Source organism: Telmatherina bonti (assembly GCF_933228915.1).
Source record: "Telmatherina bonti genome assembly, chromosome: 4".
NCBI lineage: Eukaryota > Metazoa > Chordata > Actinopteri > Atheriniformes > Telmatherinidae > Telmatherina > Telmatherina bonti.
The window spans coordinates 3,160,259-3,304,437 of record NC_136622.1 but is presented as its reverse complement, the minus strand read 5'-3'; positions in this window follow the sequence as shown (position 1 = coordinate 3,304,437).

The window sequence follows — 144,179 nt, the reverse complement described above, 5'->3', positions numbered from 1 at the left end:
ACCTCCTCGGGCGTGTAAACGACTCCTCCACCTCCTCGGGGGTGTAAACAACTCCTCCACCTCCTCGCGGGTGTAAACGTCTCCTCCACCTCCTCGCCGGTGTAAACGACTCCTCCACCTCCTCGCCGGTGTAAACGACTCCACAACCTCCTCGCCGGTGTAAACGACTCCACCACCTCCTCCGGGTTTAAACGACTCCTCCACCTCCTCGCCGGTGTAAACGACTCCTCCACCTCCTCGCGGGTGTAAACGACTCCTCCACCTCCTCCGGGTGTAAACGACTCCACCACCTCCTCCGGGTGTAAACGACTGCACCAACTCCTTGCGGGTGTAAACGACTCCTCCACCTCCTCGGGGGTGTAAATAACTCCACCACCGCCTCCGGGTGTAAACAACTCCTCCACCTCCTAGCCGGTATAAACGACTCCTCCACCTCCTCGCGGGTGTAAATAACTCCACCACCGCCTCCGGGTGTAAACAACTCCTCCACCTCCTAGCCGGTGTAAACAACTCTTCCACCTCCTCGCGGGTGTAAACGTCTCCTCCACCTCCTCGCCGGTGTAAACGACTCCTCCACCTCCTCGCCGGTGTAAACGACTCCACAACCTCCTCGCCGGTGTAAACGACTCCACCACCTCCTCCGGGTTTAAACGACTCCTCCACCTCTTCGCGCGTGTAAACGACTCCTCCACCTCTTCGCGCGTGTAAACGACTCCACCACCTCCTCCGGGTGTAAACGACTGCACCAACTCCTTGCGGGTGTAAACGACTCCTCCACCTCCTCGGGGGTGTAAATAACTCCACCACCGCCTCCGGGTGTAAACAACTCCTCCACCTCCTAGCCGGTATAAACGACTCCTCCACCTCCTCGCGGGTGTAAACGACTCCACCACCTCCTCGCCGGTGTAAACGACTCCTCCACCTCCTCGCGGGTGTAAACGACTCCTCCACCTCCTCGCGGGTGTAAACGACTCCTCCACCTCCTCCGGGTGTAAACGACTCCACCACCTCCTCCGGGTGTAAACGACTGCACCAACTCCTTGCGGGTGTAAACGACTCCTCCACCTCCTCGGGGGTGTAAATAACTCCACCACCGCCTCCGGGTGTAAACGACTCCTCCACCTCCTCGCCGGTGTAAACGACTCCACAACCTCCTCGCAGGTGTAAACGACTCCACCACCTCCTCCGGGTTTAAACGACTCCTCCACCTCCTCGCCGGTGTAAACGACTCCTCCACCTCCTCGCCGGTTTAAACGACTCCTCCACCTCCTCGCAGGTGTAAACGACTCCACCACCTCCTCGCCGGTGTAAACGACTCCTCCACCTCCTCGGGCGTGTAAACGACTCCACCACCTCCTCCAGGTGTAAACGACTGCACCAACTCCTTGCGGGTGTAAACGACTCCTCCACCTCCTCGGGGGTGTAAATAACTCCACCACCGCCTCCGGGTGTAAACAACTCCTCCACCTCCTAGCCGGTATAAACGACTCCTCCACCTCCTCGCGGGTGTAAATAACTCCACCACCGCCTCCGGGTGTAAACAACTCCTCCACCTCCTAGCCGGTGTAAACAACTCCTCCACCTCCTCGCGGGTGTAAACGTCTCCTCCACCTCCTCGCCGGTGTAAACGACTCCTCCACCTCCTCGCCGGTGTAAACGACTCCACAACCTCCTCGCCGGTGTAAACGACTCCACCACCTCCTCCGGGTTTAAACGACTCCTCCACCTCCTCCGGGTTTAAACGACTCCTCCACCTCTTCGCGCGTGTAAACGACTCCACCACCTCCTCGCGGGTGTAAACGACTCCTCCACCTCCTCCGGGTGTAAAGGACTCCACCACCTCCTCCGGGTCTAAACGACTCCTCCACCTCCTCGGGGGTGTAAACGACTCCACCACCTCCTCCGGGTGTAAACGACTGCACCACCTCCTCGCGGGTGTAAACGACTCCTCCACCTCCTCGGGGGTGTAAACAACTCCTCCACCTCCTCCGGGTGTAAACGACTGCACCACCTCCTCGCGGGTGTAAACAACTCCTCCACCTCCTCGGGGGTGTAAACAACTCCTCCACCTCCTCGCCGGTGTAAACGACTCCTCCACGTCCTCGCCGGTGTAAACGACTCCTCCACCTCCTCGCCGGTTTAAACGACTCCTCCACGTCCTCGCTGGTGTAAACGACTCCACCACCTCCTCCGGGTGTGAACGACTCCACCACCTCCTCCGGGTGTAAATGACTCCTCCATCTCCTCGGGCGTGTAAACGACTGCACCACCTCCTTGCGGGTTAAACGACTCCACCACCTCCTCCGGGTGTAAACGACTCCACCACCTCCTCCGGGTGTAACCGACTCCTCCACCTCCTCTGGATGTAAACGACTCCACCACCTCCTCCGGGTGTAAACAACTCCTCCACCTCCTCGCGGGTGTAAACAACTCCACCACCTCCTCGAGGGTGTAAACGACTCCTCCACCTCCTCGGGAGTGTAAACGACTCCACCACCTCCTCGCCGGTGTAAACGACTCCTCCACCTGCTCCGGGGTGTAAACGACTCCACCACCTCCTCCGGGTGTAAACGATTCCTCCACCTCCTTTGGAGTGTAAACGACTCCACCACCTCCTCGCCGGTGTAAACGACTCCTCCACCTCCTCGCGGGTGTAAACGCTCCTCCACCTCCTCCGGATGTAAACGACTCCACCACCTCCTCCGGGTGTAAACGACTCCTCCACCTCCTCGCGGGTGTAAACAACTCCACCACCTCCTCGCGGGTGTAAACGACTCCTCCACCTCCTCGGGAGTGTAAACGACTCCACCACCTCCTCGCGGATGTAAACGCTCCTCCACCTCATCGCCGGTGTAAACGACTCCACCTCCTCCTCCGGGTGTAAACGACTCCACCACCTCCTCCGGGTGTAAACGACTGCACCACCTCCTCAAGGTGTAAAAGACTGCACCACCTCCTCGGGAGTGTAAACGACTCCACCACCTCCTCGCGGATGTAAACGCTCCTCCACCTCATCGCCGGTGTAAACGACTCCACCTCCTCCTCCGGGTGTAAACGACTCCTCCACCTCCTCGGTATTGTAAACGACTCCTCCACCTCCTCGCGGGTGTAAACGCTCCTCCACCTCCTCCGGATGTAAACGACTCCACCACCTCCTCCGGGTGTAAACGACTCCTCCACCTCCTCGCGGGTGTAAACAACTCCACCACCTCCTCGCGGGTGTAAACGACTCCTCCACCTCCTCGGGAGTGTAAACGACTCCACCACCTCCTCGCGGATGTAAACGCTCCTCCACCTCATCGCCGGTGTAAACTACTCCACCTCCTCCTCCGGGTGTAAACGACTCCACCACCTCCTCCGGGTGTAAACGACTGCACCACCTCCTCAAGGTGTAAAAGACTGCACCACCTCCTCGCGGGTGTTAACGACTGCACCACCTCCTCGCGGGTGTAAACGACTCCTCAACCTCCTCGCGGGTGTAAACGCTCCTCCACCTCCTCGCCGGTGTAAACGACTCCTCCACCTCCTCGCGGGGTGTAAACAACTCCACCACCTCCTCCGGGTGTAAACGACTCCTCCACCTCCTCGGGAGTGTAAACGACTCCTCCACCTCCTCGCTGGTGTAAACGCTCCTCCACCTCCTCCGGATGTAAACGACTCCACCACCTCCTCCGGGTGTAAACGACTCCTCCACCTCCTCCGGATGTAAACGACTCCACCACCTCCTCCCGGGTGTAAACGACTCCTCCACCTCTTCCGGATGTAAACGACTCCACCACCTCCTCCGGGTGTAAACGACTCCTCCACCTCCTCGCGGGTGTAAACAACTCCTCCACCTCCTCGGGAGTGTAAACGACTCCACCACCTCCTCGCGGATGTAAACGCTCCTCCACCTCATCGCCTGTGTAAACGACTCCACCACCTCCTCCGGGTGTAAACGACTCCACCACCTCCTCCGGGTGTAAACGACTGCACCACCTCCTAAAGGTGTAAAAGACTGCACCACCTCCTCGCGGGTGTAAACGACTCCTCCACCTCCTCGCGGGTGTAAACGCTCCTCCACCTCCTCGCCGGTGTAAACGACTCCTCCACCTCCTCGCGGGTGTAAACGACTCCACCACCTCCTCGCGGATGTAAACGACTCCACCACCTCCTCCCGGGTGTAAACGACTCCTCCACCTTCTCCGGATGTAAACGACTCCACCACCTCCTCCGGGTGTAAACGACTCCTCCACCTCCTCTGGGGTGTAAACAACTCCACCACCTCCTCCGGGTGTAAGCGACTCCTCCACCTCCTCGGGAGTGTAAACGACTCCTCCACCTCCTCCGGGGTGTAAACAACTCCTCCACCTCCTCCGGGTGTAAACGACTCCTCCACCTCCTCCTGATGTAAATGACTCCTCCACCTCCTAGGGGGTGTAAACGACTCCTCCACCTCCTCGCTAGTGTAAACGACTCCTCCACCTCCTCGCGGGTGTAAACGCTCCTCCACCTCCTCCCGATGTAAACGACTCCTCCACCTCCTCGCGGTGTTAACGACTGCACCACCTCCTCGCGGGTGTAAACGACTCCTCCACCTCCTCGGGAGTGTAAACGACTCCACCACCTCCTCGCCGGTGTAAACGACTCCTCCACCTCCTCGCGGATGTAAACGCTCCTCCACCTCCTCGCCAGTGTAAACGACTCCTCCACCTCCTCGCGGGTGTAAACGACTCCACCACCTCCTCGCGGGTGTAAACGACTCCTCCACCTCCTCCGGGGTGTAAACGACTCCACCACCTCCTCCGGGTGTAAACGACTCCTCCACCTCCTCGGGATTGTAAACGACTCCTCCACCTCCTCGCGGGTGTAAACGCTCCTCCACCTCCTCCGGATGTAAACGACTCCACCACCTCCTCCGGGTGTAAACGACTCCTCCACCTCCTCGGGGGTGTAAACGACTCCACCACCTCCTCCGGGTGTAAACGGCTCCACCACCTCCTCCGGGTGTAAACGACTGCACCACCTCCTCAAGGTGTAAAAGACTGCACCACCTCCTCGCGGGTGTTAACGACTGCACCACCTCCTCGCGGGTGTAAACGACTCCTCCACCTCCTCGCGGGTGTAAACGCTCCTCCACCTCCTCGCCGGTGTAAACGACTCCTCCACCTCCTGCGGGTGTAAACGACTCCACCACCTCCTCGCGGATGTAAACGACTCCACCACCTCCTCCCGGGTGTAAACGACTCCTCCACCTTCTCCGGATGTAAACGACTCCACCACCTCCTCCGGGTGTAAACGACTCCTCCGCCTCCTCTGGGGTGTAAACAACTCCACCACCTCCTCCGGGTGTAAGCGACTCCTCCACCTCCTCGGGAGTGTAAACGACTCCTCCACCTCCTCCGGGGTGTAAACAACTCCTCCACCTCCTCCGGGTGTAAACGACTCCTCCACCTCCTCCGGATGTAAATGACTCCTCCACCTCCTCGGGGGTGTAAACGACTCCTCCACCTCCTCGTTAGTGTAAACGACTCCTCCACCTCCTCGCGGGTGTAAACGCTCCTCCACCTCCTCCGGATGTAAACGACTCCTCCACCTCCTCGCGGGTGTTAACGACTGCACCACCTCCTCGCGGGTGTAAACGACTCCTCCACCTCCTCGGGAGTGTAAACGACTCCACCACCTACTCGCCGGTGTAAACGACTTCACCACCTCCTCGCGGATGTAAACGCTCCTCCACCTCCTCGCCAGTGTAAACGACTCCTCCACCTCCTCGCGGGTGTAAACGACTCCACCACCTCCTCGCGGGTGTAAACGACTCCTCCACCTCCTCCGGGGTGTAAACGACTCCACCACCTCCTCCGGGTGTAAACGACTCCTCCACCTCCTCGCGGGTGTAAACAACTCCACCACCTCCTCGCGGGTGTAAACGACTCCTCCACCTCCTCGGGAGTGTAATCGACTCCACCACCTCCTCGCGGATGTAAACGCTCCTCCGCCTCATCGCCGGTGTAAACGACTCCACCACCTCCTCCGGGTGTAAACGACTCCACCACCTCCTCCGGGTGTAAACGACTGCACCACCTCCTCAAGGTGGAAAAGACTGCACCACCTCCTCGCGGGTGTTAACGACTGCACCACCTCCTCGCGGGTGTAAACGACTCCTCCACCTCCTCGCGGGTGTAAACGCTCCTCCACCTCATCGCCTGTGTAAACGACTCCACCACCTCCTCCGGGTGTAAACGGCTCCACCACCTCCTCTGGGTGTAAACGACTGCACCACCTCCTCAAGGTGTAAAAGACTGCACCACCTCCTCGCGGGTGTTAACGACTGCACCACCTCCTCGCGGGTGTAAACGACTCCTCCACCTCCTCGCGGGTGTAAACGCTCCTCCACCTCCTCGCCGGTGTAAACGACTCCTCCACCTCCTCGCGGGTGTAAACGACTCCACCACCTCCTCGCGGATGTAAACGACTCCACCACCTCCTCCCGGGTGTAAACGACTCCTCCACCTTCTCCGGATGTAAACGACTCCACCACCTCCTCCGGGTGTAAACGACTCCTCCGCCTCCTCTGGGGTGTAAACAACTCCACCACCTCCTCCGGGTGTAAGCGACTCCTCCACCTCCTCGGGAGTGTAAACGACTCCTCCACCTCCTCCGGGGTGTAAACAACTCCTCCACCTCCTCCGGGTGTAAACGACTCCTCCACCTCCTCCGGATGTAAATGACTCCTCCACCTCCTCGGGGGTGTAAACGACTCCTCCACCTCCTCGCTAGTGTAAACGACTCCTCCACCTCCTCGCGGGTGTAAACGCTCCTCCACCTCCTCCGGATGTAAACGACTCCTCCACCTCCTCGCGGGTGTTAACGACTGCACCACCTCCTCGCGGGTGTAAACGACTCCTCCACCTCCTCGGGAGTGTAAACGACTCCACCACCTACTCGCCGGTGCAAACGACTCCTCCACCTCCTCGCGGATGTAAACGCTCCTCCACCTCCTCGCCAGTGTAAACGACTCCTCCACCTCCTCGCGGGTGTAAACGACTCCACCACCTCCTCGCGGGTGTAAACGACTCCTCCACCTCCTCCGGGGTGTAAACGACTCCACCACCTCCTCCGGGTGTAAACGACTCCTCCACCTCCTCGCTGGTGTAAACAACTCCACCACCTCCTCGCGGGTGTAAACGACTCCTCCACCTCCTCGGGAGTGTAATCGACTCCACCACCTCCTCGCGGATGTAAACGCTCCTCCGCCTCATCGCCGGTGTAAACGACTCCACCACCTCCTCCGGGTGTAAACGACTCCACCACCTCCTCCGGGTGTAAACGACTGCACCACCTCCTCAAGGTGGAAAAGACTGCACCACCTCCTCGCGGGTGTTAACGACTGCACCACCTCCTCGCGGGTGTAAACGACTCCACCACCTCCTCGCGAGTGTAAACGCTCCTCCACCTCCTCGCCGGTGTAAACGACTCCTCCACCTCCTCGTGGGTGTAAACGACTCCACCACCTCCTCGCGGATGTAAACGACTCCACCACCTCCTCCCGGGTGTAAACGACTCCTCCACCTCCTCGTGGGTGTAAACGACTCCACCACCTCCTCGCGGATGTAAACGACTCCACCACCTCCTCCCGGGTGTAAACGACTCCTCCACCTCCTCCGGATGTAAACGACTCCTCCACCTCCTCCGGGGTGTAAACAACTCCACCACCTCCTCCGGGTGTAAGCGACTCCTCCACCTCCTCGGGAGTGTAAACGACTCCTCCACCTCCTCGCGGGTGTAAACGACTCCACCACCTCCTCGCGGGTGTAAACGACTCCTCCACCTCCTCCGGGGTCAAAACAACTCCTCCACCTCCTCCGGGTGTAAACGACTCCTCCACCTCCTAGCGGGTGTAAACGATTCCACCACCTCCTCCGGGTGTAAACTACTCCTCCACCTCCTCGCTAGTGTAAACGACTCCTCCACCTCCTCGCGGGTGTAAACGCTCCTCCACCTCCTCCGGATGTAAACGACTCCTCCACCTCCTCGCGGGTGTTAACGACTGCACCACCTCCTCGCGGGTGTAAACGACTCCTCCACCTCCTCGCGGGTGTAAACGCTCCTCCACCTCCTCGCCGGTGTAAACGACTCCTCCACCTCCTCGCGGGTGTAAACGACTCCACCACCTCATCGCGGGTGTAAACTACTCCACCACCTCCTCCGGGTGTAAACGACTGCACCACCTCCTCCGGGTGTAAACGACAGCACCACTTCCTCGCCGGTGTAAACGACTCCTCCACCTCCTCGCCGGTGTAAACGACTCCTCCACTACCTCGTGGGTGTAAACCCTCCTCCACCTCCTCGCAGTGTAAACGACTCCTCCACCTCCTCGCGGGTGTAAACGACTCCACCACCTCCTCGCCGGTGTAAACGACTCCTCCACCTCCTCCGGGTGTAAACGACTCCTCCACCTCCTCCGGGTGTAAACGACTCCACCACCTCCCCCGTGTGTAAACGACTCCTCCACCTCCTCCGGATGTAAATGACTCCTCCACCTCCTCGGGGGTGTAAACGACTCCTCCACCTCCTCGCGGGTGTAAACGACTCCTCCACCTCCTCGCGGGTGTAAACGACTCCTCCACCTCCTCTGGATGTAAACGACTCCACCACCTCCTCCGGATGTAAACGACTCCTCCACCTCCTCCGGGGTGTAAACGACTCCACCACCTCCTCCGGGTGTAAACGACTCCACAACCTCCTCCGGGTGTAAACGACTGCACCACCTCCTCCGGGTGTAAACGACTGCACCACCTCCTCGCGGGTGTAAACGACTCCTTCACCTCCTCGCCGGTGTAAACGACTCCTCCACTACCTCGCGGGTGTAAACGCTCCTCCACCTCCTCGCAGTGTAAACGACTCCTCCACCTCCTCGGGTGTAAACGACTCCACCACCTCCTCGCGGGTGAAAAACGACTCCTCCACCTCCTCCGGGTGTAAACGACTCCACCTCCTCCGGGTGTAAACGACTCCTCCACCTCCTCGGGCGTGTAAACGACTCCTCCACCTCCTCGCTGATGTAAACGACTCCACAACCTCCTCCGGGTGTAAACGACTCCTCCACCTCCTCGCGGGTGTAAACAACTCCACCACCTCCTCACGGGTGTAAACGACTCCTCCACCTCCTCGGGAGTGTAAACGACTCCACCACCTCCTCCGGGTGTAAACGACTCCACCACCTCCTCCGGGTGTAAACGACTGCACCACCTCCTCGCGGGTGTTAACGACTGCACCACCTCCTCGCCGGTGTAAACGACTCCTCCACCTCCTCGCCGGTGTAAACGACTCCACCAACTCCTCGCCGGTGTAAACGACTCCTCCACCTCCTCGCCGGTGTAAACGACTCCTCCACCTCCTCGCCGGTTTAAACAACTCCTCCACGTCCTCGCGGGTGTAAACGACTCCACCACCTCCTCGCGGGTGTAAACGACTCCACCACCTCCTCGCGGGTGTAAACGACTCCACCACCTCCTCAGGGTGTAAACGACTCCTCCACCTCCTCGCGGGTGTAAACGACTCCTCCACCTCCTCCGGGGTGTAAACAACTCCTCCACCTCCTCCGGGTGTAAACGACTCCACCACCTCCTCCGGGTGTAAACGACTGCACCACCTCCTCCGGGTGTAAACGACTCCTCCACCTCCTCGCGGGTGTAAACGACTCCTCCACCTCCTCCGGGGTGTAAACAACTCCTCCACCTCCTCCGGGTGTAAACGACTCCACCACCTCCTCCGGGTGTAAACGACTGCACCACCTCCTCCGGGTGTAAACAACTCCTCCACCTCCTCGCGGGTGTAAATGACTCCTCCACCTCCTCGCGGGTGTAAACGACTCCACCACCTCCTCGCCGGTGTAAACGACTCCTCCACCTCCTCGCCGGTGTAAACGACTCCTCCACCTCCTCGCCGGTATAAACGACTCTTCCACCTCCTCCGGGTGTAAACGACTCCACCACCTCCTCCGGGTGTAAACGACTCCTCCACCTCCTCGCGGGTGTAAACGACTCCACCACCTCCTCCGGGTGTAAACGACTCCTCCACCTCCTCGCGGGTGTAAGCGACTCCTCCACCTCCTCCGGATGTAAACGACTCCACCACCTCCTCGCCGGTGTAAACGACTCCTCCACCTCCTCGCGGATGTAAACGCTCCTCCACCTCCTCGACGGTGTAAACGACTCCTCCACCTCCTCGCGGGTGTAAACGACTCCACCACCTCCTCGCGGGTGTAAACGACTCCTCCACCTCCTCCGGGGTGTAAACGACTCCACCACCTCCTACGGGTGTAAACGACTCCTCCACCTCCTCGCGGGTGTAAACGACTCCACCACCTCCTCCGGGTGTAAACGACTCCTCCACCTCCTCCGGATGTAAAAGACTCCACCACCTCCTCGCCGGTGTAAACGACTCCTCCACCTCCTCGCCGGTGTAAACGACTCCTCCACCTCCTCGCCAGTGTAAACGACTCCTCCACCTCCTCGCCGGTTTAAACGACTCCTCCACGTCCTCGCGGGTGTAAACGACTCCACCACCTCCTCGCGGGTGTAAACGACTCCACCACCTCCTCGCGGGTGTAAACGACTCCAACACCTCCTCAGGGTGTAAACGACTCCTCCACCTCCTCTCGGGTGTAAACGACTCCACCACCTCCTCTGGGTGTAAACGACTCCTCCACCTCCTCGCGAGTGTAAACGACTCCTCCACCTCCTCCGGATGTAAACGCTCCTCCACCTCCTCGCCGGTGTAAACGACTCCTCCACCTCCTCCGGGTGTAAAGTACTCCACCACCTCCTCGCGGGTGTAAACGACTCCTCCACCTCCTCCGGGGTGTAAACAACTCCTCCACCTCCTCCGGGTGTAAACGACTCCACCACCTCCTCCGGGTGTAAACGACTGCACCACCTCCTCCGGGTGTAAACGACTCCTCCACCTCCTCGCGCGTGAAAACGACTCCACCACCTCCTCGGGGATGTTAACAACTCCTCCACCTCCTCGCGGGTGTAAACGACTCCACCACCTCCTCCGGGTGTAAACGACTCCTCCACCTCCTCGCGGGTGTAAACGACTCCTCCACCTCCTCCGGATGTAAACGACTCCACCACCTCCTACGGGTGTAAACGACTCCTCCACCTCCTCGGGAGTGTAAACGACTCCTCCACCTCCTCGCTGGTGTAAACGACTCCACCACCTCCTCCGGGTGTAAACGACTCCTCCACCTCCTCCGGATGTAAACGACTCCACCACCTCCTCCGGGTGTAAACGACTCCTCCACCTCCTAGCGGGTGTATACAACTCCACCACCTCCTCGCGGGTGTAAACGACTCCTCCACCTCCTCGGGAGTGTAAACGACTCCTCCACCTCCTAGCGGGTGTAAACGATTCCACCACCTCCTCCGGGTGTAAACTACTCCTCCACCTCCTCGCGGGTGTAAACGACTCCTCCACCTCCTCCGGATGTAAACGACTCCACCACCTCCTCCGGGTGTAAACGACTCCTCCACCTCCTCCGGATGTAAACGACTCCACCACCTCCTCCGGGTGTAAACGACTCCTCCACCTCCTCGCGGGTGTAAACAACTCCACCACCTCCTCGCGAGTGTAAACGACTCCTCCACCTCCTCGGGAGTGTAAACGACTCCAACACCTCCTCGCCGGTGTAAACGACTCCTCCACCTCCTCGCGGATGTAAACGCTCCTCCACCTCCTCGCCGGTGTAAACGACTCCTCCACCTCCTCCGGGTGTAAACAACTCCACCACCACCTCGCGGGTGTAAACAACTCCTCCACCTCCTCGGGAGTGTAAACGACTCCACCACCTCCTCGCCGGTGTAAACGACTCCTCCACCTCCTCGCGGATGTAAACGCTCCTCCACCTCCTCTGGATGTAAACTACTCCACCACCTCCTCCGGGTGTAAACGACTCCTCCACCTCATCCGGATGTAAACGACTCCTCCACCTCCTCGCGGGTGTAAACGACTCCACCACCTCCTCGCCGGTTTAAACGACTCCTCCACCTCCTCGCCGGTTTAAACGACTCCTCCACCTCCTCGCCGGTTTAAACGACTCCTCCACCTCCTACGGGTGTAAACGACTCCACCACCTCCTCCGGGTGTAAACGACTCCTCCACCTCCTCGCGGGTGTAAACGACTCCACCACCTCTTCCGGGTGTAAACTACTCCACCACCTCCTCCGGGTGTAAACGACTCCTCCACCTCCTCCGGATGTAAACGACTCCTCCACCTCCTCAGGGGTGTAAACGACTCCTCCACCTCCTCGCGGGTGTAAACGACTCCTCCACCTCCTACGGGTGTAAACGACTCCACCACCTCCTCCGGGTGTAAACGACTCCTCCACCTCCTCGCGGGTGTAAACGACTCCACCACCTCCTCCGGGTGTAAACGACTCCTCCACCTCCTCGCGGGTGTAAACGACTCCTCCACCTCCTCCAGATGTAAACGACTCCTCCACCTCCTCGCGGGTGTAAACGACTCCTCCACCTCCTCTGGATGTAAACTACTCCACCACCTCCTCCGGGTGTAAACGACTCCTCCACCTCATCCGGATGTAAACGACTCCTCCACCTCCTCGGGGGTGTAAACGACTCCTCCACCTCCTCGCGGGTATAAACGACTCCTCCACCTCCTCGCGGGTGCAAACGACTCCACCACCTCCTCCGGGTGTAAACGACTCCTCCACCTCCTCGCGGGTGTAAACGACTCCTCCACCTCCTCCAGATGTAAACGACTCCTCCACCTCCTCGCGGGTGTAAACGACTCCTCCACCTCCTCTGGATGTAAACTACTCCACCACCTCCTCCGGGTGTAAACGACTCCTCCACCTCATCCGGATGTAAACGACTCCTCCACCTCCTCGGGGGTGTAAACGACTCCTCCACCTCCTCGCGGGTATAAACGACTCCTCCACCTCCTCGCGGGTGTAAACGACTCCACCACCTCCTCGCCGGTGTAAACGACTCCTCCACCTCCTCGCGGGTTTAAACGACTCCTCCACCTCCTCCGGGTGTAAACGACTCCACCACCTCCTCAGGGTTTAAACGACTCCTCCACCTCCTCGGGGGTGTAAACGACTCCACCACCTCCTCCGGGTGTAAACGTCTCCTCCACCTCCTCGCGGGTGTAAACGACTCCTCCACCTCCTCCGGGTGTAAACGACTCCTCCACCTCCTCGGGCGTGTAAACGACTCCACCACCTCCTCCGGGTGTAAACGACTCCTCCACCTCCTCCGGATGTAAACGACTCCACCACCTCCTCCGGGTGTAAACGACTCATCCACCTCCTCGCGGGTGTAAACAACTCCACCACCTCCTCGCTGGTGTAAACGACTGCTCCACCTCCTCGGGAGTGTAAACGACTCCACCACCTCCTCCGGGTGTAAACGACTCCACCACCTCCTCCGGGTGTAAACGACTGCACCACCTCCTCCGGGTGTAAAAGACTGCACCACCTCCTCCGGGTGTAAACGTCTCCTCCACCTCCTCGCGGGTGTAAACGACTCCTCCACCTCCTCCGGGTGTAAACGACTCCACCTCCTCCGGGTGTAAACGACTCCTCCACCTCCTCGGGCGTGTAAACGACTCCACCACCTCCTCCGGGTGTAAACGACTCCTCCACCTCCTCCGGATGTAAACGACTCCACCACCTCCTCCGGGTGTAAACGACTCCTCCACCTCCTCGCGGGTGTAAACAACTCCACCACCTCCTCGCTGCTGTAAACGACTGCTCCACCTCCTCGGGAGTGTAAACGACTCCACCACCTCCTCCGGGTGTAAACGACTCCACCACCTCCTCCGGGTGTAAACGACTACACCACCTCCTCCGGGTGTAAAAGACTGCACCACCTCCTCGCGGGTGTTAACGACTCCTCCACCTCCTCGCGGGTGTTAACGACTCCTCCACCTCCTCGCCGGTTTAAACGACTCCTACGCGTCCTCGCTGGTGTAAACGACTCCACCACCTCCTCGCGGGTGTAAACGACTCCACCACCTCCTCGCGGGTGTAAACGACTCCACCACCTCCTCCGGGTGTAAACGACTCCTCCACCTCCTCGGGGGTGTAAACGACTCCTCCACCTCCTCCGGATGTAAACGACTCCACCACCTCCTCCGGGTATAAACGACTCCTCCACCTCCTCGGGAGTGTAAACGACTCCTCCACCTCCTCGCGGATGTAAACGCTCCTCCACCTCCTCGCCGGTGTAAACGACTCCTCCACCTCCTCCGGGTGTAAAAGACTCCACCACCTCCTCGCGGGTGTGAACGACTCCTCCACCTCCTCCGGGGTGTAAACAACTCCACCACCTCCTCCGGGTGTAAACGACTCCACCACCTCCTCCGGGTGTAAACGACTGCACCACCTCCTCCGGGTGTAAACGACTCCTCCACCTCTTCCGGGTGAAAACGACTCCACCACCTCCTCGCGGGTGTAAACGACTCCTCCACCTCCTCCGGGTGTAAACGACTCCAACACCTCCTCCGGGTGTAAACGACTCCTCCACCTCCTCGGGCGTGAAAACGACTCCACCACCTCCTCCGGGTGTAAACGACTGCACCACCTCCTTGCGGGTGTAAACGACTCCTCCACCTCCTCGGGGGTGTAAACGACTCCTCCACCTCCTTGCGGGTGTAAACGACTCCTCCACCTCCTCGCGGGTGTAAACGACTCCACCACCACCTCGCCGGTGTAAACGACTCCTCCACCTCCGCGCGGGTGTAAACGACTCCTCCACCTCCTCGCGGGTGTAAACGACTCCACCACCACCTCGCCGGTGTAAACGACTCCTCCACCTCCTCGCGGGTTTAAACGACTCCTCCTCCTCCTCCGGGTGTAAACGACTCCTCCACCTCCTCGCGGGTGTAAACGACTCCTCCACCTCCTCCGGATGTAAACGACTCCACCACCTCCTCCGGGTGTAAACGACTGCTCCACCTCCTCCGGATGTAAACGACTCCACCACCTCCTCCGGGTGTAAACGACTCCTCCACCTCCTAGCGGGTGTAAACAACTCCACCACCTCCTCGCGGGTGTAAACGACTCCTCCACCTCCTCGGGAGTGTAAACGACTCCACCACCTCCTCGCCGGTGTAAACGACTCCTCCACCTCGTCGCGGATGTAAACGCTCCTCCACCTCCTCGACGGTGTAAAAGACTCCTCCACCTCCTCGCGGGTGTAAACAACTCCACCACCTCCTCGCGGGTGTAAACGACTCCTCCACCTCCTCGGGAGTGTAAACGACTCCTCCACCTCCTCGCGGGTGAAAACGACTCCACCACCTCCTCCGGGTGTAAACGACTGTTCCACCTCCTCGCGGGTGTAAACGACTCCTCCACCTCCTCCGGGTGTAAACAACTCCTCCACCTCCTCGCCGGTGTAAACGACTCCTCCACCTCCTCGCCGGTTTAAACGACTCCTCCACCTCCTCCGGGTGTAAACGACTCCACCACCTCCTCCGTGTGTAAACGACTCCTCCACCTCCTCGGGAGTGTAAACGACTCCTCCACCTCCTCGCGGGTGTAAACGACTCCTCCACCTCCTCTGGATGTAAACTACTCCACCACCTCCTCCGGGTGTAAACGACTCCTCCACCTCCTCCGGATGTAAACGACTCCTCCACCTCCTCGGGGGTGTAAACGACTCCTCCACCTCCTCGCGGGTGTAAACGACTCCACCACCTCCTCCGGGTGTAAACGACTCCTCCACCTCCTCGCGGGTGTAAACGACTCCTCCACCTCCTCTGGATGTAAACTACTCCACCACCTCCTCCGGGTGTAAACGACTCCTCCACCTCCTCCGGATGTAAACGACTCCTCCACCTCCTCGGGGGTGTAAACGACTCCTCCACCTCCTCGCGGGTGTAAACGACTCCTCCACCTCCTCGCGGGTGTAAACGACTCCACCACCTCCTCCGGGTGTAAACGACTCCTCCACCTCCTCGCGGGTGTAAACGACTCCACCACCTCCTCGCGGGTGTAAACGACTCCTCCACCTCCTCGCCGGTGTAAACGACTCCTCCACCTCCTCGCCGGTTTAAACGACTCCTCCACCTCCTCCGGGTGTAAACGACTCCACCACCTCCTCCGTGTGTAAACGACTCCTCCACCTCCTCGCGGGTGTAAACGACTCCTCCACCTCCTCTGGATGTAAACTACTCCACCACCTCCTCGCGGGTGTAAACGACTCCTCCACCTCCTCTGGATGTAAACTACTCCACCACCTCCTCCGGGTGTAAACGACTCCTCCACCTCCTCCGGATGTAAACGACTCCTCCACCTCCTCGGGGGTGTAAACGACTCCTCCACCTCCTCGCGGGTGTAAACGACTCCTCCACCTCCTCGCGGGTGTAAACGACTCCACCACCTCCTCCGGGTGTAAACGACTCCTCCACCTCCTCGCGGGTGTAAACGACTCCACCACCTCCTCCGGGTGTAAACGACTCCTCCACCTCCTCCGGATGTAAACGGCTCCACCACCTCCTCCGGGAGTAAACGACTCCTCCACCTCCTCGCGGGTGTAAACAACTCCACCACCTCCTCGCTGGTGTAAACGACTGCTCCACCTCCTCGGGAGTGTAAACGACTCCACCACCTCCTCCGGGTGTAAACGACTCCACCACCTCCTCCGGGTGTAAACGACTACACCACCTCCTCCGGGTGTAAAAGACTGCACCACCTCCTCGCGGGTGTTAACGACTCCTCCACCTCCTCGCGGGTGTTAACGACTCCTCCACCTCCTCGCCGGTGTAAACGACTCCTCCACCTTCTCGCCGGTTTAAACGACTCCTACGCGTCCTCGCGGGTGTAAACGACTCCGCCACCTCCTCGCGGGTGTAAACGACTCCACCACCTCCTCGCGGGTGTAAACGACTCCACCACCTCCTCCGGGTGTAAACGACTCCTCCACCTCCTCGGGGGTGTAAACGACTCCTCCACCTCCTCCGGATGTAAACGACTCCACCACCACCTCCGGGTATAAACGACTCCTCCACCTCCTCGCTGGTGTAAACGACTGCTCCACCTCCTCGGGAGTGTAAACGACTCCACCACCACCTCCGGGTGTAAACGACTCCACCACCTCCTCCGGGTGTAAACGACTACACCACCTCCTCCGGGTGTAAACGACTCCGCCACCTCCTCGCGGGTGTAAACGACTCCACCACCTCCTCGCGGGTGTAAACGACTCCACCACCTCCTCCGGGTGTAAACGACTCCTCCACCTCCTCGGGGGTGTAAACGACTCCTCCACCTCCTCCGGATGTAAACGACTCCACCACCACCTCCGGGTATAAACGACTCCTCCACCTCCTCGCTGGTGTAAACGACTGCTCCACCTCCTCGGGAGTGTAAACGACTCCACCACCACCTCCGGGTGTAAACGACTCCACCACCTCCTCCGGGTGTAAACGACTACACCACCTCCTCCGGGTGTAAAAGACTGCACCACCTCCTCGCGGGTGTAAACGACTCCTCCACCTCCTCGGGAGTGTAAACGACTCCACCACCTCCTCGCCGGTGTAAACGACTCCTCCACCTCGTCGCGGATGTAAACGCTCCTCCACCTCCTCGACGGTGTAAAAGACTCCTCCACCTCCTCGCGGGTGTAAACAACTCCACCACCTCCTCGCGGGTGTAAACGACTCCTCCACCTCCTCGGGAGTGTAAACGACTCCTCCACCTCCTCGCGGGTGAAAACGACTCCACCACCTCCTCCGGGTGTAAACGACTGTTCCACCTCCTCGCGGGTGTAAACGACTCCTCCACCTCCTCCGGGTGTAAACAACTCCTCCACCTCCTCGCCGGTGTAAACGACTCCTCCACCTCCTCGCCGGTTTAAACGACTCCTCCACCTCCTCCGGGTGTAAACGACTCCACCACCTCCTCCGTGTGTAAACGACTCCTCCACCTCCTCGGGAGTGTAAACGACTCCTCCACCTCCTCGCGGGTGTAAACGACTCCTCCACCTCCTCTGGATGTAAACTACTCCACCACCTCCTCCGGGTGTAAACGACTCCTCCACCTCCTCCGGATGTAAACGACTCCTCCACCTCCTCGGGGGTGTAAACGACTCCTCCACCTCCTCGCGGGTGTAAACGACTCCACCACCTCCTCCGGGTGTAAACGACTCCTCCACCTCCTCGCGGGTGTAAACGACTCCTCCACCTCCTCTGGATGTAAACTACTCCACCACCTCCTCCGGGTGTAAACGACTCCTCCACCTCCTCCGGATGTAAACGACTCCTCCACCTCCTCGGGGGTGTAAACGACTCCTCCACCTCCTCGCGGGTGTAAACGACTCCTCCACCTCCTCGCGGGTGTAAACGACTCCACCACCTCCTCCGGGTGTAAACGACTCCTCCACCTCCTCGCGGGTGTAAACGACTCCACCACCTCCTCGCGGGTGTAAACGACTCCTCCACCTCCTCGCCGGTGTAAACGACTCCTCCACCTCCTCGCCGGTTTAAACGACTCCTCCACCTCCTCCGGGTGTAAACGACTCCACCACCTCCTCCGTGTGTAAACGACTCCTCCACCTCCTCGCGGGTGTAAACGACTCCTCCACCTCCTCTGGATGTAAACTACTCCACCACCTCCTCGCGGGTGTAAACGACTCCTCCACCTCCTCTGGATGTAAACTACTCCACCACCTCCTCCGGGTGTAAACGACTCCTCCACCTCCTCCGGATGTAAACGACTCCTCCACCTCCTCGGGGGTGTAAACGACTCCTCCACCTCCTCGCGGGTGTAAACGACTCCTCCACCTCCTCGCGGGTGTAAACGACTCCACCACCTCCTCCGGGTGTAAACGACTCCTCCACCTCCTCGCGGGTGTAAACGACTCCACCACCTCCTCCGGGTGTAAACGACTCCTCCACCTCCTCCGGATGTAAACGGCTCCACCACCTCCTCCGGGAGTAAACGACTCCTCAACCTCCTCGCGGGTGTAAACAACTCCACCACCTCCTCGCTGGTGTAAACGACTGCTCCACCTCCTCGGGAGTGTAAACGACTCCACCACCTCCTCCGGGTGTAAACGACTCCACCACCTCCTCCGGGTGTAAACGACTACACCACCTCCTCCGGGTGTAAAAGACTGCACCACCTCCTCGCGGGTGTTAACGACTCCTCCACCTCCTCGCGGGTGTTAACGACTCCTCCACCTCCTCGCCGGTGTAAACGACTCCTCCACCTTCTCGCCGGTTTAAACGACTCCTACGCGTCCTCGCGGGTGTAAACGACTCCGCCACCTCCTCGCGGGTGTAAACGACTCCACCACCTCCTCGCGGGTGTAAACGACTCCACCACCTCCTCCGGGTGTAAACGACTCCTCCACCTCCTCGGGGGTGTAAACGACTCCTCCACCTCCTCCGGATGTAAACGACTCCACCACCACCTCCGGGTATAAACGACTCCTCCACCTCCTCGCTGGTGTAAACGACTGCTCCACCTCCTCGGGAGTGTAAACGACTCCACCACCACCTCCGGGTGTAAACGACTCCACCACCTCCTCCGGGTGTAAACGACTACACCACCTCCTCCGGGTGTAAAAGACTGCACCACCTCCTCGCGGGTGTTAACGACTCCTCCACCTCCTCGCGGGTGTTAACGACTCCTCCACCTCCTCGCCGGTGTAAACAACTCCTCCACCTCCTCGCCGGTTTAAACGACTCCTACGCGTCCTCGCGGGTGTAAACGACTCCACCACCTCCTCGCGGGTGTAAACGACTCCACCACCTCCTCCGGGTGTAAACGACTCCTCCACCTCCTCGGGGGTGTAAACGACTCCTCCACCTCCTCCGGATGTAAACGACTCCACCACCTCCTCCGGGTATAAACGACTCCTCCACCTCCTCGGGAGTGTAAACGACTCCTCCACCTCCTCGCGGATGTAAACGCTCCTCCACCTCCTCGCCGGTGTAAACGACTCCTCCACCTCCTCCGGGTGTAAAAGACTCCACCACCTCCTCGCGGGTGTGAACGACTCCTCCACCTCCTCCGGGGTGTAAACAACTCCACCACCTCCTCCGGGTGTAAACGACTCCACCACCTCCTCCGGGTGTAAACGACTGCACCACCTCCTCCGGGTGTAAACGACTCCTCCACCTCTTCCGGGTGAAAACGACTCCACCACCTCCTCGCAGGTGTAAACGACTCCTCCACCTCCTCCGGGTGTAAACGACTCCAACACCTCCTCCGGGTGTAAACGACTCCTCCACCTCCTCCGGGGTGTAAACAAGTCCACCACCTCCTCCTGGTGTAAACGACTCCACCACCTCCTCCGGGTGTAAACGACTGCACCACCTCCTCCGGGTGTAAACGACTGCACCACCTCCTCGCGGGTGTTAACGACTGCACCACCTCCTCGCGGGTGTAAACGACTCCTCCACCTCCTCGCGGGTGTAAACGACTCCACCACCTCCTCCGGGTGTAAACAACTCCTCCACCTCCTCGCCGGTGTAAACGACTCCTCCACCTCCTCGCCGGTTTAAACGACTCCTCCACCTCCTCCGGGTGTAAACGACTCCACCACCTCCTCCGTGTGTAAACGACTCCTCCACCTCCTCGCGGGTGTAAACGACTCCTCCACCTCCTCTGGATGTAAACTACTCCACCACCTCCTCCGGGTGTAAACGACTCCTCCACCTCCTCCGGATGTAAACGACTCCTCCACCTCCTCGGGGGTGTAAACGACTCCTCCACCTCCTCGCGGGTGTAAACGACTCCTCCACCTCCTCGCGGGTGTAAACGACTCCACCACCTCCTCCGGGTGTAAACGACTCCCCCACCTCCTCCGGATGTAAACGACTCCACCACCTCCTCCCGGGTGTAAACGACTCCTCCACCTCCTCGTGGGTGTAAACGACTCCACCACCTCCTCGCGGATGTAAACGACTCCACCACCTCCTCCCGGGTGTAAACGACTCCTCCACCTCCTCCGGATGTAAACGACTCCTCCACCTCCTCCGGGGTGTAAACAACTCCACCACCTCCTCCGGGTGTAAGCGACTCCTCCACCTCCTCGGGAGTGTAAACGACTCCTCCACCTCCTCCGGGTGTAAACTACTCCTCCACCTCCTCGCTAGTGTAAACGACTCCTCCACCTCCTCGCGGGTGTAAACGCTCCTCCACCTCCTCCGGATGTAAACGACTCCTCCACCTCCTCGCGGGTGTTAACGACTGCACCACCTCCTCGCGGGTGTAAACGACTCCTCCACCTCCTCGCGGGTGTAAACGCTCCTCCACCTCCTCGCCGGTGTAAACGACTCCTCCACCTCCTCGCGGGTGTAAACGACTCCACCACCTCATCGCGGGTGTAAACTACTCCACCACCTCCTCCGGGTGTAAACGACTGCACCACCTCCTCCGGGTGTAAACGACAGCACCACTTCCTCGCCGGTGTAAACGACTCCTCCACCTCCTCGCCGGTGTAAACGACTCCTCCACTACCTCGTGGGTGTAAACCCTCCTCCACCTCCTCGCAGTGTAAACGACTCCTCCACCTCCTCGCGGGTGTAAACGACTCCACCACCTCCTCGCGCGTGTAAACGACTCCTCCACCTCCTCCGGGTGTAAACGACTCCACCTCCTCCGGGTGTAAACGACTCCTCCACCTCCTCGGGCGTGTAAACGACTCCACCACCTCCTCCGGGTGTAAACAACTCCTCCACCTCCTCGCTGATGTAAACGACTCCACCACCTCCTCCAGGGTGTAAACGACTCCTCCACCTCCTCCGGATGTAAACGACTCCTCCACCTCCTCCGGGGTGTAAACAACTCCTCCACCTCCTCCGGGTGTAAACGACTCCACCACCTCCTCCGGGTGTCAACGACTGCACCACCTCCTCCGGGTGTAAACGACTCCTCCACCTCCTCGCGGGTGAAAACGACTCCACCACCTCCTCCCGGGTGTAAACGACTCCTCCACCTCCTCCGGATGTAAACGACTCCACCACCTCCTCCGGGTGTAAACGACTCCTCCACCTCCTCGCCAGTGTAAACGACTCCTCCACCTCCTCGCGGGTGTAAACGACTCCACCACGTCCTCGCTGGTGTAAATGCTCCTCCACCTCCTCCGGATGTAAACGACTCCTCCACCTCCTCGCGGGTGTTAACGACTGCACCACCTCCTCGCGGGTGTAAACGACTCCTCCACCTCCTCGCGGGTGTAAACGCTCCTCCACCTCCTCGCCGGTGTAAACGACTCCTCCACCTCCTCCGGGTGTAAACGACTCCTCCACCTCCTCCGGGTGTAAACGACTCCACCACCTCCCCCGTGTGTAAACGACTCCTCCACCTCCTCCGGATGTAAATGACTCCTCCACCTCCTCGGGGGTGTAAACGACTCCTCCACCTCCTCGCGGGTGTAAACGACTCCTCCACCTCCTCGCGGGTGTAAACGACTCCTCCACCTCCTCTGGATGTAAACGACTCCACCACCTCCTCCGGATGTAAACGACTCCTCCACCTCCTCCGGGGTGTAAACAACTCCACCACCTCCTCCGGGTGTAAACGACTCCACAACCTCCTCCGGGTGTAAACGACTGCACCACCTCCTCCGGGTGTAAACGACTGCACCACCTCCTCGCGGGTGTAAACGACTCCTTCACCTCCTCGCCGGTGTAAACGACTCCTCCACTACCTCGCGGGTGTAAACGCTCCTCCACCTCCTCGCAGTGTAAACGACTCCTCCACCTCCTCGGGTGTAAACGACTCCACCACCTCCTCGCGGGTGAAAAACGACTCCTCCACCTCCTCCGGGTGTAAACGACTCCACCTCCTCCGGGTGTAAACGACTCCTCCACCTCCTCGGGCGTGTAAACGACTCCTCCACCTCCTCGCTGATGTAAACGACTCCACAACCTCCTCCGGGTGTAAACGACTCCTCCACCTCCTCGCGGGTGTAAACAACTCCACCACCTCCTCACGGGTGTAAACGACTCCTCCACCTCCTCGGGAGTGTAAACGACTCCACCACCTCCTCCGGGTGTAAACGACTCCACCACCTCCTCCGGGTGTAAACGACTGCACCACCTCCTCGCGGGTGTTAACGACTGCACCACCTCCTCGCCGGTGTAAACGACTCCTCCACCTCCTCGCCGGTGTAAACGACTCCACCAACTCCTCGCCGGTGTAAACGACTCCTCCACCTCCTCGCCGGTGTAAACGACTCCTCCACCTCCTCGCCGGTGTAAACGACTCCTCCACCTCCTCGCCGGTTTAAACAACTCCTCCACGTCCTCGCGGGTGTAAACGACTCCACCACCTCCTCGCGGGTGTAAACGACTCCACCACCTCCTCGCGGGTGTAAACGACTCCACCACCTCCTCAGGGTGTAAACGACTCCTCCACCTCCTCGCGGGTGTAAACGACTCCTCCACCTCCTCCGGGGTGTAAACAACTCCTCCACCTCCTCCGGGTGTAAACGACTCCACCACCTCCTCCGGGTGTAAACGACTGCACCACCTCCTCCGGGTGTAAACGACTCCTCCACCTCCTCGCGGGTGAAAACGACTCCACCACCTCCTCGGGGATGTTAACAACTCCTCCACCTCCTCGCGGGTGTAAATGACTCCTCCACCTCCTCGCCGGTGTAAACGACTCCTCCACCTCCTCGCGGGTGTAAACGACTCCACCACCTCCTCGCCGGTGTAAACGACTCCTCCACCTCCTCGCCGGTGTAAACGACTCCTCCACCTCCTCGCCGGTATAAACGACTCTTCCACCTCCTCGGGGGTGTGAACGACTCCTCCACCTCCTCGCGGGTGTGAACGACTCCTCCACCTCCTCGCGGGTGTAAACGACTCCACCACCTCCTCGCCGGTGTAAACGACTCCTCCACCTCCTCGCGGGTTTAAACGACTCCTCCACCTCCTCCGGGTGTAAACGACTCCACCACCTCCTCCGGGTGTAAACGACTCCTCCACCTCCTCGCGGGTGTAAACGACTCCACCACCTCCTCCGGGTGTAAACGACTCCTCCACCTCCTCGCGGGTGTAAGCGACTCCTCCACCTCCTCCGGATGTAAACGACTCCACCACCTCCTCGCCGGTGTAAACGACTCCTCCACCTCCTCGCGGATGTAAACGCTCCTCCACCTCCTCGACGGTGTAAACGACTCCTCCACCTCCTCGCGGGTGTAAACGACTCCACCACCTCCTCGCGGGTGTAAACGACTCCTCCACCTCCTCCGGGGTGTAAACGACTCCACCACCTCCTACGGGTGTAAACGACTCCTCCACCTCCTCGCGGGTGTAAACGACTCCACCACCTCCTCCGGGTGTAAACGACTCCTCCACCTCCTCCGGATGTAAAAGACTCCACCACCTCCTCGCCGGTGTAAACGACTCCTCCACCTCCTCGCCGGTGTAAACGACTCCTCCACCTCCTCGCCAGTGTAAACGACTCCTCCACCTCCTCGCCGGTTTAAACGACTCCTCCACGTCCTCGCGGGTGTAAACGACTCCACCACCTCCTCGCGGGTGTAAACGACTCCACCACCTCCTCGCGGGTGTAAACGACTCCAACACCTCCTCAGGGTGTAAACGACTCCTCCACCTCCTCTCGGGTGTAAACGACTCCACCACCTCCTCTGGGTGTAAACGACTCCTCCACCTCCTCGCGAGTGTAAACGACTCCTCCACCTCCTCCGGATGTAAACGCTCCTCCACCTCCTCGCCGGTGTAAACGACTCCTCCACCTCCTCCGGGTGTAAAGTACTCCACCACCTCCTCGCGGGTGTAAACGACTCCTCCACCTCCTCCGGGGTGTAAACAACTCCTCCACCTCCTCCGGGTGTAAACGACTCCACCACCTCCTCCGGGTGTAAACGACTGCACCACCTCCTCCGGGTGTAAACGACTCCTCCACCTCCTCGCGCGTGAAAACGACTCCACCACCTCCTCGGGGATGTTAACAACTCCTCCACCTCCTCGCGGGTGTAAACGACTCCACCACCTCCTCCGGGTGTAAACGACTCCTCCACCTCCTCGCGGGTGTAAACGACTCCTCCACCTCCTCCGGATGTAAACGACTCCACCACCTCCTACGGGTGTAAACGACTCCTCCACCTCCTCGGGAGTGTAAACGACTCCTCCACCTCCTCGCTGGTGTAAACGACTCCACCACCTCCTCCGGGTGTAAACGACTCCTCCACCTCCTCCGGATGTAAACGACTCCACCACCTCCTCCGGGTGTAAACGACTCCTCCACCTCCTAGCGGGTGTATACAACTCCACCACCTCCTCGCGGGTGTAAACGACTCCTCCACCTCCTCGGGAGTGTAAACGACTCCTCCACCTCCTAGCGGGTGTAAACGATTCCACCACCTCCTCCGGGTGTAAACTACTCCTCCACCTCCTCGCGGGTGTAAACGACTCCTCCACCTCCTCCGGATGTAAACGACTCCACCACCTCCTCCGGGTGTAAACGACTCCTCCACCTCCTCCGGATGTAAACGACTCCACCACCTCCTCCGGGTGTAAACGACTCCTCCACCTCCTCGCGGGTGTAAACAACTCCACCACCTCCTCGCGAGTGTAAACGACTCCTCCACCTCCTCGGGAGTGTAAACGACTCCAACACCTCCTCGCCGGTGTAAACGACTCCTCCACCTCCTCGCGGATGTAAACGCTCCTCCACCTCCTCGCCGGTGTAAACGACTCCTCCACCTCCTCCGGGTGTAAACAACTCCACCACCACCTCGCGGGTGTAAACAACTCCTCCACCTCCTCGGGAGTGTAAACGACTCCACCACCTCCTCGCCGGTGTAAACGACTCCTCCACCTCCTCGCGGATGTAAACGCTCCTCCACCTCCTCTGGATGTAAACTACTCCACCACCTCCTCCGGGTGTAAACGACTCCTCCACCTCATCCGGATGTAAACGACTCCTCCACCTCCTCGCGGGTGTAAACGACTCCACCACCTCCTCGCCGGTTTAAACGACTCCTCCACCTCCTCGCCGGTTTAAACGACTCCTCCACCTCCTCGCCGGTTTAAACGACTCCTCCACCTCCTACGGGTGTAAACGACTCCACCACCTCCTCCGGGTGTAAACGACTCCTCCACCTCCTCGCGGGTGTAAACGACTCCACCACCTCTTCCGGGTGTAAACTACTCCACCACCTCCTCCGGGTGTAAACGACTCCTCCACCTCCTCCGGATGTAAACGACTCCTCCACCTCCTCGGGGGTGTAAACGACTCCTCCACCTCCTCGCGGGTGTAAACGACTCCTCCACCTCCTACGGGTGTAAACGACTCCACCACCTCCTCCGGGTGTAAACGACGCCTCCACCTCCTCGCGGGTGTAAACGACTCCACCACCTCCTCCGGGTGTAAACGACTCCTCCACCTCCTCGCGGGTGTAAACGACTCCTCCACCTCCTCCAGATGTAAACGACTCCTCCACCTCCTCGCGGGTGTAAACGACTCCTCCACCTCCTCTGGATGTAAACTACTCCACCACCTCCTCCGGGTGTAAACGACTCCTCCACCTCATCCGGATGTAAACGACTCCTCCACCTCCTCGGGGGTGTAAACGACTCCTCCACCTCCTCGCGGGTATAAACGACTCCTCCACCTCCTCGCGGGTGCAAACGACTCCACCACCTCCTCCGGGTGTAAACGACTCCTCCACCTCCTCGCGGGTGTAAACGACTCCTCCACCTCCTCCAGATGTAAACGACTCCTCCACCTCCTCGCGGGTGTAAACGACTCCTCCACCTCCTCTGGATGTAAACTACTCCACCACCTCCTCCGGGTGTAAACGACTCCTCCACCTCATCCGGATGTAAACGACTCCTCCACCTCCTCGGGGGTGTAAACGACTCCTCCACCTCCTCGCGGGTATAAACGACTCCTCCACCTCCTCGCGGGTGTAAACGACTCCACCACCTCCTCGCCGGTGTAAACGACTCCTCCACCTCCTCGCGGGTTTAAACGACTCCTCCACCTCCTCCGGGTGTAAACGACTCCACCACCTCCTCAGGGTTTAAACGACTCCTCCACCTCCTCGGGGGTGTAAACGACTCCACCACCTCCTCCGGGTGTAAACGTCTCCTCCACCTCCTCGCGCGTGTAAACGACTCCTCCACCTCCTCCGGGTGTAAACGACTCCACCTCCTCCGGGTGTAAACGACTCCTCCACCTCCTCGGGCGTGTAAACGACTCCACCACCTCCTCCGGGTGTAAACGACTCCTCCACCTCCTCCGGATGTAAACGACTCCACCACCTCCTCCGGGTGTAAACGACTCATCCACCTCCTCGCGGGTGTAAACAACTCCACCACCTCCTCGCTGGTGTAAACGACTGCTCCACCTCCTCGGGAGTGTAAACGACTCCACCACCTCCTCCGGGTGTAAACGACTCCACCACCTCCTCCGGGTGTAAACGACTGCACCACCTCCTCCGGGTGTAAAAGACTGCACCACCTCCTCCGGGTGTAAACGTCTCCTCCACCTCCTCGCGGGTGTAAACGACTCCTCCACCTCCTCCGGGTGTAAACGACTCCACCTCCTCCGGGTGTAAACGACTCCTCCACCTCCTCGGGCGTGTAAACGACTCCACCACCTCCTCCGGGTGTAAACGACTCCTCCACCTCCTCCGGATGTAAACGACTCCACCACCTCCTCCGGGTGTAAACGACTCCTCCACCTCCTCGCGGGTGTAAACAACTCCACCACCTCCTCGCTGCTGTAAACGACTGCTCCACCTCCTCGGGAGTGTAAACGACTCCACCACCTCCTCCGGGTGTAAACGACTCCACCACCTCCTCCGGGTGTAAACGACTACACCACCTCCTCCGGGTGTAAAAGACTGCACCACCTCCTCGCGGGTGTTAACGACTCCTCCACCTCCTCGCGGGTGTTAACGACTCCTCCACCTCCTCGCCGGTTTAAACGACTCCTACGCGTCCTCGCGGGTGTAAACGACTCCACCACCTCCTCGCGGGTGTAAACGACTCCACCACCTCCTCGCGGGTGTAAACGACTCCACCACCTCCTCCGGGTGTAAACGACTCCTCCACCTCCTCGGGGGTGTAAACGACTCCTCCACCTCCTCCGGATGTAAACGACTCCACCACCTCCTCCGGGTATAAACGACTCCTCCACCTCCTCGGGAGTGTAAACGACTCCTCCACCTCCTCGCGGATGTAAACGCTCCTCCACCTCCTCGCCGGTGTAAACGACTCCTCCACCTCCTCCGGGTGTAAAAGACTCCACCACCTCCTCGCGGGTGTGAACGACTCCTCCACCTCCTCCGGGGTGTAAACAACTCCACCACCTCCTCCGGGTGTAAACGACTCCACCACCTCCTCCGGGTGTAAACGACTGCACCACCTCCTCCGGGTGTAAACGACTCCTCCACCTCTTCCGGGTGAAAACGACTCCACCACCTCCTCGCGGGTGTAAACGACTCCTCCACCTCCTCCGGGTGTAAACGACTCCAACACCTCCTCCGGGTGTAAACGACTCCTCCACCTCCTCGGGCGTGAAAACGACTCCACCACCTCCTCCGGGTGTAAACGACTGCACCACCTCCTTGCGGGTGTAAACGACTCCTCCACCTCCTCGGGGGTGTAAACGACTCCTCCACCTCCTTGCGGGTGTAAACGACTCCTCCACCTCCTCGCGGGTGTAAACGACTCCACCACCACCTCGCCGGTGTAAACGACTCCTCCACCTCCGCGCGGGTGTAAACGACTCCTCCACCTCCTCGCGGGTGTAAACGACTCCACCACCACCTCGCCGGTGTAAACGACTCCTCCACCTCCTCGCGGGTTTAAACGACTCCTCCTCCTCCTCCGGGTGTAAACGACTCCTCCACCTCCTCGCGGGTGTAAACGACTCCTCCACCTCCTCCGGATGTAAACGACTCCACCACCTCCTCCGGGTGTAAACGACTGCTCCACCTCCTCCGGATGTAAACGACTCCACCACCTCCTCCGGGTGTAAACGACTCCTCCACCTCCTAGCGGGTGTAAACAACTCCACCACCTCCTCGCGGGTGTAAACGACTCCTCCACCTCCTCGGGAGTGTAAACGACTCCACCACCTCCTCGCCGGTGTAAACGACTCCTCCACCTCGTCGCGGATGTAAACGCTCCTCCACCTCCTCGACGGTGTAAAAGACTCCTCCACCTCCTCGCGGGTGTAAACAACTCCACCACCTCCTCGCGGGTGTAAACGACTCCTCCACCTCCTCGGGAGTGTAAACGACTCCTCCACCTCCTCGCGGGTGAAAACGACTCCACCACCTCCTCCGGGTGTAAACGACTGTTCCACCTCCTCGCGGGTGTAAACGACTCCTCCACCTCCTCCGGGTGTAAACAACTCCTCCACCTCCTCGCCGGTGTAAACGACTCCTCCACCTCCTCGCCGGTTTAAACGACTCCTCCACCTCCTCCGGGTGTAAACGACTCCACCACCTCCTCCGTGTGTAAACGACTCCTCCACCTCCTCGGGAGTGTAAACGACTCCTCCACCTCCTCGCGGGTGTAAACGACTCCTCCACCTCCTCTGGATGTAAACTACTCCACCACCTCCTCCGGGTGTAAACGACTCCTCCACCTCCTCCGGATGTAAACGACTCCTCCACCTCCTCGGGGGTGTAAACGACTCCTCCACCTCCTCGCGGGTGTAAACGACTCCACCACCTCCTCCGGGTGTAAACGACTCCTCCACCTCCTCGCGGGTGTAAACGACTCCTCCACCTCCTCTGGATGTAAACTACTCCACCACCTCCTCCGGGTGTAAACGACTCCTCCACCTCCTCCGGATGTAAACGACTCCTCCACCTCCTCGGGGGTGTAAACGACTCCTCCACCTCCTCGCGGGTGTAAACGACTCCTCCACCTCCTCGCGGGTGTAAACGACTCCACCACCTCCTCCGGGTGTAAACGACTCCTCCACCTCCTCGCGGGTGTAAACGACTCCACCACCTCCTCGCGGGTGTAAACGACTCCTCCACCTCCTCGCCGGTGTAAACGACTCCTCCACCTCCTCGCCGGTTTAAACGACTCCTCCACCTCCTCCGGGTGTAAACGACTCCACCACCTCCTCCGTGTGTAAACGACTCCTCCACCTCCTCGCGGGTGTAAACGACTCCTCCACCTCCTCTGGATGTAAACTACTCCACCACCTCCTCGCGGGTGTAAACGACTCCTCCACCTCCTCTGGATGTAAACTACTCCACCACCTCCTCCGGGTGTAAACGACTCCTCCACCTCCTCCGGATGTAAACGACTCCTCCACCTCCTCGGGGGTGTAAACGACTCCTCCACCTCCTCGCGGGTGTAAACGACTCCTCCACCTCCTCGCGGGTGTAAACGACTCCACCACCTCCTCCGGGTGTAAACGACTCCTCCACCTCCTCGCGGGTGTAAACGACTCCACCACCTCCTCCGGGTGTAAACGACTCCTCCACCTCCTCCGGATGTAAACGGCTCCACCACCTCCTCCGGGAGTAAACGACTCCTCCACCTCCTCGCGGGTGTAAACAACTCCACCACCTCCTCGCTGGTGTAAACGACTGCTCCACCTCCTCGGGAGTGTAAACGACTCCACCACCTCCTCCGGGTGTAAACGACTCCTCCACCTCCTCCGGATGTAAACGACTCCACCACCTCCTCCGGGTATAAACGACTCCTCCACCTCCTCGGGAGTGTAAACGACTCCTCCACCTCCTCGCGGATGTAAACGCTCCTCCACCTCCTCGCCGGTGTAAACGACTCCTCCACCTCCTCCGGGTGTAAAAGACTCCACCACCTCCTCGCGGGTGTGAACGACTCCTCCACCTCCTCCGGGGTGTAAACAACTCCACCACCTCCTCCGGGTGTAAACGACTCCACCACCTCCTCCGGGTGTAAACGACTGCACCACCTCCTCCGGGTGTAAACGACTCCTCCACCTCTTCCGGGTGAAAACGACTCCACCACCTCCTCGCAGGTGTAAACGACTCCTCCACCTCCTCCGGGTGTAAACGACTCCAACACCTCCTCCGGGTGTAAACGACTCCTCCACCTCCTCCGGGGTGTAAACAAGTCCACCACCTCCTCCTGGTGTAAACGACTCCACCACCTCCTCCGGGTGTAAACGACTGCACCACCTCCTCCGGGTGTAAACGACTGCACCACCTCCTCGCGGGTGTTAACGACTGCACCACCTCCTCGCGGGTGTAAACGACTCCTCCACCTCCTCGCGGGTGTAAACGACTCCACCACCTCCTCCGGGTGTAAACAACTCCTCCACCTCCTCGCCGGTGTAAACGACTCCTCCACCTCCTCGCCGGTTTAAACGACTCCTCCACCTCCTCCGGGTGTAAACGACTCCACCACCTCCTCCGTGTGTAAACGACTCCTCCACCTCCTCGCGGGTGTAAACGACTCCTCCACCTCCTCTGGATGTAAACTACTCCACCACCTCCTCCGGGTGTAAACGACTCCTCCACCTCCTCCGGATGTAAACGACTCCTCCACCTCCTCGGGGGTGTAAACGACTCCTCCACCTCCTCGCGGGTGTAAACGACTCCTCCACCTCCTCGCGGGTGTAAACGACTCCACCACCTCCTCCGGGTGTAAACGACTCCCCCACCTCCTCCGGATGTAAACGACTCCACCACCTCCTCCGGGTGTAAACGACTCCTCCACCTCCTCCGGATGTAAACGGCTCCACCACCTCCTCCGTGTGTAAACGACTCCTCCACCTCCTCGCGGGTGTAAACGACTCCTCCACCTCCTCTGGATGTAAACTACTCCACCACCTCCTCCGGGTGTAAACGACTCCTCCACCTCCTCCGGATGTAAACGACTCCTCCACCTCCTCGGGGGTGTAAACGACTCCTCCACCTCCTCGCGGGTGTAAACGACTCCTCCACCTCCTCGCGGGTGTAAACGACTCCTCCACCTCCTCGCCGGTGTAAACGACTCCTCCACCTCCTCCGGGTGTAAACGACTCCTCCACCTCCTCGGGGGTGTAAACGACTCCTCCACCTCCTCGCGGGTGTAAACGACTCCACCACCTCCTCCGGGTGTAAACGTCTCCTCCACCTCCTCGCGGGTGTAAACGACTCCTCCACCTCCTCCGGGTGTAAACGACTCCACCTCCTCCGGGTGTAAACGACTCCTCCACCTCCTCGGGCGTGTAAACGACTCCACCACCTCCTCCGGGTGTAAACGACTCCTCCACCTCCTCGCTGATGTAAACCACTCCACCACCTCCTCCGGGTGTAAACGACTCCTCCACCTCCTCCGGGTGTAAACGACTCCTCCACCTCCTCGCGGGTGTAAACAACTCCACCACCTCCTCGCGGGTGTAAACGACTCCTCCACCTCCTCGGGAGTGTAAACGATTCCACCACCTCCTCCGGGTGTAAACGACTCCACCACCTCCTCCGGGTGTAAACGACTCCACCACCTCCTCCGGGTGTAAACGACTCCTCCACCTCCTCGCGGGTGTAAACGACTCCTCCACCTCCTCCGGGGTGTAAACGACTCCTCCACCTCCTCGGGAGTGTAAACGACTCCACCACCTCCTCCGGGTGTAAACGACTCCTCCACCTCCTCGCGGGTGTAAACGACTCCTCCACCTCCTCCGGGGTGTAAACAACTCCACCACCTCCTCCGGGTGTAAACGACTCCACCACCTCCTCCGGGTGTAAACGACTGCACCACCACCTCCGGGTGTAAACGACTGCACCACATCCTCGCGGGTGTTAACGACTGCACCACCTCCTCGCGGGTGTAAACGACTCCTCCACCTCCTCGCGGGTGTAAACGACTCCACCACCTCCTCCGGGTGTAAACAACTCCTCCACCTCCTCGCCGGTGTAAACAACTCCTCCACCTCCTCGCCGGTTTAAACGACTCCTCCACCTCCTCCGGGTATAAACGACTCCACCACCTCCTCCGTGTGTAAACGACTCCTCCACCTCCTCGCGGGTGTAAACGACTCCTCCACCTCCTCTGGATGTAAACTACTCCACCACCTCCTCCGGATGTAAACGACTCCTCCACCTCCTCCGGATATAAACGACTCCTCCACCTCCTCGGGGGTGTAAACGACTCCTCCACCTCCTCGCGGGTGTAAACGACTCCACCACCTCCTCCGGGTGTAAACGACTCCTCCACCTCCTCGCGGGTGTAAACAACTCCACCACCTCCTCGCGGGTGTAAACGACTCCTCCACCTCCTCGGGAGTGTAAACGACTCCACCACCTCCTCCGGGTGTAAACGACTCCTCCACCTCCTCGCGGGTGTAAACGACTCCTCCACCTCCTCCGGGGTGTAAACGACTCCACCACCTCCTCCGGGTGTAAACGACTCCTCCACCTCCTCGCGGGTGTAAACAACTCCACTACCTCCTCGCGGGTGTAAACGACTCCTCCACCTCCTCGGGAGTGTAAACGACTCCACCACCTCCTCCGGGTGTAAACGACTCCTCCACCTCCTCGCGGGTGTAAACGACTCCTCCACCTCCTCCGGGGTGTAAACAACTCCACCACCTCCTCCGGGTGTAAACGACTCCACCACCTCCTCCGGGTGTTAACGACTCCTCCACCTCCTCGCGGGTGTAAACGACTCCTCCACCTCCTCCGGGGTGTAAACAACTCCACCACCTCCTCCGGGTGTAAACAACTCCTCCACCTCCTCGCCGGTGTAAACGACTCCTCCACCTCCTCGCCGGTTTAAACGACTCCACCACCTCCTCCGTGTGTAAACGACTCCTCCACCTCCTCGCGGGTGTAAACGACTCCTCCACCTCCTCTGGATGTAAACTAGTCCACCACCTCCTCCGGATGTAAACGACTCCTCCACCTCCTCCGGATGTAAACGACTCCTCCACCTCCTCGCGGGTGTAAACGACTCCTCCACCTCCTCCGGATGTAAACGACTCCACCACCTCCTCCGGGAGTAAACGACTCCTCCACCTCCTCGCGGGTGTAAACAACTCCACCACCTCCTCGCGGATGTAAACGCTCCTCCACCTCCTCGCCGGTGTAAACGACTCCTCCACCTCCTCCGGGTGTAAACAACTCCACCACCTCCTCGCGGGTGTAAACGACTCCTCCACCTCCTCGGGAGTGTAAACGACTCCACCACCTCCTCGCCGGTGTAAACGACTCCTCCACCTCCTCGCGGATGTAAACGCTCCTCCACCTCCTCGCCGGTGTAAACGACTCCTCCACCTCCTCCGGGTGTAAACGACTCCACCACCTCCTCCGGGTGTAAACGACTCCACCACCTCCTCCGGGTGTAAACGACTGCACCACCTCCTCCGGGTGTAAACGACTCCTCCACCTCCTTGCGGGTGTAAACGACTCCACCACCTCCTCCGTGTGTAAACGACTCCTCCACCTCCTCGCGGGTGTAAACGACTCCTCCACCTCCTCTGGATGTAAACTACTCCACCACCTCCTCCGGGTGTAAACGACTCCTCCACCTCCTCCGGATGTAAACGACTCCTCCACCTCCTCGGGGGTGTAAACGACTCCTCCACCTCCTCGCGGGTGTAAACGACTCCTCCACCTCCTCGCGGGTGTAAACGACTCCACCACCTCCTCCGGGTGTAAACGACTCCTCCACCTCCTAGCGGGTGTAAACGACTCCACCACCTCCTCCGTGTGTAAACGACTCCTCCACCTCCTCCGGATGTAAACGACTCCTCCACCTCCTCGGGGGTGTAAACGACTCCTCCACCTCCTCGCGGGTGTAAACGACTCCTCCACCTCCTCCGGGTGTAAACAACTCCACCACCTCCTCGCGGGTGTAAACGACTCCTCCACCTCCTCCGGATGTAAACGACTCCACCACCTCCTCCGGATGTAAACGACTCCACCACCTCCTCCGGCTGTAAACGACTCCTCCACCTCCTCGCGGGTGTAAACGACTCCTCCACCTCCTCGCCGGTTTAAACGACTCCTCCACCTCCTCCGGGTGTAAACGACTCCACCACCTCCTCCGTGTGTAAACGACTCCTCCACCTCCTCGCGGGTGTAAACGACTCCACCACCTCCTCCGTGTGTAAACAACTCCTCCACCTCCTCGCCGGTGTAAACGACTCCTCCACCTCCTCGGGGGTGTAAACAACTCCTCCACCTCCTCGCGGGTGTAAACGACTCCTCCACCTCCTAGCCGGTGTAAACGACTCCTCCACCTCCTCGCGGGTGTAAACGACTCCTCCACCTCCTCGCCCGTTTAAACGACTCCTCCACGTCCTCGCGGGTGTAAACGACTCCACCACCTCCTCGCGGGTGTAAATGACTCCACCACCTCCTCCGGGTGTAAATGACTCCTCCACCTCCTCGGGCGTGTAAACGACTGCACCACCTTCTTGCGGGTGTAAACGACTCCTCCACCTCCTCGGGGGTGTAAACAACTCCTCCACCTCCTCGGGGGTGTAAACGACTCCTCCACCTCCTCGCGGGTGTAAACGACTCCTCCACCTCCTCGCGGGTCTAATCGACTCCTCCACCTCCTCTGGGGTGTAAACAACTCCTCCACCTCCTCGCGGGTGTAAACGACTCCTCCACCTCCTCGCCGGTGTAAACGACTCCTCCACCTCCTCGCGGGTGTAAACGGCTCCACCACCTCCTCGCCGGTGTAAACGACTCCTCCACCTCCTCGCCGGTGTAAACGACTCCTCCACCTCCTCGCCGGTTTAAACGACTCCTCCACGTCCTCGCGGGTGTAAACGACTCCACCACCTCCTCGCGGGTGTAAACGACTCCACCACCTCCTCCGGGTGTAAATGACTCCTCCACCTCCTCGGGCGTGTAAACGATTGCACCACCTCCTTGCGGGTGTAAACGACTCCTCCACCTCCTCGGGGGTGTAAACAACTCCACCTCCTCGGGGGTGCAAACGACTCCTCCACCTCCTCGCCGGTGTAAACGACTCCTCCAACTCCTCGCGGGTTTAAACGACTCCTCCACCTCCTCCGGGTGTAAACGACTGCACCACCTCCTCGCGGGTGTAAACGACTCCTCCACCTCCTCGCGGGTGTAAACGACTCCACCACCTCCTCCGGGTGTAAACAACTCCTCCACCTCCTCGCCGGTGTAAACAACTCCTCCACCTCCTCGCCGGTTTAAACGACTCCTCCACCTCCTCCGGGTGTAAACGACTCCACCACCTCCTCCGTGTGTAAACGACTCCTCCACCTCCTCGCGGGTGTAAACGACTCCTCCACCTCCTCTGGATGTAAACTACTCCACCACCTCCTCCGGATGTAAACGACTCCTCCACCTCCTCCGGATATAAACGACTCCTCCACCTCCTCGGGGGTGTAAACGACTCCTCCACCTCCTCGCGGGTGTAAACGACTCCACCACCTCCTCCGGGTGTAAACGACTCCTCCACCTCCTCGCGGGTGTAAACAACTCCACCACCTCCTCGCGGGTGTAAACGACTCCTCCACCTCCTCGGGAGTGTAAACGACTCCACCACCTCCTCCGGGTGTAAACGACTCCTCCACCTCCTCGCGGGTGTAAACGACTCCTCCACCTCCTCCGGGGTGTAAACGACTCCACCACCTCCTCCGGGTGTAAACGACTCCTCCACCTCCTCGCGGGTGTAAACAACTCCACTACCTCCTCGCGGGTGTAAACGACTCCTCCACCTCCTCGGGAGTGTAAACGACTCCACCACCTCCTCCGGGTGTAAACGACTCCTCCACCTCCTCGCGGGTGTAAACGACTCCTCCACCTCCTCCGGGGTGTAAACAACTCCACCACCTCCTCCAGGTGTAAACGACTCCACCACCTCCTCCGGGTGTATACGACTCCTCCACCTCCTCGCGGGTCTAATCGACTCCTCCACCTCCTCCGGATGTAAACGATTCCACCACCTCCTCCGGGTGTAAACGACTCCTCCACCTCCTCCGGATGTAAACGACTCCACCACCTCCTCCGGGTGTAAACAACTCCTCCACCTCCTCGCGGGTGTAAACGACTCCACCACCTCCTCGCGGGTGTAAACGACTCCTCCACCTCCTCGCGGGTGTAAACGACTCCTCCACCTCCTCCGGATGTAAACGACTCCACCACCTCCTCCGGGTGTAAACGACTCCTCCACCTCCTCGCGGGTGTAAACGACTCCTTCACCTCCTCCGGATGTAAACGACTCCACCACCTCCTCGCGGGTGTAAACGACTCCTCCACCTCCTCCGGATGTAAACGACTCCTCCACCTCCTCTGGATGTAAACTACTCCACCACCTCCTCCGGGTGTAAACGACTCCTCCACCTCCTCCGGATGTAAACGACTCCTCCACCTCCTCGCGGGTGTAAACGACTCCTCCACCTCCTCCGGATGTAAACGACTCCACCACCTCCTCCGGGTGTAAACGACTCCTCCACCTCCTCGCGGGTGTAAACGACTCCTCCACCTCCTCCGGATGTAAACGACTCCACCACCTCCTCGCGGGTGTAAACGACTCCACCACCTCTTCCGGGTGTAAACGACTCCTCCACCTCCTCGCGGGTGTAAAAGACTCCTCCACCTCCTCAGGGGTGTAAACGACTCCTCCACCTCCTCGCGGGTGTAAACGCCTCCTCCACCTCCTCGCGGGTGTAAACGACTCCACCACCTCCTCAGGGTTTAAACAACTCCTCCACCTCCTCGGTGGTGTAAACGACTCCACCACCTCCTCCGGGTGTAAACGTCTCCTCCACCTCCTCGTGGGTGTAAACGACTCCACCACCTCCTCCGGATGTAAACGACTCCACCACCTCCTCGCGGGTGTAAACGCTCCTCCACCTCCTCGCGGGTGTAAACGACTCCTCCACCTCCTCGCGAGTGTAAACGACTCCACCACCTCCTCGCGGCTGTAAACGACTCCTCCACCTCCTCCGGGTGTAAACGACTCCACCACCTCCTCCGTGTGTAAACAACTCCTCCACCTCCTCGCCGGTGTAAACGACTCCTCAACCTCCTCGGGGGTGTAAACGACTCCTCCACCTCCTCGGGGGTATAAACGACTCGTCCACCTCCTCGCGGGTGTAAACGACTCCTCCACCTCCTCGCGGGTGTAAACGACTCCACCACCTCCTCGCCGGTTTAAACGACTCCTCCACCTCCTCGCGGGTTTAAACGACTCCTCCACCTCCTATCGATGTAAACGACTCCACCACATCCTCCGGGTGTAAACGACTCCTCCACCTCCTCGCCGGTTTAAACGACTCCTCCACCTCCTCGCGGGTTTAAACGACTCCTCCACCTCCTACGGGTGTAAACGACTCCACCACCTCCTCCGGATGTAAACGACTCCACCACCTCCTCCGGCTGTAAACGACTCCTCCACCTCCTCGCGGGTGTAAACGACTCCTCCACCTCCTCGCCGGTTTAAACAACTCCACCAGCTCCTCCGGTTGTAAACGACTCCACCATCTCCTCCGGGTGTAAACGACTGCACCACCTCCTCGCGGGTGTAAACGACTCCTCCACCTCCTCGCGGGTGTAAACGACTCCACCACCCCCTCGCCGGTTTAAACGACTCCTCCACCTCCTCGCGGGTTTAAACGACTCCTCCACCTCCTACGGGTGTAAACGACTCCACCACCTCCTCCGGATGTAAACGACTCCACCACCTCCTCCGGCTGTAAACGACTCCTCCACCTCCTCGCGGGTGTAAACGACTCCTCCACCTCCTCGCCGGTTTAAACGACTCCTTCACCTCCTCCGGGTGTAAACGACTCCACCACCTCCTCCGTGTGTAAACGACTCCTCCACCTCCTCGCGGGTGTAAACGACTCCTCCACCTCCTCTGGATGTAAACTACTCCACCACCTCCTCCGGGTGTAAACGACTCCTCCACCTCCTCCGGATGTAAACGACTCCTCCACCTCCTCGCGGGTGTAAACGACTCCTCCACCTCCTCCGGATGTAAACGACTCCACCACCTCCTCCGGGTGTAAACGACTCCTCCACCTCCTCGCGGGTGTAAACGACTCCTCCACCTCCTCCGGATGTAAACGACTCCACCACCTCCTCGCGGGTGTAAACGACTCCACCACCTCCTCCGGGTGTAAACGACTCCTCCACCTAATCCGGATGTAAAAGACTCCTCCACCTCCTCAGGGGTGTAAACGACTCCTCCACCTCCTCGCGGGTGTAAACGCCTCCTCCACCTCCTCGCGGGTGTAAACGACTCCACCACCTCCTCGCGGGTTTAAACGACTCCTCCACCTCCTCCGGGTGTAAACGACTCCACCACCTCCTCAGGGTTTAAACAACTCCTCCACCTCCTCGGGGGTGTAAACGACTCCACCACCTCCTCCGGGTGTAAACGTCTCCTCCACCTCCTCGCGGGTGTAAACGACTCCACCACCTCCTCCGGATGTAAACGACTCCACCACCTCCTCGCGGGTGTAAACGCTCCTCCACCTCCTCGCGGGTGTAAACGACTCCTCCACCTCCTCGCGGGTGTAAACGACTCCACCACCTCCTCGCATCTGTAAACGACTCCTCCACCTCCTCCGGGTGTAAACGACTCCACCACCTCCTCCGTGTGTAAACAACTCCTCCACCTCCTCGCCGGTGTAAACGACTCCTCCACCTCCTCGGGGGTGTAAACGACTCCTCCACCTCCTCGGGGGTATAAACTACTCCTCCACCTCCTCGCGGGTGTAAACGACTCCTCCACCTCCTCGCGGGTGTAAACGACTCCACCACCTCCTCGCCGGTTTAAACGACTCCTCCACCTCCTCGCGGGTTTAAACGACTCCTCCACCTCCTACGGGTGTAAACGACTCCACCACATCCTCCGGGTGTAAACGACTCCTCCACCTCCTCGCGGGTGTAAACTCTCCTCCACCTCCTCGCCGGTGTAAACGACTCCTCCACCTCCTCGCGGGTGTAAACGACTCCACCACCTCCTCGCGGGTGTAAACGACTCCTCCACCTCCTCCGGGTGTAAACGACTCCACCACCTCCTCGCCGGTGTAAACGACTCCTCCACCTCCTCGCGGGTTTAAACGACTCCTCCACCTCCTCCGGGTGTAAACGACTCCACCACCTCCTCATGGTGTAAACGACTCCTCCACCTCCTCGCGGGTGTAAACGACTCCACCACCTCCTCCGGGTGTAAACTACTCCTCCACCTCCTCGCGGGTGTAAACGACTCCTCCACCTCCTCCGGATGTAAACGACTCCTCCACCTCCTCCGGATGTAAACGACTCCACCACCTCCTCCGGGTGTAAACGACTCCTCCACCTCCTCGCGGGTGTAAACGACTCCACCACCTCCTCGCCGGTGTAAACGACTCCTCCACCTCCTCGCGGGTTTAAACGACTCCTCCACCTCCTCCGGGTGTAAACGACTCCACCACCTCCTCAAGGTGTAAACGACTCCTCCACCTCCTCGCGGGTGTAAACGACTCCACCACCTCCTCGCCGGTGTAAACGACTCCTCCACCTCCTCGCCGGTGTAAACGACTCCACCACCTCCTCGCGGGTTTAAACGACTCCTCCACCTCCTCGCGGGTGTAAACGCTCCTCCACCTCCTCGCCGGTGTAAACGACTCCTCCACCTCCTCGCGGGTGTAAACGACTCCACCACCTCCTCGCGGGTGTAAACGACTCCTCCACCTCCTCCGGGTGTAAACGACTCCACCACCTCCTCGCCGGTGTAAACGACTCCTCCACCTCCTCGCGGGTTTAAACGACTCCTCCACCTCCTCCGGGTGTAAACGACTCCACCACCTCCTCATGGTGTAAACGACTCCTCCACCTCCTCGCGGGTGTAAACGACTCCACCACCTCCTCCGGGTGTAAACTACTCCTCCACCTCCTCGCGGGTGTAAACGACTCCTCCACCTCCTCCGGATGTAAACGACTCCTCCACCTCCTCCGGATGTAAACGACTCCACCACCTCCTCCGGGTGTAAACGACTCCTCCACCTCCTCGCGGGTGTAAACGACTCCACCACCTCCTCGCCGGTATAAACGACTCCTCCACCTCCTCGCGGGTTTAAACGACTCCTCCACCTCCTCCGGGTGTAAACGACTCCACCACCTCCTCAAGGTGTAAACGACTCCTCCACCTCCTCGCGGGTGTAAACGACTCCACCACCTCCTCGCCGGTGTAAACGACTCCTCCACCTCCTCGCCGGTGTAAACGACTCCTCCACCTCCTCGCGGGTGTAAACGCTCCTCCACCTCCTCGCCGGTGTAAACGACTCCTCCACCTCCTCGCGGGTGTAAACGACTCCACCACCTCCTCGCGGGTGTAAACGACTCCTCCACCTCCTCCGGGTGTAAACGACTCCACCACCTCCTCGCCGGTGTAAACGACTCCTCCACCTCCTCGCGGGTGTAAACGACTCCTCCACCTCCTCCGGGTGTAAACGACTCCACCACCTCCTCGCCGGTGTAAACGACTCCTCCACCTCCTCGCGGGTTTAAACGACTCCTCCACCTCCTCCGGGTGTAAACGACTCCACCACCTCCTCATGGTGTAAACGACTCCTCCACCTCCTCGCGGGTGTAAACGACTCCACCACCTCCTCCGGGTGTAAACTACTCCTCCACCTCCTCGCGGGTGTAAACGACTCCTCCACCTCCTCCGGATGTAAACGACTCCTCCACCTCCTCCGGATGTAAACGACTCCACCACCTCCTCCGGGTGTAAACGACTCCTCCACCTCCTCGCGGGTGTAAACGACTCCACCACCTCCTCGCCGGTGTAAACGACTCCTCCACCTCCTCGCGGGTTTAAACGACTCCTCCACCTCCTCCGGGTGTAAACGACTCCACCACCTCCTCAAGGTGTAAACGACTCCTCCACCTCCTCGCGGGTGTAAACGACTCCACCACCTCCTCCGGGTGTAAACGACTCCTCCACCTCCTCGCGGGTGTAAACGACTCCACCACCTCCTCCGGGTGTAAACTACTCCTCCACCTCCTCGCGGGTGTAAACGACTCCTCCACCTCCTCCGGATGTAAACGACTCCTCCACCTCCTCCGGATGTAAACGACTCCACCACCTCCTCCGGGTGTAAACGACTCCTCCACCTCCTCGCGGGTGTAAACGACTCCACCACCTCCTCGCCGGTGTAAACGACTCCTCCACCTCCTCGCGGGTTTAAACGACTCCTCCACCTCCTCCGGGTGTAAACGACTCCACCACCTCCTCAAGGTGTAAACGACTCCTCCACCTCCTCGCGGGTGTAAACGACTCCACCACCTCCTCCGGGTGTAAACGACTCCTCCACCTCCTCGCGGGTGTAAACGACTCCCCCACCTCCTCCGGATGTAAACGACTCCTCCACCTCCTCGCGGGTGTAAACGACTCCTCCACCTCCTCGGGAGTGTAAACGTCTCCTCCACCTCCTCGCGGGTGTAAACGACTCCACCACCTCCTCATGGTGTAAACGACTCCTCCACCTCCTCGCGGGTGTAAACGACTCCACCACCTCCTCCGGGTGTAAACTACTCCTCCACCTCCTCGCGGGTGTAAACGACTCCTCCACCTCCTCCGGATGTAAACGACTCCTCCACCTCCTCCGGATGTAAACGACTCCACCACCTCCTCCGGGTGTAAACGACTCCTCCACCTCCTCGCGGGTGTAAACGACTCCACCACCTCCTCGCCGGTGTAAACGACTCCTCCACCTCCTCGCGGGTTTAAACGACTCCTCCACCTCCTCCGGGTGTAAACGACTCCACCACCTCCTCAAGGTGTAAACGACTCCTCCACCTCCTCGCGGGTGTAAACGACTCCACCACCTCCTCGCCGGTGTAAACGACTCCTCCACCTCCTCGCCGGTGTAAACGACTCCACCACCTCCTCGCGGGTTTAAACGACTCCTCCACCTCCTCGCGGGTGTAAACGCTCCTCCACCTCCTCGCCGGTGTAAACGACTCCTCCACCTCCTCGCGGGTGTAAACGACTCCACCACCTCCTCGCGGGTGTAAACGACTCCTCCACCTCCTCCGGGTGTAAACGACTCCACCACCTCCTCGCCGGTGTAAACGACTCCTCCACCTCCTCGCGGGTTTAAACGACTCCTCCACCTCCTCCGGGTGTAAACGACTCCACCACCTCCTCATGGTGTAAACGACTCCTCCACCTCCTCGCGGGTGTAAACGACTCCACCACCTCCTCCGGGTGTAAACTACTCCTCCACCTCCTCGCGGGTGTAAACGACTCCTCCACCTCCTCCGGATGTAAACGACTCCTCCACCTCCTCCGGATGTAAACGACTCCACCACCTCCTCCGGGTGTAAACGACTCCTCCACCTCCTCGCGGGTGTAAACGACTCCACCACCTCCTCGCCGGTATAAACGACTCCTCCACCTCCTCGCGGGTTTAAACGACTCCTCCACCTCCTCCGGGTGTAAACGACTCCACCACCTCCTCAAGGTGTAAACGACTCCTCCACCTCCTCGCGGGTGTAAACGACTCCACCACCTCCTCGCCGGTGTAAACGACTCCTCCACCTCCTCGCCGGTGTAAACGACTCCTCCACCTCCTCGCGGGTGTAAACGCTCCTCCACCTCCTCGCCGGTGTAAACGACTCCTCCACCTCCTCGCGGGTGTAAACGACTCCACCACCTCCTCGCGGGTGTAAACGACTCCTCCACCTCCTCCGGGTGTAAACGACTCCACCACCTCCTCGCCGGTGTAAACGACTCCTCCACCTCCTCGCGGGTGTAAACGACTCCTCCACCTCCTCCGGGTGTAAACGACTCCACCACCTCCTCGCCGGTGTAAACGACTCCTCCACCTCCTCGCGGGTTTAAACGACTCCTCCACCTCCTCCGGGTGTAAACGACTCCACCACCTCCTCATGGTGTAAACGACTCCTCCACCTCCTCGCGGGTGTAAACGACTCCACCACCTCCTCCGGGTGTAAACTACTCCTCCACCTCCTCGCGGGTGTAAACGACTCCTCCACCTCCTCCGGATGTAAACGACTCCTCCACCTCCTCCGGATGTAAACGACTCCACCACCTCCTCCGGGTGTAAACGACTCCTCCACCTCCTCGCGGGTGTAAACGACTCCACCACCTCCTCGCCGGTGTAAACGACTCCTCCACCTCCTCGCGGGTTTAAACGACTCCTCCACCTCCTCCGGGTGTAAACGACTCCACCACCTCCTCAAGGTGTAAACGACTCCTCCACCTCCTCGCGGGTGTAAACGACTCCACCACCTCCTCCGGGTGTAAACGACTCCTCCACCTCCTCGCGGGTGTAAACGACTCCACCACCTCCTCCGGGTGTAAACTACTCCTCCACCTCCTCGCGGGTGTAAACGACTCCTCCACCTCCTCCGGATGTAAACGACTCCTCCACCTCCTCCGGATGTAAACGACTCCACCACCTCCTCCGGGTGTAAACGACTCCTCCACCTCCTCGCGGGTGTAAACGACTCCACCACCTCCTCGCCGGTGTAAACGACTCCTCCACCTCCTCGCGGGTTTAAACGACTCCTCCACCTCCTCCGGGTGTAAACGACTCCACCACCTCCTCAAGGTGTAAACGACTCCTCCACCTCCTCGCGGGTGTAAACGACTCCACCACCTCCTCCGGGTGTAAACGACTCCTCCACCTCCTCGCGGGTGTAAACGACTCCTCCACCTCCTCCGGGTGTAAACGACTCCTCCACCTCCTCGCGGGTGTAAACGACTCCTCCACCTCCTCGGGAGTGTAAACGTCTCCTCCACCTCCTCGCGGGTGTAAACGACTCCTCCACCTCCTCGCGGGTATAAACGACTCCACCACCTCCTCGCCGGTGTAAACGACTCCTCCACCTCCTCGCGGGTTTAAACGACTCCTCCACCTCCTCCGGGTGTAAACAACTCCACCACCTCCTCAGGGTGTAAACGACTCCTCCACCTCCTCGCGGGTGTAAACGACTCCACCACCTCCTCCGGGTGTAAACGACTCCTCCAACTCCTCGCGGGTGTAAACGACTCTTCCACCTCCTCCGGATGTAAACGACTCCACCACCTCCTCCGGGTGTAAACGACTCCTCCACCTCCTCGCGGGTGTAAACGACTCCACCACCTCCTCCGGGTGTAAACTACTCCTCCACTTCCTCGCGGGTGTAAACGACTCCTCCACCTCCTCCGGATGTAAACGACTCCTCCACCTCCTCCGGATGTAAACGACTCCACCACCTCCTCCGGGTGTAAACGACTCCTCCACCTCCTCGCGGGTGTAAACGACTCCACCACCTCCTCGCCGGTGTAAACGACTCCTCCACCTCCTCGCGGGTTTAAACGACTCCTCCACCTCCTCCGGGTGTAAACGACTCCACCACCTCCTCAAGGTGTAAACGACTCCTCCACCTCCTCGCGGGTGTAAACGACTCCACCACCTCCTCCGGGTGTAAACGACTCCTCCACCTCCTCGCGGGTGTAAACGACTCCCCCACCTCCTCCGGATGTAAACGACTCCTCCACCTCCTCGCGGGTGTAAACGACTCCTCCACCTCCTCGGGAGTGTAAACGTCTCCTCCACCTCCTCGCGGGTGTAAACGACTCCTCCACCTCCTCGCGGGTATAAACGACTCCACCACCTCCTCGCCGGTGTAAACGACTCCTCCACCTCCTCGCGGGTTTAAACGACTCCTCCACCTCCTCCGGGTGTAAACAACTCCACCACCTCCTCAGGGTGTAAACGACTCCTCCACCTCCTCGCGGGTGTAAACAACTCCTCCACCTCCTCGCGGGTGTAAACGCTCCTCCACCTCCTCGCCGGTGTAAACGACTCCTCCACCTCCTCGGGAGTGTAAACAACTCCTCCACCTCCTCGCGGGTGTAAACGCTCCTCCACCTCCTCGCCGGTGTAAACGACTCCTCCACCTCCTCGGGAGTGTAAACAACTCCTCCACCTCCTCGCGGATGTAAACGCTCCTCCACCTCCTCCGGGTGTAAACGACTCCACCACCTCCTCGCCGGTGTAAACGACTCCTCCACCTCCTCCGGGGTGTAAACAACTCCACCACCTCCTCCGGGTGTAAACGACTCCACCACCTGCTCCGGGTGTAGACGACTCCACCACCTCCTCCGGGTGTAAACGACTCCTCCACCTCCTCGGGGGTGTAAACAACTCCTCCACCTCCTCGCGGGTGTAAACGACTCCTCCACCTCCTCGCCGGTGTAAACGACTGCTCCACCTCCTCGGGGGTGTAAACGACTCCACCACCTCCTCGCCGGTGTAAACGACTCCTCCACCTCCTCGCCGGTGTAAACGACTCCTCCGCCTCCTCGCCGGTTTAAACGACTCCTCCACGTCCTCGCGGGTTTAAACGACTCCACCACCTCCTCGCGGGTGTAAATGACTCCACCACCTCCTCCGGGTGTAAATGACTCCTCCACCTCCTCGGGCGTGTAAACGACTGCACCACCTTCTTGCGGGTGTAAACGACTCCTCCACCTCCTCGGGGGTGTAAACGACTCCACCACCTCCTCGCCGGTGTAAATGACTCCACCACCTCCTCCGGGTGTAAATGACTCCTCCACCTCCTCGGGCGTGTAAACGACTGCACCACCTTCTTGCGGGTGTAAACGACTCCTCCACCTCCTCGGGGGTGTAAACAACTCCTCCACCTCCTCGGGGGTGTAAACGACTCCTCCACCTCCTCGCGGGTGTAAACGACTCCACCACCTCCTCCGGGTGTAAACGACTCCTCCACCTCCTCGCGGGTGTAAACGACTCCACCACCTCCTCGCCGGTGTAAACGACTCCTCCAACTCCTCGCGGGTTTAAACGACTCCACCACCTCCTCCGGGTGTAAACTACTCCTCCACCTCCTCGCGGGTGTAAACGACTCCTCCACCTCCTCGCGGGTGTAAACGACTCCTCCACCTCCTCGCGGGTGTAAACGACTCCACCACCTCCTCGCCGGTTTAAACGACTCCTCCACCTCCTCGCGGGTTTAAACGACTCCTCCACCTCCTACGGGTGTAAACGACTCCACCACATCCTCCGGGTGTAAACGACTCCTCCACCTCCTCGCCGGTTTAAACGACTCCTCCACCTCCTCGCGGGTTTAAACGACTCCTCCACCTCCTACGGGTGTAAACGACTCCACCACCTCCTCCGGATGTAAACGACTCCACCACCTCCTCCGGCTGTAAACGACTCCTCCACCTCCTCGCGGGTGTAAACGACTCCTCCACCTCCTCGCCGGTTTAAACAACTCCTCCACCTCCTCCGGGTGTAAATGACTCCACCACCTCCTCCGTGTGTAAACGACTCCTCCACCTCCTCGCGGGTGAAAACGACTCCACCACCTCCTCCGTGTGTAAACAACTCCTCCACCTCCTCGCCGGTGTAAACGACTCCTCCACCTCCTCGGGGGTGTAAACGACTCCTCCACCTCCTCGCGGGTGTAAACGACTCCTCCACCTCCTCGCGGGTGTAAACGACTCCACCACCTCCTCCGGGTGTAAACGACTCCTCCACCTCCTCGCTGGTGTAAACGACTCCACCACCTCCTCGCCGGTGTAAACGACTCCTCCACCTCCTCGCGGGTTTAAACGACTCCTCCACCTCCTCCGGGTGTAAACGACTCCACCACCTCCTCAAGGTGTAAACGACTCCTCCACCTCCTCGCGGGTGTAAACGACTCCACCACCTCCTCGCCGGTGTAAACGACTCCTCCACCTCCTCGCCGGTGTAAACGACTCCACCACCTCCTCGCGGGTGTAAACGACTCCTCCACCTCCTCGCGGGTGTAAACGCTCCTCCACCTCCTCGCCGGTGTAAACGACTCCTCCACCTCCTCGCGGGTGTAAACGACTCCACCACCTCCTCGCGGGTGTAAACGACTCCTCCACCTCCTCCGGGTGTAAACGACTCCACCACCTCCTCGCCGGTGTAAACGACTCCTCCACCTCCTCGCGGGTTTAAACGACTCCTCCACCTCCTCCGGGTGTAAACGACTCCACCACCTCCTCATGGTGTAAACGACTCCTCCACCTCCTCGCGGGTGTAAACGACTCCACCACCTCCTCCGGGTGTAAACTACTCCTCCACCTCCTCGCGGGTGTAAACGACTCCTCCACCTCCTCCGGATGTAAACGACTCCTCCACCTCCTCCGGATGTAAACGACTCCACCACCTCCTCCGGGTGTAAACGACTCCTCCACCTCCTCGCGGGTGTAAACGACTCCACCACCTCCTCGCCGGTGTAAACGACTCCTCCACCTCCTCGCGGGTTTAAACGACTCCTCCACCTCCTCCGGCTGTAAACGACTCCACCACCTCCTCAAGGTGTAAACGACTCCTCCACCTCCTCGCGGGTGTAAACGACTCCACCACCTCCTCCGGGTGTAAACGACTCCTCCACCTCCTCGCGGGTGTAAACGACTCCACCACCTCCTCCGGGTGTAAACTACTCCTCCACCTCCTCGCGGGTGTAAACGACTCCTCCACCTCCTCCCGATGTAAACGACTCCTCCACCTCCTCCGGATGTAAACGACTCCACCACCTCCTCCGGGTGTAAACGACTCCTCCACCTCCTCGCGGGTGTAAACGACTCCACCACCTCCTCGCCGGTGTAAACGACTCCTCCACCTCCTCGCGGGTTTAAACGACTCCTCCACCTCCTCCGGGTGTAAACGACTCCACCACCTCCTCAAGGTGTAAACGACTCCTCCACCTCCTCGCGGGTGTAAACGACTCCACCACCTCCTCCGGGTGTAAACGACTCCTCCACCTCCTCGCGGGTGTAAACGACTCCCCCACCTCCTCCGGATGTAAACGACTCCTCCACCTCCTCGCGGGTGTAAACGACTCCTCCACCTCCTCGGGAGTGTAAACGTCTCCTCCACCTCCTCGCGGGTGTAAACGACTCCTCCACCTCCTCGCGGGTATAAACGACTCCACCACCTCCTCGCCGGTGTAAACGACTCCTCCACCTCCTCGCGGGTTTAAACGACTCCTCCACCTCCTCCGGGTGTAAACGACTCCACCACCTCCTCAGGGTGTAAACGACTCCTCCACCTCCTCGCGGGTGTAAACGACTCCACCACCTCCTCCGGGTGTAAACGACTCCTCCAACTCCTCGCGGGTGTAAACGACTCCTCCACCTCCTCCGGATGTAAACGACTCCTCCACCTCCTCCAGATGTAAACGACTCCACCACCTCCTCCGGGTGTAAACGACTCCTCCACCTCCTCGCGGGTGTAAATAACTCCTCCACCTCCTCGCGGGTGTAAACGCTCCTCCACCTCCTCGCCGGTGTAAACGACTCCTCCACCTCCTCGGGAGTGTAAACAACTCCTCCACCTCCTCGCGGGTGTAAACGCTCCTCCACCTCCTCGCCGGTGTAAACGACTCCTCCACCTCCTCGGGAGTGTAAACGACTCCTCCACCTCCTCGCGGATGTAAACGCTCCTCCACCTCCTCCGGGTGTAAACGACTCCACCACCTCCTCGCCGGTGTAAACGACTCCTCCACCTCCTCCGGGGTGTAAACAACTCCACCACCTCCTCCGGGTGTAAACGACTCCACCACCTGCTCCGGGTGTAGACGACTCCACCACCTCCTCCGGGCGTAAACGACTCCTCTCCTCCTCGGGGGTGTAAACTACTCCTCCACCTCCTCGCGGGTGTAAACGACTCCTCCACCTCCTCGCCGGTGTAAACGACTGCTCCACCTCCTCGGGGGTGTAAACGACTCCACCACCTCCTCGCCGGTGTAAACGACTCCTCCACCTCCTCGCCGGTGTAAACGACTCCTCCACCTCTTCGCCGGTTTAAACGACTCCTCCACGTCCTCGCGGGTTTAAACGACTCCACCACCTCCTCGCGGGTGTAAATGACTCCACCACCTCCTCCGGGTGTAAATGACTCCTCCACCTCCTCGGGCGTGTAAACGACTGCACCACCTTCTTGCGGGTGTAAACGACTCCTCCACCTCCTCGGGGGTGTAAACAACTCCTCCACCTCCTCGGGGGTGTAAACGACTCCTCCACCTCCTCGCGGGTGTAAACGACTCCACCACCTCCTCCGGGTGTAAACGACTCCTCCACCTCCTCGCGGGTGTAAACGACTCCACCACCTCCTCGCCGGTGTAAACGACTCCTCCAACTCCTCGCGGGTTTAAACGACTCCTCCACCTCCTCCGGGTGTAAACGACTCCACCACCTCCTCAGGGTGTAAACGACTCCACCACCTCCTCCGGGTGTAAACGACTCCTCCACCTCCTCGCGGGTCTAATCGACTCGTCCACCTCCTCCGGATGTAAACGACTCCTCCACCTCCTCCGGATGTAAACGACTCCTCCACCTCCTCTGGGGTGTAAACAACTCCTCCACCTCCTCGCGGGTGGAAACGACTCCTCCACCTCCTCGCGGGTGTAAACGACTCCTCCACCTCCTCGCGGGTGTAAACGACTCCACCACCTCCTCGCCGGTGTAAACGACTCCTCCACCTCCTCACCGGTGTAAACGACTCCTCCACGTCCTCGCGGGTGTAAACGACTCCACCACCTCCTCGCGGGTGTAAACGACTCCACCACCTCCTCCGGGTGTAAATGACTCCTCCACCTCCTCGGGCGTGTAAACGATTGCACCACCTCCTTGCGGGTGTAAACGACTCCACCACCTCCTCCGGGTGTAAACGACTCCTCCACCTCCTCGCGGGTGTAAACAACTCCTCCACCTCCTCGCGGGTTTAAACGCTCCTCCACCTCCTCGCCGGTGTAAACGACTCCTCCACCTCCTCGGGAGTGTAAACAACTCCTCCACCTCCTCGCGGGTGTAAACGCTCCTCCACCTCCTCGCCGGTGTAAACGACTCCTCCACCTCCTCGGGAGTGTAAACGACTCCTCCACCTCCTCGCGGATGTAAACGCTCCTCCACCTCCTCCGGGTGTAAACGACTCCACCACCTCCTCGCCGGTGTAAACGACTCCTCCACCTCCTCCGGGGTGTAAACAACTCCACCACCTCCTCCGGGTGTAAACGACTCCACCACCTGCTCCGGGTGTAGACGACTCCACCACCTCCTCCGGGCGTAAACGACTCCTCCACCTCCTCGGGGGTGTAAACAACTCCTCCACCTCCTCGCGGGTGTAAACGACTCCTCCACCTCCTCGCCGGTGTAAACGACTCCTCCACCTCCTCGCCGGTTTAAACGACTCCTCCACGTCCTCGCGGGTTTAAACGACTCCACCACCTCCTCGCGGGTGTAAATGACTCCACCACCTCCTCCGGGTGTAAATGACTCCTCCACCTCCTCGGGCGTGTAAACGACTGCACCACCTTCTTGCGGGTGTAAACGACTCCTCCACCTCCTCGGGGGTGTAAACAACTCCTCCACCTCCTCGGGGGTGTAAACGACTCCTCCACCTCCTCGCGGGTGTAAACGACTCCACCACCTCCTCCGGGTGTAAACGACTCCTCCACCTCCTCGCGGGTGTAAACGACTCCACCACCTCCTCGCCGGTGTAAACGACTCCTCCAACTCCTCGCGGGTTTAAACGACTCCTCCACCTCCTCCGGGTGTAAACGACTCCACCACCTCCTCAGGGTGTAAACGACTCCACCACCTCCTCCGGGTGTAAACGACTCCTCCACCTCCTCGCGGGTCTAATCGACTCGTCCACCTCCTCCGGATGTAAACGACTCCTCCACCTCCTCCGGATGTAAACGACTCCTCCACCTCCTCTGGGGTGTAAACAACTCCTCCACCTCCTCGCGGGTGGAAACGACTCCTCCACCTCCTCGCGGGTGTAAACGACTCCTCCACCTCCTCGCGGGTGTAAACGACTCCACCACCTCCTCGCCGGTGTAAACGACTCCTCCACCTCCTCGCCGGTGTAAACGACTCCTCCACGTCCTCGCGGGTGTAAACGACTCCACCACCTCCTCGCGGGTGTAAACGACTCCACCACCTCCTCCGGGTGTAAATGACTCCTCCACCTCCTCGGGCGTGTAAACGATTGCACCACCTCCTTGCGGGTGTAAACGACTCCTCCACCTCCTCGAGGGTGTAAACAACTCCACCTCCTCGGGGGTGTAAACGACTCCTCCACGTCCTCGCCGGTGTAAACGACTCTTCCACCTCCTCGCCAGTGTAAACGACTCCTCCACCTCCTCGCCGGTTTAAACAACTCCTCCACCTCCTCGCCGGTGTAAACGACTCCTCCACCTCCTCGCGGGTGTAAACGACTCCTCCACCTCCTCGCAGGTGTAAACAACTCCACCACCTCCACGCCGGTGTAAACGACTCCACCACCTCATCCGGGTGTAAACGACTGCACCACCTCCTCGCGGGTGTAAACGACTCGTCCACCTCCTCGGGAGTGTAAACGACTCCACCACCTCCTCGCGGGTGTAAACGACTCCTCCACCTCCTCGCGGGTGTAAACGCTCCTCCACCTCCTCGCCGGTGTAAACGACTCCTCCACCTCCTCGCGGGTGTAAACGACTCCACCACCTCCTCGCGGGTGTAAACGACTCCACCACCTCCTCGCGGGTGTAAACGACTCCTCCACCTCCTCGCGGGTGTAAACGCTCCTCCACCTCCTCGCCGGTGTAAACGACTCCTCCACCTCCTCGCGGGTGTAAACGACTCCACCACCTCCTCGCGGGTGTAAACGACTCCTCCACCTCCTCCGGGTGTAAACGACTCCACCACCTCCTCGCCGGTGTAAACGACTCCTCCACCTCCTCGCGGGTTTAAACGACTCCTCCACCTCCTCGCGGGTGTAAACGACTCCACCACCTCCTCCGGGTGTAAACGACTCCTCCACCTCCTCGCGGGTGTAAACGACTCCCCCACCTCCTCCGGATGTAAACGACTCCTCCACCTCCTCCGGATGTAAACGACTCCACCACCTCCTCTGGGTGTAAACGACTCCTCCACCTCCTCGGGAGTGTAAACGACTCCACCACCTCCTCGCCGGTGTAAACGACTCCTCCACCTCCTCGCGGGTGTAAACGCTCCTCCACCTCCTCGCCGGTGTAAACGACTCCTCCACCTCCTCGCGGGTGTAAACGACTCCACCACCTCCTCGCGGGTGTAAACGACTCCTCCACCTCCTCCGGGTGTAAACGACTCCACCACCTCCTCCGTGTGTAAACGACTCCTCCACCTCCTCCGTGTGTAAACGACTCCTCCACCTCCTCGCTTGTGTAAACGACTCCTCCACCTCCCCGCCGGTTTAAACGACTCCTCCACCTCCTCCGGGTGTAAACGACTCCACCACCTCCTCCGTGTGTAAACGACTCCTACACCTCCTCGCGGGTGTAAACGTCTCCTCCACCTCCTCGCGGGTGTAAACGACTCCTCCACCTCCTCGCGGGTATAAACGACTCCACCACCTCCTCGCTTGTGTAAACGACTCCTCCACCTCCTCGCGGGTTTAAACGACTCCTCCACCTCCTCCGGGTGTAAACGACTCCACCACCTCCTCAGGGTGTAAACGACTCCTCCACCTCCTTGCGGGTGTAAACGACTCCACCACCTCCTCCGGGTGTAAACGACTCCACCAACTCCTCGCGGGTGTAAACGACTCCTCCACCTCCTCCGGATGTAAACGACTCCTCCACCTCCTCCAGATGTAAACGACTCCACCACCTCCTCCGGGTGTAAACGACTCCTCCACCTCCTCGCGGGTGTAAACAACTCCTCCACCTCCTCGCGGGTGTAAACGCTCCTCCACCTCCTCGCCGGTGTAAACGACTCCTCCACCTCCTCGGGAGTGTAAACAACTCCTCCACCTCCTCGCGGGTGTAAACGCTCCTCCACCTCCTCGCCGGTGTAAACGACTCCTCCACCTCCTCGGGAGTGTAAACGACTCCTCCACCTCCTCGCGGATGTAAACGCTCCTCCACCTCCTCCGGGTGTAAACGACTCCACCACCTCCTCGCCGGTGTAAAGGACTCCTCCACCTCCCCCGGGGTGTAAACAACTCCACCACCTCCTCCAGGGTGTAAACGACTCCACCACCTCCTCCGGGTGTAAACGACTGCACCACCTCCTCCGGGTGTAAACGACACCTCCACCTCCTCGCGGGTGTAAACGACTCCACCACCTCCTCCGGGTGTAAACGACTCCTCCACCTCCTCCGGGCGTGTAAACGACTCCACCACCTCCTCCGGGTGTAAACGACTGCACCACCTCCTTGCGGTTGTAAACGACTCCTCCACCTCCTCGGGGGTGTAAACGACTCCTCCACCTCCTCGGGGGTATAAACGACTCCTCCACCTCCTCGCGGGTGTAAACGACTCCTCCACCTCCTCGCGGGTGTAAACGACTCCACCACCTCCTCGCCGGTTTAAACGACTCCTCCACCTCCTCGCGGGTTTAAACGACTCCTCCACCTCCTACGGGTGTAAACGACTCCACCACCTCCTCCGGATGTAAACGACTCCACCACCTCCTCCGGCTGTAAACGACTCCTCCACCTCCTCGTGGGTGTAAACGACTCCTCCACCTCCTCGCCGGTTTAAACGACTCCTCCACCTCCTCCGGGTGTAAACGACTCCACCACCTCCTCCGTGTGTAAACGACTCCACCACCTCCTCGCCGGTGTAAAGGACTCCTCCACCTCCCCCGGGGTGTAAACAACTCCACCACCTCCTCCAGGGTGTAAACGACTCCACCACCTCCTCCGGGTGTAAACGACTGCACCACCTCCTCCGGGTGTAAACGACACCTCCACCTCCTCGCGGGTGTAAACGACTCCACCACCTCCTCCGGGTGTAAACGACTCCTCCACCTCCTCCGGGCGTGTAAACGACTCCACCACCTCCTCCGGGTGTAAACGACTGCACCACCTCCTTGCGGTTGTAAACGACTCCTCCACCTCCTCGGGGGTGTAAACGACTCCTCCACCTCCTCGGGGGTATAAACGACTCCTCCACCTCCTCGCGGGTGTAAACGACTCCTCCACCTCCTCGCGGGTGTAAACGACTCCACCACCTCCTCGCCGGTTTAAACGACTCCTCCACCTCCTCGCGGGTTTAAACGACTCCTCCACCTCCTACGGGTGTAAACGACTCCACCACCTCCTCCGGATGTAAACGACTCCACCACCTCCTCCGGCTGTAAACGACTCCTCCACCTCCTCGTGGGTGTAAACGACTCCTCCACCTCCTCGCCGGTTTAAACGACTCCTCCACCTCCTCCGGGTGTAAACGACTCCACCACCTCCTCCGTGTGTAAACGACTCCTCCACCTCCTCGCGGGTGTAAACGACTCCTCCACCTCCTCTGGATGTAAACTACTCCACCACCTCCTCCGGGTGTAAACGACTCCTCCACCTCCTCCGGATGTAAACGACTCCTCCACCTCCTCGCGGGTGTAAACGACTCCTCCACCTCCTCCAGATGTAAACGACTCCACCACCTCCTCCGGGTGTAAACGACTGCTCCACCTCCTCGCGGGTGTAAACGACTCCTCCACCTCCTCCGGATGTAAACGACTCCACCACCTCCTCGCGGGTGTAAACGACTCCACCACCTCCTCCGGGTGTAAACGACTCCTCCACCTAATCCGGATGTAAAAGACTCCTCCACCTCCTCGGGGGTGTAAACGACTCCTCCACCTCCTCGCGGGTGTAAACGCCTCCTCCACCTCCTCGCGGGTGTAAACGACTCCACCACCTCCTCGCGGGTTTAAACGACTCCACCACCTCCTCCGGATGTAAACGACTCCACCACCTCCTCGCCGGTGTAAACGACTCCTCCACCTCCTCGCGGGTGTAAACGCTCCTCCACCTCCTCGCGGGTGTAAACGACTCCTCCACCTCCTCGCCGGTTTAAACGACTCCTCCACCTCCTCCGGGTGTAAATGACTCCACCACCTCCTCCGTGTGATAACGACTCCTCCACCTCCTCGCGGGTGAAAACGACTCCACCACCTCCTCCGTGTGTAAACAACTCCTCCACCTCCTCCGGGTGTAAACGACTCCACCACCTCCTCAGGGTGTAAACGACTCCTCCACCTCCTTGCGGGTGTAAACGACTCCACCACCTCCTCCGGGTGTAAACGACTCCTCCACCTCCTCGCGGGTGTAAACGACTCCTCCACCTCCTCCTGATGTAAACGACTCCACCACCTCCTCAGGGTGTAAACGACTCCTCCACCTCCTTGCGGGTGTAAACGACTCCACCACCTCCTCCGGGTGTAAACGACTCCTCCACCTCCTCGCGGGTGTAAACGACTCCTCCACCTCCTCCTGATGTAAACGACTCCACCACCTCCTCCGGGTGTAAACGACTCCTCCACCTCCTCGCCGGTGTAAACGACTCCTCCACCTCCTCGCCGGTGTAAACGACTCCTCCACCTCCTCGCCGGTTTAAACGACTCCACCACCTCCTCCTGATGTAAACGACTCCACCACCTCCTCCGGGTGTAAACGACTCCTCCACCTCCTCGCGGGTGTAAACGACTCCTCCACCTCCTCGCCGGTGTAAACGACTGCTCCACCTCCTCGCGGGTGTAAACGACTCGTCCACCTCCTCGCCGGTGTAAACGACTCGTCCACCTCCTCGCCGGTGTAAACGACTCCTCCACCTCCTCGCCGGTTTAAACGACTCCTCCACGTCCTCGCGGGTGTAAACGACTCCACCACCTCCTCGCGGGTGTAAATGACTCCACCACCTCCTCCGGGTGTAAATGACTCCTCCACCTCCTCGGGCGTGTAAACGACTGCACCACCTTCTTGCGGGTGTAAACGACTCCTCCACCTCCTCGGGGGTGTAAACAACTCCTCCACCTCCTCGGGGGTGTAAACGACTCCTCCACCTCCTCGCGGGTGTAAACGACTCCACCACCTCCTCCGGGTGTAAACGACTCCTCCACCTCCTCGCGGGTGTAAACAACTCCACCTCCTCGGGGGTGTAAACGACTCCTCCACGTCCTCGCCGGTGTAAACGACTCTTCCACCTCCTCGCCAGTGTAAACGACTCCTCCACCTCCTCGCCGGTTTAAACAACTCCTCCACCTCCTCGCCGGTGTAAACGACTCCTCCACCTCCTCGCGGGTGTAAACGACTCCTCCACCTCCTCGCAGGTGTAAACAACTCCACCACCTCCACGCCGGTGTAAACGACTCCACCACCTCATCCGGGTGTAAACGACTGCACCACCTCCTCGCGGGTGTAAACGACTCCTCCACCTCCTCGGGAGTGTAAACGACTCCACCACCTCCTCGCGGGTGTAAACGACTCCTCCACCTCCTCGCGGGTGTAAACGCTCCTCCACCTCCTCGCCGGTGTAAACGACTCCTCCACCTCCTCGCGGGTGTAAACGACTCCACCACCTCCTCGCGGGTGTAAACGACTCCACCACCTCCTCGCGGGTGTAAACGACTCCTCCACCTCCTCGCGGGTGTAAACGCTCCTCCACCTCCTCGCCGGTGTAAACGACTCCTCCACCTCCTCGCGGGTGTAAACGACTCCACCACCTCCTCGCGGGTGTAAACGACTCCTCCACCTCCTCCGGGTGTAAACGACTCCACCACCTCCTCGCCGGTGTAAACGACTCCTCCACCTCCTCGCGGGTTTAAACGACTCCTCCACCTCCTCCGGGTGTAAACGACTCCTCCACCTCCTCGCGGGTGTAAACGACTCCTCCACCTCCTTGCCGGTGTAAACGACTGCTCCACCTCCTCGCGGGTGTAAACGACTCGTCCACCTCCTCGCCGGTGTAAACGACTCGTCCACCTCCTCGCCGGTGTAAACGACTCCTCCACCTCCTCGCCGGTTTAAACGACTCCTCCACGTCCTCGCGGGTGTAAACGACTCCACCACCTCCTCGCGGGTGTAAATGACTCCACCACCTCCTCCGGGTGTAAATGACTCCTCCACCTCCTCGGGCGTGTAAACGACTGCACCACCTTCTTGCGGGTGTAAACGACTCCTCCACCTCCTCGGGGGTGTAAACAACTCCTCCACCTCCTCGGGGGTGTAAACGACTCCTCCACCTCCTCGCTGGTGTAAACGACTCCACCACCTCCTCCGGGTGTAAACGACTCCTCCACCTCCTCGCGGGTGTAAACAACTCCACCTCCTCGGGGGTGTAAACGACTCCTCCACGTCCTCGCCGGTGTAAACGACTCTTCCACCTCCTCGCCAGTGTAAACTACTCCTCCACCTCCTCGCCGGTTTAAACAACTCCTCCACCTCCTCGCCGGTGTAAACGACTCCTCCACCTCCTCGCCGGTGTAAACGACTCCTCCAACTCCTCGCAGGTGTAAACAACTCCACCACCTCCACGCCGGTGTAAACGACTCCACCACCTCATCCGGGTGTAAACGACTGCACCACCTCCTCGCGGGTGTAAACGACTCCTCCACCTCCTCGGGAGTGTAAACGACTCCACCACCTCCTCGCGGGTGTAAACGACTCCTCCACCTCCTCGCGGGTGTAAACGCTCCTCCACCTCCTCGCCGGTGTAAACGACTCCTCCACCTCCTCGCGGGTGTAAACGACTCCACCACCTCCTCGCGGGTGTAAACGACTCCACCACCTCCTCGCGGGTGTAAACGACTCCTCCACCTCCTCGCGGGTGTAAACGCTCCTCCACCTCCTCGCCGGTGTAAACGACTCCTCCACCTCCTCGCGGGTGTAAACGACTCCACCACCTCCTCGCGGGTGTAAACGACTCCTCCACCTCCTCCGGGTGTAAACGACTCCACCACCTCCTCGCCGGTGTAAACGACTCCTCCACCTCCTCGCGGGTTTAAACGACTCCTCCACCTCCTCCGGGTGTAAACGACTCCACCACCTCCTCAGGGTGTAAACGACTCCTCCACCTCCTCGCGGGTGTAAACGACTCCACCACCTCCTCCGGGTGTAAACTACTCCTCCACCTCCTCGCGGGTGTAAACGACTCCTCCACCTCCTCCGGATGTAAACGACTCCTCCACCTCCTCCGGATGTAAACGACTCCACCACCTCCTCCGGGTGTAAACGACTCCTCCACCTCCTCGCGGGTGTAAACGACTCCACCACCTCCTCGCCGGTGTAAACGACTCCTCCACCTCCTCGCGGGTTTAAACGACTCCTCCACCTCCTCCGGGTGTAAACGACTCCACCACCTCCTCAAGGTGTAAACTACTCCTCCACCTCCTCGCGGGTGTAAACGACTCCACCACCTCCTCCGGGTGTAAACGACTCCTCCACCTCCTCGCGGGTGTAAACGACTCCCCCACCTCCTCCGGATGTAAACGACTCCTCCACCTCCTCCGGATGTAAACGACTCCACCACCTCCTCTGGGTGTAAACGACTCCTCCACCTCCTCGGGAGTGTAAACGACTCCACCACCTCCTCGCCGGTGTAAACGACTCCTCCACCTCCTCGCGGGTGTAAACGCTCCTCCACCTCCTCGCCGGTGTAAACGACTCCTCCACCTCCTCGCGGGTGTAAACGACTCCACCACCTCCTCGCGGGTGTAAACGACTCCTCCACCTCCTCCGGGTGTAAACGACTCCACCACCTCCTCCGTGTGTAAACGACTCCTCCACCTCCTCCGTGTGTAAACGACTCCTCCACCTCCTCGCCGGTGTAAACGACTCCTCCACCTCCCCGCCGGTTTAAACGACTCCTCCACCTCCTCCGGGTGTAAACGACTCCACCACCTCCTCCGTGTGTAAACGACTCCTACACCTCCTCGCGGGTGTAAACGTCTCCTCCACCTCCTCGCGGGTGTAAACGACTCCTCCACCTCCTCGCGGGTATAAACGACTCCACCACCTCCTCGCCGGTGTAAACGACTCCTCCACCTCCTCGCGGGTTTAAACGACTCCTCCACCTCCTCCGGGTGTAAACGACTCCACCACCTCCTCAGGGTGTAAACGACTCCTCCACCTCCTCGCGGGTGTAAACGACTCCACCACCTCCTCCGGGTGTAAACGACTCCTCCAACTCCTCGCGAGTGTAAACGACTCCTCCACCTCCTCCAGATGTAAACGACTCCACCACCTCCTCCGGGTGTAAACGACTCCTCCACCTCCTCGCGGGTGTAAACAACTCCTCCACCTCCTCGCGGGTGTAAACGCTCCTCCACCTCCTCGCCGGTGTAAACGACTCCTCCACCTCCTCGGGAGTGTAAACAACTCCTCCACCTCCTCGCGGGTGTAAACGCTCCTCCACCTCCTCGCCGGTGTAAACGACTCCTCCACCTCCTCGGGAGTGTAAACGACTCCTCCACCTCCTCGCGGATGTAAACGCTCCTCCACCTCCTCCGGGTGTAAACGACTCCACCACCTCCTCGCCGGTGTAAACGACTCCTCCACCTCCTCCGGGGTGTAAACAACTCCACCACCTCCTCCGGGTGTAAACGACTCCACCACCTCCTCCGGGTGTAGACGACTCCACCACCTCCTCCGGGTGTAAACGACTCCACCAGCTCCTCCGGTTGTAAACGACTCCACCATCTCCTCCGGGTGTAAACGACTGCACCACCTCCTCCAGGTGTAAACGACTCCTCCACCTCCTCGCGGGTGTAAACGACTCCACCACCTCCTCGCGGGTGTAAACGACACCTCCACCTCCTCCGGGTGTAAACGACTCCACCACCTCCTCCGGGTGTAAACGACTCCTCCACCTCCTCCGGGCGTGTAAACGACTCCACCACCTCCTCCGGGTGTAAACGACTGCACCACCTCCTTGCGGTTGTAAACGACTCCTCCACCTCCTCGGGGGTGTAAACGACTCCTCCACCTCCTCGGGGGTATAAACGACTCCTCCACCTCCTCGCGGGTGTAAACGACTCCTCCACCTCCTCGCGGGTGTAAACGACTCCACCACCTCCTCGCCGGTTTAAACGACTCCTCCACCTCCTCGCGGGTTTAAACGACTCCTCCACCTCCTACGGGTGTAAACGACTCCACCACCTCCTCCGGATGTAAACGACTCCACCACCTCCTCCGGCTGTAAACGACTCCTCCACCTCCTCGTGGGTGTAAACGACTCCTCCACCTCCTCGCCGGTTTAAACGACTCCTCCACCTCCTCCGGGTGTAAACGACTCCACCACCTCCTCCGTGTGTAAACGACTCCTCCACCCTCTCGCGGGTGTAAACGACTCCTCCACCTCCTCTGGATGTAAACTACTCCACCACCTCCTCCGGGTGTAAACGACTCCTCCACCTCCTCCGGATGTAAACGACTCCTCCACCTCCTCGCGGGTGTAAACGACTCCTCCACCTCCTCCGGATGTAAACGACTCCACCACCTCCTCCGGGTGTAAACGACTGCTCCACCTCCTCGCGGGTGTAAACGACTCCTCCACCTCCTCCGGATGTAAACGACTCCACCACCTCCTCGCGGGTGTAAACGACTCCACCACCTCCTCCGGGTGTAAACGACTCCTCCACCTAATCCGGATGTAAAAGACTCCTCCACCTCCTCGGGGGTGTAAACGACTCCTCCACCTCCTCGCGGGTGTAAACGCCTCCTCCACCTCCTCGCGGGTGTAAACGACTCCTCCACCTCCTCCGGGTGTAAACGACTCCACCACCTCCTCCGTGTGTAAACAACTCCTCCACCTCCTCGCCGGTGTAAACGACTCCTCCACCACCTCGGGGGTGTAAACGACTCCTCCACCTCCTCGGGGGTATAAACGACTCCTCCACCTCCTCGCGGGTGTAAACGACTCCTCCACCTCCTCGCGGGTGTAAACGACTCCACCACCTCCTCGCCGGTTTAAACGACTCCTCCACCTCCTCGCGGGTTTAAACGACTCCTCCACCTCCTACGGGTGTAAACGACTCCACCACATCCTCCGGGTGTAAACGACTCCTCCACCTCCTCGCCGGTTTAAACGACTCCTCCACCTCCTCGCGGGTTTAAACGACTCCTCCACCTCCTACGGGTGTAAACGACTCCACCACCTCCTCCGATGTAAACGACTCCACCACCTCCTCCGGCTGTAAACGACTCCTCCACCTCCTCGCGGGTGTAAACGACTCCTCCACCTCCTCGCCGGTTTAAACGACTCCTCCACCTCCTCCGGGTGTAAATGACTCCACCACCTCCTCCGTGTGTAAACGACTCCTCCACCTCCTCGCGGGTGAAAACGACTCCACCACCTCCTCCGTGTGTAAACAACTCCTCCACCTCCTCCGGGTGTAAACGACTCCAAAACCTCCTCAGGGTGTAAACGACTCCTCCACCTCCTTGCGGGTGTAAACGACTCCACCACCTCCTCCGGGTGTAAACGACTCCTCCACCTCCTCGCGGGTGTAAACGACTCCTCCACCTCCTCCTGATGTAAACGACTCCACCACCTCCTCCGGGTGTAAACGACTCCTCCACCTCCTCCGGATGTAAACGACTCCTCCACCTCCTCGGGGGTGTAAACAACTGCTCCACCTCCTCGCGGGTGTAAACGACTCCACCACCTCCTCGCCGGTGTAAACGACTCCTCCACCTCCTCGCCGGTGTAAACGACTCCTCCACCTCCTCGCCGGTTTAAACGACTCCACCACCTCCTCCTGATGTAAACGACTCCACCACCTCCTCCGGGTGTAAACGACTCCTCCACCTCCTCGCGGGTGTAAACGACTCCTCCACCTCCTCGCCGGTGTAAACGACTGCTCCACCTCCTCGCGGGTGTAAACGACTCGTCCACCTCCTCGCCCGTGTAAACGACTCGTCCACCTCCTCGCCGGTGTAAACGACTCCTCCACCTCCTCGCCGGTTTAAACGACTCCTCCACGTCCTCGCGGGTGTAAACGACTCCACCACCTCCTCGCGGGTGTAAATGACTCCACCACCTCCTCCGGGTGTAAATGACTCCTCCACCTCCTCGGGCGTGTAAACGACTGCACCACCTTCTTGCGGGTGTAAACGACTCCTCCACCTCCTCGGGGGTGTAAACAACTCCTCCACCACCTCGGGGGTGTAAACGACTCCTCCACCTCCTCGCGGGTGTAAACGACTCCACCACCTCCTCCGGGTGTAAACGACTCCTCCACCTCCTCGCGGGTGTAAACGACTCCACCACCTCCTCGCCGGTGTAAACGACTCCTCCAACTCCTCGCGGGTTTAAACGACTCCTCCACCTCCTCCGGGTGTAAACGACTCCACCACCTCCTCAGGGTGTAAACGACTCCACCACCTCCTCCGGGTGTAAACGACTCCTCCACCTCCTCGCGGGTCTAATCGACTCCTCCACCTCCTCCGGATGTAAACGACTCCTCCACCTCCTCCGGATGTAAACGACTCCTCCACCTCCTCTGGGGTGTAAACAACTCCTCCACCTCCTCGCGGGTGGAAACGACTCCTCCACCTCCTCGCGGGTGTAAACAACTCCACCACCTCCTCGCGGGTGTAAACGACTCCTCCACCTCCTCGGGAGTGTAAACGACTCCACCACCTCCTCGCGGGTGTAAACGACTCCTCCACCTCCTCGCGGGTGTAAACGACTCCACCACCTCCTCGCCGGTGTAAACGACTCCTCCACCTCCTCGCCGGTGTAAACGACTCCTCCACCTCCTCGCCGGTTTAAACGACTCCTCCACGTCCTCGCGGGTGTAAACGACTCCACCACCTCCTCGCGGGTGTAAACGACTCCACCACCTCCTCCGGGTGTAAATGACTCCTCCACCTCCTCGGGCGTGTAAACGATTGCACCACCTCCTTGCGGGTGTAAACGACTACTCCACCTCCTCGGGGGTGTAAACAACTCCACCTCCTCGGGGGTGTAAACGACTCCTCCACCTCCTTGCGGGTGTAAACAACTCCTCCACCTCCTCGGGGGTGTAAACAACTCCACCTCCTCGGGGGTGTAAACGACTCCTCCACCTCCTCGGGGGTGTAAACGACTCCTCCACCTCCTCGCGGGTGTAAACGACTCCTCCACCTCCTCGCGGGTGTAAATAACTCCACCACCTCCTCGCGGGTGTAAACGACTCCTCCACCTCCTCGGGAGTGTAAACGACTCCACCACCTCCTCGCGGGTGTAAACGACTCCTCCACCTCCTCGCGGGTGTAAACGCTCCTCCACCTCCTCGCCAGTGTAAACGACTCCTCCACCTCCTCGCGGGTGTAAACGACTCCACCACCTCCTCGCGGGTGTAAACGACTCCTCCTCCTCCTCCGGGTGTAAACGACTCCACCACCTCCTCGCCGGTGTAAACGACTCCTCCACCTCCTCGCGGGTTTAAACGACTCCTCCACCTCCTCCGGGTGTAAACGACTCCACCACCTCCTCAGGGTGTAAACGACTCCTCCACCTCCTCGCGGGTGTAAACGACTCCACCACCTCCTCCGGGTGTAAACTACTCCTCCACCTCCTCGCGGGTGTAAACGACTCCTCCACCTCCTCCGGATGTAAACGACTCCTCCACCTCCTCCGGATGTAAACGACTCCACCACCTCCTCCGGGTGTAAACGACTCCTCCACCTCCTCGCGGGTGTAAACGACTCCACCACCTCCTCGCCGGTGTAAACGACTCCTCCACCTCCTCGCGGGTTTAAACGACTCCACCACCTCCTCGCCGGTGTAAACGACTCCTCCACCTCCTCGCGGGTGTAAACATCTCCTCCACCTCCTCGCGGGTGTAAACGCTCCTCCACCTCCTCGGGGGTGTAAACGACTCCTCCACCTCCTCGGGAGTGTAAACGACTCCTCCACCTCCTCGCGGATGTAAACGCTCCTCCACCTCCTCCGGGTGTAAACGACTCCACCACCTCCTCGTCGGTGTAAACGACTCCTCCACCTCCTCCGGGGTGTAAACAACTCCACCACCTCCTCCGGGTGTAAACGACTCCACCACCTCCTCCGGGTGTAGACGACTGCACCACCTCCTCCGGGTGTAAACGACTCCTCCACCTCCTCGCGGGTGAAAACGACTCCTCCACCTCCTCGCGGGTGTAAACGACTCCAACACCTCCTCCGGGTGTAAACGACTCCTCCACCTCCTCGGGCGTGTAAACGACTCCACCACCTCCTCCGGGTGTAAACGACTGCACCACCTCCTTGCGGGTGTAAACGACTCCTCCACCTCCTCGGGGGTGTAAACGACTCCTCCACCTCCTCGGGGGTGTAAACGACTCCACCACCTCCTCGCCGGTGTAAACGACTCCTCCACCTCCTCGCGGGTTTAAACGACTCCTCCACCTCCTCCGGGTGTAAACGACTCCACCACCTCCTCAAGGTGTAAACGACTCCTCCACCTCCTCGCGGGTGTAAACGACTCCACCACCTCCTCCGGGTGTAAACGACTCCTCCACCTCCTCGCGGGTGTAAACGACTCCCCCACCTCCTCCGGATGTAAACGACTCCTCCACCTCCTCCGGATGTAAACGACTCCACCACCTCCTCTGGGTGTAAACGACTCCTCCACCTCCTCGCGGGTGTAAACAACTCCACCACCTCCTCGCGGGTGTAAACGACTCCTCCACCTCCTCGGGAGTGTAAACGACTCCTCCACCTCCTCGGGAGTGTAAACGACTCCACCACCTCCTCGCCGGTGTAAACGACTCCTCCACCTCCTCGCGGATGTAAACGCTCCTCCACCTCCTCGCCGGTGTAAACGACTCCTCCACCTCCTCCGGGTGTTAACGACTCCACCACCTCCTCGCGGGTGTAAACGACTCCTCCACCTCCTCCGGGGTGTAAACAACTCCACCACCTCCTCCGGGTGTAAACGACTCCACCACCTCCTCCGGGTGTAAACGACTCCACCACCTCCTCCGGGTGTAAACGACTCCTCCACCTCCTCCGGATGTAAACGACTCCACCACCTCCTCCGGGTGTAAACGACTCCTCCACCTCCTCGCGGGTGTAAACAACTCCACCACCTCCTCGCGGGTTTAAACGACTCCTCCACCTCCTCGCCGGTGTAAACGACTCCTCCACCTCCTCACGGATGTAAACGCTCCTCCACCTCCTCGCCGGTGTAAACGACTCCTCCACCTCCTCCGGGTGTAAACGACTCCACCACCTCCTCGCGGGTGTATACGACTCCACCACCTCCTCCGGGTGTAAACGACTCCACCACCTCCTCCGGGTGTAAACGACTGCACCACCTCCTCGCGGGTTTAAACTACTCCTCCACCTCCTCGCCGGTGTAAACGAGTCCTCCACCTCGTCGCGGGTGTAAACGACTCCTCCACCTCCTCGCCGGTGTAAATGACTCCTCCACCTCCTCTCGGGTGTAAACGACTCCACCACCTCCTCGCCGGTATGAACGACTCCTCCACCTCCTCGCGGGTGTAAACGACTCCACCACCTCCTCGCCGGTATGAACGACTCCTCCACCTCCTCGCCGGTGTAAACTACTCCTCCACCTCCTCGCCGGTTTAAACGACTCCTCCACCTCCTCGCGTGTGTAAACGACTCCACCACTTCCTCGCGGGTGTAAACGACTCCACCACCTCCTCCGGGTGTAAACGACTCCTCCACCTCCTCGCGGGTGTAAACGACTCCTCCACCTCCTCGCCGGTTTAAACGACTCCTCCACCTCCTCCGGGTGTAAACGACTCCACCACCTCCTCCGTGTGTAAACGACTCCTCCACCTCCTCGCGGGTGTAAACGACTCCTCCACCTCCTCCGGATGTAAACGACTCCACCACCTCCTCCGGGTGTAAACGACTCCACCACCTCCTCGCGGGTGTAAACGACTCCTCCACCTCCTCCGGATGTAAACGACTCCACCACCTCCTCGCGGGTGTAAACGACTCCACCACCTCCTCCGGGTGTAAACGACTCCTCCACCTAATCCGGATGTAAAAGACTCCTCCACCTCCTCAGGGGTGTAAACGACTCCTCAAACTCCTCGCGGGTGTAAACGCCTCCTCCACCTCCTCGCGGGTGTAAACGACTCCACCACCTCCTCGCGGGTTTAAACGACTCCTCCACCTCCTCCGGGTGTAAACGACTCCACCACCTCCTCAGGGTTTAAACGACTCCTCCACCTCCTCGGGGGTGTAAACGACTCCACCACCTCCTCCGGGTGTAAACGTCTCCTCCACCTCCTCGCGGGTGTAAACGACTCCACCACCTCCTCCGGATGTAAACGACTCCACCACCTCCTCGCCGGTGTAAACGACTCCTCCACCTCCTCGCGGGTGTAAACGCTCCTCCACCTCCTCGCGGGTGTAAACGACTCCTCCACCTCCTCGCGGGTGTAAACGACTCCACCACCTCCTCGCGGCTGTAAACGACTCCTCCACCTCCTCCGGGTGTAAACGACTCCACCACCTCCTCCGTGTGTAAACAACTCCTCCACCTCCTCGCCGGTGTAAACGACTCCTCCACCTCCTCGGGGGTGTAAACGACTCCTCCACCTCCTCGGGGGTATAAACGACTCCTCCACCTCCTCGCGGGTGTAAACGACTCCTCCACCTCCTCGCGGGTGTAAACGACTCCACCACCTCCTCGCCGGTTTAAACGACTCCTCCACCTCCTCGCGGGTTTAAACGACTCCTCCACCTCCTACGGGTGTAAACGACTCCACCACATCCTCCGGGTGTAAACGACTCCTCCACCTCCTCGCCGGTTTAAACGACTCCTCCACCTCCTCGCGGGTTTAAACGACTCCTCCACCTCCTACGGGTGTAAACGACTCCACCACCTCCTCCGGATGTAAACGACTCCACCACCTCCTCCGGCTGTAAACGACTTCTCCACCTCCTCGCGGGTGTAAACGACTCCTCCACCTCCTCGCCGGTTTAAACGACTCCTCCACCTCCTCCGGGTGTAAATGACTCCACCACCTCCTCCGTGTGTAAACGACTCCACCACCTCCTCGCGGGTGAAAACGACTCCACCACCTCCTCGCGGGTGAAAACTACTCCACCACCTCCTCGCCGGTGTAAACAACTCCTCCACCTCCTCGGGGGTGTAAACGACTCCTCCACCTCCTCGCGGGTGTAAACGACTCCTCCACCTCCTCGCGGGTGTAAACGACTCCACCACCTCCTCGCCGGTTTAAACGACTCCTCCACCTCCTCGGGGGTGTAAACGACTCCTCCACCTCTTTGCGGGTGTAAACGACTCCTCCACCTCCTCACGGGTGTAAACGACTCCACCACCTCCTCGCCGGTGTAAACGACTCCTCCAACTCCTCGCGGGTTTAAACGACTCCTCCATCTCCTCCGGGTGTAAACGACTCCACCACCTCCTCAGGGTGTAAACGACTCCTCCACCTCCTCAGGGTGTAAACGACTCCACCACCTCCTCAGGGTGTAAACGACTCCTCCACCTCCTCGCGGGTGTAAACGACTCCTCCACCTCCTCCGGATGTAAACGACTCCACCACCTCCTCCGGGTGTAAACGACTCCTCCACCTCCTCCGGATGTAAACGACTCCTCCACCTCCTCGGGGGTGTAAACAACTCCTCCACCTCCTCGCGGGTGTAAACGACTCCACCACCTCCTCGCGGGTGTAAATGACTCCACCACCTCCTCCGGGTGTAAATGACTCCTCCACCTCCTCGGGCGTGTAAACGATTGCACCACCTCCTTGCGGGTGTAAACGACTCCTCCACCTCCTCGGGGGTGTAAACAACTCCACCTCCTCGGGGGTGTAAACGACTCCTCCACGTCCTCGCCGGTGTAAACGACTCTTCCACCTCCTCGCCAGTGTAAACGACTCCTCCACCTCCTCGCCGGTTTAAACAACTCCTCCACCTCCTCGCCGGTGTAAACGATTCCTCCACTTCCTCGCGGGTGTAAACGACTCCTCCACCTCCTCGCAGGTGTAAACAACTCCACCACCTCCTCGCCGGTGTAAACGACTCCTCCACCTCATCCGGGTGTAAACGACTGCACCACCTCCTTACGGGTGTAAACGACTCCTCCACCTCCTCGGGGGTGTAAACGACTCCTCCACCTCCTCGCGGGTGTAAACGACTCCTCCACCTCCTGGCGGGTGTAAACAACTCCACCACCTCCTCGCGGGTGTAAACGACTCCTCCACCTCCTCGGGAGTGTAAACGACTCCACCACCTCCTCGCGGGTGTAAACGACTCCTCCACCTCCTAGCGGGTGTAAACGCTCCTCCACCTCCTCGCCGGTGTAAACGACTCCTCCACCTCCTCGCGGGTGTAAACGACTCCACGACCTCCTCGCGGGTGTAAACGACTCCTCCACCTCCTCCGGGTGTAAACGACTCCACCACCTCCTCGCCGGTGTAAACGACTCCTCCACCTCCTCGCGGGTTTAAACGACTCCTCCACCTCCTCCGGGTGTAAACGACTCCACCACCTCCTCAGGGTGTAAACGACTCCTCCACCTCCTCGCGGGAGTAAACGACTCCACCACCTCCTCCGGGTGTAAACTACTCCTCCACCTCCTCGCGGGTGTAAACGACTCCTCCACCTCCTCCGGATGTAAACGACTCCTCCACCTCCTCCGGATGTAAACGACTCCACCACCTCCTCCGGGTGTAAACGACTCCTCCACCTCCTCGCGGGTGTAAACGACTCCACCACCTCCTCGCCGGTGTAAACGACTCCTCCACGTCCTCGCGGGTTTAAACGACTCCTCCACCTCCTCCGGGTGTAAACGACTCCACCACCTCCTCAAGGTGTAAACGACTCCTCCACCTCCTCGCGGGTGTAAACGACTCCACCACCTCCTCCGGGTGTAAACGACTCCTCCACCTCCTCGCGGGTGTAAACGACTCCCCCACCTCCTCCGGATGTAAACGACTCCTCCACCTCCTCCGGATGTAAACGACTCCACCACCTCCTCTGGGTGTAAACGACTCCACCACCTCCTCGCCGGTGTAAACGACTCCTCCACCTCCTACGGGTGTAAACGCTCCTCCACCTCCTCGCCGGTGTAAACGACTCCTCCACCTCCTCGCGGGTGTAAACGACTCCACCACCTCCTCGCCGGTGTAAACGACTCCTCCACCTCCCCGCCGGTTTAAACGACTCCTCCACCTCCTCCGGGTGTAAACGACTCCACCACCTCCTCCGTGTGTAAACGACTCCTACACCTCCTCGCGGGTGTAAACGACTCCTCCACCTCCTCGCGGGTGTAAACGACTCCTCCACCTCCTCGCGGGTATAAACGACTCCACCACCTCCTCGCCGGTGTAAACGACTCCTCCACCTCCTCGCGGGTTTAAACGACTCCTCCACCTCCTCCGGGTGTAAACGACTCCACCACCTCCTCAGGGTGTAAACGACTCCTCCACCTCCTCGCGGGTGTAAACGACTCCACCACCTCCTCCGGGTGTAAACGACTCCTCCAACTCCGCGCGGGTGTAAACGACTCCTCCACCTCCTCCGGATGTAAACGACTCCTCCACCTCCTCCAGATGTAAACGACTCCACCACCTCCTCCGGGTGTAAACGACTCCTCCACCTCCTCCGGATGTAAACGACTCCTCCACCTCCTCGGGGGTGTAAACAACTCCTCCACCTCCTCGCGGGTGTAAACGACTCCACCACCTCCTCGCGGGTGTAAATGACTCCACCACCTCCTCCGGGTGTAAATGACTCCTCCACCTCCTCGGGCGTGTAAACGATTGCACCACCTCCTTGCGGGTGTAAACGACTCCTCCACCTCCTCGGGGGTGTAAACAACTCCACCTCCTCGGGGGTGTAAACGACTCCTCCACGTCCTTGCCGGTGTAAACGACTCTTCCACCTCCTCGCCAGTGTAAACGACTCCTCCACCTCCTCGCCGGTTTAAACAACTCCTCCACCTCCTCGCCGGTGTAAACGACTCCTCCACCTCCTCGCGGGTGTAAACGACTCCTCCACCTCCTCGCAGGTGTAAACAACTCCACCACCTCCTCGCCGGTGTAAACGACTCCTCCACCTCATCCGAGTGTAAACGACTGCACCACCTCCTTACGGGTGTAAACGACTCCTCCACCTCCTCGGGGGTGTAAACGACTCCTCCACCTCCTCGCGGGTGTAAACGACTCCTCCACCTCCTGGCGGGTGTAAACAACTCCACCACCTCCTCGCGGGTGTAAACGACTCCTCCACCTCCTCGGGAGTGTAAACGACTCCACCACCTCCTCGCGGGTGTAAACGACTCCTCCACCTCCTAGCGGGTGTAAACGCTCCTCCACCTCCTCGCCGGTGTAAACGACTCCTCCACCTCCTCGCGGGTGTAAACGACTCCACGACCTCCTCGCGGGTGTAAACGACTCCTCCACCTCCTCCGGGTGTAAACGACTCCACCACCTCCTCGCCGGTGTAAACGACTCCTCCACCTCCTCGCGGGTTTAAACGACTCCTCCACCTCCTCCGGGTGTAAACGACTCCACCACCTCCTCAGGGTGTAAACGACTCCTCCACCTCCTCGCGGGTGTAAACGACTCCACCACCTCCTCCGGGTGTAAACTACTCCTCCACCTCCTCGCGGGTGTAAACGACTCCACCACCTCCTCGCCGGTGTAAACGACTCCTCCACGTCCTCGCGGGTTTAAACGACTCCTCCACCTCCTCCGGGTGTAAACGACTCCACCACCTCCTCAAGGTGTAAACGACTCCTCCACCTCCTCGCGGGTGTAAACGACTCCACCACCTCCTCCGGGTGTAAACGACTCCTCCACCTCCTCGCGGGTGTAAACGACTCCCCCACCTCCTCCGGATGTAAACGACTCCTCCACCTCCTCCGGATGTAAACGACTCCACCACCTCCTCTGGGTGTAAACGACTCCACCACCTCCTCGCCGGTGTAAACGACTCCTCCACCTCCTACGGGTGTAAACGCTCCTCCACCTCCTCGCCGGTGTAAACGACTCCTCCACCTCCTCGCGGGTGTAAACGACTCCACCACCTCCTCGCCGGTGTAAACGACTCCTCCACCTCCCCGCCGGTTTAAACGACTCCTCCACCTCCTCCGGGTGTAAACGACTCCACCACCTCCTCCGTGTGTAAACGACTCCTACACCTCCTCGCGGGTGTAAACGACTCCTCCACCTCCTCGCGGGTGTAAACGACTCCTCCACCTCCTCGCGGGTATAAACGACTCCACCACCTCCTCGCCGGTGTAAACGACTCCTCCACCTCCTCGCGGGTTTAAACGACTCCTCCACCTCCTCCGGGTGTAAACGACTCCACCACCTCCTCAGGGTGTAAACGACTCCTCCACCTCCTCGCGGGTGTAAACGACTCCACCACCTCCTCCGGGTGTAAACGACTCCTCCAACTCCTCGCGGGTGTAAACGACTCCTCCACCTCCTCCGGATGTAAACGACTCCTCCACCTCCTCCAGATGTAAACGACTCCACCACCTCCTCCGGGTGTAAACGACTCCTCCACCTCCTCGCGGGTGTAAACAACTCCTCCACCTCCTCGCGGGTGTAAACGCTCCTCCACCTCCTCGCCGGTGTAAACGACTCCTCCACCTCCTCGGGAGTGTAAACAACTCCTCCACCTCCTCGCGGGTGTAAACGCTCCTCCACCTCCTCGCCGGTGTAAACGACTCCTCCACCTCCTCAGGAGTGTAAACGACTCCTCCACCTCCTCGCGGATGTAAACGCTCCTCCACCTCCTCCGGGTGTAAACGACTCCACCACCTCGTCGCCGGTGTAAACGACTCCTCCACCTCCTCCGGGGTGTAAACAACTCCACCACTTCCTCCGGGTGTAAACGACTCCACCACCTCCTCCGGGTGTAGACGACTCCACCACCTCCTCCGGGTGTAAACGACTCCACCAGCTCCTCCGGTTGTAAACGACTCCACCATCTCCTCCGGGTGTAAACGACTGCACCACCTCCTCCGGGTGTAAACGACTCCTCCACCTCCTCGCGAGTGTAAACGACTCCATCACCTCCTCGCGGGTGTGAACGACACCTCCACCTCCTCCGGGTGTAAACGACTCCACCACCTCCTCCCGGTGTAAACGACTCCTCCACCTCCTCCGGGCGTGTAAACGACTCCACCACCTCCTCCGGGTGTAAACGACTGCACCACCTCCTTGCGGGTGTAAACGACTCCTCCACCTCCTCGGGGGTGAAAACGACTCCTCCACCTCCTCGGGGGTATAAACGACTCCTCCACCTCCTCGCGGGTGTAAACGACTCCTCCACCTCCTCGCGGGTGTAAACGACTCCACCACCTCCTCGCCGGTTTATACGACTCCTCCACCTCCTCGCGGGTTTAAACGACTCCTGCACCTCCTACGGGTGTAAACGACTCCACCACCTCCTCCGGATGTAAACGACTCCACCACCTCCTCCGGCTGTAAACGACTCCTCCACCTCCTCGCGGGTGTAAACGACTCCTCCACCTCCTCGCCGGTTTAAACGACTCCTCCACCTCCTCCGGGTGTAAACGACTCCACCACCTCCTCCGTGTGTAAACGACTCCTCCACCTCCTCGCGGGTGTAAACGACTCCTCCACCTCCTCTGGATGTAAACTACTCCACCACCTCCTCCGGGTGTAAACGACTCCTCCACCTCCTCCGGATGTAAACGACTCCACCACCTCCTCCGGGTGTAAACGACTCCTCCACTTCCTCGCGGGTGTAAACGACTCCTCCACCTCCTCCGGATGTAAACGACTCCACCACCTCCTCGAGGGTGTAAACGACTCCACCACCTCCTCGCCGGTGTAAACGACTCCTCCACCTCCTCGCCGGTGTAAACGACTCCTCCACCTCCTCGCCGGTGTAAACCACTCCTCCACCTCCTCGCGGGTGTAAACGCTCCTCCACCTCCTCGCGGGTGTAAACGACTCCTCCACCTCCTCGCGGGTGTAAACGACTCCACCACCTCCTCGCGGCTGTAAACGACTCCTCCACCTCCTCCGGGTGTAAACGACTCCACCACCTCCTCCGTGTGTAAACAACTCCTCCACCTCCTCGCCGGTGTAAACGACTCCTCCACCTCCTCGGGGGTGTAAACGACTCCTCCACCTCCTCGGGGGTATAAACGACTCCTCCACCTCCTCGCGGGTGTAAACGACTCCTCCACCTCCTCGCGGGTGTAAACGACTCCACCACCTCCTCGCCGGTTTAAACGACTCCTCCACCTCCTCGCGGGTTTAAACGACTCCTCCACCTCCTACGGGTGTAAACGACTCCACCACATCCTCCGGGTGTAAACGACTCCTCCACCTCCTCGCCGGTTTAAACGACTCCTCCACCTCTTCGCGGGTTTAAACGACTCCTCCACCTCCTACGGGTGTAAACGACTCCACCACCTCCTCCGGATGTAAACGACTCCACCACCTCCTCCGGCTGTAAACGACTCCTCCACCTCCTCGCGGGTGTAAACGACTCCTCCACCTCCTCGCCGGTTTAAACGACTCCTCCACCTCCTCCGGGTGTAAATGACTCCACCACCTCCTCCGTGTGTAAACGACTCCTCCACCTCCTCGCGGGTGAAAACGACTCCACCACCTCCTCGCCGGTTTAAACGACTCCTCCACCTCCTCCGGGTGTAAATGACTCCACCACCTCCTCCGTGTGTAAACGACTCCTCCACCTCCTCGCGGGTGAAAACGACTCCACCACCTCCTCCGTGTGTAAACAACTCCTCCACCTCCTCGCCGGTGTAAACGACTCCACCACCTCCTCGCGGGTTTAAACGACTCCTCCACCTCCTCGGGGGTGTAAACGACTCCTCCACCTCCTCGCCGGTGTAAACGACTCCTCCACCTCCTCGCCGGTTTAAACGACTCCTCCATCTCCTCCGGGTGTAAACGACTCCACCACCTCCTCAGGGTGTAAACGACTCCTCCACCTCCTTGCGGTTGTAAACGACTCCACCACCTCCTCCGGGTGTAAACGACTCCTCCACCTCCTCGCGGGTGTAAACGACTCCTCCACCTCCTCCGGATGTAAACGACTCCACCACCTCCTCCGGGTGTAAACGACTCCTCCACCTCCTCCGGATGTAAACGACTCCTCCACCTCCTCGGGGGTGTAAACAACTCCTCCACCTCCTCGCGGGTGTAAACGACTCCACCACCTCCTCGCCGGTGTAAACGACTCCTCCACCTCCTCGCCGGTGTAAACGACTCCACCACCTCCTCGCGGGTGTAAATGACTCCACCACCTCCTCCGGGTGTAAATGACTCCTCCACCTCCTCGGGCGTGTAATCGACTGCACCACCTTCTTGCGGGTGTAAACGACTCCTCCACCTCCTCGGGGGTGTAAACAACTCCTCCACCTCCTCGGGGGTGTAAACGACTCCTCCACCTCCTCGCGGGTGTAAACGACTCCACCACCTCCTCCGGGTGTAAACGACTCCTCCACCTCCTCGCGGGTGTAAACGACTCCACCACCTCCTCGCGGGTGTAAACGACTCCTCCAACTCCTCGCGGGTTTAAACGACTCCTCCACCTCCTCCGGGTGTAAACGACTCCACCACCTCCTCAGGGTGTAAACGACTCCACCACCTCCTCCGGGTGTAAACGACTCCTCCACCTCCTCGCGGGTCTAATCAACTCCTCCACCTCCTCCGGATGTAAACGACTCCTCCACGTCCTCCGGATGTAAACGACTCCTCCACCTCCTCTGGGGTGTAAACAACTCCTCCACCTCCTCGCGGGTGGAAACGACTCCTCCACCTCCTCGCGTGTGTAAACGACTCCTCCACCTCCTCGCGGGTGTAAACGACTCCACCACCTCCTCGCCGGTGTAAACGACTCCTCCACCTCCTCGCCGGTGTAAACGACTCCTCCACCTCCTCGCCGGTTTAAACGACTCCTCCACGTCCTCGCGGGTGTAAACGACTCCACCACCTCCTCGCGGGTGTAAACGACTCCACCACCTCCTCCGGGTGTAAATGACTCCTCCACCTCCTCGGGCGTGTAAACGATTGCACCACCTCCTTGCGGGTGTAAACGACTCCTCCACCTCCTCGGGGGTGTAAACAACTCCACCTCCTCGGGGGTGTAAACGACTCCTCCACGTTCTCGCCGGTGTAAACGACTCCTCCACCTCCTCGCCAGTGTAAACGACTCCTCCACCTCCTCGCCGGTTTAAACAACTCCTCCACCTCCTCGCCGGTGTAAACGACTCTTCCACCTCCTCGCGGGTGTAAACGACTCCTCCACCTCCTCGCAGGTGTAAACAACTCCACCACCTCCTCGCCGGTGTAAACGACTCCACCACCTCATCCGGGTGTAAACGACTGCACCACCTCCTTACGGGTGTAAACGACTCCTCCACCTCCTCGGGGGTGTAAACGACTCCTCCACCTCCTCGGGGGTGTAAACGACTCCTCCACCTCCTCGCGGGTGTAAACGACTCCTCCACCTCCTCGCGGGTGTAAACAACTCCACCACCTCCTCGCGTGTGTAAACGACTCCTCCACCTCCTCGGGAGTGTAAACGACTCCACCAGCTCCTCGCGGGTGTAAACGACTCCTCCACCTCCTCGCGGGTGTAAACGCTCCTCCACCTCCTCGCAGGTGTAAACGACTCCTCCACCTCCTCGCGGGTGTAAACGACTCCTCCACCTCCTCGCGGGTGTAAACGACTCCACCACCTCCTCCGGGTGTAAACGACTCCTCCACCTCCTCGCGGGTGTAAACGACTCCCCCACCTCCTCCGGATGTAAACGACTCCTCCACCTCCTCCGGATGTAAACGACTCCACCACCTCCTCTGGGTGTAAACGACTCCTCCACCTCCTCGGGAGTGTAAACGACTCCACCACCTCCTCGCCGGTGTAAACGACTCCTCCACCTCCTCGCGGGTGTAAACTCTCCTCCACCTCCTCGCCGGTGTAAACGACTCCTCCACCTCCTCGCGGGTGTAAACGACTCCACCACCTCCTCGCGGGTGTAAACGACTCCTCCACCTCCTCCGGGTGTAAACGACTCCACCACCTCCTCCGTGTGTAAACGACTCCTCCACCTCCTCGCCGGTGTAAACGACTCCTCCACCTCCTCGCCGGTTTAAACGACTCCTCCACCTCCTCCGGGTGTAAACGACTCCACCACCTCCTCCGTGTGTAAACGACTCCTACACCTAGTCGCGGGTGTAAACGACTCCTCCACCTCCTCGCGGGTGTAAACGACTCCTCCACCTCCTCGCGGGTATAAACGACTCCACCACCTCCTCGCCGGTGTAAACGACTCCTCCACCTCCTCGCGGGTTTAAACGACTCCTCCACCTCCTCCGGGTGTAAACGACTCCACCACCTCCTCAGGGTGTAAACGACTCCTCCACCTCCTCGCTGGTGTAAACGACTCCACCACCTCCTCCGGGTGTAAACGACTCCTCCAACTCCTCGCGGGTGTAAACGACTCCTCCACCTCCTCCGGATGTAAACGACTCCTCCACCTCCTCCAGATGTAAACGACTCCACCACCTCCTCCGGGTGTAAACGACTCCTCCACCTCCTCGCGGGTGTAAACGACTCCACCACCTCCTCGCCGGTGTAAACGACTCCTCCACCTCCTCCGGGGTGTAAACAACTCCACCACCTCCTCCGGGTGTAAACGACTCCACCACCTCCTCCGGGTGTAGACGACTGCACCACCTCCTCCGGGTGTAAACGACTCCTCCACCTCCTCCGGGTGTAAACGACTCCAACACCTCCTCCGGGTGTAAACGACTCCTCCACCTCCTCGGGCGTGTAAACGACTCCACCACCTCCTCCGGGTGTAAACGACTGCACCACCTCCTTGCGGGTGTAAACGACTCCTCCACCTCCTCGGGGGTGTAAACGACTCCTCCACCTCCTCGCGGGTGTAAACGACTCCTCCACCTCCTCGCCGGTTTGAACGACTCCTCCACCTCCTCCGGGTGTAAACGACTCCACCACCTCCTCTGTGTGTAAACGACTCCTCCACCTCCTCGCGGGTGTAAACGACTCCTCCACCTCCTCCGGGGTGTAAACAACTCCACCACCTCCTCCGGGTGTAAACGACTCCAACACCTCCTCCGGGTGTAAACTACTCCACCACCTCCTCCGGGTGTAAACGACTCCACCACCTCCTCCGGGTGTAAACGACTGCACCACCTCCTCGCGGGTTTAAACTACTCCTCCACCTCCTCGCCGGTGTAAACGAGTCCTCCACCTCGTCGCGGGTGTAAACGACTCCTCCACCTCCTCGCCGGTGTAAACGACTCCTCCACCTCCTCGCGGGTGTAAACGACTCCACCACCTCCTCGCCGGTATGAACGACTCCTCCACCTCCTCGCGGGTGTAAACGACTCCACCACCTCCTCGCCGGTATGAACGACTCCTCCACCTCCTCGCCGGTGTAAACTACTCCTCCACCTCCTCGCCGGTTTAAACGACTCCTCCACCTCCTCGCGTGTGTAAACGACTCCACCACTTCCTCGCGGGTGTAAACGACTCCACCACCTCCTCCGGGTGTAAACGACTCCTCCACCTCCTCGCCGGTTTAAACGACTCCTCCACCTCCTCGCGGGTGTAAACGACTCCACCACCTCCTCCGGGTGTAAATGACTCCACCACCTCCTCCGGGTGTAAATGACTCCTCCACCTCCTCGGGCGTGTAAACGACTGCACCACCTCCTTGCGGGTGTAAACGACTCCTCCACCTCCTTGGGGGTGTAAACAACTCCTCCACCTCCTCGGGGGTGTAAACGACTCCACCACCTCCTCGCGGGTGTAAACGACTCCTCCACCTCCTCCGGGGTGTAAACAACTCCTCCACCTCCTCGGGGGTGTAAACGACTCCTCCACCTCCTCGCCGGTGTAAACGACTCCTCCACCTCCTCGCCGGTTTAAACAACTCCTCCACCTCCTCGCCGGTGTAAACGACTTCTCCACCTCCTCGCGGGTGTAAACGACTCCTCCACCTCCTCGCAGGTGTAAACAACTCCACCACCTCCTCGCCGGTGTAAACGACTCCACCACCTCATCCGGGTGTAAACGACTGCACCACCTCCTTACGGGTGTAAACGACTCCTCCAACTCCTCGGGGGTGTAAAAGACTCCTCCACCTCCTCGGGGGTGTAAACGACTCCTCCACCTCCTCGCGGGTGTAAACGACTCCTCCACCTCCTCGCGGGTGTAAACAACTCCACCACCTACTCGGGGGTGTAAACGACTCCTCCACCTCCTCGGGAGTGTAAACGACTCCACCATCTCCTCGCCGGTGTAAACGACTCCTCCACCTCCTCGCGGGTGTAAACGACTCCACCACCTCCTCGCGGGTGTAAACGACTCCTCCACCTCCTCCGGGTGTAAACGACTCCACCACCTCCTCGCGGGTGTAAACGACTCCTCCACCTCCTCGCGGGTGTAAACGACTCCTCCACCTCCTCGCGGGTTTAAACGACTCCTCCACCTCCTCCGGGTGTAAACGACTCCACCACCTCCTCAGGGTGTAAACGACTCCTCCACCTCCTCGCGGGTGTAAACGACTCCACCACCTCCTCCGGGTGTAAACGACTCCTCCACCTCCTCGCGGGTGTAAACGACTCCTCCACCTCCTCCGGATGTAAACGACTCCTCCACCTCCTCGCCGGTGTAAACGAGTCCTCCACCTCGTCGCGGGTGTAAACGACTCCTCCACCTCCTCGCCGGTGTAAACGACTCCTCCACCTCCTCGCGGGTGTAAACGACTCCACCACCTCCTCGCCGGTATGAACGACTCCACCACCTCCTCGCCGGTATGAACGACTCCTCCACCTCCTCGCGGGTGTAAACGACTCCACCACCTCCTCGCCGGTATGAACGACTCCTCCACCTCCTCGCCGGTGTAAACTACTCCTCCACCTCCTCGCCGGTTTAAACGACTCCTCCCCCTCCTCGCGTGTGTAAACGACTCCACCACTTCCTCGCGGGTGTAAACGACTCCACCACCTCCTCCGGGTGTAAACGACTCCTCCACCTCCTCGCCGGTTTAAACGACTCCTCCACCTCCTCGCGGGTGTAAACGACTCCACCACCTCCTCCGGGTGTAAATGACTCCACCACCTCCTCCGGGTGTAAATGACTCCTCCACCTCCTCGGGCGTGTAAACGACTGCACCACCTCCTTGCGGGTGTAAACGACTCCTCCACCTCCTTGGGGGTGTAAACAACTCCTCCACCTCCTCGGGGGTGTAAACGACTCCACCACCTCCTCGCGGGTGTAAACGACTCCTCCACCTCCTCCGGGGTGTAAACAACTCCTCCACCTCCTCGGGGGTGTAAACGACTCCTCCACCTCCTCGCCGGTGTAAACGACTCCTCCACCTCCTCGCCAGTGTAAACGACTCCTCCACCTCCTCGCCGGTTTAAACAACTCCTCCACCTCCTCGCCGGTGTAAACGACTCCTCCACCTCCTCGCGGGTGTAAACGACTCCTCCACCTCCTCGCAGGTGTAAACAACTCCACCACCTCCTCGCCGGTGTAAACGACTCCACCACCTCATCCGGGTGTAAACGACTGCACCACCTCCTTACGGGTGTAAACGACTCCTCCAACTCCTCGGGGGTGTAAACGACTCCTCCACCTCCTCGGGGGTGTAAACGACTCCTCCACCTCCTCGCGGGTGTAAACGACTCCTCCACCTCCTCGCGGGTGTAAACAACTCCACCACCTACTCGGGGGTGTAAACGACTCCTCCACCTCCTCGGGAGTGTAAACGACTCCACCATCTCCTCGCCGGTGTAAACGACTCCTCCACCTCCTCGCGGGTGTAAACGACTCCACCACCTCCTCGCGGGTGTAAACGACTCCTCCACCTCCTCCGGGTGTAAACGACTCCACCACCTCCTCGCGGGTGTAAACGACTCCTCCACCTCCTCGCGGGTGTAAACGACTCCTCCACCTCCTCGCGGGTTTAAACGACTCCTCCACCTCCTCCGGGTGTAAACGACTCCACCACCTCCTCAGGGTGTAAACGACTCCTCCACCTCCTCGCGGGTGTAAACGACTCCTCCACCTCCTCCGGGTGTAAACGACTCCACCACCTCCTCAGGGTGTAAACGACTCTTCCACCTCCTCGCGGGTGTAAACGACTCCACCACCTCCTCCGGGTGTAAACGACTCCTCCACCTCCTCGCGGGTGCAAACGACTCCTCCACCTCCTCCGGATGTAAACGACTCCTCCACCTCCTCCGGATGTAAACGACTCCACCACCTCCTCCGGGTGTAAACGACTCCTCCACCTCCTCGCGGGTGTAAACGACTCCTCCACCTCCTCGCGGGTGTAAACGACTCCTCCACCTCGCGGGTATAAACGACTCCACCACCTCCTCGCCGGTGTAAACGACTCCTCCACCTCCTCGCGGGTTTAAACGACTCCTCCACCTCCTCCGGGTGTAAACGACTCCACCACCTCCTCAGGGTGTAAACGACTCCTCCACCTCCTCGCGGGTGTAAACGACTCCTCCACCTCCTCGCGGGTGTAAACGACTCCTCCACCTCCTCCGGATGTAAACGACTCCTCCACCTCCTCCGGATGTAAACGACTCCACCACCTCCTCCGGGTGTAAACGACTCCTCCACCTCCTCGCGGGTGTAAACGACTCCACCACCTCCTCGCCGGTGTAAACGACTCCTCCACCTCCTCGCGGGTTTAAACGACTCCTCCACCTCCTCCGGGTGTAAACGACTCCACCACCTCCTCGCGGGTGTAAACGACTCCCCCACCTCCTCCGGGTGTAAACGACTCCTCCACCTCCTCGCGGATGTAAACGCTCCTCCACCTCCTCGCCGGTGTAAACGACTCCTCCACCTCCTCCGGGTGTTAACGACTCCACCACCTCCTCCGGGTGTAAACGACTCCAACACCTCCTCCGGGTGTAAACGACTCCACCACCTCCTCGCCGGTGTAAACGACTCCTCCACCTCCTCCGGGTGTGAACGACTCCACCACCTCCTCGCGGGTGTAAACAACTCCACCACCTACTCGGGGGTGTAAACGACTCCTTCACCTCCTCGGGAGTGTAAACGACTCCACCATCTCCTCGCCGGTGTAAACGACTCCTCCACCTCCTCGCGGGTGTAAACGACTCCTCCACCTCCTCGCGGGTGTAAACGACTCCACCACCTCCTCGCGGGTGTAAACGACTCCTCCACCTCCTCCGGGTGTAAACGACTCCACCACCTCCTCGCGGGTGTAAACGACTCCTCCACCTCCTCGCGGGTGTAAACGACTCCTCCACCTCCTCGCGGGTTTAAACGACTCCTCCACCTCCTCCGGGTGTAAACGACTCCACCACCTCCTCAGGGTGTAAACGACTCCTCCACCTCCTCGCGGGTGTAAACGACTCCACCACCTCCTCCGGGTGTAAACGACTCCTCCACCTCCTCGCGGGTGTAAACGACTCCTCCACCTCCTCCGGATGTAAACGACTCCTCCACCTCCTCCGGATGTAAACGACTCCACCACCTCCTCCGGGTGTAAACGACTCCTCCACCTCCTCGGGGGTGTAAACGACTCCTCCACCTCCTCGCGGGTGTAAACGACTCCTCCACCTCGCGGGTATAAACGACTCCACCACCTCCTCGCCGGTGTAAACGACTCCTCCACCTCCTCGCGGGTTTAAACGACTCCTCCACCTCCTCCGGGTGTAAACGACTCCACCACCTCCTCAGGGTGTAAACGACTCCTCCACCTCCTCGCGGGTGTAAACGACTCCACCACCTCCTCCGGGTGTAAACGACTCCTCCACCTCCTCGCGGGTGTAAACGACTCCTCCACCTCCTCCGGATGTAAACGACTCCTCCACCTCCTCCGGATGTAAACGACTCCACCACCTCCTCCGGGTGTAAACGACTCCTCCACCTCCTCGCGGGTGTAAACGACTCCTCCACCTCCTCGCGGGTGTAAACGACTCCTCCACCTCGCGGGTATAAACGACTCCACCACCTCCTCGCCGGTGTAAACAACTCCTCCACCTCCTCGCGGGTTTAAACGACTCCTCCACCTCCTCCGGGTGTAAACGACTCCACCACCTCCTCAGGGTGTAAACGACTCCTCCACCTCCTCGCGGGTGTAAACGACTCCTCCACCTCCTCGCGGGTCTAAACGACTCCTCCACCTCCTCCGGATGTAAACGACTCCTCCACCTCCTCCGGATGTAAACGACTCCACCACCTCCTCCGGGTGTAAACGACTCCTCCACCTCCTCGGGGGTGTAAACGACTCCTCCACCTCCTCGCGGGTGTAAACGACTCCACCACCTCCTCCGGGTGTAAACGACTCCTCCACCTCCTCACGGGTGTAAACGACTCCACCACCTCCTCGCCGGTGTATACGACTCCTCCAACTCCTCGCGGGTTTAAACGACTCCTCCACCTCCTCCGGGTGTAAACGACTCCTCCACGTCCTCGCGGGTGTAAACGACTCCACCACCTCCTCGCGGGTGTAAACGACTCCACCACCTCCTCCGGGTGTAAATGACTCCTCCACCTCCTCGGGCGTGTAAACGATTGCACCACCTCCTTGCGGGTGTAAACGATTCCTCCACCTCCTCGGGGGTGTAAACAACTCCACCTCCTCGGGGGTGTAAACGACTCCTCCACCTCCTCGCCGGTGTAAACGACTCCTCCACCTCCTCGCCAGTGTAAACGACTCCTCCACCTCCTCGCCGGTTTAAACAACTCCTCCACCTCCTCGCCGGTGTAAACGACTCCACCACCTCCTCCGGGTGTAAATGACTCCACCACCTCCTCCGGGTGTAAATGACTCCTCCACCTCCTCGGGCGTGTAAACGACTGCACCACCTCCTTGCGGGTGTAAACGACTCCTCCACCTCCTCGCGGGTGTAAACGACTCCTCCACCTCCTCGCGGGTATAAACGACTCCACCACCTCCTCGCCGGTGTAAACGACTCCTCCACCTTCTCGCGGGTTTAAACGACTCCTCCACCTCCTCCGGGTGTAAACGACTCCACCACCTCCTCAGGGTGTAAACGACTCCTCCACCTCCTCGGGCGTGTAAACGATTGCACCACCTCCTTGCGGGTGTAAACGACTCCTCCACCTCCTCGGGGGTGTAAACAACTCCACCTCCTCGGGGGTGTAAACGACTCCTCCACCTCCTCGCCGGTGTAAACGACTCCTCCACCTCCTCGCCAGTGTAAACGACTCCTCCACCTCCTCGCCGGTTTAAACAACTCCTCCACCTCCTCGCCGGTGTAAACGACTCCTCCACCTCCTCGCGGGTGTAAACGACTCCTCCACCTCCTCGCAGGTGTAAACAACTCCACCACCTCCTCGCAGGTGTAAACAACTCCACCACCTCCTCGCCGGTGTAAACGACTCCACCACCTCATCCGGGTGTAAACGACTGCACCACCTCCTTACGGGTGTAAACGACTCCTCCACATCCTCGCCGGTGTAAACGACTCCTCCACCTCCTCGCGGGTGTAAACGACTCCTCCACCTCCTCGCGGGTGTAAACGACTCCTCCACCTCCTCGCGGGTTTAAACGACTCCTCCACCTCCTCCGGGTGTAAACGACTCCACCACCTCCTCAAGGTGTAAACGACTCCTCCACCTCCTCGCGGGTGTAAACGACTCCACCACCTCCTCCGGGTGTAAACGACTCCTCCACCTCCTCGCGGGTGTAAACGACTCCTCCACCTCCTCCGGATGTAAACGACTCCTCCACCTCCTCCGGATGTAAACGACTCCACCACCTCCTCCGGGTGTAAACGACTCCTCCACCTGCTCCGGATGTAAACGACTCCACCACCTCCTCTGGGTGTAAACGACTCCTCCACCTCCTCGGGAGTGTAAACGACTCCACCACCTCCTCGCCGGTGTAAACGACTCCTCCACCTCCTCGCGGGTGTAAACGCTCCTCCACCTCCTCGGGGGTGTAAACGACTCCTCCACCTCCTCGCGGGTGTAAACGACTCCACCACCTCCTCGCAGGTGTAAACGACTCCTCCACCTCCTCCGGGTGTAAACGACTCCACCACCTCCTCCGTGTGTAAATGACTCCTCCACCTCCTCGCCGGTGTAAACGACTCCTCCACCTCCTCGCCGGTTTAAACGACTCCTCCAACTCCTCCGGGTGTAAACGACTCCACCACCTCCTCCGTGTGTAAACAACTCCTCCACCTCCTCGCGGGTGTAAACGACTCCTCCACCTCCTCGCGGGTGTAAACGACTCCTCCACCTCCTCGCGGGTATAAACGACTCCACCACCTCCTCGCCGGTGTAAACGACTCCTCCACCTCCTCGCGGGTTTAAACGACTCCTCCACCTCCTCCGTGTGTAAACGACTCCACCACCTCCTCAGGGTGTAAACGACTCCTCCACCTCCTCGGGCGTGTAAACGATTGCACCACCTCCTTGCGGGTGTAAACGACTCCTCCACCTCCTCGGGGGTGTAAACAACTCCACCTCCTCGGGGGTGTAAACGACTCCTCCACCTCCTCGCCGGTGTAAACGACTCCTCCACCTCCTCGCCAGTGTAAACGACTCCTCCACCTCCCCACCGGTTTAAACAACTCCTCCACCTCCTCGCCGGTGTAAACGACTCCTCCACCTCCTCGCGGGTGTAAACGACTCCTCCACCTCCTCGCAGGTGTAAACAACTCCACCACCTCCTCGCCGGTGTAAACGACTCCACCACCTCATCCGGGTGTAAACGACTGCACCACCTCCTTACGGGTGTAAACGACTCCTCCACCTCCTCGGGGGTGTAAACGACTCCTCCACCTCCTCGGGGGTGTAAACGACTCCTCCATCTCCTCGCGGGTGTAAACAACTCCACCACCTCCTCGCGGGTGTAAACGACTCCTCCACCTCCTCGGGAGTGTAAACGACTCCACCACCTCCTCGCCGGTGTAAACGACTCCTCCACCTCCCCGCGGGTGTAAACGCTCCTCCACCTCCTCGCCGGTGTAAACGACTCCTCCACCTCCTCGCCGGTGTAAACGACTCCACCACCTCCTCGCGGGTGTAAACGACTCCTCCACCTCCTCCGGGTGTAAACGACTCCACCACCTCCTCCGTGTGTAAACAACTCCTCCACCTCCTCGCCGGTGTAAACGACTCCTCCACCTCCTCGCCGGTTTAAACGACTCCTCCACCTCCTCCGGGTGTAAACGACTCCACCACCTCCTCCGTGTGTAAACGACTCCTCCACCTCCTCGCAGGTGTAAACGACTCCTCCACCTCCTCGCGGGTGTAAACGACTCCTCCACCTCCTCGCGGGTATAAACGACTCCTCCACCTCCTCCGGATGTAAACGACTCCTCCACCTCCTCCGGATGTAAACGACTCCACCACCTCCTCCGGGTGTAAACGACTCCTCCACCTCCTCGCGGGTGTAAACGACTCCAAGACCTCCTCGCGGGTGTAAACGACTCCACCACCTCCTCGCGGGTGTAAACGACTCCTCCACCTCCTCCGGGTGTAAACGACTCCACCACCTCCTCCGTGTGTAAACGACTCCACCACCTCCTCTGGGTGTAAACGACTCCTCCACCTCCTCGGGAGTGTAAACGACTCCACCACCTCCTCGCCGGTGTAAACGACTCCTCCACCTCCTCGCGGGTGTAAACGCTCCTCCACCTCCTCGCCTTTGTAAACGATTCCTCCACCTCCTCGCGGGTGTAAACGACTCCACCACCTCCTCGCGGGTGTAAACGACTCCTCCACCTCCTCCGGGTGTAAACGACTCCACCACCTCCTCCGTGTGTAAACGACTCCTCCACCTCCTCGCCGGTGTAAACGACTCCTCCACCTCCTCGCCGGTTTAAACGACTCCTCCACCTCCTCCGGGTGTAAACGACTCCACCACCTCCTCCGTGTGTAAACGACTCCTCCACCTCCTCGCGGGTGTAAACGACTCCTCCACCTCCTCGCGGGTGTAAACGACTCCTCCACCTCCTAGCGGGTATAAACGACTCCACCACCTCCTCGCCGGTGTAAACGACTCCTCCACCTCCTCGCGGGTTTAAACGACTCCTCCACCTCCTCAGGGTGTAAACGACTCCACCACCTCCTCAGGGTGTAAACGACTCCTCCACCTCCTCGGGCATGTAAACGATTGCACCACCTCCTTGCGGGTGTAAACGACTCCTCCACCTCCTCGGGGGTGTAAACAACTCCACCTCCTCGGGGGTGTAAACGACTCCTCCACCTCCTCGCCGGTGTAAACGACTCCTCCACCTCCTCGCCAGTGTAAACGACTCCTCCACCTCCTCGCCGGTTTAAACGACTCCTCCACCTCCTCAGGGTGTAAACGACTCCACCACCTCCTCAGGGTGTAAACGACTCCTCCACCTCCTCGGGCGTGTAAACGATTGCACCACCTCCTTGCGGGTGTAAACGACTCCTCCACCTCCTCGGGGGTGTAAACAACTCCACCTCCTCGGGGGTGTAAACGACTCCTCCACCTCCTCGCCGGTGTAAACGACTCCTCCACCTCCTCGCCAGTGTAAACGACTCCTCCACCTCCTCGCCGGTTTAAACAACTCCTCCACCTCCTCGCCGGTGTAAACGACTCCTCCACCTCCTCGCGGGTTTAAACGACTCCTCCACCTCCTCCGTGTGTAAACGACTCCACCACCTCCTCAGGGTGTAAACGACTCCACCACCTCCTCGCCGGTGTAAACGACTCCACCACCTCATCCGGGTGTAAACGACTGCACCACCTCCTTACGGGTGTAAACGACTCCTCCACCTCCTCGGGGGTGTAAACGACTCCTCCACCTCCTCGGGGGTGTAAACGACTCCTCCATCTCCTCGCGGGTGTAAACAACTCCACCACCTCCTCGCGGGTGTAAACGACTCCTCCACCTCCTCGGGAGTGTAAACGACTCCACCACCTCCTCGCCGGTGTAAACGACTCCTCCACCTCCCCGCGGGTGTAAACGCTCCTCCACCTCCTCGCCGGTGTAAACGACTCCTCCACCTCCTCGCCGGTGTAAACGACTCCACCACCTCCTCGCGGGTGTAAACGACTCCTCCACCTCCTCCGGGTGTAAACGACTCCACCACCTCCTCCGTGTGTAAACAACTCCTCCACCTCCTCGCCGGTGTAAACGACTCCTCCACCTCCTCGCCGGTTTAAACGACTCCTCCACCTCCTCCGGGTGTAAACGACTCCACCACCTCCTCCGTGTGTAAACGACTCCTCCACCTCCTCGCAGGTGTAAACGACTCCTCCACCTCCTCGCGGGTGTAAACGACTCCTCCACCTCCTCGCGGGTATAAACGACTCCTCCACCTCCTCCGGATGTAAACGACTCCTCCACCTCCTCCGGATGTAAACGACTCCACCACCTCCTACGGGTGTAAACGACTCCTCCACCTCCTCGCGGGTGTAAACGACTCCACCACCTCCTCGCCGGTGTAAACGACTCCTCCACCTCCTCGCGGGTTTAAACGACTCCTCCACCTCCTCTGGGTGTAAACGACTCCACCACCTCCTCAAGGTGTAAACGACTCCTCCACCTCCTCGCGGGTGTAAACGACTCCACCACCTCCTCCGGGTGTAAACGACTCCTCCACCTCCTCGGGAGTGTAAACGACTCCACCACCTCCTCGCGGGTGTAAACGACTCCTCCACCTCCTCGCGGGTGTAAACGCTCCTCCACCTCCTCGCCGGTGTAAACGACTCCTCCACCTCCTCGCGGGTGTAAACGACTCCACCACCTCCTCGCGGGTGTAAACGACTCCTCCACCTCCTCCGGGTGTAAACGACTCCACCACCTCCTCCGTGTGTAAACGACTCCACCACCTCCTCTGGGTGTAAACGACTCCTCCACCTCCTCGGGAGTGTAAACGACTCCACCACCTCCTCGCCGGTGTAAACGACTCCTCCACCTCCTCGCGGGTGTAAACGCTCCTCCACCTCCTCGCCTTTGTAAACGATTCCTCCACCTCCTCGCGGGTGTAAACGACTCCACCACCTCCTCGCGGGTGTAAACGACTCCTCCACCTCCTCCGGGTGTAAACGACTCCACCACCTCCTCCGTGTGTAAACGACTCCTCCACCTCCTCGCCGGTGTAAACGACTCCTCCACCTCCTCGCCGGTTTAAACGACTCCTCCACCTCCTCCGGGTGTAAACGACTCCACCACCTCCTCCGTGTGTAAACGACTCCTCCACCTCCTCGCGGGTGTAAACGACTCCTCCACCTCCTCGCGGGTGTAAACGACTCCTCCACCTCCTAGCGGGTATAAACGACTCCACCACCTCCTCGCCGGTGTAAACGACTCCTCCACCTCCTCGCGGGTTTAAACGACTCCTCCACCTCCTCAGGGTGTAAACGACTCCACCACCTCCTCAGGGTGTAAACGACTCCTCCACCTCCTCGGGCGTGTAAACGATTGCACCACCTCCTTGCGGGTGTAAACGACTCCTCCACCTCCTCGGGGGTGTAAACAACTCCACCTCCTCGGGGGTGTAAACGACTCCTCCACCTCCTCGCCGGTGTAAACGACTCCTCCACCTCCTCGCCAGTGTAAACGACTCCTCCACCTCCTCGCCGGTTTAAACAACTCCTCCACCTCCTCGCCGGTGTAAACGACTCCTCCACCTCCTCGCGGGTGTAAACGACTCCTCCACCTCCTCGCAGGTGTAAACAACTCCACCACCTCCTCGCCGGTGTAAACGACTCCACCACCTCCTCCGGATGTAAACGACTCCACCACCTCCTCCGGGTGTAAACGACTCCTCCACCTCCTCGCGGGTGTAAACGACTCCACCACCTCCTCGCTGGTGTAAACGACTCCTCCACCTCCTCGCGGGTTTAAACGACTCCTCCACCTCCTCTGGGTGTAAACGACTCCACCACCTCCTCAAGGTGTAAACGACTCCTCCACCTCCTCGCGGGTGTAAACGACTCCACCACCTCCTCCGGGTGTAAACGACTCCTCCACCTTCTCGGGAGTGTAAACGACTCCACCACCTCCTCGCCGGTGTAAACGACTCCTACACCTCCTCGCCGGTGTAAACGCTCCTCCACCTCCTCGCCGGTGTAAACGACTCCTCCACCTTCTCGGGAGTGTAAACGACTCCTCCACCTCCCCGCGGGTGTAAACGCTCCTCCACCTCCTCGCCGGTGTAAACGACTCCTCCACCTCCTCGCCGGTGTAAACGACTCCACCACCTCCTCGCGGGTGTAAACGACTCCTCCACCTCCTCCGGGTGTAAACGACTCCACCACCTCCTCCGTGTGTAAACAACTCCTCCACCTCCTCGCCGGTGTAAACGACTCCTCCACCTCCTCGCCGGTTTAAACGACTCCTCCACCTCCTCCGGGTGTAAACGACTCCACCACCTCCTCCGTGTGTAAACGACTCCTCCACCTCCTCGCAGGTGTAAACGACTCCTCCACCTCCTCGCGGGTGTAAACGACTCCTCCACCTCCTCGCGGGTATAAACGACTCCTCCACCTCCTCCGGATGTAAACGACTCCTCCACCTCCTCCGGATGTAAACGACTCCACCACCTCCTCCGGGTGTAAACGACTCCTCCACCTCCTCGCGGGTGTAAACGACTCCACCACCTCCTCGCCGGTGTAAACGACTCCTCCACCTCCTCGCGGGTTTAAACGACTCCTCCACCTCCTCTGGGTGTAAACGACTCCACCACCTCCTCAAGGTGTAAACGACTCCTCCACCTCCTCGCGGGTGTAAACGACTCCACCACCTCCTCCGGGTGTAAACGACTCCTCCACCTCCTCGGGAGTGTAAACGACTCCACCACCTCCTCGCGGGTGTAAACGACTCCTCCACCTCCTCGCGGGTGTAAACGCTCCTCCACCTCCTCGCGGGTGTAAACGACTCCTCCACCTCCTCCGGGTGTAAACGACTCCACCACCTCCTCCGTGTGTAAACGACTCCTCCACCTCCTCGCCGGTGTAAACGACTCCTCCACCTCCTCGCCGGTTTAAACGACTCCTCCACCTCCTCCGGGTGTAAACGACTCCACCACCTCCTCCGTGTGTAAACGACTCCTCCACCTCCTCGCGGGTGTAAACGACTCCACCACCTCCTCTGGGTGTAAACGACTCCTCCACCTCCTCGGGAGTTTAAACGACTCCACCACCTCCTCGCCGGTGTAAACGATTGCACCACCTCCTCGCGGGTGTAAACGCTGCTCCACCTCCTCGCCTTTGTAAACGACTCCTCCACCTCCTCGCGGGTGTAAACGACTCCACCATCTCCTCGCGGGTGTAAACGACTCCTCCACCTCCTCCGGGTGTAAACGACTCCACCACCTCCTCCGTGTGTAAACGACTCCACCACCTCCTCTGGGTGTAAACGACTCCTCCACCTCCTCGCCGGTGTAAACGACTCCTCCACCTCCTCGCCAGTGTAAACGACTCCTCCACCTCCTCGCGGGTATAAACGACTCCACCACCTCCTCGCCGGTGTAAACGACTCCTCCACCTCCTCGCGGGTGTAAACGACTCCTCCACCTCCTCCGGGTGTAAACGACTCCACCACCTCCTCAGGGTGTAAACGACTCCACCACCTCCTCAGGGTGTAAACGACTCCTCCACCTCCTCGGGCGTGTAAACTATTGCACCACCTCCTTGCGGGTGTAAACGACTCCTCCACCTCCTCGGGGGTGTAAACAACTCCACCTCCTCGGGGGTGTAAACGACTCCTCCACCTCCTCGCCGGTGTAAACGACTCCTCCACCTCCTCGCCAGTGTAAACGACTCCTCCACCTCCTCGCCGGTTTAAACAACTCCTCCACCTCCTCGCCGGTGTAAACGACTCCTCCACCTCCTCGCGGGTGTAAACGACTCCTCCATCTCCTCGCAGGTGTAAACAACTCCACCACCTCCTCGCCGGTGTAAACGACTCCACCACCTCCTCCGGATGTAAACGACTCCTCCACCTCCTCGCCGGTGTAAACGACTCCTCCACCTCCTCGCCGGTTTAAACGACTCCTCCACCTCCTCCGGGTGTAAACGACTCCACCACCTCCTCCGTGTGTAAACGACTCCTCCACCTCCTCCGGGTGTAAACGACTCCTCCACCTCCTCGCGGGTGTAAACGACTCCTCCACCTCCTCGCGGGTATAAACGACTCCACCACCTCCTCGCCGGTGTAAACGACTCCTCCACCTCCTCGCGGGTTTAAACGACTCCTCCACCTCCTCCGGGTGTAAACGACTCCACCACCTCCTCAGGGTGTAAACGACTCCTCCACCTCCTCGGGCGTGTAAACGATTGCACCACCTCCTTGCGGGTGTAAACGACTCCTCCACCTCCTCGGGGGTGTAAACGACTCCTCCACCTCCTCGCCGGTGTAAACGACTCCTCCACCTCCTCGCCGGTTTAAACAACTCCTCCACCTCCTCTCCTGTGTAAACGACTCCTCCACCTCCTCGCGGGTGTAAACGACTCCTCCACCTCCTCGCAGGTGTAAACAACTCCACCACCTCCTCGCCGGTGTAAACGACTCCACCACCTCATCCGGGTGTAAACGACTGCACCACCTCCTTACGGGTGTAAACGACTCCTCCACCTCCTCGGGGGTGTAAACGACTCCTCCACCTCCTCGCGGGTGTAAACGACTCCTCCACCTCCTCGCGGGTGTAAATGACTCCACCACCTCCTCGCGGGTGTAAACGACTCCTCCACCTCCTCCGGGTGTAAACGACTCCACCACCTCCTCCGTGTGTAAACGACTCCTCCACCTCCTCGCCGGTGTAAACGACTCCTCCACCTCCTCGCCGGTTTAAACGACTCCTCCACCTCCTCCGGGTGTAAACGACTCCACCACCTCCTCCGTGTGTAAACGACTCCTCCACCTCCTAGCGGGTGTAAACGACTCCTCCACCTCCTTGCGGGTGTAAACGACTCCTCCACCTCCTCGCGGGTATAAACGACTCCACCACCTCCTCGCCGGTGTAAACGACTCCTCCACCTCCTCGCGGGTGTAAAACGACTCCTCCACCTCCTCCGGGTGTAAACGACTCCACCACCTCCTCAGGGTGTAAACGACTCCTCCACCTCCTCGTGGGTGTAAACGACTCCACCACCTCCTCCGGGTGTAAACGACTCCTCCAACTCCTCGCGGGTGTAAACGACTCCTCCACCTCCTCCGGATGTAAACGACTCCTCCACCTCCTCCGGATGTAAACGACTCCACCACCTCCTCCGGGTGTAAACGACTCCTCCACCTCCTCGCCGGTGTAAACGACTCCTCCACCTCCTCCGGGTGTAAACGACTCCACCACCTCCTCGCCGGTGTAAACGACTCCTCCACCTCCTCCGGGGTGTAAACAACTCCACCACCTCCTCCGGGTGTAAACGACTCCACCACCTCCTCCGGGTGTAAACGACTGCACCACCTCCTTGCGGGTGTAAACGACTCCTCCACCTCCTCGGGGGTGTAAACGACTCCTCCACCTCCTCGGGGGTGTAAACGACTCCTCCACCTCCTCGCGGGTGTAAACGACTCCTCCACCTCCTCGCCGGTTTAAACGACTCCTCCACCTCCTCCGGGTGTAAACGACTCCACCACCTCCTCCGTGTGTAAACGACTCCTCCACCTCCTCGCGGGTGTAAACGACTCTTCCACCTCCTCGCGGGTGTAAACGACTCCACCACCTCCTCGCCGGTGTAAACGACTCCTCCACCTCCTCGCGGGTTTAAACGACTCCTCCACCTCCTCCGGGTGTAAACGACTCCACCACCTCCTCAAGGTGTAAACGACTCCTCCACCTCCTCGCGGGTGTAAACGACTCCACCACCTCCTCCGGGTGTAAACGACTCCTCCACCTCCTCGCGGGTGTAAACTACTCCCCCACCTCCTCCGGATGTAAACGACTCCTCCACCTCCTCCGGATGTAAACGACTCCACCACCTCCTCTGGGTGTAAACGACTCCTCCACCTCCTCGCGGGTGTAAACAACTCCACCACCTCCTCGCGGGTGTAAACGACTCCTCCACCTCCTCGGGAGTGTAAACGACTCCACCACCTCCTCGCCGGTGTAAACGACTCCTCCACCTCCTCGCGGATGTAAACGCTGCTCCACCTCCTCGCGGGTGTAAACGACTCCACCACCTCCTCGCCGGTGTAAACGACTCCTCCACCTCCTCGCGGGTTTAAACGACTCCTCCACCTCCTCCGGGTGTAAACGACTCCACCACCTCCTCAAGGTGTAAACGACTCCTCCACCTCCTCGCGGGTGTAAACGACTCCACCACCTCCTCGGGGTGTAAACGACTCCTCCACCTCCTCGCGGGTGTAAACGACTCCCCCACCTCCTCCGGATGTAAACGACTCCTCCACCTCCGCCGGATGTAAACGACTCCACCGACCTCCTCTGGGTGTAAACGACTCCTCCACCTCCTCGCGGGTGTAAACAACTCCACCACCTCCTCGCGGGTGTAAACGACTCCTCCACCTCCTCGGGAGTGTAAACGACTCCACCACCTCCTCGCCGGTGTAAACGACTCCTCCACCTCCTCGCGCATGTAAACGCTCCTCCACCTCCTCGCCGGTGTAAACGACTCCTCCACCTCCTCCGGGTGTAAACGACTCCACCACCTCCTCGCGGCTGTAAACGACTCCTCCACCTCCTCCGGGGTGTAAACAACTCCACCACCTCCTCCGGGTGTAAACGACTCCACCACCTCCTCCGGGTGTAAACGACTCCACCACCTCCTCCGGGTGTAAACGACTCCTCCACCTCCTCCGGATGTAAACGACTCCACCACCTCCTCCGGGTGTAAACGACTCCTCCACCTCCTCGCGGGTGTAAACAACTCCACCACCTCCTCGCGGGTGTAAACGACTCCTCCACCTCCCCGCCGGTGTAAACGACTCCTCCACCTCCTCGCGGATGTAAACGCTCCTCAACCTCCTCGCCGGTGTAAACGACTCCTCCACCTCCTCCGGGTGTAAACGACTCCTCCACCTCCTCCGGGGTGTAAACAACTCCACCACCTCCTCCGGGTGTATACGACTCCACCACCTCCTCCGGGTGTAAACGACTCCACCACCTCCTCCGGGTGTAAACGACTGCACCACCTCCTCCGGATGTAAACGACTCCACCACCTCCTCTGGGTGTAACCGACTCCTCCACCTCCTCGCGGGTGTAAACAACTCCACCACCTCCTCGCGGGTGTAAACGACTCCTCCACCTCCTCGGGAGTGTAAACGACTCCACCACCTCCTCGCCGGTGTAAACGACTCCTCCACCTCCTCGCGGATGTAAACGCTCCTCCACCTCCTCGCCGGTGTAAACGACTCCTCCACCTCCTCCGGGTGTAAACGACTCCTCCACCTCCTCGCCGGTGTAAACAACTCCTCCACCTCCTCGCCGGTTTAAACGACTCCTCCACCTCCTCGCGGGTGTAAACGACTCCACCACTTCCTCGCGGGTGTAAACGACTCCACCACCTCCTCCGGGTGTAAACGACTCCTCCACCTCCTCGCCGGTTTAAACGACTCCTCCACCTCCTCGCCGGTGTAAACGACTCCTCCACCTCCTCGCCGGTTTAAAAGACTCCTCCACCTCCTCCGGGTGTAAACGACTCCACCACCTCCTCAAGGTGTAAACGACTCCTCCACCTCCTCGCGGGTGTAAACGACTCCACCACCTCCTCCGGGTGTAAACGACTCCTCCACCTCCTCAAGGTGTAAACGACTCCTCCACCTCCTCGCGGGTGTAAACGACTCCACCACCTCCTCCGGGTGTAAACGACTCCTCCACCTCCTCGCGGGTGTAAACGACTCCCCCACCTCCTCCGGATGTAAACGACTCCTCCACCTCCTCCGCAAGTAAACGACTCCACCACCTCCTCTGGGTGTAAACGACTCCTCCACCTCCTCGCGGGTGTAAACAACTCCCCCACCTCCTCGCGGGTGTAAACGACACCTCCACCTCCTCGGGAGTGTAAACGACTCCACCACCTCCTCGCCGGTGTAAACGACTCCTCCACCTCCTCAAGGTGTAAACGACTCCTCCACCTCCTCGCGGGTGTAAACGACTCCACCACCTCCTCCGGGTGTAAACGACTCCTCCACCTCCTCGCGGGTGTAAACGACTCCCCCACCTCCTCCGGATGTAAACGACTCCTCCACCTCCTCCGGATGTAAACGACTCCACCACCTCCTCTGGGTGTAAACGACTCCTCCACCTCCTCGCGGGTGTAAACAACTCCACCACCTCTTCGCGGGTGTAAACGACTCCTCCACCTCCTCGGGAGTGTAAACGACTCCACCACCTCCTCGCCGGTGTAAACGAGTCCTCCACCTCGTAGCGGGTGTAAACGACTCCTCCACCTCCTCGCCGGTGTAAACGACTCCTCCACCTCATCGCGGGTGTAAACGACTCCACCACCTCCTCGCCGGTATGAACGACTCCTCCACCTCCTCGCGGGTGTAAACGACTCCACCACCTCCTCGCCGGTATGAACGACTCCTCCACCTCCTCGCCGGTGTAAACAACTCCTCCACCTTCTCGCCGGTTTAAACGACTCCTCCACCTCCTCGCGGGTGTAAACGACTCCACCACTTCCTCGCGGGTGTAAACGACTCCACCACCTCCTCCAGGTGTAAACGACTCCTCCACCTCCTCGCCGGTTTAAACGACTCCTCCACCTCCTCGCGGGTGTAAACGACTCCACCACCTCCTTGCGGGTGTAAACGACACCACCACCTCCTCCGGGTGTAAACGACTCCTCCACCTCCTCGGGCGTGTAAACGACTGCACCACCTCCTTGCGGGTGTAAACGACTCCTCCACCTCCTCGGGGGTGTAAACGACTCCACCACCTCCTCCGGGTGTAAACGACTCCTCCACCTCCTCGCGGGTGTAAACGACTCCACCACCTCCTCCGGGTGTAAACGACTCCTCCACCTCCTCGCGGGTGTAAACGACTCCTCCACCTCGTCCGGATGTAAACGACTCCACCACCTCCTCCGGGTGTAAACGACTCCTCCACCTCCTCGCGGGTGTAAACGACTCCTCCACCTCCTCCGGATGTAAACGACTCCACCACCTCCTCGCGGGTGTAAACGACTCCTCCACCTCCTCCGGATGTAAACGACTCCACCACCTCCTCCGGGTGTAAACGACTCCTCCACCTCCTCCGGATGTAAACGACTCCACCACCTCCTCCGGGTGTAAACGACTCCTCCACCTCCTCAGGGGTGTAAACGACTCCTCCACCTCCTCGCGGGTGTAAACGACTCCTCCACCTCCTCGCCGGTGTAAACGACTCCTCCACCTCCTCGCCGGTTTAAACGACTCCTCCAACTCCTCGCGGGTTTAAACGACCCCTCCACCTCCTACGGGTGTAAACGACTCCTCCACCTCCTCGCGGGTGTAAACGACTCCTCCACCTCCTCCGGATGTAAACGACTCCACCACCTCCTCGCGGGTGTAAACGACTCCACCACCTCCTCGCCGGTGTAAACGACTCCTCCACCTCCTCGCGGATTTAAACGACTCCTCCACCTCCTCCGGGTGTAAACGACTCCACCACCTCCTCAAGGTGTAAACGACTCCTCCACCTCCTCGCGGGTGTAAACGACTCCACCACCTCCTCCGGGTGTAAACGACTCCTCCACCTCCTCGCGGGTGTAAACGACTCCCCCACCTCCTCCGGATGTAAACGACTCCCCCACCTCCTCCGGATGTAAACGACTCCACCACCTCCTCTGGGTGTAAACGACTCCTCCACCTCCTCGCGGGTGTAAACAACTCCACCACCTCCTCGCGGGTGTAAACGACTCCTCCACCTCCTCGGGAGTGTAAACGACTCCACCACCTCCTCGCCGGTGTAAACGACTCCTCCACCTCCTCGCGGATGTAAACGCTCCTCCACCTCCTCGCCGGTGTAAACGACTCCTACACCTCCTCCGGGTGTAAACGACTCCTCCACCTCCTCGCCGGTGTAAACAACTCCTCCACCTCCTCGCCGGTTTAAACGACTCCTCCACCTCCTCGCGGATGTAAACGCTCCTCCACCTCCTCGCCGGTGTAAACGACTCCTCCACCTCCTCCGGGTGTAAACGACTCCTCCACCTCCTCGCCGGTGTAAACAACTCCTCCACCTCCTCGCCGGTTTAAACGACTCCTCCACCTCCTCGCGGGTGTAAACGACTCCACCACTTCCTCGCGGGTGTAAACGACTCCACCACCTCCTCCGGGTGTAAACGACTCCTCCACCTCCTCGCCGGTTTAAACGACTCCTCCACCTCCTCGCGGGTGTAAACAACTCCTCCACCTCCTCGCCGGTTTAAACGACTCCTCCACCTCCTCGCGGGTGTAAACGACTCCACCACTTCCTCGCGGGTGTAAACGACTCCACCACCTCCTCCGGGTGTAAACGACTCCTCCACCTCCTCGCCGGTTTAAACGACTCCTCCACCTCCTCGCGGGTGTAAACGACTCCTCCACCTCCTCCGGATGTAAACGACTCCACCACCTCCTCGCGGGTGTAAACGACTCCTCCACCTCCTCCGGATGTAAACGACTCCACCACCTCCTCCGGGTGTAAACGACTCCTCCACCTCCTCCGGATGTAAACGACTCCACCACCTCCTCCGGGTGTAAACGACTCCTCCACCTCCTCAGGGGTGTAAACGACTCCTCCACCTCCTCGCGGGTGTAAACGACTCCTCCACCTCCTCGCCGGTGTAAACGACTCCTCCACCTCCTCGCCGGTTTAAACGACTCCTCCAACTCCTCGCGGGTTTAAACGACTCCTCCACCTCCTACGGGTGTAAACGACTCCTCCACCTCCTCGCGGGTGTAAACGACTCCTCCACCTCCTCCGGATGTAAACGACTCCACCACCTCCTCGCGGGTGTAAACGACTCCACCACCTCCTCGCCGGTGTAAACGACTCCTCCACCTCCTCGCGGGTTTAAACGACTCCTCCACCTCCTCCGGGTGTAAACGACTCCACCACCTCCTCAAGGTGTAAACGACTCCTCCACCTCCTCGCGGGTGTAAACGACTCCACCACCTCCTCCGGGTGTAAACGACTCCTCCACCTCCTCAAGGTGTAAACGACTCCACCTCCTCGCGGGTGTAAACGACTCCACCACCTCCTCCGGGTGTAAACGACTCCTCCACCTCCTCGCGGGTGTAAACGACTCCCCCACCTCCTCCGGATGTAAACGACTCCTCCACCTCCTCGCGGGTGTAAACAACTCCACCACCTCCTCGCGGGTGTAAACGACACCTCCACCTCCTCGGGAGTGTAAACGACTCCACCACCTCCTCGCCGGTGTAAACGACTCCTCCACCTCCTCGCGGGTTTAAACGACTCCTCCACCTCCTCCGGGTGTAAACGACTCCACCACCTCCTCAAGGTGTAAACGACTCCTCCACCTCCTCGCGGGTGTAAACGACTCCACCACCTCCTCCGGGTGTAAACGACTCCTCCACCTCCTCGCGGGTGTAAACGACTCCCCCACCTCCTCTGGATGTAAACGACTCCTCCACCTCCTCCGGATGTAAACGACTCCACCACCTCCTCTGGGTGTAAACGACTCCTCCACCTCCTCGCGGGTGTAAACAACTCCACCACCTCTTCGCGGGTGTAAACGACTCCTCCACCTCCTCGGGAGTGTAAACGACTCCACCACCTCCTCGCCGGTGTAAACGACTCCTCCACCTCCTCGCGGATGTAAACGCTCCTCCACCTCCTCGCCGGTGTAAACGACTCCTCCACCTCCTCCGGGTGTAAACGACTCCACCACCTCCTCGCTGGTGTAAACGACTCCTCCACCTCCTCCGGGGTGTAAACAACTCCACCACCTCCTCCGGGTGTAAACGACTCCACCACCTCCTCCGGGTGTAAACGACTCCACCACCTCCTCGCCGGTGTAAACGACTCCTCCACCTCCTCGCGGGTTTAAACGACTCCTCCACCTCCTCCGGGTGTAAACGACTCCACCACCTCCTCAAGGTGTAAACGACTCCTCCACCTCCTCGCGGGTGTAAACGACTCCCCCACCTCCTCCGGATGTAAACGACTCCTCCACCTCCTCCGGGTGTAAACGACTCCACCACCTCCTCTGGGTGTAAACGACTCCTCCACCTCCTCGCGGGTGTAAACAACTCCACCACCTCTTCGCGGGTGTAAACGACTCCTCCACCTCCTCGGGAGTGTAAACGACTCCACCACCTCCTCGCCGGTGTAAACGACTCCTCCACCTCCTCGCGGATGTAAACGCTCCTCCACCTCCTCGCCGGTGTAAACGACTCCTCCACCTCCTCCGGGTGTAAACGACTCCACCACCTCCTCGCGGGTGTAAACGACTCCTCCACCTCCTCCGGGGTGTAAACAACTCCACCACCTCCTCCGGGTGTATACCACTCCACCACCTCCTCCGGGTGTAAACGACTCCACCACCTCCTCCGGGTGTAAACGACTGCACCACCTCCTCGCGGGTTTAAACTACTCCTCCACCTCCTCGCCGGTATGAACGACTCCTCCACCTCCTCGCGGGTGTAAACGACTCCTCCACCTCGTCCGGATGTAAACGACTCCACCACCTCCTCCGGGTGTAAACGACACCTCCACCTCCTCGCGGGTGTAAACGACTCCTCCACCTCCTCCGGATGTAAACGACTCCACCACCTCCTCCGGGTATAAACGACTCCTCTACCTCCTCCGGATGTAAACGACTCCACCACCTCCTCCGGGTGTAAACGACTCCACCACCTCCTCGCCGGTGTAAACGACTCCACCACCTCCTCGCCGGTGTAAACGACTCCTGCACCTCCTCGCGGATGTAAACGCTCCTCCACCTCATCGCCGGTGTAAACGACTCCTCCACCTCCTCCGGGGTGTAAACAACTCCACCACCTCCACCGGGTGTAAACGACTCCACCACCTCCTCCGGTTGTAAACGACTGCACCACCTCCTCGCGGGTGTTAACGACTGCACCACCTCCTCGCGGGTGTAAACGACTCCTCCACCTCCTCCGGGGTGTAAACAACTCCACCACCTCCTCCGGGTGTATACGACTCCACCACCTCCTCCGGGTGTAAACGACTGCACCACCTCCTCGCGGGTTTAAACGACTCCACCACCTCCTCCGGGTGTAAACGACTCCACCACCTCCTCCGGGTGTAAACGACTCCTCCACCTCCTCGCCGGTTTAAACGACTCCTCCACCTCCTCGCGGGTGTAAACGACTCCACCACCTCCTCGCGGGTGTAAACGACACCACCACCTCCTCCGGGTGTAAACGACTCCTCCACCTCCTCGGGCGTGTAAACGACTGCACCACCTCCTTGCGGGTGTAAACGACTCCTCCACCTCCTCGCGGGTGTAAACTACTCCACCACCTCCTCGCCGGTTTAAACGACTCCTCCACCTCCTCGCCGGTTTAAACGACTCCTCCACCTCCTCCGGGTGTAAACGACTCCACCACCTCCTCCGGGTGTAAACGACTCCTCCACCTCCTCGCGGGTGTAAACGAGTCCACCACCTCCTCGGGAGTGTAAACGACTCCACCACCTCCTCGCCGGTGTAAACGACTCCTCCACCTCCTCGCGGATGTAAACGCTCCTCCACCTCCTCGCCGGTGTCAACGACTCCTCCACCTCATCCGGGTGTAAACGACTCCACCACCTCCTCCGGATGTCAACGCTCCTCCACCTCCTCGCCGGTGTAAACGACTCCTCCACCTCCTCCGGGTGTAAACGACTCCACCACCTCCTCGCGGGTGTAAACGACTATTCCACCTCCTCCGGGGTGTAAACGACTCCACCACCTCCGCCGGGTGTAAACGACTCCTCCACCTCCTCCGGATGTAAACGACTCCACCACCTCCTCCGGGTGTAAACGACTCCTCCACCTCCTCACGGGTGTAAACAACTCCACCACCTCCTCGCGGGTGTAAACGACTCCTCCACCTCCTCGGGAGTGTAAACGACTCCACCACCTCCTCGCCGGTGTAAACGACTCCTCCACCTCCTCGCGGATGTAAACGCTCCTCCACCTCCTGGCCGGTGTAAACGACTCCTCCACCTCATCCGGGTGTAAACGACTCCACCACCTCCTCGCGGGTGTAAACGACTCCTCCACCTCCTCCGGGGTGTAAACAACTCCACCACCTCCTCCGGGTGTAAACGACTCCACCACCTCCTTCGGGTGTAAACGACTGCACCACCTCCTCCGGGTATAAACAACTCCTCCACCTCCTCGCGGGTGTAAACGACTCCACCACCTCCTCGCGGGTGTAAACGACTCCTCCACTTCCTCCGGGTGTAAACGACTCCACCACCTCCTCCGGGTGTAAACGACTCCTCCACCTCCTCGGGCGTGTAAACGACTCCACCACCTCCTCCGGGTGTAAACGACTGCACCACCTCCTTGCGGGTGTAAACGACTCCTCCACCTCCTCGGGGGTGTAAACGACTCCTCCACCTCCTCGCGGGTGTAAACGACTCCACCACCTCCTCCGGGTGTAAACGACTCCTCCACCTCCTCGCGGGTGTAAACGACTCCTCCACCTCGTCCGGATGTAAACGACTCCACCACCTCCTCCGGGTGTAAACGACTCCTCCACCTCCTCGCGGGTGTAAACGACTCCTCCACCTCCTCCGGATGTAAACGACTCCACCACCTCCTCCGGATGTAAACGCTCCTCCACCTCCTCGCCGGTGTAAACGACTCCTCCACCTCCTCCGGGTGTAAACGACTCCACCACCTCCTCGCGGGTGTAAACGACTATTCCACCTCCTCCGGGGTGTAAACAACTCCACCACCTCCTCCGGGTGTAAACGACTCCACCACCTCCGCCGGGTGTAAACGACTCCTCCACCTCCTCCGGATGTAAACGACTCCACCACCTCCTCCGGGTGTAAACGACTCCTCCACCTCCTCACGGGTGTAAACAACTCCACCACCTCCTCGCGGGTGTAAACGACTCCTCCACCTCCTCGGGAGTGTAAACGACTCCACCACCTCCTCGCCGGTGTAAACGACTCCTCCACCTCCTCGCGGATGTAAACGCTCCTCCACCTCCTCGCCGGTGTAAACGACTCCTCCACCTCATCCGGGTGTAAACGACTCCACCACCTCCTCGCGGGTGTAAACGACTCCTCCACCTCCTCCGGGGTGTAAACAACTCCACCACCTCCTCCGGGTGTAAACGACTCCACCACCTCCTTGCGGGTGTAAACGACTCCTCCACCTCCTCGGAGGTGTAAACGACTCCTCCACCTCCTGGCGGGTGTAAACGACTCCTCCACCTCCTCGCGGGTGTAAACGACTCCTCCACCTCCTCGCCGGTTTAAACGACTCCTCCACCTCCTCGCGGGTTTAAACGACTCCTCCACCTCCTGCCGGTGTAAACGACTCCTCCACCTCCTCCGGGGTGTAAACAACACCACCACCTCCTCCGGGTGTAAACGACTCCACCACCTCCTCGCGGGTGTAAACGACTCCTCCACCTCGTCCGGATGTAAACGACTCCACCACCTCCTCCGGGTGTAAACGACTCCTCCACCTCCTCGCGGGTGTAAACGACTCCTCCACCTCCTCCGGATGTAAACGACTCCACCACCTCCTCGCGGGTGTAAACGACTCCTCCACCTCCTCCGGATGTAAACGACTCCACCACCTCCTCCGGGTGTAAACGACTCCTCCACCTCCTCCGGATGTAAACGACTCCACCACCTCCTCCGGGTGTAAACGACTCCTCCACCTCCTCCGGATGTAAACGACTCCACCACCTCCTCCGGGTGTAAACGACTCCTCCACCTCCTCGCGGGTTTAAACGACTCCAGCACCTCCTCCGGGTGTAAACGACTCCTCCACCTCCTCGCGGGTGTAAACGACTCCTCCACCTCCTCCGGATGTAAACGACTCCACCACCTCCTCCGGGTGTAAACGACTCCTCCACCTCCTCCGGATGTAAACGACTCCTCCACCTCCTCGCGGGTGTAAACGACTCCACCACCTCCTCGGGAGTGTAAACGACTCCACCACCTCCTCGCCGGTGTAAACGACTCCTCCACCTCCTCGCGGATGTAAACGCTTCTCCACCTCCTCCGGGTGTAAACGACTCCACCACCTCCTCCGGGTGTAAACGACTCCTCCACCTCCTCCGGATGTAAACGACTCCTCCACCTCCTCGCGGGTGTAAAAAACTCCACCACCTCCTCGCGGGTGTAAACGACTCCTCGACCTCCTCGGGAGTGTAAACGACTCCACCACCTCCTCGCCGGTGTAAACGACTCCTCCACCTCCTCGCGGATGTAAACGCTCCTCCACCTCCTCGCCGGTGTAAACGACTCCTCCACCTCCTCCGGGTGTAAACGACTCCACCACCTCCTCGCGGGTGTAAACGACTCCTCCACCTCCTCCGGGGTGTAAACGACTCCACCACCTCCTCGCCGGTGTAAACGACTCCTCCACCTCCTCGCGGATGTAAACGCTCCTCCACCTCCTCGCCGGTGTAAACGACTCCTCCACCTCCTCCGGGTGTAAACGGCTCCACCACCTCCTCGCGGGTGTAAACGACTCCACCACCTCCTTCGGGTGTAAACGACTGCACCACCTCCTCCGGGTGTAAACGACTCCTCCACCTCCTCGCGGGTGTAAACGACTCCACCACCTCCTCGCGGGTGTAAACGACTCCTCCACTTCCTCCGGGTGTAAACGACTCCACCACCTCCTCCGGGTGTAAACGACTCCACCACCTCCTCCGGGTGTAAACGACTGCACCACCTCCTTGCGGGTGTAAACGACTCCTCCACCTCCTCGGGGGTGTAAACGACTCCTCCACCTCCTCGCGGGTGTAAGCGACTCCTCCACCTCCTCGCGGGTGTAAACGACTCCTCCACCTCCTCGCCGGTTTAAACGACTCCGCATCCTCCTCGCGGGTTTAAACGCCTCCTCCACCTCCTACGGGTGTAAACGACTCCTCCACCTCCTCCGGGTGTAAACGACTCCTCCACCTCCTCGCGGGTGTAAACGACTCCACCACCTCCTCCGGGTGTAAACGACTCCTCCACCTCCTCGCGGGTGTAAACGACTCCTCCACCTCGTTCGGATGTAAACGACTCCACCACCTCCTCCGGGTGTAAACGACTCCTCCACCTCCTCGCGGGTGTAAACGACTCCTCCACTTCCTCCGGATGTAAACGACTCCACCACCTCCTCGCGGGTGTAAACGACTCCTCCACCTCCTCCGGATGTAAACGACTCCACCACCTCCTCCGGGTGTAAACGACTCCTACACCTCCTCCGGATGTAAACGGCTCCACCACCTCCTCCTGGTGTAAACGACTCCTCCACCTCCTCGCGGGTTTAAACGACTCCACCACCTCCTCCGGGTGTAAACGACTCCTCCACCTCCTCGCGGGTGTAAACGACTCCTCCACCTCCTCCGGATGTAAACGACTCCACCACCTCCTCCGGGTGTAAACGACTCCTCCACCTCCTCCGGATGTAAACGACTCCTCCACCTCCTCGCGGGTGTAAACGACTCCACCACCTCCTCGCCGGTGTAAACGACTCCTCCACCTCCTCGCCGGTTTAAACGACTCATCCACCTCCTCCGGGTGTAAACGACTCCTCCACCTCCTCGCGGGTTTAAACGACTCCTCCACCTCCTCCGGGTGTAAACGACTCCACTACCTCCTCCGGGTGTAAACGACTCCTCCACCTCCTCGCGGGTGTAAACGACTCCACCACCTCCTCGCGGGTGTAAACGACTCCTCCACCTCCTCGCCGGTGTAAACGACTCCTCCACCTCCTCGCGGATGTAAACGCTCCTCCACCTCCTCGCCGGTGTAAACGACTCCTCCACCTCCTCCGGGTGTAAACGACTCCACCACCTCCTCGCGGGTGTAAACGACTCCTCCACCTCCTCCGGGGTGTAAACAACTCCACCACCTCCTCCGGGTGTATACCACTCCACCACCTCCTCCGGGTGTAAACGACTCCACCACCTCCTCCGGGTGTAAACGACTGCACCACCTCCTCGCGGGTTTAAACTACTCCTCCACCTCCTCGCCGGTATGAACGACTCCTCCACCTCCTCGCCGGTGTAAACAACTCCTCCACCTCCTCGCCGGTTTAAACGACTCCTCCACCTCCTCGCGGGTGTAAACGACTCCACCACCTCCTCGCCGGTGTAAACGACTCCTCCACCTCCTCGCGGGTGTAAACGACTCCTCCACCTCGTCCGGATGTAAACGACTCCACCACCTCCTCCGGGTGTAAACGACACCTCCACCTCCTCGCGGGTGTAAACGACTCCTCCACCTCCTCCGGATGTAAACGACTCCACCACCTCCTCCGGGTATAAACGACTCCTCTACCTCCTCCGGATGTAAACGACTCCACCACCTCCTCCGGGTGTAAACGACTCCACCACCTCCTCGCCGGTGTAAACGACTCCACCACCTCCTCGCCGGTGTAAACGACTCCTGCACCTCCTCGCGGATGTAAACGCTCCTCCACCTCATCGCCGGTGTAAACGACTCCTCCACCTCCTCCGGGGTGTAAACAACTCCACCACCTCCACCGGGTGTAAACGACTCCACCACCTCCTCCGGTTGTAAACGACTGCACCACCTCCTCGCGGGTGTTAACGACTGCACCACCTCCTCGCGGGTGTAAACGACTCCTCCACCTCCTCCGGGGTGTAAACAACTCCACCACCTCCTCCGGGTGTATACGACTCCACCACCTCCTCCGGGTGTAAACGACTGCACCACCTCCTCGCGGGTTTAAACGACTCCACCAACTCCTCCGGGTGTAAACGACTCCACCACCTCCTCCGGGTGTAAACGACTCCTCCACCTCCTCGCCGGTTTAAACGACTCCTCCACCTCCTCGCGGGTGTAAACGACTCCACCACCTCCTCGCGGGTGTAAACGACACCACCACCTCCTCCGGGTGTAAACGACTCCTCCACCTCCTCGGGCGTGTAAACGACTGCACCACCTCCTTGCGGGTGTAAACGACTCCTCCACCTCCTCGCGGGTGTAAACTACTCCACCACCTCCTCGCCGGTTTAAACGACTCCTCCACCTCCTCGCCGGTTTAAACGACTCCTCCACCTCCTCCGGGTGTAAACGACTCCACCACCTCCTCCGGGTGTAAACGACTCCTCCACCTCCTCGCGGGTGTAAACGAGTCCACCACCTCCTCGGGAGTGTAAACGACTCCACCACCTCCTCGCCGGTGTAAACGACTCCTCCACCTCCTCGCGGATGTAAACGCTCCTCCACCTCCTCGCCGGTGTCAACGACTCCTCCACCTCATCCGGGTGTAAACGACTCCACCACCTCCTCCGGATGTCAACGCTCCTCCACCTCCTCGCCGGTGTAAACGACTCCTCCACCTCCTCCGGGTGTAAACGACTTCACCACCTCCTCGCGGGTGTAAACGACTATTCCACCTCCTCCGGGGTGTAAACAACTCCACCACCTCCTCCGGGTGTAAACGACTCCACCACCTCCGCCGGGTGTAAACGACTCCTCCACCTCCTCCGGATGTAAACGACTCCACCACCTCCTCCGGGTGTAAACGACTCCTCCACCTCCTCGCGGGTTTAAACGACTCCTCCACCTCCTCCGGGTGTAAACGACTCCACTACCTCCTCCGGGTGTAAACGACTCCTCCACCTCCTCGCGGGTGTAAACGACTCCACCACCTCCTCGCGGGTGTAAACGACTCCTCCACCTCCTCGCCGGTGTAAACGACTCCTCCACCTCCTCGCGGATGTAAACGCTCCTCCACCTCCTCGCCGGTGTAAACGACTCCTCCACCTCCTCCGGGTGTAAACGACTCCACCACCTCCTCGCGGGTGTAAACGACTCCTCCACCTCCTCCGGGGTGTAAACAACTCCACCACCTCCTCCGGGTGTATACCACTCCACCACCTCCTCCGGGTGTAAACGACTCCACCACCTCCTCCGGGTGTAAACGACTGCACCACCTCCTCGCGGGTGTAAACGACTCCTCCACCTCCTCGCGGGTGTAAACGACTCCTCCACCTCGTCCGGATGTAAACGACTCCACCACCTCCTCCGGGTGTAAACGACACCTCCACCTCCTCGCGGGTGTAAACGACTCCTCCACCTCCTCCGGATGTAAACGACTCCACCACCTCCTCCGGGTATAAACGACTCCTCTACCTCCTCCGGATGTAAACGACTCCACCACCTCCTCCGGGTGTAAACGACTCCACCACCTCCTCCGGGTGTAAACGACTCCACCACCTCCGCCGGGTGTAAACGACTCCTCCACCTCCTCCGGATGTAAACGACTCCACCACCTCCTCCGGGTGTAAACGACTCCTCCACCTCTTCGCGGGTTTAAACGACTCCTCCACCTCCTCCGGGTGTAAACGACTCCACTACCTCCTCCGGGTGTAAACGACTCCTCCACCTCCTCGCGGGTGTAAACGACTCCACCACCTCCTCGCGGGTGTAAACGACTCCTCCACCTCCTCGCCGGTGTAAACGACTCCTCCACCTCCTCGCGGATGTAAACGCTCCTCCACCTCCTCGCCGGTGTAAACGACTCCTCCACCTCCTCCGGGTGTAAACGACTCCACCACCTCCTCGCGGGTGTAAACGACTCCTCCACCTCCTCCGGGGTGTAAACAACTCCACCACCTCCTCCGGGTGTATACCACTCCACCACCTCCTCCGGGTGTAAACGACTCCACCACCTCCTCCGGGTGTAAACGACTGCACCACCTCCTCGCGGGTGTAAACGACTCCTCCACCTCCTCGCGGGTGTAAACGACTCCTCCACCTCGTCCGGATGTAAACGACTCCACCACCTCCTCCGGGTGTAAACGACACCTCCACCTCCTCGCGGGTGTAAACGACTCCTCCACCTCCTCCGGATGTAAACGACTCCACCACCTCCTCCGGGTATAAACGACTCCTCTACCTCCTCCGGATGTAAACGACTCCACCACCTCCTCCGGGTGTAAACGACTCCACCACCTCCTCGCCGGTGTAAACGACTCCACCACCTCCTCGCCGGTGTAAACGACTCCTGCACCTCCTCGCGGATGTAAACGCTCCTCCACCTCATCGCCGGTGTAAACGACTCCTCCACCTCCTCCGGGGTGTAAACAACTCCACCACCTCCACCGGGTGTAAACGACTCCACCACCTCCTCCGGTTGTAAACGACTGCACCACCTCCTCGCGGGTGTTAACGACTGCACCACCTCCTCGCGGGTGTAAACGACTCCTCCACCTCCTCCGGGGTGTAAACAACTCCACCACCTCCTCCGGGTGTATACGACTCCACCACCTCCTCCGGGTGTAAACGACTGCACCACCTCCTCGCGGGTTTAAACGACTCCACCACCTCCTCCGGGTGTAAACGACTCCACCACCTCCTCCGGGTGTAAACGACTCCTCCACCTCCTCGCCGGTTTAAACGACTCCTCCACCTCCTCGCGGGTGATAACGACTCCACCACCTCCTCGCGGGTGTAAACGACACCACCACCTCCTCCGGGTGTAAACGACTCCTCCACCTCCTCGGGCGTGTAAACGACTGCACCACCTCCTTGCGGGTGTAAACGACTCCTCCACCTCCTCGCGGGTGTAAACTACTCCACCACCTCCTCGCCGGTTTAAACGACTCCTCCACCTCCTCGCCGGTTTAAACGACTCCTCCACCTCCTCCGGGTGTAAACGACTCCACCACCTCCTCCGGGTGTAAACGACTCCTCCACCTCCTCGCGGGTGTAAACGAGTCCACCACCTCCTCGGGAGTGTAAACGACTCCACCACCTCCTCGCCGGTGTAAACGACTCCTCCACCTCCTCGCGGATGTAAACGCTCCTCCACCTCCTCGCCGGTGTCAACGACTCCTCCACCTCATCCGGGTGTAAACGACTCCACCACCTCCTCCGGATGTCAACGCTCCTCCACCTCCTCGCCGGTGTAAACGACTCCTCCACCTCCTCCGGGTGTAAACGACTCCACCACCTCCTCGCGGGTGTAAACGACTATTCCACCTCCTCCGGGGTGTAAACAACTCCACCACCTCCTCCGGGTGTAAACGACTCCACCACCTCCGCCGGGTGTAAACGACTCCTCCACCTCCTCCGGATGTAAACGACTCCACCACCTCCTCCGGGTGTAAACGACTCCTCCACCTCCTCACGGGTGTAAACAACTCCACCACCTCCTCGCGGGTGTAAACGACTCCTCCACCTCCTCGGGAGTGTAAACGACTCCACCACCTCCTCGCCGGTGTAAACGACTCCTCCACCTCCTCGCGGATGTAAACGCTCCTCCACCTCCTCGCCGGTGTAAACGACTCCTCCACCTCATCCGGGTGTAAACGACTCCACCACCTCCTCGCGGGTGTAAACGACTCCTCCACCTCCTCCGGGGTGTAAACAACTCCACCACCTCCTCCGGGTGTAAACGACTCCACCACCTCCTTCGGGTGTAAACGACTGCACCACCTCCTCCGGGTATAAACAACTCCTCCACCTCCTCGCGGGTGTAAACGACTCCACCACCTCCTCCGGATGTCAACGCTCCTCCACCTCCTCGCCGGTGTAAACGACTCCTCCACCTCCTCCGGGTGTAAACGACTCCACCACCTCCTCGCGGGTGTAAACGACTATTCCACCTCCTCCGGGGTGTAAACAACTCCACCACCTCCTCCGGGTGTAAACGACTCCACCACCTCCGCCGGGTGTAAACGACTCCTCCACCTCCTCCGGATGTAAACGACTCCACCACCTCCTCCGGGTGTAAACGACTCCTCCACCTCCTCACGGGTGTAAACAACTCCACCACCTCCTCGCGGGTGTAAACGACTCCTCCACCTCCTCGGGAGTGTAAACGACTCCACCACCTCCTCGCCGGTGTAAACGACTCCTCCACCTCCTCGCGGATGTAAACGCTCCTCCACCTCCTCGCCGGTGTAAACGACTCCTCCACCTCATCCGGGTGTAAACGACTCCACCACCTCCTCGCGGGTGTAAACGACTCCTCCACCTCCTCCGGGGTGTAAACAACTCCACCACCTCCTCCGGGTGTAAACGACTCCACCACCTCCTTCGGGTGTAAACGACTGCACCACCTCCTCCGGGTATAAACAACTCCTCCACCTCCTCGCGGGTGTAAACGACTCCACCACCTCCTCGCGGGTGTAAACGACTCCTCCACTTCCTCCGGGTGTAAACGACTCCACCACCTCCTCCGGGTGTAAACGACTCCTCCACCTCCTCGGGCGTGTAAACGACTCCACCACCTCCTCCGGGTGTAAACGACTGCACCACCTCCTTGCGGGTGTAAACGACTCCTCCACCTCCTCGGGGGTGTAAACGACTCCTCCACCTCCTCGCGGGTGTAAACGACTCCTCCACCTCCTCGCGGGTGTAAACGACTCCTCCACCTCCTCGCCGGTTTAAACGACTCCTCCACCTCCTCGCGGGTGTAAACGACTCCTCCACCTCCTCGCCGGTTTAAACGACTCCTCCACCTCCTGCGGGTGTAAACGACTCCTCCACCTCCTCGCGGGTGTAAACGACTCCTCCACCTCCTCGCGGGTGTAAACGACTCCACCACCTCCTCCGGGTGTAAACGACTCCTCCACCTCCTCGCGGGTGTAAACGACTCCTCCACCTCGTCCGGATGTAAACGACTCCACCACCTCCTCCGGGTGTAAACGACTCCTCCACCTCCTCGCGGGTGTAAACGACTCCTCCACCTCCTCCGGATGTAAACGACTCCACCACCTCCTCCGGATGTAAACGCTCCTCCACCTCCTCGCCGGTGTAAACGACTCCTCCACCTCCTCCGGGTGTAAACGACTCCACCACCTCCTCGCGGGTGTAAACGACTATTCCACCTCCTCCGGGGTGTAAACAACTCCACCACCTCCTCCGGGTGTAAACGACTCCACCACCTCCGCCGGGTGTAAACGACTCCTCCACCTCCTCCGGATGTAAACGACTCCACCACCTCCTCCGGGTGTAAACGACTCCTCCACCTCCTCACGGGTGTAAACAACTCCACCACCTCCTCGCGGGTGTAAACGACTCCTCCACCTCCTCGGGAGTGTAAACGACTCCACCACCTCCTCGCCGGTGTAAACGACTCCTCCACCTCCTCGCGGATGTAAACGCTCCTCCACCTCCTCGCCGGTGTAAACGACTCCTCCACCTCATCCGGGTGTAAACGACTCCACCACCTCCTCGCGGGTGTAAACGACTCCTCCACCTCCTCCGGGGTGTAAACAACTCCACCACCTCCTCCGGGTGTAAACGACTCCACCACCTCCTTCGGGTGTAAACGACTGCACCACCTCCTCCGGGTATAAACAACTCCTCCACCTCCTCGCGGGTGTAAACGACTCCACCACCTCCTCGCGGGTGTAAACGACTCCTCCACTTCCTCCGGGTGTAAACGACTCCACCACCTCCTCCGGGTGTAAACGACTCCTCCACCTCCTCGGGCGTGTAAACGACTCCACCACCTCCTCCGGGTGTAAACGACTGCACCACCTCCTTGCGGGTGTAAACGACTCCTCCACCTCCTCGGGGGTGTAAACGACTCCTCCACCTCCTCGCGGGTGTAAACGACTCCTCCACCTCCTCGCGGGTGTAAACGACTCCTCCACCTCCTCGCCGGTTTAAACGACTCCTCCACCTCCTCGCGGGTGTAAACGACTCCTCCACCTCCTCGCCGGTTTAAACGACTCCTCCACCTCCTGCGGGTGTAAACGACTCCTCCACCTCCTCGCGGGTGTAAACGACTCCTCCACCTCCTCGCGGGTGTAAACGACTCCACCACCTCCTCCGGGTGTAAACGACTCCTCCACCTCCTCGCGGGTGTAAACGACTCCTCCACCTCGTCCGGATGTAAACGACTCCACCACCTCCTCCGGGTGTAAACGACTCCTCCACCTCCTCGCGGGTGTAAACGACTCCTCCACCTCCTCCGGATGTAAACGACTCCACCACCTCCTCCGGATGTAAACGCTCCTCCACCTCCTCGCCGGTGTAAACGACTCCTCCACCTCCTCCGGGTGTAAACGACTCCACCACCTCCTCGCGGGTGTAAACGACTATTCCACCTCCTCCGGGGTGTAAACAACTCCACCACCTCCTCCGGGTGTAAACGACTCCACCACCTCCGCCGGGTGTAAACGACTCCTCCACCTCCTCCGGATGTAAACGACTCCACCACCTCCTCCGGGTGTAAACGACTCCTCCACCTCCTCACGGGTGTAAACAACTCCACCACCTCCTCGCGGGTGTAAACGACTCCTCCACCTCCTCGGGAGTGTAAACGACTCCACCACCTCCTCGCCGGTGTAAACGACTCCTCCACCTCCTCGCAGATGTAAACGCTCCTCCACCTCCTCGCCGGTGTAAACGACTCCTCCACCTCATCCGGGTGTAAACGACTCCACCACCTCCTCGCGGGTGTAAACGACTCCTCCACCTCCTCCGGGGTGTAAACAACTCCACCACCTCCTCCGGGTGTAAACGACTCCACCACCTCCTTGCGGGTGTAAACGACTCCTCCACCTCCTCGGAGGTGTAAACGACTCCTCCACCTCCTGGCGGGTGTAAACGACTCCTCCACCTCCTCGCGGGTGTAAACGACTCCTCCACCTCCTCGCCGGTTTAAACGACTCCTCCACCTCCTCGCGGGTTTAAACGACTCCTCCACCTCCTGCGGGTGTAAACGACTCCTCCACCTCCTCCGGGGTGTAAACAACACCACCACCTCCTCCGGGTGTAAACGACTCCACCACCTCCTCGCGGGTGTAAACGACTCCTCCACCTCGTCCGGATGTAAACGACTCCACCACCTCCTCCGGGTGTAAACGACTCCTCCACCTCCTCGCGGGTGTAAACGACTCCACCACCTCCTCGCGGGTGTAAACGACTCCTCCACCTCCTCCGGGGTGTAAACAACACCACCACCTCCTCCGGGTGTAAACGACTCCACCACCTCCTCCGGGTGTAAACGACTGCACCACCTCCTCCGGGTGTAAACGACTCCTCCACCTCCTCGCGGGTGTAAACGACTCCACCACCTCCTCCGGATGTAAACGACTCCACCACCTCCTCCGGGTGTAAACGACTCCTCCACCTCCTCCGGATGTAAACGACTCCTCCACCTCCTCGCGGGTGTAAAAAACTCCACCACCTCCTCGCGGGTGTAAACGACTCCTCGACCTCCTCGGGAGTGTAAACGACTCCACCACCTCCTCGCCGGTGTAAACGACTCCTCCACCTCCTCGCGGATGTAAACGCTCCTCCACCTCCTCGCCGGTGTAAACGACTCCTCCACCTCCTCCGGGTGTAAACGACTCCACCACCTCCTCGCGGGTGTAAACGACTCCTCCACCTCCTCCGGGGTGTAAACGACTCCACCACCTCCTCGCCGGTGTAAACGACTCCTCCACCTCCTCGCGGATGTAAACGCTCCTCCACCTCCTCGCCGGTGTAAACGACTCCTCCACCTCCTCCGGGTGTAAACGGCTCCACCACCTCCTCGCGGGTGTAAACGACTCCACCACCTCCTTCGGGTGTAAACGACTGCACCACCTCCTCCGGGTGTAAACGACTCCTCCACCTCCTCGCGGGTGTAAACGACTCCACCACCTCCTCGCGGGTGTAAACGACTCCTCCACTTCCTCCGGGTGTAAACGACTCCACCACCTCCTCCGGGTGTAAACGACTCCACCACCTCCTCCGGGTGTAAACGACTGCACCACCTCCTTGCGGGTGTAAACGACTCCTCCACCTCCTCGGGGGTGTAAAAGACTCCTCCACCTCCTCGCGGGTGTAAGCGACTCCTCCACCTCCTCGCGGGTGTAAACGACTCCTCCACCTCCTCGCCGGTTTAAACGACTCCGCATCCTCCTCGCGGGTTTAAACGCCTCCTCCACCTCCTACGGGTGTAAACGACTCCTCCACCTCCTCCGGGTGTAAACGACTCCTCCACCTCCTCGCGGGTGTAAACGACTCCACCACCTCCTCCGGGTGTAAACGACTCCTCCACCTCCTCGCGGGTGTAAACGACTCCTCCACCTCGTCCGGATGTAAACGACTCCACCACCTCCTCCGGGTGTAAACGACTCCTCCACCTCCTCGCGGGTGTAAACGACTCCTCCACTTCCTCCGGATGTAAACGACTCCACCACCTCCTCGCGGGTGTAAACGACTCCTCCACCTCCTCCGGATGTAAACGACTCCACCACCTCCTCCGGGTGTAAACGACTCCTCCACCTCCTCCGGATGTAAACGGCTCCACCACCTCCTCCTGGTGTAAACGACTCCTCCACCTCCTCGCGGGTTTAAACGACTCCACCACCTCCTCCAGGTGTAAACGACTCCTCCACCTCCTCGCGGGTGTAAACGACTCCTCCACCTCCTCCGGATGTAAACGACTCCACCACCTCCTCCGGGTGTAAACGACTCCTCCACCTCCTCCGGATGTAAACGACTCCTCCACCTCCTCGCGGGTGTAAACGACTCCACCACCTCCTCGCCGGTGTAAACGACTCCTCCACCTCCTCGCCGGTTTAAACGACTCATCCACCTCCTCCGGGTGTAAACGACTCCTCCACCTCCTCGCGGGTTTAAACGACTCCTCCACCTCCTCCGGGTGTAAACGACTCCACTACCTCCTCCGGGTGTAAACGACTCCTCCACCTCCTCGCGGGTGTAAACGACTCCACCACCTCCTCCGGGTGTAAACGACTACTCCACCTCCTCGCGGGTGTAAACTACTCCACCACCTCCTCCGGGTGTAAACGACTACTCCACCTCCTCGCGGGTGTAAACGACTCCTCCACCTCCTGCGGATGTAAACGACTCCACCACCTCCTCCGGGTGTAAACGACTCCTCCACCTCCTCCGGGTGTAAACGACTCCACCACCTCCTCGCGGGTGTAAACGACTCCACCACCTCCTCGCCGGTGTAAACGACTCCTCCACCTCCTCGCCGGTTTAAACGACTACTCCACCTCCTCGCGGGTGTAAACGACTCCTCCACCTCCTCGCGGGTGTAAACGACTCCACCACCTCCTCGCCGGTGTAAACGACTCCTCCACCTCCTCGCCGGTTTAAACGACTCATCCACCTCCTCCGGGTGTAAACGACTCCACCACCTCCTCCGGGTGTAAACGACTCCTCCACCTCCTCCGGATGTAAACGACTCCTCCACCTCCTCGCGGGTGTAGACGACTCCACCACCTCCTCGCCGGTGTAAACGACTCCTCCACCTCCTCGCCGGTTTAAACGACTCCTCCACCTCCTCCGGGTGTAAACGACTCCACCACCTCCTCCGGGTGTAAACGACTCCTCCACCTCCTCGCGGGTTTAAACGACTCCTCCACCTCCTCCGGCTGTAAACGACTCCACCACTTCCTCCGGGTGTAAACGACTCCTCCACCTCCTCGCGGGTGTAAACGACTCCACCACCTCCTCCGGGTGTAAACGACTACTCCACCTCCTCGCGGGTGTAAACGACTCCTCCACCTCCTCCGGATGTAAACGACTCCACCACCTCCTCCGGGTGTAAACGACTCCTCCACCTCCTCCGGATGTAAACGACTCCACCACCTCCTCCGGGTGTAAACGACTCCTCCACCTCCTCGCGGGTGTTAACAACTCCACCACCTCCTCGCGGGTATAAACGACTCCTCCACCTCCTCGGGAGTGTAAACGACTCCACCACCTCCTCGCCGGTGTAAACGACTCCTCCACCTCCTCGCGGATGTAAACGACTCCTCCACCTCATCGCCGGTGTAAACAACTCCTCCACCTCTTCGGGGGTGTAAACGACTCCTCCACCTCCTCGCGGGTGTAAACGACTCCTCCACCTCCTCGCGGGTGTAAACGACTCCTCCACCTCCTCGCCGGTTTAAACGACTCCTCCACCTCCTCGCCGGTTTAAACGACTCCTCCACCTCCTACGGGTGTAAACGACTCCTCCACCTCTTCCGGGTGTAAACGACTCCTCCACCTCCTCGCGGGTGTAAACGACTCCACCACCTCCTCCGGGTGTAAACGACTCCTCCACCTCCTCGCGGGTGTAAACGACTCCTCCACCTCGTCCGGATGTAAACGACTCCACCACCTCCTCCGGGTGTAAACGACTCCTCCACCTCCTCGTGGGTGTAAACGACTCCTCCACCTCCTCGCCGGTTTAAACGACTCCTCCACCTCCTCGCCGGTTTAAACGACTCCTCCACCTCCTACGGGTGTAAACGACTCCTCCACCTCCTCCGGGTGTAAACGACTCCTCCACCTCCTCGCGGGTGTAAACGACTCCACCACCTCCTCCGGGTGTAAACGACTCCTCCACCTCCTCGCGGGTGTAAACGACTCCTCCACCTCGTCCGGATGTAAACGACTCCACCACCTCCTCCGGGTGTAAACGACTCCTCCACCTCCTCCGGATGTAAACGACTCCACCAACTCCTCGCGGGTGTAAACGACTCCTCCACCTCCTCCGGATGTAAACAACTCCACCACCTCCTCCGGGTGTAAACGACGCCTCCACCTCCTCCGGATGTAAACGACTCCACCACCTCCTCCGGGTGTAAACGACTCCTCCACCTCCTCGCGGGTTTAAACGACTCCACCACCTCCTCCGGGTGTAAACGACTCCTCCACCTCCTCGCGGGTGTAAACGACTCCTCCACCTCCTCCGGATGTAAACGACTCCACCACCTCCTCCGGGTGTAAACGACTCCTCCACCGCCTCCGGATGTAAACGACTCCTCCACCTCCTCGCCGTTTTAAACGACTCCTCCACCTCCTCCGGGTGTAAACGACTACTCCACCTCGCGGTTGTAAACGACTCCACCACCTCCTCCGGGTGTAAACGACTCCTCCACCTCCTCCGGATGTAAACGACTCCACCACCTCCTCCGGGTGTAAACGACTCCTCCACCTCCTCGCGGGTGTAAACAACTCCACCACCTCCTCGCGGGTGTAAACGACTCCTCCACCTCCTCGGGAGTGTAAACGACTCCACCACCTCCTCGCCGGTGTAAACGACTCCTCCACCTCCTCGCGGATGTAAACGCTCCTCCACCTCATCGCCGGTGTAAACGACTCCTCCACCTCCTCGCGGGTGTTAACGACTGCACCACCTCCTCGCGGGTGTAAACGACTCCTCCACCTCCTCCGGGGTGTAAACAACTCCTCCACCTCCTCCGGGTGTAAACGACTCCTCCACCTCCTCGGGCGTGTAAACGACTCCTCCACCTCCTACGGGTGAAAACGACTCCTCCACCTGCTCCGGGTGTAAACGACTCCTCCACCTCCTCGCGGGTGTAAACGACTCCACCACCTCCTCCGGGTGTAAACGACTCCTCCACCTCCTCGCGGGTGTAAACGACTCCTCCACCTCGTCCGGATGTAAACGACTCCACCACATCCTCCGGGTGTAAACGACTCCTCCACCTCCTCGCGGGTGTGAACGACTCCTCCACCTCCTCCGGATGTGAACGACTCCACCACCTCCTCGCGGGTGTAAACGACTCCTCCACCTCCTCCGGATGTAAACAACTCCACCACCTCCTCAAGGTGTAAACGACTCCTCCACCTCCTCCGGATGTAAACGACTCCACCACCTCCTCCGGGTGTAAACGACTCCTCCACCTCCTCGCGGGTTTAAACGACTCCACCACCTCCTCCGGGTGTAAACGACTCCTCCACCTCCTCGCGGGTGTAAACGACTACTCCACCTCCTCCGGATGTAAACGACTCCACCACCTCCTCCGGGTGTAAACGACTCCTCCACCTCCTCGCCGGTGTAAACGACTCCACCACCTCCTCCGGGTGTAAACGACTACTCCACCTCCTCGCGGGTGTAAACGACTCCTCCACCTCCTCCGGATGTAAACGACTCCACCACCTCCTCCGGGTGTAAACGACTCCTCCACCTCCTCCGGATGTAAACGACTCCACCACCTCCTCCGGGTGTAAACGACTCCTCCACCTCCTCGCGGGTGTAAACAACTCCACCACCTCCTCGCTGGTGTAAACAACTCCTCCACCTCTTCGGGGGTGTAAACGACTCCTCCACCTCCTCGCGGGTGTAAACGACTCCTCCACCTCCTCGCGGGTGTAAACGACTCCTCCACCTCCTCGCCGGTTTAAACGACTCCTCCACCTCCTCGCCGGTTTAAACGACTCCTCCACCTCCTACGGGTGTAAACGACTCCTCCACCTCCTCCGGGTGTAAACGACTCCACCACCTCCTCCGGGTGTAAACGACTCCTCCACCTCCTCGCGGGTGTAAACGACTCCACCACCTCCTCCGGTTGTAAACGACTACTCCACCTCCTCGGGAGTGTAAACGACTCCACCACCTCCTCGCCGGTTTAAACGACTCCTCCAACTCCTCCGGGTGTAAACGACTCCACCACCTCCTCCGGGTGTAAACGACTCCTCCACCTACTCGCGGGTTTAAACGACTCCTCCACCTCCTCCGGGTGTAAACGACTCCACCACCTCCTCCGGGTGTAAACGACTCCTCCACCTCCTCGCGGGTGTAAACGACTCCACCACCTCCTCCGGGTGTAAACGACTACTCCACCTCCTCGCGGGTGTAAACGACTCATCCACCTCCTCCGGATGTAAACGACTCCACCACCTCCTCCGGGTGTAAACGACTCCTCCACCTCCTCCGGATGTAAACGACTCCACCACCTCCTCCGGGTATAAACGACTCCTCCACCTCCTCGCGGGTGTAAACAACTCCACCACCTCCTCGCGGGTGTAAACGACTCCTCCACCTCCTAGGGAGTGTAAACGACTCCACCACCTCCTCGCCGGTGTAAACGACTCCTCCACCTCCTCCGGGTGTAAACGACTCCACCACCTCCTCCGGGTGTAAACGACTCCTCCACCTCCTCGGGCGTGTTGACGACTCCACCACCTCCTCCGGGTGTAAACGACTGCACCACCTCCTCGCGGGTTTAAACGACTCCTCCACCTCCTCGGGGGTGTATACGACTTCTCCACCTCCTCGCCGGTGTAAACGACTCCTCCACCTCCTCGCCGGTGTAAACGACTCCTCCACCTCCTCGCGGGTCTAATCGACTCCACCACCTCCTCGCCGGTATGAACGACTCCTCCACCTCCTCGCCGGTGTAAACGATTCCACCACCTCCTCCGGGTGTAAACGACTCCTCCACCTCCTCGGGCGTGTAAACGACTACACCACCTCCTTGAGGGTGTAAACGACTCCTCCACCTCCTCGCCGGTGTAAACGACTCCTCCACCTCCTCGCGGATGTAAACGCTCCTCCACCTCCTCGCCGGTGTAAACGACTCCTCCACCTCCTCCGGGTGTAAACGACTCCACCACCTCCTCGCGGGTGTAAACAACTCCACCACCTCCTCCGGGTGTATACGACTCCACCACCTCCTCCGGGTGTAAACGACTCCACCACCTCCTCCGGGTGTAAACGACTGCACCACCTCCTCGCGGGTTTAAACGACTCAACCACCTCCTCGCCGGTGTAAACGAGTCCTCCACCTCGTCGCGGGTGTAAACGACTCCTCCACCTCCTCGCCGGTGTAAACGACTCCTCCACCTCCTCGCGGGTGTAAACGATTCCACCACCTCCTCGCCGGTGTGAACGACTCCTCCACCTCCTCCGGATGTAAACAACTCCACCACCTCCTCAAGGTGTAAACGACTCCTCCACCTCCTCCGGATGTAAACGACTCCACCACCTCCTCGCCGGTTTACACGACTCCTCCACCTCCTCGCGGGTGTAAACGACTCCTCCACCTCAACCGGGGTGTAAACAACTCCACCACCTCCTCCGGGTGTATACGACTCCACCACCTCCTCCGGGTGTAAACGACTCCACCACCTCCTCCGGGTGTAAACGACTGCACCACCTCCTCGCGGGTTTAAACGACTCCTCCACCTCCTCGCGGGTGTAAACGACTCCTCCACCTCCTCCGGGGTGTAAACAACTCCACCACCTCCTCCGGGTGTATACGACTCCACCACCTCCTCCGGGTGTATACGACTCCACCACCTCCTCCGGGTGTAAACGACTCCACCACCTCCTCCGGGTGTAAACGAGTCCTCCACCTCGTCGCGGGTGTAAACGACTCCTCCACCTCCTCGCCGGTGTAAACGACTCCTCCACCTCCTCGCGGGTGTAAACGACTCCACCACCTCCTCGCCGGTATGAACGACTCCTCCACCTCCTCGCCGGTGTAAACGACTCCTCCACCTCCTCGCCGGTTTAAACGACTCCTCCACCTCCTCGCGGGTGTAAACGACTCCACCACCTCCTCGCGGGAGTAAACGACTCCACCACCTCCTCCGGGTGTAAACGACTCCTCCACCTCCTCGCCGGTTTAAACGACTCCTCCACCTCCTCGCGGGTGTAAACGACTCCACCACCTCCTCGCGGGTGTAAACGACACCACCACCTCCTCCCGGTGTAAACGACTCCTCCACCTCCTCGCGGGTGTCAACGACTCCACCACCTCCTCGCCGGTTTAAACGACTCCTCCACCTCCTCGCCGGTTTAAACGACTCCTCCACCTCCTCCGGGTGTAAACGACTCCACCACCTCCTCCGGGTGTAAACGACTCCTCCACCTCCTCCGGGGTGTAAACAACTCCTCCACCTCCTCGCCGGTGTAAACGACTCCTCCACCTCCTCCGGGTGTAAACGACGCCTCCACCTCCTCGGGCGTGTAGACGACTCCACCACCTCCTCCGGGTGTAAACGACTGCAACACCTCCTCGCGGGTTTAAACGACTCCTCCACCTCCTCGGGGGTGTAAACGACTCCTCCACCTCCTCGCCGGTGTAAACGACTCCTCCACCTCCTCGCCGGTGTAAACGACTCCTCCACCTCCTCGCGGGTGTAATCGACTCCACCACCTCCTTGCCGGTATGAACGACTCCTCCACCTCCTCGCCGGTGTAAACGATTCCACCACCTCCTCCGGGTGTAAACGACTCCTCCACCTCCTCGCCGGTTTAAACGACTCCTCCACCTCCTCGCGGGTGTAAACGACTCCACCACCTCCTCGCGGGTGTAAACGACACCACCACCTCCTTCGGGTGTAAACGACTCCTCCACCTCCTCGGGCGTGTAAACGACTGCACCACCTCCTTGCGGGTGTAAACGACTCCTCCACCTCCTCGGGGGTGTAAACAACTCCTCCACCTCCTCGGGGGTGTAAACGACTCCTCCACCTCCTCGCTGGTGTAAACGACTCCACCACCTCCTCGCCGGTTTAAACGACTCCTCCACCTCCTCGCCGGTTTAAACGACTCCTCCACCTCCTCCGGGTGTAAACGACTCCACCACCTCCTCCGGGTGTAAACGACTCCTCCACCTCCTCGCGGGTGTAAACGACTCCACCACCTCCTCGGGAGTGTAAACGACTCCACCACCTCCTCGCCGGTGTAAACGACTCCTCCACCTCCTCGCGGATGTAAACGCTCCTCCACCTCCTCGCCGGTGTAAACGACTCCTCCACCTCCTACGGGTGTAAACGACTCCACCACCTCCTCGCGGGTGTAATCGACTCCTCCACCTCCTCCGGGGTGTAAACAACACCACCACCTCCTCCGGGTGTAAACGACTCCACCACCTCCTCCGGGTGTAAAGGACTGCACCACCTCCTCCGGGTGTAAACGACTCCTCCACCTCTTCGGGGGTGTAAACGACTCCTCCACCTCCTCGCGGGTGTAAACGACTCCACCATCTCCTCGCCGGTGTAAACGACTCCTCCCCCTCCTCGCCGGTTTAAACAACTCCTCCACCTCCTCCGGGTGTAAACGACTCCACCACCTCCTCCGGGTGTAAACGACTGCACCACCTCCTCCGGGTGTAAACGACTCCTCCACCTCCTCGGGGGTGTAAACAACTCCTCCACCTCTTCGGGGGTGTAAACGACTCCTCCACCTCCTCGCGGGTGTAAACGACTCCTCAACCTCCTCGGGAGTGTAAACGACTCCTCCACCTCCTCGCGGGTGTAAACGCTCCTCCACCTCCTCGCCGGTGTAAACGACTCCTCCACCTCCTCGCGGGTGTAAACGCTCCTCCACCTCCTCGCCGGTATAAACGACTCCTCCACCTCCACCCGGTGTAAACGACTCCTCCACCTCCTCGTGCGTATAAACGACTCCACCACCTCCTCCGGGTGTAAACGACTCCTCCACCTCCTCGCGGGTGTAAACGACTCCACCACCTCCTCGCGGGTGTAAACAACTCCTCCACCTCCTCCGGGTGTAAACGACTCCTCCACCTCCTCGGGGGTGTAAAGGACTCCACCACCTCTTCCGGGTGTAAACGACTCCTCCACCTCCTCGCGGGTGTAAACGACTCCTCCACCTCCTCCAGGTGTAAACGACTCCTCCACCTCCTCGGGGGTGTAAACGACTCCTCCACCTCCTTGCGGATGTAAACGCTCCTCCACCTCCTTGAAGGTGTAAACGACTCCTCCACCTCCTCCGGGTGTAAACGACTCCACCACCTCCTCGCGGGTGTAAACGACTCGTCCACCTCCTCCGGGGTGTAAACAACTCCACCACCTCCTCCGGGTGTATACGACTCCACCACCTCCTCCGGGTGTAAACGACTCCACCACCTCCTCCGGGTGTAAACGACTGCACCACCTCCTCGCGGGGTTTAAACGACTCCTCCACCTCCTCGCCGGTGTAAACGACTCCTCCACCTGCTCCGGGTGTAAACGACTCCTCCACCTCCTCGCCGGTGTAAACGACTCCTCCACCTCCTTGCGGGTGTAAACGACTCCACCACCTCCTCGCCGGTATGAACGACTCCTCCACCTCCTCGCGGGTGTAAACGACTCCTCCACCTCCTCGCTGGTGTAAACGACTCCACCACCTCCTCGCCGGTTTAAACGACTCCTCCACCTCCTCTCCGGTTTAAACGACTCCTCCACCTCCTCCGGGTGTAAACGACTCCACCACCTCCTCCGGGTGTAAACGACTCCTCCACCTCCTCGCGGGTGTAAACGACTCCACCACCTCCTCGGGAGTGTAAACGACTCCACCACCTCCTCGCCGGTGTAAACGACTCCTCCACCTCCTCGCGAATGTAAACGCTCCTCCACCTCCTCGCCGGTGTAAACGACTCCTCCACCTCCTCCGGGTGTAAACGACTCCACCACCTCCTCGCGGGTGTAAACGACTCCTCCACCTCCTCCGTGGTGTAAACAACACCACCACCTCCTCCGGGTGTAAACGACTGCACCACCTCCTCCGGGTGTAAACGACTCCTCCACCTCTTCGGGGGTGTAAACGACTCCTCCACCTCCTCGGGGGTGTAAACAACTCCTCCACCTCTTCGGGGGTGTAAACGACTCCTCCACCTCCTCGCGGGTGTAAACGACTCCTCAACCTCCTCGGGAGTGTAAACGACTCCTCCACCTCCTCGCGGGTGTAAACGCTCCTCCACCTCCTCGCCGGTGTAAACGACTCCTCCACCTCCTCGCGGGTGTAAACGCTCCTCCACCTCCTCGCGGGTATAAACGACTCCTCCACCTCCTCGCGGGTGTAAACGACTCCTCCATCTCCTCCGGGTGTAAACGACTCCACCACCTCCTCCGGGTGTAAACGACTCCTCCACCTCCTCGGGCGTATAAACGACTCCACCACCTCCTCCGGGTGTAAACGACTCCTCCACCTCCTCGCGGGTGTAAACGACTCCACCACCTCCTCGCGGGTGTTAACGAGTCCTCCACCTCCTCCGGGTGTAAACGACTCCTCCACCTCCTCTGGGGTGTAAAGGACTCCACCACCTCCTCCGGGTGTAAACGACTCCTCCACCTCCTCGCGGGTGTAAACGACTCCTCCACCTCCTCCAGGTGTAAACGACTCCTCCACCTCCTCGGGGGTGTAAACGACTCCTCCACCTCCTCGCGGATGTAGACGCTCCTCCACCTCCTTGCCGGTGTAAACGACTCCACCACCTCCTCGCGGGTGTAAACGACTCGTCCACCTCCTCCGGGGTGTAAACAACTCCACCACCTCCTCCGGGTGTATACGACTCCACCACCTCCTCCGGGTGTAAACGACTCCACCAACTCCTCCGGGTGTAAACGACTGCACAACCTCCTCGCGGGTTTAAACGACTCCTCCACCTCCTCGCCGGTGTAAACGACTCCACCACCTCCTCGCCGGTATGAACGACTCCTCCACCTCCTCGCGGGTGTAAATGACTCCACCACCTCCTCGCCGGTATGAACGACTCCTCCACCTCCTCGCCGGTGTAACCAACTCCTCCACCTCCTAGCCGGTTTAAACGACTCCTCCACCTCCTCGCGGGTGTAAACGACTCCACCACCTCCTCGCGGGTGTAAACGACTCCTCCACCTCCTCGCTGGTGTAAACGACTCCACCACCTCCTCGCCGGTATGAACGACTCCTCCACCTCCTCGCCGGTGTAAACAACTCCTCCACCTCCTCGCCGGTTTAAACGACTCCTCCACCTCCTCCCGGGTGTAAACGACTCCACCACCTCCTCGCGGGTGTAAACGACTCCACCACCTCCTCGCTGGTGTAAACGACTCCACCACCTCCTCCGGGTGTAAACGACTCCTCCACCTCCTTGCCGGTTTAAACGACTCCTCCACCTCCTCGCGGGTGTAAACGACTCCACCACCTCCTCGCGGATGTAAACGACTCCACCACCTCCTCCGGGTGTAAACGACTCCTCGACCTCCTCGGGCGTGTAAACGACTGCACCACCTCCTTGCGGGTGTAAACGACTCCTCCACCTCCTCGGGGGTGTAAAACACTCCTCCACCTCCTCGGGGGTGTAAACGACTCCTCCACCTCCTCGCGGGTGTAAACGACTCCACCACCTCCTCGCCGGTTTAAACGACTCCTCCACCTCCTCGCCGGTTTAAACGACTCCTCCACCTCCTCCGGGTGTAATCGACTCCACCACCTCCTCCGGGTGTAAACGACTCCTCCACCTCCTCGCGGGTGTAAACGACTCCACCACCTCCTCGGGAGTGTAAACGACTCCACCACCTCCTCGCGGGTGTAGACGACTCCTCCACCTCCTCCGGGGTGTAAACAACACCACCACCTCCTCCGGGTGTAAACGACTCCACCACCTCCTCCGGGTGTAAACGACTGCACCACCTCCTCCGGGTGTAAACGACTCCTCCACCTCCTCGCGGGTGTAAACGACTCCTCCACCTCGTCCGGATGTAAACGACTCCACCACCTCCTCCGGGTGTAAACGACTCCTCCACCTCCTCGCGGGTGTAAACGACTCCTCCACCTCCTCCGGATGTAAACGACTCCACCACCTCCTCGCGGGTGTAAACGACTCCTCCACCTCCTCCGGATGTAAACAACTCCACCACCTCCTCCGGGTGTAAACGACTCCTCCACCTCCTCCGGATGTAAACGACTCCACCACCTCCTCCGGGTGTAAACGACTCCTCCACCTCCTCGCGGGTTTAAACGACTCCACCACCTCCTCCGGGTGTAAACGACTCCTCCACCTCCTCCGGATGTAAACGACTCCACCACCTCCTCCGGGTGTAAACGACTCCTCCACCTCCTCGCGGGTTTAAACGACTCCACCACCTCCTCCGGGTGTAAACGACTCCTCCACCTCCTCGCGGGTGTAAACGACTCCTCCACCTCCTCCGGATGTAAACGACTCCACCACCTCCTCCGGGTGTAAACGACTCCTCCACCTCCTCCGGATGTAAACGACTCCTCCACCTCCTCGCGGGTGTAGACGACTCCACCACCTCCTCCGGTTGTAAACGACTCCTCCACCTCCTCGCGGGTGTAAACGACTCCACCACCTCCTCCGGGTGTAAACGACTACTCCACCTCCTCGCGGGTGTAAACGACTCCTCCACCTCCTCCGGATGTAAACGACTCCACCACCTCCTCCGGGTGTAAACGACTCCTCCACCTCCTCCGGATGTAAACGACTCCACCACCTCCTCCGGGTGTAAACGACTCCTCCACCTCCTCGCGGGTGTTAACAACTCCTCCACCTCCTCGCGGGTGTAAACGACTCCTCCACCTCCTCGGGAGTGTAAACGACTCCTCCACCTCCTCGTGGGTGTAAACGACTCCTCCACCTCCTCGCCGGTTTAAACGACTCCTCCACCTCCTCGCCCGTTTAAACGACTCCTCCACCTCCTACGGGTGTAAACGACTCCTCCACCTCCTCGCGGATGTAAACGCTCCTCCACCTCATCGGCGGTGTAAACAACTCCTCCACCTCTTGGGGGGTGTAAACGACTCCTCCACCTCCTCGCGGGTGTAAACGACTCCTCCACCTCCTCGCCGGTTTAAACGACTCCTCCACCTCCTCGCCGGTTTAAACGACTCCTCCACCTCCTACGGGTGTAAACGACTCCTCCACCTCCTCCGGGTGTAAACGACTCCTCCACCTCCTCGCGGGTGTAAACGACTCCACCACCTCCTCCGGGTGTAAACGACTCCTCCACCTCCTCGCGGGTGTAAACGACTCCTCCACCTCGTCCGGATGTAAACGACTCCACCACCTCCTCCGGGTGTAAACGACTCCTCCACCTCCTCGTGGGTGTAAACGACTCCTCCACCTCCTCGCCGGTTTAAACGACTCCTCCACCTCCTCGCCCGTTTAAACGACTCCTCCACCTCCTACGGGTGTAAACGACTCCTCCACCTCCTCGCGGGTGTAAACGACTCCTCCACCTCCTCCGGATGTAAACGACTCCACCACCTCCTCCGGGTGTAAACGACTCCTCCACCGCCTCCGGATGTAAACGACTCCTCCACCTCCTCGCCGGTTTAAACGACTCCTCCACCTCCTCCGGGTGTAAACGACTCCACCACCTCCTCCGGGTGTAAACGACTCCTCCACCTCCTCGCGGGTTTAAACGACTCCACCACCTCCTCCGGGTGTAAACGACTCCACCACCTCCTCCGGGTGTAAACGACTCCTCCACCTCCTCGCGGGTGTAAACGACTCCACCACCTCCTCCGGGTGTAAACGACTACTCCACCTCCTCGCGGGTGTAAACGACTACTCCACCTCCTCGCGGGTGTAAACGACTCCTCCACCTCCTCCGGATGTAAACGACTCCACCACCTCCTCCGGGTGTAAACGACTCCTCCACCTCCTCCGGATGTAAACGACTCCACCACCTCCTCCGGGTGTAAACGACTCCTCCACCTCCTCGCGGGTGTAAACAACTCCACCACCTCCTCGCGGGTGTAAACGACTCCTCCACCTCCTCGGGAGTGTAAACGACTCCACCACCTCCTCGCCGGTGTAAACGAGTCCTCCACCTCCTCGCGGATGTAAACGCTCCTCCACCTCATCGCCGGTGTAAACGACTCCTCCACCTCCTCGCGGGTGTAAACGACTCCTCCACCTCCTACGGGTGAAAACGACTCCTCCACCTGCTCCGGGTGTAAACGACTCCTCCACCTCCTCGCGGGTGTAAACGACTCCACCACCTCCTCGCGGGTGTAAACGACTCCTCCACCTCCTCGCCGGTTTAAACGACTCCTCCACCTCCTCGCGGGTTTAAACGACTCCTCCACCTCCTACGGGTGTAAACGACTCCTCCACCTGCTCCGGGTGTAAACGACTCCTCCACCTCCTCGCGGGTGTAAACGACTCCACCACCTCCTCCGGGTGTAAACGACTCCTCCACCTCCTCGCGGGTGTAAACGACTCCTCCACCTCGTCCGGATGTAAACGACTCCACAACCTCCTCCGGGTGTAAATGACTCCTCCACCTCCTCGCGGGTGTAAACGACTCCTCCACCTCCTCCGGATGTGAACGACTCCACCACCTCCTCGCGGGTGTAAACGACTCCTCCACCTCCTCCGGATGTAAACGACTCCACCACCTCCTCCGGGTGTAAACGACTCCTCCACCTCCTCCGGATGTAAACGACTCCACCACCTCCTCCGGGTGTAAACGACTCCTCCACCTCCTCGCGGGTTTAAACGACTCCACCACCTCCTCCGGGTGTAAACGACTCCTCCACCTCCTTGCGGGTGTAAACGACTACTCCACCTCCTCCGGATGTAAACGACTCCACCACCTCCTCCGGGTGTAAACGACTCCTCCACCTCCTCGCCGGTGTAAACGACTCCACCACCTCCTCCGGGTGTAAACGACTACTCCACCTCCTCGCGGGTGTAAACGACTCCTCCACCTCCTCCGGATGTAAACGACTCCACCACCTCCTCCGGGTGTAAACGACTCCTCCACCTCCTCCGGATGTAAACGACTCCACCACCTCCTCCGGGTGTAAACGACTCCTCCACCTCCTCGCGGGTGTAAACAACTCCACCACCTCCTTGCTGGTGTAAACAACACCTCCACCTCTTCGGGGGTGTAAACGACTCCTCCACCTCCTCGCGGGTGTAAACGACTCCTCCACCTCCTCGCGGGTGTAAACGACTCCTCCACCTCCTCGCCGGTTTAAACGACTCCTCCACCTCCTACGGGTGTAAACGACTCCTCCACCTCCACCGGGTGTAAACGACTCCTCCACCTCCTCGCGGGTGTAAACGACTCCACCACCTCCTCCGGGTGTAAACGACTCCTCCACCTCCTCGCGGGTGTAGACGACTCCTCCACCTCCTCCGGATGTAAACAACTCCACCACCTCCTCCGGATGTAAACGACTTCTCCACCTCCTCGCGGGTGTAAACGACTCCACCACCTCCTCGCCGGTGTAAACGACTCCTCCACCTCCTCGCCGGTTTAAACGACTCCTCCACTTCCTCCGGGTGTAAACGAATCCACCACCTCCTCCGGATGTAAACGACTCCACCACCTCCTCCGGGTGTAAACGACTCCTCCACCTCCTCCGGATGTAAACGACTTCTCCACCTCCTCGCGGGTGTAAACGACTCCACCACCTCCTCGCCGGTGTAAACGACTCCTCCACCTCCTCGCCGGTTTAAACGACTCCTCCACTTCCTCCGGGTGTAAACGACTCCACCACCTCCTCCGGGTGTAAACGACTACTCCACCTCCTCCGGATGTAAACGACTCCACCACCTCCTCGCGGGTGTAAACGACTCCTCCACCTCCTCGCGGGTGTAAGCGACTCCTCCACCTCCTCCGGGGTGTAAACAACTCCTCCACCTCCTCCGGGTGTAAACGACTCCTCCACCTCCTCGGGCGTGTAAACGACTCCACCACCTCCTCCGGGTGTAAACGACTGCACCACCTCCTTGCGGGTGTAAACGACTCCTCCACCTCCTCGGGGGTGTAAACGACTCCTCCACCTCCTCGCGGGTGTAAACGACTCCTCCACCTCCTCGCCGGTTTAAACGACTCCTCCACCTCCTCGCGGGTTTAAACGACTCCTCCACCTCCTACGGGTGAAAACGACTCCTCCACCTGCTCCGGGTGTAAACGACTCCTCCACCTCCTCGCGGGTGTAAACGACTCCACCACCTCCTCGCGGGTGTAAACGACTCCTCCACCTCCTCGCCGGTTTAAACGACTCCTCCACCTCCTCGCGGGTTTAAACGACTCCTCCACCTCCTACGGGTGTAAACGACTCCTCCACCTGCTCCGGGTGTAAACGACTCCTCCACCTCCTCGCGGGTGTAAACGACTCCACCACCTCCTCCGGGTGTAAACGACTCCTCCACCTCCTCGCGGGTGTAAACGACTCCTCCACCTCGTCCGGATGTAAACGACTCCACCACCTCCTCGCGGGTGTAAACGACTCCTCCACCTCCTCCGGATGTAAACAACTCCACCACCTCCTCCGGGTGTAAACGACTCCTCCACCTCCTCCGGATGTAAACGACTCCACCACCTCCTCCGGGTGTAAACGACTCCTCCACCTCCTCGCGGGTTTAAACGACTCCACCACCTCCTCCGGGTGTAAACGACTCCTCCACCTCCTCGCGGGTGTGAACGACTCCTCCACCTCCTCCGGATGTAAACGACTCCACCACCTCCTCCCGGTGTAAACGACTCCTCCACCTCCTACGGATGTAAACGACTTCTCCACCTCCTCGCGGGTGTAAACGACTCCACCACCTCCTCGCCGGTGTAAACGACTCCTCCACCTCCTCGCCGGTTTAAACGACTCCTCCACTTCCTCCGGGTGTAAACGAATCCACCACCTCCTCCGGATGTAAACGACTCCACCACCTCCTCCGGGTGTAAACGACTCCTCCACCTCCTCCGGATGTAAACGACTTCTCCACCTCCTCGCGGGTGTAAACGACTCCACCTCCTCCTCGCCGGTGTAAACGACTCCTCCACCTCCTCGCCGGTTTAAACGACTCCTCCACTTCCTCCGGGTGTAAACGACTCCACCACCTCCTCCGGGTGTAAACGACTACTCCACCTCCTCGCGGGTGTAAACGACTCCTCCACCTCCTCGGGAGTGTAAACGACTCCACCACCTGCTCCGGGTGTAAACGACTCCTCCACCTCCTCGCGGGTGTAAACGACTCCTCCACCTCCTCGGGGGTGTAAACGACTCCTCCACCTCCTCGCGGGTGTAAACGACTCCACCACCTCCTCGCCGGTGTAAACGACTGCACCACCTCCTTGCGGGTGTAAACGACTCCTCCACCTCCTCGGGGGTGTACACGACTCCTCCACCTCCTCGGGGGTGTAAACGACTCCTCAACCTCCTCGCGGGTGTAAACGACTCCTCCACCTCCTCGCGGGTGTAAACAACTCCACCACCTCCTCGCGGGTGTAAACGACTCCTCCACCTCCTGGCGGGTTTAATCGACTCCTCCACCTCCTCCGGGTGTAAACGACTCCACCACCTCCTCGGGGTGTAAACGACTCCTCCACCTCCTCGCGGGTGTAAACGACTCCACCACCTGCTCCGGGTGTAAACGACTCCTCCACCTCCTCGCGGGTGTAAATGACTCCTCCACCTCCTCCGGATGTAAACGACTCCACCACCTCCTCCGGGTGTAAACGACTCCTCCACCTCCTCGGGCGTATAAACGACTCCACCACCTCCACGGGTGTAAACGACTCCTCCACCTCCTCGCGGGTGTAAACGACTCCACCACCTCCTCGCGGGTGTAAACGACTCCTCCACCTCCTCCGGGTGTAAACGACTCCTCCACCTCCTCGGGGGTGTAAAGGACTCCACCACCTCCTCCGGGTGTAAACGACTCCTCCACCTCCTCGCGGGTGTAAACGACTCCTCCACCTCCTCCAGGTGTAAACGACTCCTCCACCTCCTCGGGGGTGTAAACGACTCCTCCACCTCCTCGCGGATGTAGACGCTCCTCCACCTCCTTGCCGGTGTAAACGACTCCACCACCTCCTCCGGGTGTAAACGACTCCACCACCTCCTCGCGGGTGTAAACGACTCGTCCACCTCCTCCGGGGTGTAAACAACTCCACCACCTCCTCCGGGTGTATACGACTCCACCACCTCCTCCGGGTGTAAACGACTCCACCAACTCCTCCGGGTGTAAACGACTGCACAACCTCCTCGCGGGTTTAAACGACTCCTCCACCTCCTCGCCGGTGTAAACGACTCCTCCACCTCCTCCGGGTGTAAACGACTCCTCCACCTCCTCGCCGGTGTAAACGACTCCTCCACCTCCTCGCGGGTGTAAACGACTCCACCACCTCCTCGCCGGTATGAACGACTCCTCCACCTCCTCGCGGGTGTAAACGACTCCACCACCTCCTCGCCGGTATGAACGACTCCTCCACCTCCTCGCCGGTGAAAACAACTCCTCCACCTCCTCGCCGGTTTAAACGACTCCTCCACCTCCTCGCGGGTGTAAACTACTCCACCACCTCCTCGCGGGTGTAAACGACTCCTCCACCTCCTCGCTGGTGTAAACGACTCCACCACCTCCTCGCCGGTATGAACGACTCCTCCACCTCCTCGCCGGTGTAAACAACTCCTCCACCTCCTCGCCGGTTTAAACGACTCCTCCACCTCCTCGCGGGTGTAAACGACTCCACCACCTCCTCGCGGGTGTAAACGACTCCACCACCTCCTCGCTGGTGTAAACGACTCCACCACCTCCTCCGGGTGTAAACGACTCCTCCACCTCCTTGCCGGTTTAAACGACTCCTCCACCTCCTCGCGGGTGTAAACGACTCCACCACCTCCTCCAGATGTAAACGACTCCACCACCTCCTCCGGGTGTAAACGACTCCTCCACCTCCTCGGGCGTGTAAACGACTCCACCACCTCCTCCGGGTGTAAACGACTCCTCCACCTCCTCGCGGGTGTAAACGACTCTACCACCTCCTCGCTGGTGTAAACGACTCCTCCACCTCCTCGCCGGTGTAAACAACTCCTCCACCTCCTCGCCGGTTTAAACGACTGCTCCACCTCCTCGCGGGTGTAAACGACTCCACCACCTCCTCGCGGGTGTAAACGACTCCACCACCTCCTCGCTGGTGTAAACGACTCCACCACCTCCTCCGGGTGTAAACGACTCCTCCACCTCCTTGCCGGTTTAAACGACTCCTCCACCTCCTCGCGGGTGTAAACGACTCCACCACCTCCTCGCGGATGTAAACGACTCCACCACCTCCTCCGGGTGTAAACGACTCCTCCACCTCCTCGGGCGTGTAAACGACTGCACCACCTCCTTGCGGGTGTAAACGACTCCTCCACCTCCTCGGGGGTGTAAACAACTCCTCCACCTCCTCGGGGGTGTAAACGACTCCTCCACCTCCTCGCGGGTGTAAACGACTCCACCACCTCCTCGCCGGTTTAAACGACTCCTCCACCTCCTCGCCGGTTTAAACGACTCCTCCACCTCCTCCGGGTGCAAACGACTCCACCACCTCCTCGCGGGTGTAAACGACTCCACCACCTCCTCGGGAGTGTAAACGACTCCACCACCTCCTCGCGGGTGTAAACGACTCCTCCACCTCCTCCGGGGTGTAAACAACACCACCACCTCCTCCGGGTGTAAACGACTCCACCACCTCCTCCGGGTGTAAACGACTGCACCACCTCCTCCGGGTGTAAACGACTCCTCCACCTCTTCGGGGGTGTAAACGACTCCTCCACCTCCTCGCGGGTGTAAACGACTCCACCACCTCCTCGCCGGTGTAAACGACTCCTCCACCTCCTCGCCGGTTTAAACGACTCCTCCACCTCCTCCACCTCCTCCGGGTGTAAACGACTCCACCACCTCCTCCGGGTGTAAACGACTCCTCCACCTGCTCCGGGTGTAAACGACTCCTCCACCTCCTCGCGGGTGTAAACGACTCCTCCACCTCCTCGGGGGTGTAAACGACTCCTCCACCTCGTCGGGGGTGTAAACGACTCCTCCACCTCCTCGCGGGTGTAAACGACTCCTCCACCTCCTCGCGGGTGTAAACGACTCCACCACCTCCTCGCCGGTGTAAACGACTGCACCACCTCCTTGCGGGTGTAAACGACTCCTCCAATTCCTCGGGGGTGTACACGACTCCTCCACCTCCTCGGGGGTGTAAACGACTCCTCCACCTCCTCGCGGGTGTAAACGACTCCTCCACCTCCTCGCGGGTGTAAACGACTCCACCACCTCCTCGCGGGTGTAAACGACTCCTCCACCTCTTGGCGGGTTTAATCGACTCCTCCACCTCCTCCGGGTGTAAACCACTCCACCACCTCCTCGGGGTGTAAACGACTCCTCCACCTCCTCGCGGGTGTAAACGACTCCACCACCTGCTCCGGGTGTAAACGACTCCTCCACCTCCTCGCGGGTGTAAACGACTCCTCCACCTCCTCCGGATGTAAACGACTCCACCACCTCCTCCGGGTGTAAACGACTCCTCCACCTCCTCCGGGTGTAAACGACTCCTCCACCTCCTCGCGGGTGTAAACGACTCCACCATCTCCTCCGGGTGTAAACGACTCCTCCACCTCCTCGCGGGTGTAAACGACTCCTCCACCTCCTCCGGATGTAAACGACTCCACCACCTCCTCGCCGGTGTAAACGACTCCTCCACCTCCTCCGGATGTAAACAACTCCACCACCTCCTCCGGGTGTAAACGACTCCTCCACCTCCTCGCGGGTGTAAACAACTCCACCACCTCCTCGCGGGTGTAAACTACTCCTCCACCTCCGCGGGAGTGTAAACGACTCCACCACCTCCTCGCCGGTGTAAACGACTCCTCCACCTCCTCGCGGATGTAAACGCTCCTCCACCTCCTCGCGGGTGTAAACGACTCCACCACCTCCTCACGGGTGTAAACGACTCCTCCACCTCCTCGGGGGTGTAAACAACTCCTCCACCTCCTCGGGGGTGTAAACGACTCCTCCACCTCCTCCGGGGTGTAAACAACACCACCACCTCCTCCGGGTGTAAACGACTCCACCACCTCCTCCGGGTGTAAACGACTGCACCACCTCCTCCGGGTGTAAACGACTCCTCCACCTCTTCGGGGGTGTAAACGACTCCTCCACCTCCTCGCGGGTGTAAACGACTCCTCCACCTCCTCGCCGGTTTAAACGACTCCTCCACCTCCTCCGGGTGTAAACGACTCCACCACCTCCTCCGGGTGTAAACGACTCCTCCACCTGCTCCGGGTGTAAACGACTCCTCCACCTCCTCGCGGGTGTAAACGACTCCTCCACCTCCTCGGGGGTGTAAACGACTCCTCCACCTCGTCGGGGGTGTAAACGACTCCTCCACCTCCTCGCGGGTGTAAACGACTCCTCCACCTCCTCGCGGGTGTAAACGACTCCACCACCTCCTCGCCGGTGTAAACGACTGCACCACCTCCTTGCGGGTGTAAACGACTCCTCCACCTCCTCGGGGGTGTACACGACTCCTCCACCTCCTCGGGGGTGTAAACGACTCCTCAACCTCCTCGCGGGTGTAAACGACTCCTCCACCTCCTCGCGGGTGTAAACGACTCCACCACCTCCTCGCGGGTGTAAACGACTCCTCCACCTCCTGGCGGGTTTAATCGACTCCTCCACCTCCTCCGGGTGTAAACGACTCCACCACCTCCTCGGGGTGTAAACGACTCCTCCACCTCCTCGCGGGTGTAAACGACTCCACCACCTGCTCCGGGTGTAAACGACTCCTCCACCTCCTCGCGGGTGTAAACGACTCCTCCACCTCCTCCGGATGTAAACGACTCCACCACCTCCTCCGGGTGTAAACGACTCCTCCACCTCCTCCGGGTGTAAACGACTCCTCCACCTCCTCGCGGGTGTAAACGACTCCACCATCTCCTCCGGGTGTAAACGACTCCTCCACCTCCTCGCGGGTGTAAACGACTCCTCCACCTCCTCCGGATGTAAACGACTCCACCACCTCCTCGCCGGTGTAAACGACTCCTCCACCTCCTCCGGATGTAAACGACTCCACCACCTCCTCCGGGTGTAAACGACTCCTCCACCTCCTCGCGGGTGTAAACAACTCCACCACCTCCTCGCGGGTGTAAACTACTCCTCCACCTCCGCGGGAGTGTAAACGACTCCACCACCTCCTCGCCGGTGTAAACGACTCCTCCACCTCCTCGCGGATGTAAACGCTCCTCCACCTCCTCGCCGGTTTAAACGACTCCTCCACCTCCTCGCAGGTGTAAACGACTCCACCACCTCCTCGCGGGTGTAAACGACTCCTCCACCTCCTCGGGGGTGTAAACAACTCCTCCACCTCCTCGGGGGTGTAAACGACTCCTCCACCTCCTCGCGGGTGTAAACGACTCCACCACCTCCTCGTCGGTGTAAACGACTCCTCCACCTCCTCGCCGGTTTAAACGACTCCTCCACCTCCTCCGGGTGTAAACGACTCCACCACCTCCTCGCGGGTGTAAACGACTCCTCCACCTCCTCGCGGGTGTAAACGACTCCACCACCTCCTCGGGAGTGTAAACGACTCCACCACCTCCTCGCCGGTGTAAACGACTCCTCCACCTCCTCGCGGATGTAAACGCTCCTCCACCTCCTCGCCGGTGTAAACGACTCCTCCACCTCCTCCGGGTGTAAACGACTCCACCACCTCCTCGCGGGTGTAAACGACTCCTCCACCTCCTCTGGGGTGTAAACAACACCACCACCTCCTCCGGGTGTAAACGACTCCACCACCTCCTACGGGTGTAAACGACTGCACCTCCTCCTCCGGGTGTAAACGACTCCTCCACCTCCTCGCCGGTGTAAACAACTCCTCCACCTCTTCGGGGGTGTAAACGACTCCACCACCTCCTCCGGGTGTAAACGACTCCTCCACCTCCTCGCGGGTGTAAACGACTCCACCACCTCCTCGGGAGTGTAAACGACTCCACCACCTCCTCGCCGGTGTAAACGACTCCTCCACCTCCTCGCGGATGTAAACTCTCCTCCACCTCCTCGCCTGTGTAAACGACTCCTCCACCTCCTCCGGGTGTAAACGACTCCACCACCTCCTCGCGGGTGTAAACGACTCCTCCACCTCCTCCGGGGTGTAAACAACTCCACCACCTCCTCCGGGTGTAAACAACTCCACCACCTCCTCCGGGTGTAAACGACTCCACCACCTACTCCGGGTGTAAACGACTGCACCAACTCCTCCGGGTGTAAACGACTCCTCCACCTCCTCGGGGGTGTAAACAACTCCTCCACCTCTTCGGGGGTGTAAACGACTCCTCCACCTCCTGGCGGGTGTAAACGACTCCTCCACCTCCTCGGGAGTGTAAACGACTCCTCCACCTCCTCGCGGGTGTAAACGCTCCTCCACCTCCTCGCCGGTGTAAACGACTTCTCCACCTCCTCGCGGGTGTAAACGCTCATCCACCTCCTCGCCGGTGTAAACGACTCCTCCACCTCCTCGCGGGTGTAAACGACTCCTCCACCTCCTCCGGGTGTAAACGACTCCTCCACCTCCTCGCGGGTGTAAACGACTCCACCACCTCCTCGCCGGTGTAAACGACTCCTCCACCTCCTCGCGGGTGTAAACGACTCCTCCACCTCCTTGGGAGTGTAACAAACTCCTCCACCTCCTAGCGGGTGTAAACGCTCCTCCACCTCCTCGCCGGTGTAAACGACTCCTCCATCTCCTCGCGGGTGTAAACGCTCCTCCACCTCCTCGCCGGTGTAAACAACTCCTCCACCTCTTCGGGGGTGTAAACGACTCCTCCACCTCCTGGCGGGTGTAAACGACTCCTCCACCTCCTCGGGAGTGTAAACGACTCCTCCACCTCCTCGGCGGTGTAAACAACTCCTCCACCTCTTCGGGGGTGTAAACGACTCCTCCACCTCCTCGCAGGTGTAAACGACTCCTCCACCTCCTCCGGGTGTAAACGACTCCACCACCTCCTCCGGGTGTAAACGACTCCTCCACCTCCTCGGGCGTGTAAACGACTCCACCACCTCCTCCGGGTGTAAACGACTCCTCCACCTCCTCGCGGGTGTAAACGACTCCACCACCTCCTCGCGGGTGTAAACGACTCCACCACCTCCTCCGGGTGTAAACGACTCCTCCACCTCCTCGCGGGTGTAAACGACTCCTCCACCTCCTCGCGGGTGTAAACGACTCCACCACCTCCTCGCGGGTGTAAACGACTCCTCCACCTCCTGGCGGGTTTAATCGACTCCTCCACCTCCTCCGGGTGTAAACGACTCCACCACCTCCTCGGGGTGTAAACGACTCCTCCACCTCCTCGCGGGTGTAAACGACTCCACCACCTGCTCCGGGTGTAAACGACTCCTCCACCTCCTCGCGGGTGTAAACGACTCCTCCACCTCCTCCGGATGTAAACGACTCCACCACCTCCTCCGGGTGTAAACGACTCCTCCACCTCCTCCGGGTGTAAACGACTCCTCCACTTCCTCGCGGGTGTAAACGACTCCACCATCTCCTCCGGGTGTAAACGACTCCTCCACCTCCTCGCGGGTGTAAACGACTCCTCCACCTCCTCGCGGGTGTAAACGACTCCTGCACCTCCTCCGGGTGTAAACGACTCCACCACCTCCTCGGGGTGTAAACGACTCCTCCACCTCCTCGCGGGTGTAAACGACTCCACCACCTGCTCCGGGTGTAAACGACTCCTCCACCTCCTCGCGGGTGTAAACGACTCCTCCACCTCCTCCGGATGTAAACGACTCCACCACCTCCTCCGGGTGTAAACGACTCCTCCACCTCCTCCGGGTGTAAACGACTCCTCCACCTCCTCGCGGGTGTAAACGACTCCACCATCTCCTCCGGGTGTAAACGACTCCTCCACCTCCTCGCGGGTGTAAACGACTCCTCCACCTCCTCCGGATGTAAACGACTCCACCACCTCCTCCGGGTGTAAACGACTCCTCCACCTCCTCGCGGGTGTAAACGACTCCACCACCTCCTCGCGGGTGTAAACTACTCCTCCACCTCCGCGGGAGTGTAAATGACTCCACCACCTCCTCGCCGGTGTAAACGACTCCTTCACCTCCTCGCGGATGTAAACGCTCCTCCACCTCCTCGCCGGTGTAAACGACTCCTCCACCTCCTCGCGGGTGTAAACGACTCCACCACCTCCTCGCGGGTGTAAACGACTCCTCCACCTCCTCCGGGGTGTAAACAACTCCTCCACCTCCTCGGGGGTGTAAACGACTCCTCCACCTCCCCGCGGGTGTAAACGACTCCACCACCTCCTCGCCGGTGTAAACGACTCCACCACCTCCTCCGGGTGTAAACGACTCCTCCACCTCCTCCGGGTGTAAACGACTCCTCCACCTCCTCGCGGGTGTAAACGACTCCACCATCTCCTCCGGGTGTAAACGACTCCTCCACCTCCTCGCGGGTGTAAACGACTCCTCCACCTCCTCCGGATGTAAACGACTCCACCACCTCCTCGCCGGTGTAAACGACTCCTCCACCTCCTCCGGATGTAAACGACTCCACCACCTCCTCCGGGTGTAAACGACTCCTCCACCTCCTCGCGGGTGTAAACGACTCCACCACCTCCTCGCGGGTGTAAACTACTCCTCCACCTCCGCGGGAGTGTAAACGACTCCACCACCTCCTCGCCGGTGTAAACGACTCCTTCACCTCCTCGCGGGTGTAAACGACTCCACCACCTCCTCGCGGGTGTAAACGACTCCTCCACCTCCTCTGGGGTGTAAACAACTCCACCACCTCCTCGCGGGTGTAAACGACTCCTCCACCTCCTCTGGGGTGTAAACGACTCCACCACCTCCTCGCCGGTGTAAACGACTCCTCCACCTCCTCGCCGATTTAAACGACTCCTCCACCTCCTCCGGATGTAAACGCTCCTCCACCTCCTAGCCGGTGTAAACGACTCCTCCACCTCCTCCGGGTGTAAACGACTCCACCACCTCCTCGCGGGTGTAAACGACTACTCCACCTCCTCCAGGGTGTAAACAACTCCACCACCTCCTCCGGGTGTAAACGACTCCACCACCTCCTCCGGGTGTAAACGACTGCACCACCTCCTCCGGGTGTAAACGACTCCTCCACCTCCTCGGGGGTGTAAACAACTCCTCCACCTCTTCGGGGGTGTAAACGACTCCTCCACCTCCTCGCGGGTGTAAACGACTCCTCCACCTCCTCGGGGGTGTAAACGACTCCTCCACCTCCTCGGGGGTGTAAACGACTCCTCCACCTCCTCGCGGGTGTAAACGACTCCTCCACCTCCTCCGGGTGTAAACGACTCCTCCACCTCCTCGGGGGTGTAAACGACTCCTCCACCTCCTCGGTAGTGTAAACGACTCCTCCACCTCCTCGCGGGTGTAAACGACTCCTCCACCTCCTCGCGGGTGTAAACGACTCCACCACCTCCTCGCCGGTGTAAACGACTCCTCCACCTCCTAGCGGGTGTAAACGACTCCTCCACCTCCTAGGGAGTGTAAACGACTCCTCCACCTCCTCGGGGGTGTGAACGACTCCTCCACCTCCTCGGGGGTGTAAACAACTCCTCCACCTCTTCGGGGGTGTAAACGACTCCTCCACCTCCTCGCGGGTGTAAACGACTCCACCACCTCCTCGCCGGTGTAAACGACTCCTCCACCTCCTCGCCGGTTTAAACGACTCCTCCACCTCCTCCGGGTGTAAACGACTCCACCACCTCCTCCGGGTGTAAACGACTCCTCCACCTCCTCCGGGTGTAAACGACTCCACCACCTCCGCGCGGGTGTAAACAACTCCTCCACCTCCTCGCCGGTTTAAACGACTCCTCCACCTCCTCCGGGTGTAAACGACTCCACCACCTCCTCCGGGTGTAAACGACTCCACCACCTCCTCGCGGGTGTAAACGACTCCTCCACCTCCTCGGGAGTGTAAACGACTCCACCACCTCCTCGCCGGTGAAAACGACTCCTCCACCTCCTCGCGGATGTAAACGCTCCTCCACCTCCTCGCCGGTGTAAACGACTCCTCCACCTCCTCCGGGTGTAAACGACTCCACCACCTCCTCGCGGGTGTGAACGACTCCTCCACCTCCTCGGGCGTGTAAACGACTCCACCACCTCCTCCGGGTGTAAACGACTCCACCACCTCCTCCGGGTGTAAACGACTGCACCACCTCCTCCGGGTGTAAACGACTCCTCCACCTCCTCGGGGGTGTAAACAACTCCTCCACCTCTTCTGGGGTGTAAACGACTCCTCCACCTCCTCGCGGGTGTAAACGACTCCTCCACCTCCTCGGGAGTGTAAACGACTCCACCACCTCCTCCGGGTGTAAACGACTCCTCCACCTCCTCGGGCGTGTAAACGACTCCACCACCTCCTCCGGGTGTAAACGACTCCTCCACCTCCTCGCGGGTGTAAACGACTCCACCACCTCCTCGCGGGTGTAAACGACTCCTCCACCTCCTCCGGGTATAAACGACTCCTCCACCTCCTCGGGCGTGTAAACGACTCCACCACCTCCTCCGGGTGTAAACGACTCCTCCACCTCCTCGGGGGTGTGAAGGACTCCTCCACCTCCTCGGGGGTGTAAACGACTCCACCACCTCCTCGCCGGTGTAAACGACTCCTCCACCTTCTCGCGGGTTTAATCGACTCCTCCACCTCCTCCGGGTGTAAACGACTCCACCACCTCCTCCGGGTGTAAACGACTCCTCCACCTCCTCGCGGGTGTAAACGACTCCACCACCTCCTCGCGGGTTTAAACGACTCCTCCACCTCCTCCGGGTGTAAACGACTCCTCCACCTCCTCGCGGGTGTAAACGACTCCACCACCTCCTCGCGGGTTTAAACGACTCCTCCCCCTCCTCCGGGTGTAAACGACTCCTCCACCTCCTCGGGCGTGTAAACGACTCCACCACCTCCTCCGGGTGTAAACGACTCCTCCACCTCCTCGGGGGTGTGAAGGACTCCTCCACCTCCTCGGGGGTGTAAACGACTCCACCACCTCCTCGCCGGTGTAAACGACTCCTCCACCTTCTCGCGGGTTTAATCGACTCCTCCACCTCCTCCGGGTGTAAACGACTCCACCACCTCCTCCGGGTGTAAACGACTCCTCCACCTCCTCGCGGGTGTAAACGACTCCTCCACCTCCTCCGGGTGTAAACGACTCCTCCACCTCCTCGCGGGTGTAAACGACTCCTCCACCTCCTCCGGATGTAAACGACTCCACCACCTCCTCCGGGTGTAAACGACTCCTCCACCTCCTCCGGATGTAAACGACTCCACCACCTCCTCCGGGTGTAAATGACTCCTCCACCTCCTCGCGGGTGTAAACAACTCCACCACCTCCTCGCGGGTGTAAACGACTCCTCCACCTCCTCCGGGGTGTAAACAACACCACCACCTCCTCCGGGTGTAAACGACTCCACCACCTCCTCCGGGTGTAAACGACTGCACCACCTCCTCCGGGTGTAAACGACTCCTCCACCTCCTCGGGGGTGTAAACAACTCCTCCACCTCTTCGGGGGTGTAAACGACTCCTCCACCTCCTCGCGGGTGTAAACGACTCCACTACCTCCTCGCCGGTGTAAACGACTCCTCCACCTCCTCGCGGGTGTAAACGACTCCACCACCTCCCCGCCGGTGTAAACGACTCCTCCAACTCCTCGCCGGTTTAAACGACTCCTCCACCTCCTCGCGGGTGTAAACGACTCCTCCACCTCCTCGCGGGTGTAAACGACTCCACCACCTCCTCGCCGGTGTAAACGACTCCTCCACCTCCTCGCCGGTTTAAACGACTCCTCCACCTCCTCCGGGTGTAAACGACTCCACCACCTCCTCCGGGTGTAAACGACTCCTCCACCTCCTCCGGGTGTAAACGACTCCACCACCTCCTCGCGGGTGTAAACGACTCCTCCACCTCCTCCGGGGTGTAAACAACTCCACCACCTCCTCCGGGTGTAAACGACTCCACTACCTCCTCCGGGTGTAAACGACTGCACCACCTCCTCCGGGTGTAAACGACTCCTCCACCTCCTCGGGCGTGTAAACGACTCCTCCACCTCCTCGCGGGTGTAAACGACTCCTCCACGTCCTTGCTGGTGTAAACGACTCCTCCACCTCCTCCGGGTGTAAACGACTCCACCACCTCCTCCGGGTGTAAACGACTCCTCCACCTCCTCGCGGGTGTAAACGACTCCACCACCTCCTCGGGAGTGTAAACGACTCCACCACCTCCTCGCCGGTGTAAACGACTCCTCCACCTCCTCGCGGATGTAAACGCTCCTCCACCTCCTCGCCGGTGTAAACGACTCCTCCACCTCCTCCGGGTGTAAACGACTCCACCACCTCCTCGCGGGTTTAATCGACTCCTCCACCTCCTCCGGGTGTAAACGACTCCACCACCTCCTCCGATTGTAAACGACTCCTCCACCTCCTCGCGGGTGTAAACGACTCCACCACCTCCTCCGGGTGTAAACGACTCCTCCACCTCCTGGCGGGTGTAAACGACTCCTCAACCTCCTCCGGATGTAAACGACTCCTCCACCTCCTCGCGGGTTTAATCGACTCCTCCACCTCCTCCGGGTGTAAACGACTCCACCACCTCCTCCGGGTGTAAACGGCTCCTCCACCTCCTCGCGGGTGTAAACGACTCCACCACCTCCTCCGGGTGTAAACGACTCCTCCACCTCCTCGCGGGTGTAAACGACTCCTCAACCTCCTCCGGATGTAAACGACTCCTCCACCTCCTCCGGATGTAAACGACTCCACCACCTCCTCGCCGGTGTAAACGACTCCTCCACCTCCTCGCGGGTGTAAACGACTCCTCCACCTCCTCGGGGGTGTAAACAACACCTCCACCTCCTCGGGGGTGTAAACGACTCCTCCACCTCCTCGCGGGTGTAAACGACTCCACCACCTCCTCGCGGGTGTAAACGACTCCTCCACCTCCTCGCGGGTGTAAACGCTCCTCCACCTCCTCGCCGGTGTAAACGACTCCTCCACCTCCTCGCGGGTGTAAACGACTCCTCCACCTCCTCGGGCGTGTAAACGACTCCACCACCTCCTCCGGGTGTAAACGACTCCTCCACCTCCTCGCGGGTGTAAACGACTCCACCACCTCCTCGCGGGTGTAAACGACTCCTCCACCTCCTCCGGGTGTAAACGACTCCACCACCTCGTCCGGGTGTAA